The 104,396-nt window shown below is 39.8% G+C and overlaps 2 protein-coding genes across 3 annotated transcripts; both read right to left on the bottom strand.

The window, feature by feature from the left end:
• Positions 1–1,366: 1,366 nt before the first annotated feature.
• osbpl3b (oxysterol binding protein-like 3b) lies at positions 1,367–80,211 on the bottom strand. Of its 2 annotated transcripts, XM_072679417.1 has the most exons (23): positions 79,837–80,211; positions 45,458–45,718; positions 39,289–39,405; positions 36,959–37,012; positions 35,023–35,136; positions 34,094–34,258; positions 33,061–33,172; positions 32,821–32,927; positions 30,977–31,069; positions 28,776–28,935; positions 24,932–25,062; positions 23,454–23,561; positions 21,319–21,456; positions 20,507–20,600; positions 19,048–19,292; positions 12,154–12,291; positions 11,958–12,021; positions 11,764–11,842; positions 10,227–10,371; positions 8,056–8,200; positions 7,114–7,240; positions 4,210–4,332; positions 1,367–2,454 (listed from the first exon to the last, which is right to left on the bottom strand). In XM_072679417.1, the coding sequence occupies exons 2-23, from the start codon at positions 45,551–45,553 to the stop codon at positions 2,358–2,360; spliced, it is 2,652 nt and encodes an 883-aa protein (XP_072535518.1). In that variant the 5' UTR covers positions 45,554–45,718; positions 79,837–80,211; the 3' UTR covers positions 1,367–2,357. The 2 variants fall into 2 exon arrangements, with proteins under 2 accessions (XP_072535518.1, XP_072535519.1); XM_072679418.1 differs by lacking the exon at positions 23,454–23,561.
• A 5,158-nt stretch (positions 80,212–85,369) lies between these two features.
• Positions 85,370–90,898, bottom strand: LOC140555833 (sperm-associated microtubule inner protein 4). Its single transcript, XM_072679153.1, has 7 exons — positions 90,867–90,898; positions 90,335–90,364; positions 89,947–90,137; positions 89,536–89,624; positions 89,271–89,445; positions 86,430–86,524; positions 85,370–86,257 (listed from the first exon to the last, which is right to left on the bottom strand). Exons 1-7 carry the CDS (start codon positions 90,896–90,898, stop codon positions 85,370–85,372), a joined length of 1,500 nt encoding a protein of 499 aa, XP_072535254.1.
• Between the last annotated feature and the right edge of the window lie 13,498 nt (positions 90,899–104,396).

Genomic DNA, 104,396 nt, shown 5'->3' with positions numbered 1-104,396 from the left:
GCCTGCTAGTGTATCCTTAGTCACATTTCAAGCATCAATTTGGGGAATCAAGTATCAAACCTCATTTCTCACAGCAATGTTCCATCATTCAGTGTACAGCAGTCTCATAACAGTAGAGGCTGTTACAGCAGCAAAAGAAGAGAAACTTTCTATTAATACCCTTGATTTCAGAAACAAAACACTGGATGGACAGGTGTCTATAAACATTTGGACATATAATAGCAACAGCAGCTGTGAGGTAAACTTCAGCACACTTAAAATTGAAGAATTGATGCAGTATTGCAAAACAAAATATATCACAATACTTCGATAAATCAATATTTTCTTACACTACTTTTCATTGATCTGATGCTTATTTTGCTCACAGTCTGTAAATGGTAACACGGCACTCTTAAAAAAAAGGTGCTACAAAGGGTTCTTGGAGCAATGTCAAAAAGGTGCTACTTATGTAAAAAAACAGCATCAACAGCCATAAGATTCAACAACTTTAACACTCTCAAAAAATGAAGTGATGCCACAAAAGAACCATTTGAGTTCCTTAAAGAACCATTTGTAAAAGAGATTGGTGTCTATTAGTCCTACTAAACACAACAGCACTACACACACATACACATACACCAAAGTATGTCATGGTGGTATGATGGTGATGGTGATGTATTGATATATAATTGATATTGATATGTTTGATAGGGAGGTACTATTACACTTGGGAGTTTGATGGCGTGGTCTATCGCTGTTGCTGTTTTTGGCCTGAGATTGAATTTGCCTTTTTTTAAAATATAAAAGTGGCTCTTTATGGAACCCAAAATGTTTTTTTTTCTGTGGCACCACTTATTTTTTTAAAGTGTTAAAGTTAATCATATAGCTGTTGATGCTATTTTTGAACATAAGTAGTTCTACTTTGACCCTTTGTTGCCCTTTGTTATTTTTGAGAGTGCCGTGCTACCATTTACAGGCTGTAAGCAAATTAGCAATGAAAAGTAGTGCTGTAAGGAAATACAGATATATAACAGTACTGTTTTATTATGCTTTGTAATACTGTATCAATTCTCAAACACACTATTGCTGTTTCATTAATAGTTAATATGCAGAGATTGGTGTTAAACAGTGTTTCATCTAATGTGTTTAAACCACGACCGCTAGATAGCAGTGTTGTACTGTGTCTTCAGATCCCACTGTTCATGCAAATGATCATGTTTTTTATACTATGAATTTTGATCAATTTGATCAAATAAAAAGTAATGTATCACCTTGCTTACGATATCACAAAATATCACATCATATTAACCCATAACCCCGGTTATCGTATCGCTAGGCTCTTACCAATAAACAGCCCACTGAAAAGAGCAAAAGAAAGCCAGTCTGGTCACAGAGATGATCATTTATTGAAGGAGAGAGGAATCTCAGCAGCGGTCAACACGCAAAGACCCTCACCTCTCCAACCCCTTTCACCCCACAGCAAGTGCGGACACTTTTCGGGAGTACCGGACACAGATTACAGGTCAAACCGTGTGTGAACAGCTGAACACACTCAGCTAGACTCACAAGTGCAGTGTGGTGAGTATTCTGTCCTTCTGTGGTTGAAACAAGGCTCTGTGTGTGAATGGGTCTCAGAGACGCAGAGATATAATACATCCCTCAATGCAGCCAGGAGTGATACAGGTGTCCCATACGTGAGTAAAGGTTTTAACAGAGATGGACAAAAAGAGAATATGTGTGACTATAAGGCAGAAGACAGGTGTGGAATTCAGACTCTAACATGTACCCCATTAATTACATGAGAGTTTCCATACCATCTCTTTCAAGAGGTAGACGATGTAACTGTGATCAGACAACAGCACATTTTATATGGGCATGCGCAATGTCTCTTTTTTTTGGAGGGGGGGTGGGGGTGGGGGCAGAACTGATTTACTGTGTGCAGTACAACACTGCATCACAAGAGGACACTATGCAACAATATGATGGTCAATAATTTTGTGCTACTCGTTGCACGCCGCAATGATAGAGATGATTGACTGGGCCATGTTTGCATAATCCCTAGACATTCAATGGATATGTTTGCATAAAGACACTACAAAAGATATTATAAGCATATTAAGGCATATGGAGTATTAAATAAGGAAGGATGCTTGAATGTAGCGAAGTCACCAGAAACAGTCCTATACTTCCAGTGAAGTTCTTTCTCCATGCGCTTGCCTTCAGCAGAGTTTTCTCTCCATCATAGCTAGTCCTCACTTCTCTCTGCAAGATGCGTGTTTTACTTTTTTCTTCATATTGAAAGTAGGTCAGAGAACAGAAGTGCAGAAGCAGGCAGTGGTCAGAAGAAGCCCGCTCGTTGAGCGCTGGTCTAGCTGAGCTCACCACAGCACCGGACAGTCCAGATTACTGAAGCCCGGATCTTTCCGTAAGTCCCAATAGCTGTTGTTGCTGACCCAGGTGTCGTCTTTAGATTTCCTGTAAGCAACAGAGATTTGATTAAGCGCTGTTTCTGAGAAAACCATGAAAAGAAGTGTTTAGCTTTGTGTAAGTTAGCGCTAAATGACAGCAGTTCTATCTGAGACAGTCACTCAGATAGAACTTGCTTCCTCACACACCCAGCATGTAGTGTATATCACCAAGAAGTCCAAGAAGACTAGACTAATAAATACTGACAGTCAAAACCTTTTTCTCTGTTGATGTTTCAATGCTGATCCCTGATACACACCAAAAAGTTCTTAGGCAACCGCTGGAAAGACATCTAGAAGTTTTTCCTCAATGTTCTGTACATCATGTTCTAGCCTTGATGACCATCACACATTCAAGAGTGGGATTTATTTAGGAGGAAAACTGATATATCCTAATATATATTCTCAAAATTAGCAAATTTTATGGGGTCCAGCATTGACATTTAAACATGCCATCACTTGATGGTAGGGCAAAACCTTTAAAGGGACATGAACAGCTGAATTTCCAGTGGATGTGCACTCTAGAGAAGCTAACTGACTAGGATTTCTCTATAGTGATGGTGATAGGAACCAGGGGTGGTGATGTCCATTTTACTTGCTATCCAAAACAACCAGTGTACCTACATATGTTTTCTGAGCCTCATATCTTCTGTTTGATAGACCAAATAACTAGTCAGCAGATTAATTAGGTAGATTAATGCCATTTTGAGATCATCTGCATTGGGCCATGCCTGTGCTTACAATGCCAATAGCCCTGTCAGCCTGGCTGTTGTGGAGCGATGTTACTGTAATTTGTAATACGGTAATAAGGTAAATGTTCTCATTTACCATCGTTTTTTCTAAATGTTTACACGTTTCTCACATTGAAAATGACAGCAAATCCAAACCACTTAGTGGCTAGCAATAAATATACAGCATTACTGAATCAATTCATTAATTAATACAACATACAAGAGGCAGTGCAGACAATGACAGTGCTAAACAATTGGCCACTTAAATTGCTGATGTAGCTTGTATGAATACTATCACGTTTGGACTGTACTGCCATCTGTTCGCAGGTTCCTGATCAGTACTGCAGTCTCTCTAATCTACTTCCTTTACAGGCCGTACATCAGTCTATTCAAGCTGCTAAACGCATCATCATTTTCTCCTTTATTTTCTCTCCCCTATGTGCTGAGCTGCCCTCTGCTGTCTGCTTGCTGCTGATACGAGTCCATTTATTGGACCCTATCATGCTATATCATGTGTTCTGTGGAATGCTGGCGCTCCACCCAGTACTTTTGGGATGAGTTGGGGTGGTGAAAATCCAACATCCTGACCTCACTAATGCTCTTGTCTTAATCTAATCTTCCCAGCAATGCTCCGAAGTCTAGTAGAAAGCTATCTCTGGACAGTAGAAACAGTTAGTCCAACAAAAGCAGGTTAAACTATTTTTAAAACCCTTGATTTCAGAAAAAGCAATGAATGAAGTGGCCTAATATTTTTGTCCATATAGTGCATCTATTAAGAAAAAAATAAGTAAATCTAGTAGGTGTATGAAACTCCTGGGCCTCACCACTGCAGACTTTTTATTCTTTATCTTATGAGTTCTTTGTGAAGCACTTTGTGTGCAGAGTTTTAGCAGCATGAGGAAAACATTACATCACTAAACTCTGCAGAAATGTGGCCCTCTGGCGCTGGAGCCCCACATTCCTGCTTTATGGAAAACCAGAGTCAGTCTGTAAATAACAGTCTTTCAGAGGTAGGTAATGAGATTTGTTCATACTGGAAGAACCGCGGCTGATGTGCCATGTTGTTCTCCTCAAGGACTTTGCGTCGGTCTCTCTGTAGCTGTTCAATCCTCTGCTTCTGTGTTTCTGCTGCCTCTACATTCCCCTCCTCCAGTAACCTAAACACACACACACACACAATGTTACAAAACATGGCATCATCCTTTCGCCCTTGCATAACACAAGACTGATGTAGTGATGTCATCTTTTGGCTGCCTGCAGGTCATGTCTGAATCCACTGGCTGCGACAACTGTCAAGAAAGAGACTCCACTGCCACCTTAACAAGATTTCTGGAAGAGACAACTGCCTTCAGTGTCCAAAGGACACATGCTTCTTCAAGTTTTACAACTACAGTATTAAACGTGAAGTGTATGAAATGTCCAGTGGGGTAGTGGTGTCTGGATCGGTGTGTATACTCTGCTTCATAATATTCCCAACTCAGTATATTCTATAATAAAGTATATTAAGGGATCTTAAGTAGTCCAATATTTAGGATCATTTTGTGGGAGACTTTGTTTGTAGTGTGTAGACACTGTCAGGGTGTTTCTGGTCTGATGAGAATAAAACCATTTTGGCAGAACTGCACATCACCTGGCTTATACCCTCCCTACAGCGAAACATGGTGGTGGCAGCATCATGAGGGGGTGATTCAGCAGCAGGGACAGGGAGACTGGTGACAACTGGTGATGTATGGATGAATGCAGCGTAAATGACTTGAAGCATACAGCCAAGAAAACACTGCAATGGCCTTGGGGTAAGTCTCTATGTGGCCTTGCCAAAGCCCACACTTAAACCCTACTGGACATCTGTGTAGAGACCTGAAGATGGCGGTTCACAGACTTTCGCCATCCACTGTAACAGAGCTTACATCTACCATTATGGGATAGACTGCCTAAATCCAGGTGTGGGCTTGTAAGCTTGTATACACATCCAAGACAAACTGCAGCTGTAATTGCTGCAAAACAAGATGCTACAAATCTCTTATAACTTTACAAACAAATTTTAGTTTGTTTTCACAGGAGATTATGCATAGATTGATAGTCAAAATTGCATCCATTCAAATTAAAAAGTGTGTATTAAGCAAAAGCTGAATCCACTTGTATCCACCTGCACAGCCTGTAGCTCTCAGCCCTTATTAACCCTGCAGTTATAAGGAGTGTTGCAGCACCATTATTATGGCACCATATATGGCAGCCAAACAGAACAACCCTGTTACATATATCATAATAAAAACAGTCTGTTCAATTTTAGGATAAATAGAAGCATGAAAATATCTTAACATTAATCTCTACAGGATTAGGTTTAGGGTTACATTTAAGGTTTAGGTTAAGGTTTGGGCGAATTTAGGGTTGATTCTAGGTTAAGGGTTAAGGTTAGGGTTAGGGGCAGGGTTACAGTCATTTACATAAACTTAGAGTTCAGCTGCGTTTAATACATATTCAGATGAATGTTAGTTGAATGTCAGGTGCGTGTCTACGAGGCATCTGTAATAGACCATCCAGGTAAAGTGATACAGATAAAGGATTAAACAAGCCAGGTTATTTGTAAGTGGGTCCTCTCTGAAGTTTGTGGATGCTGTAAATCTGTGTAAATGCACCACTACACTACCAAAGCATCAGTTGAACAGTGCTGTGATGACGTAACTACTGATTCGTCCTTCTGAGTACAGTCAACAGCACGGCAGTCAATAGCATCTCAAATGTAACTGCTCATTTACTGTAAAAATGGGTTTAAAAGAGAAAGAATTCAGAAAGTGCATTATTCTATATGAACATCATTATTACAATGTCTCCTAAACTACAGCTCTGCAGCTCTGGTTCATGCATGTAAAGCTCTTAGAGCCGTAGACTGAATGAGATGCCATTGGCACTAAAATGCTCAAATAGCTCTTGATTACTGATGAGCTGCATCCGGCATAAGTGTATTTCGCATTCAGGCACAGCGCTGATGCTCAGATTTCCTTCTTCTCCAAGGTTTGGTTTGTTCATTATGCACGCCACTGCAGGAAATTCTCTTCAATCCAGTCAACATATCTCACATGTCTGAGGTTGTATTGCTCAACCTATTTATTTCTACTTGTTTTAAGGAATTCTTGTGCATTTTTCTTATTTTATTGGCAGATATTTTTTGTAACAAGCAAACGTAAAAGTCAGAGGAATGAGAGAATTGAACTAGAACTGTTTGAATAAAGTCAAAAACATCTAGAACTGAACAATATCACAATATGTTTAGGATGAGAAATATTAAACATTATTGGAAGTGAATTTATTTGAGATTCACTAATATTCAGTAATATTCAATTCAGTAATATTCAGTCACTTTATTCACTGCAGGTTGAAGAGATTTAGCTGTAATGTGTCAATGTGTCAATGTATTCATAATAATTATGATTATATTAAGTTATACTACACCATGATTATTGTGATTATCATATTATGATATTATGATTATGTTGCACACCTGAGCAGTACAACAGTCTTGATGATTCGGTGACTTATATCAATAATTTATTAATAGTTCAGATCAGAGGAGGATGGGTCGTGTCCTCCTAGTGAGTCTTGGTTGCTCCCAAGGTTTCTTCCTCCTGCTCTGAGGGAGTCTTTCCTTGCCACTTAGGTTTTAATGTCTTCTTATGTTGTTGATTTCTTGTCTTTTTACTGATGACTGATTCTGTAAAGCTGCTTTGTGAGAACACACGTTGTAAAAAGAGCAATACAAATCAATTTGATTTAATTTGATATGACCATAAGGTTAAAATCATGTACCTAGGCCTTGCTCCTAGGCTTCACTCTCCTCTGTAATATGCTGATATACTCTTGACACTCATGTCAGCTTCCTTTATATACAACAACTTAAATATGCACAATATACGTAAACAGACATAGAAGTAGTGCTTTACCTCTGATCGAGTCGTAATCTGGTGTCTGTGGGCGGCAGTAGTTGTTTGGTCTTCAGGTCCAGTTCATTCAGCTCAAGAGCAAACTTAGTGAAGCCGTAGTACTGCTCGTAGTCCTGGGGCATCGGATCTACAGAAAGTAAATAATTTTTTAGACAGCCAATTACCCAACCCACTCGTTAGTACTCTCCCTCTATCACAGTTAATGCCTCTGACAATGGGTGAGGACTGACACATGCGCAACCAGCCAACGGCTCTTTTCAAACTGCCACAAATGCAGCACCCACCCAGTTCCCAACTCTGAAGCACTGGCCCATGCTGGCCAGCATCACACTGAAGCCATCTACCCAGCTCTGTGGTAAAGAGCAAGGTAAGCTGTGCTCTCTTGGGCTATGGCTGCTGATGGCAGGCAGCATGACCTGAGATTCGAACCAGCAATTTTCGGGTCATAGTGACAGTGCAGTGGTCCACTGGAGCCCCTATGTTACTTGTATTTTATCTGATACATATCTTAAACATCACGGTTTAGCTACAGTCTAAGACTAACGATTTTGGGATAGATTTTGAGGTTGGTATTGTTGGATAACATTTTTTGGGGCCTTACAAGCAGTGCTAGCCTAGCCACAGACTACTAATTACAGACAAGTTTAGCACTGGTACTTCTAATACTCTGTCCCCAAAAACCAACCCAGAGCAGTTTGTTAAAGGTTCCTTTCACCTTCAAAATATGTCTTCAGAATGGAGTTTCATGGTGGCTGGAATGCTCCTTTAAGTGCTGACCTAACACTTACACAATGCAGACTATTTCAGGTGGACAGTACAGCATCGACTGCACCACAGCTGTGTCAAGGGCATAGCTGAACAAAAGGTGGAAGAAACTATTACCTGTGTGTGTGTGTGCTTCAAAGAAAGGGGGAGAGAGAGAGAGAGAGAGAGAGGGCTTACTCGTTCTCCAGATGCATGTAGCGGTAGGTGGATTGCCGCAATACATGCCCTCGTGCCACTTCCCAAACAGCTTGTGAATGACTTTCCCTTTATGGTCCGTCACAGCTCCCTCCACTTCGTTCACACTTGAGTTCCAGTACTTTGCCTGCAGTGCACACAGACACACATCAGTACTGCACTGACATCAGACAAGCCCAACCTTGCAAGGAACATGTCTGGGCCCATTCCACACCAGTGCAGTGTCAAATACACAACCCATCAGATAGCCCTAAATAAACCGCTGTATGAAACCACAGAGCAGCTCTCAGGAAGGGGTGCAAATCTCTGACCTAAACATTGTGATTCTATTACAATTCTTCACCAGAACAATTCACCAGGATTCGATCTAATTATCCACTGTCGACTTGAGGAGGATGGGTTCCCTTATTTGAGTCTTGGTTCCTCTCAAGGTTTCTTTTTCTTGCTCTGAGGACGTTTTTCCTTGCCTCGGTTGCCACTTGCTTGCTCACTTGGGGCTCAGGTTACTGTAAAGCTGCATTGTGACGAGGTATGTTGATATTAATAAATCTAAAATGTAACATTATTATATTATTAATATTATTATGTTTATTATTTTTTATTAGGTATTATTAAGATTATTATAGGCTAAATATTGTTTAACACAACTGCAGGGCCTGTAGTGAAATATATTCATTTAAAAACATTACATTATATTATTATTATTATTATTTTTTAAATTATTATTATTATTATTATTATTATTATTATTATTATAGATTGTAACATTCCAAAGTCAGTGAACATGAATGACCCCCTTCAGATCAGCACACCATGCCACCTTGCTACAGCTATAGTGAGTATTCTGGCATTCCAGCAGATGGCACTGTTAAGACAGGAACGAGTCAGTGGACGGAGCTGAAGCGGTAGCTAATGGGTCCTACACCAGAGATGAACTGTAATTAATCACATCCTTCTCCCTCTCTATCACTCTGCCTCTCTCTCTCTCTTCCTCTCAGTCTATTTGTCTCCGCTCTCTGGCAGAGTGACCCATAACTCTTTACAAGTCTTCGGAACACCTCCAGCATCCGAAAGTTGTTCCCCTACACGCTGTACCAGAGAGCACCATTACTGTCATAATGAATGTGGGTGTCTCTGACACACACACACACACACACACAAACACACACACAGCATTAATGAATCAGAGGCTTGCATCAAAGCAGCAGCATGCCCCCACAACACGAAATACTGCGGTAAGAAGCCTGAGGAAATGCATTAACAGATTAAAGAAATATACACAGAGAGCCTTCTAAAAAACCATTGCATAATCTGACATGACATCATAACCTTATAAACTTAAAACTTTATAAGTATCAATGAATGAGACCAATGAAACTAAATCCAGCTGTATTTATATGGCAACATTCATACACACATACACACATGTGTACATACACTTTGTTCAAAATAATAAAAAGTTTTTACATCATTAAATCTTACACAATTACTATTTTTTAAAGCACTTATAGCTGTAATAAATCCATACTCTATACTTTTTAATAATGTGACCCAATGGAAGAAAGTATCGAAAAAAGTGGGCCTAATACAGAACCCTGGGGAACACCATAAAGTATGCCATATTCATTTGAGCCATGCTCAGCTAGGCTAACAATCTTTTCTACCTTTAATATATATATATATATATATAAATAAAATGGCTTTAATGGCGCTTCAGAGGAATATCAGTATGTACTATATCAAACGTTGCACAATCTAAAAGTACAGAAGGACAGAAACCCTGTTTTAATCTGCATTGGCTCAGAGATCATTTACTATATTTAGCAGTGTTGTATCAGTACTGTCACTTGATCTGACTGGAATATTTCATACATTCCTGATTCATCCTACTAAAGAATAGTAAGTTTGAAACTGGTCTAAAACTACTTACAACCGAAGAATCTAGATTGTTTCTTTAGCAGAGACCTGACCACATTTAGAGTATCTGGAAATGCCTATTTCTAAGGATCAGTTAATAATGTCTAAAGCATGAAAAAATTACCTAAAAATAATCTAATTTTCTAGTTAGGACTGGATCGTAAATACAAAGTTAAGAGCTAAGAAATGATCTCAGAGATCTCTGAGGATGCTTTTCAAGAGCAGTCGAGACTCACCTTGATGAAGGTGACTTTACACTGACAGATATCACTGCTGGAGTTCCTGATGGAGATTTCCCCGTAGTGCTCGATCCAGCGCTGCCCACTCAGGATGTTATGAATGCATGATGTCACTTTGTTCCACTCGTAATGGTCTCCCAAACTGTGTGAGAGGAACAGATACTGATACTACACAGATGTTTGTATGCACCAGTAGATGTAAGGCTGTGCATCATAATGCTGAACTTTATGGCTGTATTATGGAAAGTCCAGCCTTTTAACGATCAGAGCCAGAGAACATTTTAACTCAAGGCTCAGCAAGCGTCAGATTTTGAACACTGAACGTAGGTGAGAGACTGAACATTGTCTGTAAATGTTAATATTATTTTATATCATTATATCTGTGCATAATAGTTGGTATACAGATGTCTACTCAGGCTACATATGGATATGCAGTATTCTTACCTCTACAAGTACAGATTTCTGATTCTGATTTTTTTACAGCTCTTTATTACATTTGGTACTTTTTTTAAACGTATTATTCTGTTTGTTGTTTAGTGTATTTATCTCTCCTAGTGCAATGCTTGTGAACAGTCTGTTTGTTTGTTACATGCCATACTTGTGTTGCTCTCACTAAGTAAAATTCCTTGTATGTGTAACATACTTGGCAAAATATTTCTGTATTCTGATTCTGGAAAAAAAAGTTAGCCTAAGATTACTGTAATCAGCTATACAAGTACTGCTGATACCATATTGTTCAACAATGATTAAATCAATGCTACACGTCCAAAAAATTAAAATAAACACATGAAAAACAATAAAATAATACATACCAATGAATATTGCATTTTGTAAGATTAGCCTCAATTGTACACTGAACTTATAACATTCTTTATCCCCAAAACTATTCTAATACTCTTTATCTTTAGCTTTTTTAACATCTGTCCAGGTCTGACGTGTCACACTGGACTGTCTGGTGGCACAGCTATTCAAGGACCTTAAAAACCTTAAAGATTTAAGGAACCCTTACTTCATGTAACAGTTCAAAGGCAATTCACACTCACATCTCTTCTACAAATATGGTTCTTTATGAAAGAGAGCCTCAGGATGTGAAACACATCAGGATGTGAAACAGATACACTATATGTCCAAATGTTTGTGGACACCCCTTGACAATGCATTCAGTTATGTTAAGCTGCACCTATTGCTGACACAGGTGTGCAAATGCACAACACACAGCATGGGCTAGAAGCTAGAGGGGTATAAAGTGCTCCATCCGACACTTTTGGGATGAGTTGGGGAGTTGGGGATGAGGTGAGGATGATGACCTCATTAACAGTCTTGCCACCAAATGCAATCAAATCCTCACAGCAGTGCTCCATCCAACATCCAAGGATCAACTTTTATAATACTCCTGATTTTGAATGAAACAATGAACGAGCAGGTGTCCCAGTACTTTTGTCCATATAGTTTACAAAGTAGAATTCTACACAGCCAAAAAGAGACACCGGGATAAGTGTGTGTGTGTGTGTGTGTGTGTGTGTAAGTGACTCACCCAGGGATAACCACATGAGTGGTGCCAACAGGAACAATCTCCATGGACTTTCCCCAGAACTTGTTTTTCCACCTAACATCTGAAGCCATCAGACAAACATCAGCGTCACATCGAGAACAAAAGGCTGCACACAGTGCTTTGACCCTGCCACAGCAACTTTGCCTAAACAAATCTCCCCATATCTGAGGTTTTACCTTGCCAGAAGATGAAATTCTTAGATTCGGCATGACAGGCAGAGATAGGGGGGTGATGGCTGACCTAGTGAGAGAGAGAGTGAGAGAGAGAGAGAGATGATAGAGCTGTGAGTTACGTAAGTGCATATGTGCACAAACAAACCCACTCACACTGAACAAACAGAAAGAGAGGCTGCATACGTGAGCATCCTCCTACCTGCTCCGCTACAAAGCGGAATCCTTTGTCAGGCCGGTCGCACTCGTACGTCTCCCCCAGCACCGGGTTAAAGGGTTTCCCTCCTGCTCTGTAGTAACTGGAGGCATAGCTCGACACCGCGAATGTCGCAATGTACACCTACACATTCAGAAAAGCATTCGTCATGGGTAAACTCAATCTCCTGGATGAGGAGTTTAACAAACAAGTGTGACGACTAATTAACACGCTAATTAACACTATAGTTTCACAGAAGAAATGCTCGGAAACCACACATGGTCTCAAAATTTCCCCTTTATTTCACAGGTGGAAGTGTGTTCACGTGTTTTTTTTCACATTAGGTCACCTTTCTTCAAATGTGAGAACCACAAGGGATGCAAGTTACACTATATCGGCAGAAGTATTTGGACACCTGCTCGTTCATTGTTTCATTTAAAATCAAGAATGCTTTGTGCTAGATTTTGGAGCACTGTTATGAGGATTTTATTGCATTCAGCAACAAGAGCAATGGTAAGGTCAGGATGTACCAGATGGAGCACCATCACTCCAGAGAACGCCCCGTGGCATTAGGCATGGTGCCAATAGGTTCGTGGCAATACTTCTCTACAGGGACTAGACAAGCTGTGTATGGTGTGTGTGAGCATGTGCACATCTGTGTCAGCAGTGGGTGCAACTTCGAATAGCTGAATGCATTCGTTAGAAGGGATCAAATCAATTCCAATGTATTTGTGAATTTGTGCTTTTTTATGACTGTTGTCACAAGGAGCTTTAGAGAAATCCAGTAGTGAAACAAAAGATACAAACAAAACCTAAAACATAGACACAAAGAAAACTCCTGCTGATCAACCCAAAGGTGAAAACTCCCTTAAAGCTGTGGGAAGACACCCTGAGAGGGGAGGGGATTAAATTGATCTAGAGCTATTGATCACAGTACCACTATGTAAGACTGCTGTTATAACCATGGTAGTGATGGTAAGAATAATGAAAATAATAAAAGATAGTTATTGGAAATTGTAACAGTAAATCATTAAAGTGGTGTCCGCAAACATTTGGACATATAGTGTATATTGTAATGTAGCTCAAATAGAATAACAGAAAGTACTGGAAATGTACTGCTGTGGTCCATGTGCCCATTTAGTCCACATTATGTGAGCTTTGGGTTGAAAAAGGAGCTGATAAAGAAAGAGGCTGTAAAGATGTTGGAAACAGTCATTAAAATGAATCATGATCAGTGCATCCCTACAGAAATCACATGGCTGCGCTCTTGTTATTTTCTTTATCTCGTTGTTATGTTTGCTTCTGCAAAACAGTAGTTCTGTGATTTCAGTGGGAGGTGGAGCTGTACTGAGTGATATGAGTGTATTAACTGAACGGGGTGGTAGTGCAGAGTAACGGGGAGGTAACGGGGTGGTAGTGCAGCGTTAAAACTTCATTATGGACACAGAAGGAAGAGATAGGAAATTTAAACAATGTTAGAGTAGAAGTAAGGCTTCAGGAATGTTCCTCCTCCCAAACATCAGTTAAAAGGCAGAAATAACTGCTTTTGCATTAAACAAGATGGACAATGGAGGACCAGGGCAATTCCCGGGGGGCCGCCTTGTGTGTGGGCTGCTGAGTGAAAAAGAGAGAAACCGTGCCACACTAACAGCATTGTTGCTCCTGATGTAGTCTCATTTAAAATTAATGAAGACCACCTGATACAGCATGTGCTGAGTGAATACTGGCGTGCACATACCCAGACACATTAGTGGCCCACTGTGTTCTCAGTGTGTGACCATTTGTCCAATCAAGAAAATGCCACCATCTAAACGATATAACACAATGACAACAACTGAGAAAAATTAATTGTGAAGACTAGCTAGAAGCTCAGCATTTAACACGATGATCCCCTACAAGCTCACCATGAAGTTGGAAGATCTAGAACTGGACTGGACTGGGACTTACATGGCCAGACCCATAAATGACATCAACACAGTCAGAGTCAGACTGAAATGAAAGGCCTGACTCAAAGACAATACCTATGCTGATATCACATACACTAGATGGACAAAAGTATTAGGACACCTGCTCAATCACTGTTTCTTCTCAAATCAAGGGTATTAAAAAAGAGTTCCTGATTTTGCTGGAGTAACTGTTACTACTATCTCTACTATTCTCTACTCACTCTACATTGCTGAGAAGATCTTTGCATTCAATGACCAGAGCAATAATGAAGACAGCATATAGGATGATCACCACCCCACCTCATGCCTAACTCTCCAACTCATCCCAAAAGTATTGGATGGGGCACCATCAGTCCAGAGAACACAGTTCCACTGCTCCACAGCTCAATGCTGGGGGGCCTTATAGCCCACACCTAGCCCACACCTGACATCAGGCATGGTGCTACAATGTTCATGTTTATCTGCTCCAGAGAGTCCTATTCTTCTGGCAATATGTCTCTACAGGGAGAAAGGGTGTCCAACGAACACCAGGCTGCAACACAACATAACTGATTAGATACATTTCTTTGGCGTCTAACTGACATCTATCTACTGTAGGCTGCATCATGATCACAGCTATCCATCTACTGAGTCTGGCATGAAGTCAAGCCGATGATCAAGTGTCCAGGATTTTCACAGGGCTATGTGTCCACTCACTGCAGCTACAGTAGCAGGCTTATTTTTTTCCTTCAACATGAACGAAAAGCTCATGTCCTACTTATAATCCATTCTTGATGTATAGAAAGAAGACAAGATAAAGAAAACATGATGAGAGCATCTGAGAAAACCTGATGTTTTTAAAGAACGCAGTGGTATATTTGCATAATAAACTAAAGAAAGTCTGATAGGGGGTGGGGCTTGTGGTGCAGTCGCTGGTCTTGACAAAATTTATTTTGAATTTATTTTACAGGCCAGTCTTGCTATAGGGTGTCATTTTTAAATTGAGTTATGAAATAACTGATGTTTGGGAGACATGCCAGAAGCTCCTCCTTCCAATCTAATGTCCTATAAATTTTCATCTCTACCTTCCATGTCGCATGATTTGGTTTCCACAACCAACCCCCAGCCCTTTCTTGTTCCATTACCTCAGTCATAGCTCTCAGTCCCAGCACCATGTCTCAAAGGGGGTCTGGCCTTCAAGGTCAACGCAGAAGCTGCCTGAACTCCAGTCTAAATGTCTATGGAGTTCCTTCCATCTTACAGTCACACACTCTCCTCCCACACCATAAACATACGCTAAGGGCTTGGTCTGAACTCGCAAACAAATCTTTGTCCAATCCGCCACTTGACCCCTTTAGTAAACATCAGCATGTACACCTACACATTCAGTGTACAGACACTGACCCTCATCCAACAAACTGTGCTGCAATCAGTAATGCAAAACTGCATTACTCAAAATCATAAGGTGTCATCATACAGTAGCACTACTCCATTTCATGAGAGGTTGGAGAAGTTGGTGACCTCAGAAGCTATAGAGGTGAGACGAGATCAGCATGCGGAGATGAATTTCCGATGATGAGGGTAAACAGTACAGTCAGACTTGCCTCAGGGCTGGAGATTACGTTCTCACACTTCCTGAAAATGTGGAAATTTGAGGAGGGCGAAGCCAAATTGCTCTAGCCGTAAAGTTCATTATAAAGCCATCAGCACTTGTCAAAGCTGAGGGACAATTCCATCTGCTCTTCACAAAGCCATTATATATCACAGCAAGTCCAGCACTGTCTCTCTCTCTCCACTCTAATGAGTCTTGGGAGCACCCTAATGCAAGTCTATAAGGGAGAGTCTGACCGGGGCCGGTCTGAATGCTCCTCTAATGGAGCACCGCTACACAAGAGCAGCGGGTGGAGAGCTCCACACCTCTCATAATGCTGACTTGCTCAATCATATCTCCATTATACCGCTGGTGAGGTCTATGAAAGCTTTCTCAGGAGCCCTTACAATTTTTTAGGAGTTTGCTACAGCTAAGGTGGATCAAAGAAGCTAAGAAGGTACCACTGCTTGCATACAGTAGAAACTGAAGTTACTGGATAAAACATCATTGTAAAGTAAAAGAACTAAACAGATAACTTGATCCATTCTAATATTTTCATTCTGTCTTCAGTTTAATGAGCTTTTAAGGCCAAGCTTCTACTCTGTACATAAAGGACATACAGTGGAACAGTGGCATATCATTGAAAATGTCCTTACTTTTGTATTTTTTAATAAAAGAGTTTAGTAGGTAAGCATAGTAAACAGTTTACATTTTTCTGCAATTAACTGGGCTCTCATAAATCCCCTTATGTGTCTTTCTGTCCGCACTTGTTTGTTTGTGTTGCACTTGTGTCTTGTATGCACTGTCTATGTTGCACCATGGTCCTGGAGGAACGTTGTTTCGTTTCACTGTGTACTCTGTATGTAGTTGAAATGACAATAAACCCACTTGACTTGACTTGACTTGACTTAATGGCTATGCTCAAACAAAATTTCGATAACAGCATTCCTAGAAGCACTGGAGTTGTTCTTGGGTCAATATGCAGTCCTAGCTTCTTATTACAGAGATCCTGGAATTCTCTTATATTTTGCCCTCATACGCATGCATGTGTATTCTGTCTCTCTCTCTCTCTCTCTCTCTGACACACCACATACTTACTTTTTTTATTAGTTTAGTTCAGTGGTTAAAATTAGTAAAAGTTTTTCAAAGACATTGTGACATTACAAACATCCGACTATTCAGCCTACAGCAGTTTAGCTCCACCCTTTCACACTGAAGTTATAAAGAGTATTTGCTCGGCAAGCTGCCACTGTTGGGCCCTTGAGCAAGGCCCTTTACCCTCTCTGCTCCCTGGGTGCCCCCGGGTGACCACCAGGTTGGCTGCCCACTGCTCTGGGTGTGTGTGTACTCACTGCCCCTAGTTCACTAGTGTGTGTGTGTTCACTACCACAGATGGGTTAAATGCGGAGGACACATTTCGCTGTACACTGTACAGTGACAAATACATGCACCTTTACCTTTACCTTTACCTTTTCTGTCTCCACTTCTTTTTCAATGAGCTACATTATTGGGAATTGCCTCAGAATATAGGTAATTTACAGTACATGCATCAGTCCTAAAAGCACAGTAATCTAAACAGCCTGTTCAAAGTAACAAGCAGAAATATTATGAATGTCTTTATGAATATTAAGAATGTGTCTACTTGTGGTACTGCTAAGTGATTGAGTCATAATGCTCTTGTATTAAATAACTGTCTTAGTTACTGTCTTTTTTGCCCAGTTTAAATCACATTGTTTACATATTTGCTGAATTTAACATTTTGGAAAAAATAAAACATAAAATATTCCAGAATTTAAGTACATGCCATGTTTAATGTTTCTATGATGAACAGACCATTAGAAATGCTCTAAAATGACTGGACATTTTGGAGATACAGTTTGTCTGCAACAGTTGCAAATGAAGCAACTAAACAGTGCATTGAAATGTGCAGAAGTGTGTTTTTCACTTGAGAAGTCAACTAAATATGTGACCAAAAATGCCCAATTTTTATGAGGCTATATTTTTTACTCCAGACCCAGATTAAGCCTAATTGTAAAGTAAAAGTGTTTCTAATGTGAAACACCACTGTAATCACCACTGAACTGTCCTGCAATTTAGTCCAATATGATGCTTAATCCATATCCAGAAAACTGGCCTTTAAAGTATTGAGATAAATACTGCTGGAATCATCTTGTAAAGTGAGTGAGGGATCCTTCATGTGTCTTCTCCTATGATCTCTTTTATAATCTCAGCAGACCTGCTAAAGCCGAGCTTGCTGAAGCTCACTTCCCTGCACAGTACAGTTTTAGAGTGGAGCTGTACAGTCATGTCTAATGGCAGAGGCCATCAAATGAGCTTGGGTTAGACAGGCTTTTAAAGTCATTCCTAGAGTAATGGGAAATCTGATCAGCTAATACAAAGTGACAGTAAATTACATGTCCCTGACTCAACAGAGGCAGTCTGTTTACATTATGTATCATTATACAGTGTGTGTGTGTGGTGTGCCTGAGGGAGAATACACATGCATGTGTATGAGGTCAGAACAATAAGGGAATTCCAGGAGAGATCTCTGTAATGAGCTGTGGAGCACTGGAACTGTGTTCTCTAGAATGATGGTACTCCATCCAATACATGAGATGAGTTTAGGAGATGGGGATAAGGGGGGATGGTTATTCACCATCCTGAGCCCACTAACATTCTCACTTATCACTCTGTCTCTTTCGCTGAATGCAATTCAACCCTTATAGTAATGCTCCAAAATTTAGTAGAAAGTCTTCAGGGAAAGCCTTGCCTGGGCAGTAGAGACAGTTACTTCAACAAAATACCCTTGATTTTTGGAAGAAACAATGAACGAGCATGTGTCCCAATACTTTTGTCCATATAGTGTATGTAAAGACCATGGTCTAACAAAGTATTTGTGTTTTTTTCAGTGTGCCACAAGAATTAAGCAAGAAAATAGCAGGAAACATGCATATGAAATGTTTTGAATATTACTTATTTTGAATAATATTTCAATATTTTGTTTTCAAATGTCATAATATTCATCCAAACAACTGAATATATTTCTCTGGCTCCAATGTGACCTTTTCTCAATATCACTTTTCTGTCAGTGGCCTTCATTTCTCTATTCTCAACAACTGCTTTGAGTTCCTGAGGCATTTGTTTTTGACACATTACACACATTGCATAGTGTTTCTGTTTCCTTCTGTTTCCTTCTACCTTAGAGACTGACACTGGTACATTCTGGTACTATTAGCAAGACCAAAAAAAAAAAAATGTTTTTTTATTTATGAATTATAATGTAATCAGACTTGTCTGCATGTTTTTTCATGTATTCTTTTGTGTATCTCTAATTAACCTCTTTGTTCATGTGTGAGTGTTTAGTGTGTGTGTGTGTGTGCATACCATGCGTTCGAATGGATCCTGTGTCTGTGCAGCTCGATCGAGCAGCTCGCTGTACTCTAGCTCCTCACATAGCCTCTGCAGAGTGTTGAGTGGCTCGTTGAGCTGCACAGGCATGGCCACCTTAGATAGGTCCTTTCCTATGTTATTCCTCAGAATGTTCCACAGGCTGATGTTACTGGTGTTGGGGCCGGGGGAGGGTAAGAAAGACCGCCGCTGTCCCTGGGGGGCTCCATTCTCGACACATTCTGAAAAGATTAAAAAGGTCAGCATAAGAACGATGCATTATGTAAAGGTAATGCAGACGACATCACTTTGAGATGCTCAAAATCTAAATGCGATGGTTTATGTTTTCTTTCTCTTCTATGTTTTAGTTTTAGTTTAGTCTTTTGTTGGTTTCTGCTTGTTGAAGACTTGCATTTGCATCCTGCTCCCAAAGTTACAGTTGCTAGGTTACACTCGGGTTCAGAGAGAAAGATGCAGGGTTACACTTGGGTTCAGAGAGAATGTTGCTGGGTTACACTCGGGTTCAGAGGGAATGTTGCTGGGTTACACTTGAGTTCAGACAGAATGATACTAGGTTACACTCACGTTCAGACAGAATGTTGCTAGGTTACACTCGGATTCAGAGAGAATGTTGCTGGATTGCACTTGGGTTCAGACAGAATGTTGCTAGGTTACACTCGGGTTCAGACAGAATGTTGCTAGGTTACTCTCTGGTTCAGACAGAATGTTGCTAGGTTACTATCTGCTTCAGACAGAATGTTGCTAGGTTACTTTCGGGTTCAGACAGAATGTTGCTGGGTTACACTCGGGTTTAGAGAGAATGTTGCTTGGTTACACTCAGGTTCAGAGAGAATGTTGCTAGGTTACACTCGGGTTCAGACAGAATGTTGCTAGGTTACACTCGGGTTTAGAGAGAATGTTGATAGGTTACACTCAGGTTCAGAAAGAATGTTACTAGGTTACACTCGGGTTTAGAAAGAATGTTGCTAGGTTACACTCGGGTTCAGACAGAATGTTGCTAGGTTACACTCGGGTTCAGAGAGAATGTTGCTAGGTTACTCTGGTTCAGACAGAATGTTGCTAGATTACTTTCAGGTTCAGATAGATTGTTGCCGGGCTACATTCGGGTTTAGTTAGAATGTTGCTAGGTTACATTTGGGTTCAGACATTGCCGGGTTGAACTCTATTTTGTCCAGTATACAGGTGGGGTCAATTTTAGAATGTTGTTGGGCTATAACTGAGTCAGACCTTATTAAAGCTAAGTAAGTATAAGAGAAAAGTCTCTGAGGTGTGAAAGAGTTGGTTCTCGTCTGTCAGGGTAATATTCATCTATACTGTGTTTGGCTTGTCACTGCTTATTCTGAATGAACAAACTTTGTATTGTACTTAATGTCGGATTGGCAGGATAACCAAACCAGAGGCAGAACAAAAACCTCAGAGGCAGTCAAAACCTTACCTGAGTTGAGCCTCTCGTTACGGGCCTCACTGCTGAAGTTGTCCATGGAGACGTTGTCGCTGATGTCACTGATGTACGAGTCATCCTCTGAAGGCTTGTGGGACAGAGAGCACACCCTCATTACAGTCTGTCAAATGAAATATGTCTGAACACCTTCCCTTCACTGCAGGTTACTAAAACCCCTGAGGATGAGTGATCTTTCTGCCCCCTTATGCCATCTCCATTATACATGGATGATATGTGCATTTGCATGAGAGTAAGAGCAAAAGAGAGAGAGAGAGGGAGAGAGAGAGATGAAGAGAGAGAGAGAGAGTGAGAGAGAATCTCTCGGGGGATGACAACAAATTTTCACTTTGCTCTGTGGAGGGGTATTTTTAGAAGAAGGCAATTAACTCCATTTTCACATTACTTCTGCTACTGGAACTGCTCGGGCAGGTCTGCCCTAAGCAAAAAAAATATAAAGGAAAGAAAATAAACGGAAGAGAGGAGGAAAAAGAGGGAGGCGTAGAGGGAGGGGGAACAGAGAGTGAAGGAGAGAGAGGGACAACAGACCAGAAACCTGCCTACACACTACTCCAAACATTACATTTAAGTTCATGAGTCACACATCCACATCAAAGCTGGGAAAGTAAAGGGAAAGAGGTGGGGGCAGATAGTGGCTTCAGAGAGAGAAAATGCGGAAAGAACGTCATCCCATAAACAATACGAGAGTGGGACAGCCACAGTGGTGCAGAATGAGGCCACTGCCATATCAGACAGACCTTACTGAACAAAATGGCTCAAATCATAGACAGTGTGGCCAAGACTCTCACCTCATTCTCAGAAGAACTTGCTGACAGTAAGACTTCCTGTGCATCAAAGAACTCGGACAGCGATTCTGTAATGGACGTGCGACTCTCATTGGACATCTGGTGGACGAGAGGACGGGCACAGTCCGTAGAGTCCTGGTTCTGAAGGCACAAGTTATAATAAGTAACTTATAGTAAATTAATAAGTAAGTAAGTAAATAAATAAATAAATAATCACCACCACCATTTTATCATTATCACATAGTGCCTGGAAATGCTCTTTTTTTGGAAAGTTTATGTAATAGAGATGCTGTGACATAAAACATATGTCAGTGACATTTCTTAAAATAAGGAATATATTGTATCATAATTTACAAAATGAAAAGGAAGAAAGCATACCGTTACTGTCACAGACAAACCTTCTACATGTGACAGATAACATAAAAGGATAACAATAACAAATTACAAATAAAATAAAAACACATTATTATTATTATTACTACTACTACTACTATACCTATGATTATTATTATTATTATTATTATTATTACTACTACTACTACTACTATACCTATTATTATTTTTATTATTATTATTACTACTACTACTACTACTATTACTATACCTATTATTAGTATTCATAATAATACTGCTATGGTATAATAATAATCCAAAAAACAACAAAGATTAATAGTTTTAATCTAGATTAAATATTTTTAAATATGTGTATAAATATTCACAAATATTTGTATGAAAAAAGAATAAAATGAGGCTCATAGAGAAATGCAGACATGCATGTATATGACTGTTAGACAGCATGACTACAGCACACTGAATAAACTACTCCTCAGGCAAACACCCAGAATAACAAAACACAACAAGATATAGTTTTGATCAAAGCAAATGTCCAGTTAAAATCACAAAAACAACAAAACCAAATAATTACTCTCTTTCCCTTAAAGATGAATAGATGAAATGCAGCCAAATCCAATTAGCAAAGATTTCAGTCACACCATAGTTCCTGCTTTTAATCAGGATAGAAAGCCATGAGCTGGTAGCACAAGCCAAGCTAATTAGTGGAGACGAAAAGTGTTGACTCAACTGTTGATTCAGAAAGTCAGCTGCTGACAGACTTATCCCACAGGAAATTGTAGTGATAGCGTATTTGGATGTATGTTTTTGTGTGTGGGAGGCTTCTTCCATGCTCGGGCGTAGATGTCAAGAGACTTCATTAACTAACACCAACTTAACTAACTCTGCAGAATCTGTATTCATGACATTCACACTGAAGACTTCCACAGAATGGATATGAGTGCGCCCTAAATTAAAGTAGACAGCACTTCTAAGTTTGAGTAAAAGTAACTGTAACCAACTGTGTGAAGGCAAGAGGTAAAAGCATCTACTTTTTAACATGCTGGTTAATGAGGACTGCACAAATTAAAAAAAATATATTTTAGTTTAAAGCAGCAGTATGCAGTAATTGGTCATTTTTGCTCCTGAGCTCCCCCTACAGTTGTGGAGAGTAATTCACTTTTACACCACTGCTGTAAATAGAAAATCACACTTTGAGCTCCCCCTTATGGACAACTATACACATGCATTTCTTGACAAGCTGACATTTGAAGTGAAAGAAGTATGTGGACTAAGCCGGTAGAGTAATATTACAGGACTTTACATAGATATGGCTTGGGTTATGCAGCGCTACACAGTTCTGGCTAGAGGTCTCATGCAGCTTTACCAAAATTACATAGTGCAGTTAACAGAATTCCAGCTTTTAAGGCAATGGCAGAGATTTCATTCTCCCTACTACAGGATTTGTGGTGCCCCAAAATTATATTTTTAGATAAACTTGTTGTATAATGTTGCTATACACCTGAATAACAAGCCCATGAATAATAATAAAAAAAAGTTAAAAAGATGAAATTGATCACAGACAAGCAGACAAGAATAGAAGAAAAGAGAAGGGTAAAGGAGGGCTTTGCATTTACATGTGAGCAGCAGCAGGAATGGATCAAAGGAATACTCAATCTAGTTTTTGTCTACCACATCTGTAGCCTATACAGATGTGGCAGATTACATTTATAATATGCAAATTATACTTCTAACAGAAGCCAAAAGGGTAGATGGTGAAGCAGTGATGGTGCAGTTCCCACACCCACCTGCAGGGGGCCAGTGCTGCAGTTTTTAAGGGCATTGGGCTCTGAGATATGCGACTCAATGTGTATCTTGCAAAGGCGCTCTCTCAGATCAGAATTCTGTGCTAAAGCCTGCAAAAGCAAAGAGCAAACAGCAACCAGCACACACACAACTTACACACAGAACAAGCAGTTGTCTAAAGACTGATGAATATTCTAGTGCAGATCAGTCAGAGTGAATGAGTTTTAAAAGTCACATAACAAAAGTTTGCGAATCCTGAATCTGAGTCTCTACAACACACAACACAGAGGCTTTAGAGTTCTCTCCGAGCTCTCAGGATCCTGCTTCAGGCCTTTGCTCTCACTCACAATACAGTTCTGCTTACAGTGGGGGACATTCTACAACAAAATGACTCAATGAGGAAGATGAGTCATTTCAATGTGAAATTACTGGAATTAGCACATTGTGCTGCATGTGAGGCATGTGCTCCTGTGAAAATGGTATTGTTCTCAAGGATTTAATAAAAGCACTGCATAATGTGAATTCACCCCTGAACCACTGAACGAACAGGTAATGCTGTTAAATCAGTATTGTTTCAAGCCTTCGAAACACTTATGCGCCTCTGTATCTATGTCCAGTGATGTCTAGGTGTTTACTAAACAACAAACTTACACATAAGACATCTGAGCAATGGACATCCCAACTCCTTTTATTAGATACATTAGATATAATGTTTTAGATACATATGTTTTTGCTTCCCCATTTTTCATCAAAATCCAATTTTGACAATTCAAATTTTTGAGATTAAGTCTTTCTCAAGATTGGACTGATTGTGTTAAAATAACTGCTTTATGTTTTAGTATTTTGACTGATTATGTTGAAATTGTTGCTTACTTGTATAGGACTTTACTATGTAGAAATAAAAGATTATTTTTCTTCGTTTTATGATTTTGACTGACGAAGCAGAAATAATGACATGGCTCTTAAGAGTTTGACTGATAATGGTGAAATAATGGCTTTATTCTTTATGATTCAGATTGATTATGATACTGTTTTAATTGTTCAAAAAATACTGTTGTTATACTTACAAATTAAAAATGGTCAGTAAAGAATTATTATTTTGGGACAATAAGTCATTATATTGAGATAATAAGTCAAAATAACAGCCACTGCTGTTTTGGTTCTGTGCTGAACCGCTTAACTGTGCATCGTTCTGAACTGAAACAGTCATTTTTCTGCTCTGTGCATCTCTCTCTAGTTAGTAACTGATTACAATGAGAAACTTCCTCCTTGCTTTCACTTCATGCTCTCAAGCCTCACACATGAATCAAGCACACCAGAAAGGCGCTTGGTTAGTGCAGTGCAATGAAGAAAGAAAAGTAAGCTAAGAAGGTTAGAAGAGAAAGTTCAGAGAGCTGCTACAAAAGCAGATGTAGAAAACAAGCCTGCGGTAGGAGCAAGTTTATCTGTGCGTGGGTTTGTGTGTGTGGAGTGTGCTTACAGCAGCCAGGGCGCTCTTCAGTCCCAGCAGCTGTGTGGACGGTGCAGGACAGGCCTCTTGCTCCAGCATCTGCCTCAGTCTCTCCTTCTCTGTGGTCAGTGAGCTTAAGGCGGACTTCATACTAGTGTGCACTGAAATCACAAACACGGTTAAACCCCTTTACCTTGTGTGTCTGTGTGTGTGTGTGTGTGTGTGGACAGCTAAATAAATGTTTGGCTTTTCTGTTTAGGTCTCAGAGTTGGCAATAGTACACAAGTCCCAAATATAGGTAAAACAACATATGGTCACTTTCATGCAAAAATCTGGTATCTCCAAAATGCCAACTTTATAGGAGAAGGAAAAACATTCCTAGCTTTCAATGAAAGTCAATGTAAAAAGATTTTATTCCAGGTCATTTTGGAGCATTTCTATTAGTCCATTTATTAAAATGACAAATGGAGATCCAATGTTTTTGCATGACATCAACAAAGGTTTCCATAAAACATTGTTTGGTTAGTTACTTTGGTTAGTTGAAATGTAAGTATAGTATAAAAGAACATGCTCCTAAATGTACTTAAAGTTTTTAATTACATTTTTATTTCTATTATTTCTTTTTTCGATGGGGTGGGGTGTTCAGGGAGCAACAGTGTGTTAGTTAGTGGTTCATCACATTAAATATTTAAATGGTTTTCATGAAGACTATACTATAAATGAATAATATTTTGCACAGATTACATAATCGAAGCTCAGCTCTGTTTAGGTTTCTACCCAAACCAAAGCTTTCACAGATTTAGATTTGCTAACAATAGTGTGCTTGATTAGATGTGTGATTAGAAGCTGGGCAAATAAAAAAGAGGTAAATGAATTGAAAGTTCTGTTCTGAAACTGTAGTGAGGAGAAGTAAAAAGCTTGAAAGAAATACTCAAGTAAAATACAGATATCTCAAAACTTTACTTCACTTTGTACAGTAACAAAGTACTTATAGTTCATTACTTCCAATCTCTATTTAGGTCTTCCCCTCCATTAGGCATTCATCACAGTGGGACGTGATCCAGAAAAAAATGGATGTAAAAAGGTCATTTTTTCAAGGGGTTTGCTAATGTTCGGCACACAGACTGGTTTTTATATCAGCGTCGGAACTCACACCCTTATCAACCACTGAATTACTGCACTGCGTTCATAAAGGAGGAGAGAATACGCTTCCTTGATCCTCTTCATTAATTCCATGCCTGAAAGACCCAGCAGCATGAAGTACAAATCAGACAAAGTGCCCTTCACCTACACTTATCACACAGGATGTCCGATCAGCCACACTAATGCAGACTTTTATATAGAAATGGACCTTTTATAAATATGAGACGAGTCTTATCTCAGTCTTCTGGTGTTATACACGAGCAACCTATTATTAGGGTTCATTAGGTTTATTAGAAATTCAGCTTGCAGCTAGAAGGTTTGGATCAATTAAAAGGAACCCTGGCGTGTTTGCTCTGTGTGATTGCTCTGTAACATGGAGTGAGAACGCTGCCATTCAAGACCTAATATGAAGTAAATAAGCAGGCTGAGACCCTCTGAACAGGTCGGCCGTGATCTGCTTCCAAATGAACTGTGGTGTGGTTCAAATACAGTGTAAATGTAACACAGATTTAAGAGGCCAAACACATGAACCATCATTTTCTCTCTGTGTAGCTGCTTTGGCCTCTAGACTACGCTTCTGATGCGGTTTGGATGTGTGGACGTGTCTCATCTCTTCATGAGCTCTGAATCGATAATTATAGAACAGATAGTTTTAGTTTTAGAACAGACAGACCAACAAGACACACATAACCCCACAAGCTCAGTTCCTCAGTTCTTAGAGTTTGTGTTGATATTTTTGCCTTCATCAAAGTATGCCTGGAACTCGATCCATTGTTTCTGTTCCGATACAGATACCGATACCAATACATAAACTTTGCAATGCCATTGTTGAATTAATAAACCATATACCTCACCATCTGGGAGAGACCTAAGGCGTCAGGATTGACGTAATCATTACTTTACTAACTTTGTAAAACAAACAAATGAACACAGATGAACCCAATTCATGTTTATTGGTCACTAAAATTAATAACTGTGCTGCACCTTGGCACAGTGTTGTCTGGCTCAGGACTTTTATTCTGAAAGCTAAAGAGGAGCTAGCAGCTCCTCCCTTCTCAGTTCTCCTTATATGGAAGACCATCTAGATAACTCGCTGATAGTTGATGACAGGGCATGCTAGTTAGATAGGGGGAGTCTTGTTGTTGCTATGATACGTGTCTTTAGGTTACTCTAATTCTGGGTTATGAAGCCTAGAAAGTTTGGTGAATGGTTTGGTCCTTTGGATCAGACTAATTATCCAATACCTGATCCAGCTATTTTTGTTAGTATCTGGGCCGATATCCAATCCTAGTATTGGATCGGTGCATCCCTAGCTATACTGCACCAGATAATTACTACAGCTATGGGCAAATACCATCTCTGCAGCTGCTCCATGTTAAACCACACAGAAATACACACTAGTCCAGAACACAGGACCTTATTCCTGTATTTTCTTGCTTGCACCTGCCCCAGACAGAGAGAATATTCTAACGTTGTCATGGTTTGTTTTGATGCATTTCTGTGTGAAAACAAACCAAACCAAACCAAGGGGAAAGTTACAAACTTGTTAACTGATTTGGACGAAAGAAAAAACAACTATAGGTGTGAAAACACCCTTAGAATGCTTTCACACCTCCCTTGTTTGGTCTGGACTAAAATAGCAGAGGTGAAAGGTGCCTTAGAGCACAGTCTGGACCAAAGGGCCAAAATTAAATCAACTGTTTTAGATGGTTTGGACTTTTGGACCAATTGCAAGAAATTGAGGCAACTCATGACAGGATGTAGATACATCAGTCAAAGTTCTTTCAGGTGTGAAAATACCCGTAGGAACACACACCTTGTACCCAAACTCGTTGACCATATTTTTAGATATGCCACCCATAAAGGTGCTCTATGTAGGTAAACTGATTGTTCGCCTGTTGCAAATATTGTATCCAGCCTCTGCCCCACCCATTAACAAAAAAGAGCCTTTAGGGGTGGGCAATAAAGGTTGGAGCCCAGAGCAGTTCACAGATTTCCCTACCAAACCTGGCAATTAACAGGTGAGATGAACCAGGTGTGCTTGCATGGAAAAACGTGTGTAGGAATCTGGCCCTCCAGGGCTGGAACTGCCCAACCCTGATCTAGAGAATGCCTAATACAAACTGTACATGAAAATGTATGAGCTTTGGTCTCTACCAACAACAAGGTTGTCACTACTGTGCTGCAGCGGTATCGCAAAAATATTGCAATGACATTTCTTTCCCCAAATCGTGCTGCTCTAGTCCTATAAAAAGCACTGACTGAATTTTAGAATGCTTGTGTATATGGTAGATGTACATGGCCAAAACGACCAAAGAGTGGACACCAAAACAACAGACTAGAACCAAAACAAGACAAAGCCCATGTAAATGTTCCGTCTCTACTGACAGCTGTTTCCCTCAGAGAGCTAAAGGAACCAGACTGGAAGAACTAGCCCTGTGAGCGTCAGCCCAGCAGGTGTCTGCTGCTCTGCTGCTCGTGACGGGGTGTCTCAGACTCGGAGGGGCTGCCTATCAGGTGGAAGAGGGCACGTTTAGAATTCTAATGGAGAGAAACTGTGACAAAGAATTTGTAATCAACAGCTGTTGCTCATTACCCAGCGCTGGCACATTCTCCTGCTTCAAGAACCACTGAATCTTCTGGCCGCAGCATTTCCCTTGCAGATGTGCAGGTTGGCTTGCTAAAACTGTATTGGGAAACACAGCTAAAATACAGTAAATGAGGCACTCACAATTGTTGGCGACACGACAGAAGTCTTCCTGCAATTTGGACACATCTATGGGCAGATCAAGGGGCTCTGAATAACTCTTGTCATTGGTCAGATCTACACAGGAGAGGTTAGGATTGGACGCGTGGAGGCGGATGGATCCTGATGAGATGCAGCTGGGAACCTGAAGCAGAAAGAGAACAGAAGAGACATTTTTCATATCTCACATACTTCCATGTGACAAAGTTAACTGGCTGTTGTAACCAACAATGAAGACAGGATAGAGCTCTTTTAAAGTACAGTACAAAACACTGCAGCATGTGAGAAGCTCTAATTTCACATTTTCACCTACTTTACTGTGCCCAACATGGACATGTAAGCAGTCCAACTAGTAATGGAGGTAAAATTTAGTGAGTTAAAGAGGGAAAAGGCAAAGTCTCTGAGTGTATGAGGTGCCAGGTATGAAACGGTTAAGGGCAGACTGGATGACCCATGAGAATGCCAACAGAACACTCAGAGGAAAATTCAATCATTTGCTGGAAGACTCATTTGCGTGTTGCTGCTGCTATGAATATCTGACTTTGAGGGAGCCTTCGCTGTGGTAGGGGCTGCATATTAAGCTTCCATCCAGTTTGATTCAATCCACTCAGTTCTACAGCTACATTCGAGGTATGTTAAGGTGCTAGGAGAGATGAGGTACTTGAAAAGATGATTATGAGCCATATTTGTTAAAGAGATCAGTATTAAAGAAGGTAAAAATGTGCACTGATCAAAGTGAGCATTTTAATCACTACAAAAAATACATAAGCAGCTCAGACTACCTTACACACCTAAAACTAAGGGCTACAAAGGTGCTACTCCAGAAAGAACCAGAGCTGTGAGTATGAAGAGCCTTTACATTGGTAAAGAACCTTAACATTGACTTCTTTAAACCTTTAATTTTTTTTTACACCTATATCTCTATATCTCTTTTACGATAAACGCTCTTTATAGAACCAAAAATGCTTTTTCAATGGCATCGCTTAACGAACCCTTTATAGCTCTCTTTTATTTAAGAGTATAACTAAGTTAAAACAACTGCCAGTAGTGGGAGAACCTCCTGTTCATACATGCTTAGCTCTTTCTGAAGCAGCTGCCCTAATGACCCAGTTCTACAAACTGCTAAAACTTTAACTATCTAGTTTAGATCATCCACCTCACAAGAGTAAGCAGAGATGATTACTGTGTGTATTCTGGGTCAAGAAGTGTGCTGGCAAGATTATATCTGACCCCTCTCACTCCAGACATCACCTGTTCCAACCACTTCCCCCAGGTAGAAGACTAATCAAGAACTAATCATAAATGTTGATCAATATGGCCTTTTCATAGCATGTTATAACAATACTGCAAGCAGTAGTAGTTTTTTGGGGTATCTGGCATATGTACATATTCACATACACTATACTATATGGACAAAAGTCTTGGGACACCAGCTTGTTCATTGTTTCTTCCGATGTTCTTTCAGGATGTTAGATGGTCACCACCTCACTTTCATCCCCAAATCTTCAACCCCTCCTAAAAGTACTGGATGGAGCACCATCATCATTCCAGAGATCACAGTTCCACTGCTCCACAGCTCAATGCTGGGGGGCTTTATACCCCTCTAGTCTAGTAGTCACTCCTTGTATTAATCATTAGTGCCAATAGGTTCATGTTTGTCTCCTCAAGAGAGACCTATTCTATTGGTAATACTTCTCTACAGGGACTGGATGAGCTGCATGGGTGCATTTGTACAACTGAAAGTAGCGGAATGCATTAATTAAAAGGGGTGTCCACAAACATTTGAACATTTGGACATATAGTGTAATCTATTTTATGGTCCATAATAGGTTTGTATATACTTCTGTCTTTTCTCCCCCTGGAGAAGTCTGTGTTAATGTGTAGTCTGTTTACTATGTTACACATGTGTACTGACCAACATACTTGATGAACTAGTAAATCTGGCTCTAATTCTGAATCCTTTCATGCTTTTTCAGATCGCATAACAGTGTCATGTTCAACAGTATTACTACTTTGAAAAGCACAAAGCTATTACTGTTGGTACAAGCTTCATGAGCCACTCTCCTCTAATTAAATATTGACCTCCAACGTTTTACACAACAATTCACTGAACATGTTTCTGATCAATGAGCAGTGATATAGTCCTCCCCAATTACAAAAAAAAACCTGTGTGAATAAATGAATACCTGCAGTGTTGTTTTGGTATCTTTGCTGTAGTTTTTGGAACGCCATTTCCTGGGAGGCCTTTTCTCTTTCTTTGGGCTGTCATATGCTGAAGCCTGTAAGAAGAGAGAGACAAGTCTTTGCACCAAAATAATACCAAACAATACCAGAACCTGTGACATTACACCCAGCACTAGACTTAAATAATAACAGTCTATAAATAGTGTCACTTGCGGAAGGAATGCATTTCTCAAATTTACATCAGTTTGTTCCACCAATGTTGGCCAGAGATAAGGAAAATGCATTCTTCAGAGTCACACGTCCGCTGTTAATGGCAATTATGTGAAAATAATTAGATTTGCTGAACCAATCTCATTTTGTCGTCGTTTCTAAATTTAGATTGCAAAGGTAAAGGTGTTTTAAGTGCTGCTTCAAGCTTATTGAACATATCAGAACTCTAGCACTGCTGACTGAGAGCTTAAAGAGCTGAAAACCACAAACTTGCCACAGATCTGTCTCTTCAATTCAAAGCTTTGGCATCAGAAACACTAGGGGACATAAAACTGAGCTGGCTGTAAATGCTGATTTCTCACACATGGATTAAGCCTGATCTTGTATGAAATTGCAATGCCAATTATATTTCTCCATCATAAACCCTGCTTAGGTTAGGTTCAGCTTTAGTCTGTCTGTTTTAGCGTCCTGCCCCTCAGTGGTGGACCCTCCCCCCAGGAACTCTGCACTGCACAGTCACCAAGTTCCTTCCGCTGTGGTCTAAAAACTCACCTCAAGCAATTTGCACCTATTTGCACTAGGTAGGTAGGTTTCATGATCCTATTTAACAATTAAATATACTGCATTACTGTAAGCAAGTCTATATATTTCTATTATTTATATATATATTTTTTTCTTTTTTTTTGTCAAAGAAAAGTTTACTTTTTATACACTCAGAACAGAGGGATCTGAAGATGATCTAGCAGTGTGGGTTTAAACACACTACAGAAGGAGCCACTGTCTGCCACCAATCTTTACTTGTAAACTTTTTAAAATCAGAAACGGTGTGTTTGAGAGTTGATGCAGTATTTCAAAATCAATCAATATATCAATATTTTCTTACAGCAATTAGGTTCTGCTGTTGAAATGTACACAATATAACTGCTGCACCGTTTAAGGTGGAATGGAGAGCCCACTTTAGCCTTGTTTTGGCTGCGTTTTCATTTTTGTGCACAGAAAAAAGCTCACAAATGAACAGAATGAGGGTTCTTTTAAAAAAAAATTATCCTCACTGCAGCAGCTGAGATTCAAATCTGTTACTGGCGCCTAGCAGACACCAGTGCGCTGCTAGAACAAAATAAGGATCAGAACTGGATACAATAACCATCTCAGAAAATATCTGGATACCGTATCACAGTACATAGTATACAGTATTTCACAATTCTTTATCTTCTTCCTTTATTATTCTTATTATTACTGATGTTGACTTATTATTGCAGAAGACTTTTTGGCACTTCAGCCCTGAATCAGTGTCATTTTTCTTCAATCTTATGCACTTCAACTGTTTATTTACTTGCAAAACAACTGAGGTTCACTCCCCCCCCTTCTGTATCTAGCTATGTCTAGTGAAGCTATAGCTGCCATTATATCCTATTTGGTTACAGACTCATTTTGGATGTGCAGTCATTCTGGATGATACTGTCAGCTTAATGACTAAATGTACATGCAATCTGAGTCTGAAAAACCAGCCATAAATCCTCTGGGTATTTGATGAGGTTCCTGAAGTGCCTTTTACTAAGATGTATGACTTGCATTCAGTTAAAGCAGTGCTGAATGAACAGCATGCTGTGCAGTGTTGTGAAATGGGGAGTGTGACCTGCAGCAGGGCATTGATGGCTGGGGCAGAGTAGGTGCGGTGCAGAACCTCCATACTCCTTAGCAGGTGATTCAGCTCCAGCAACTGAGCCTCACACACAGACAGCTCTGAGGAGAGAGAGAGAGGGAGAGAGAGAGTAGAAAGAGGAGGGTGAGTGAGATAGTAAAAGCTGCAGACACAGCATCTTCAGAATCAAGTCCTCAGTAAGGTCAGTGTGTGTGTGTTTATGTAAATACACACCTTTGGAACACCTGTCTATGTCGTCAGAGGATTGGAGCCAGGCAGCCACCTTGGCCTGACTGGTGAAGGTGACGGGCGAGTGGAGAGAAGACTGCTTCGCGAGAGAGGCACGCTGAATATGAAGAACACACAAACACACACATGGTGTGTTACAAACTTCAATATCTGACTTAGTGTTCAGGTTTGATCTAGAGGTGAGCGTGGCCTAAACCTGAACTTTATGTTTGATGTTTAACGTTAAGTCCTTTAAGCTCTCTAGCCATAATGTCATTATTGCTATGATTTAAGAACGGTGAAGAACGGCAAGCACACACACACACAGAACTTATACAGTAATATACGATAGAATGCAAAAGATTGGGCATCCCTGGTCCAAATTTCTGATACTGTGAAGTTAAGTGAGTAGAAGATGAACCGATTTCCAAAAGGCATTGATTTAAAAATGAAACATTATTTTCAGCATTTTATGTAAGATTTTTGTTGTTTTGGAAAGGTAGAGCACCATGCAAAAGTTTGGGCACTCCAAAAGATTCAGGCTCTCATATTTGCAAGGTCTCAAAGAGTTCAAGAAACCAACAAGGAAAGAACGTTTCAGTAAATTATTCTGCTGCAAAAAAAAAACCCTTATTATAATAAGGGAGAATTATATGAGAATTATAATATTCTCATCCTCTACATTTTGTGTCCATAACAAGGAACAGATTTGAACTGATGAATTATAAACAAATAATAATTCTATGAAATTTATAACTGATGAAAAGCTTTAACATTGAGTTCATATGGATTATATGAGTTATTAATTATTGTATACAATAAAAACAGCTATGTTAATAATATGAAGTGTTTCCAGACTGTTGAACAGCAGAACAGCAATTTGAGTCAAAAATTGAATAAAATCCATTTGTTGTGTCACTATTTACTTCTTAATGTATTTACTTGACATATTTGACATATTTTTGCTAACTTCAATCCTCTATTATGAGAAATCAGTGTGCTCCTCCTGTAGCTCTGTGTGTACGTGGAGTTAGGTTACCTTTCTTGCAGCATGGCTCTCAGTGAAGCTGGTGGGGGAGGTAGGGGAGAAGTGGGGGCTAAATAGTGGCTTCTCCGGGGGGAACATGGCGATCTCATTCTGTCGGTACAGCCGGTGGTGACGTAGCTTAGAGACCCATTCATCAAACAGCTCCTGAGACTTGATCTATGAACACAGACAGTCTGTGGTCAGCGTCCACATACTTTCCTCAACAGGTAGACTTAAGAAACATTAAAGGAAATTGAATTTACATTAATAAAATGGGTCTCCTGGGTTCATATGAATAAAATGTGCTACACCAACACTATCTTTAATAAAAGACGTAACAATCATGTGGCCACATTTATCAAGCATCTCAGAGTAAAAGTACTGATCTAAGATCAGCTGTCAGCTGTCAGTGTAGTTTACTTTCTTAAGCTTTGGAAACTTCTGATATATACTTTGTTCAGGCTTAAAAGCTTCAATTCAATTCAAGTTCATTTTTGATATAAAATAGTTTAGTGCTGTATGTAAACACTGAGAGTACATAGTTGTATATATACACCCACTTAGCATATAGTACTTTAGCCCCTTCCATTCACAAGTACCCAACCCAACCCAGACAGTAAAACTGACAAAATAATTTTTGAGCAAAATAGTATACATTTGATTCTGAATTGAAACCTTTTAGTATCATTAACAAGCCCCTATGTATATTAAGGTTCAGCTCTTTAAAAAATACCACTGAACCCACAGTGAAGAAGTCCTTCCTCATCTAAGATTTCATCCCAAAGCCAACACTGCTTACAATCACTTTCTGAATGTAGCAAATCAATCATTTTAGCTGGTGTCTCTTAAAGACACAATCGACTCGTAGCATTCAATTATCTACATGCATGGATTCTCTGTACTGAGGTCACTTATATACCATATACCTGATTGCCACTTACCTTCAGATGATAAATGTTCTCCTCTGCATCAAGATCAATGCACTTGGCTTTCTTCTTAATTGCCATGACAGATAGACCCACATCAATGCAGCCGTGCAGTTTGCCCTTTTCAATCTGTTAATCACAGCAGGTTCACCCGGTTAACCATCGAGCCCCCCAACAGTACAGAAACACAGCAGAATGCACTCATTTGGACTCCAACATGCCAGTGCTACTTGATAAGGAAATAAATTGGCACAGGAGGCATCAAATGCAGCTTAAGCCCCTTCTTGGCTGCTTACTCTGGAGGTGTATAGAGTTAGTAAGGATTTGTAGGGATTTGAGCAGATTTGTGCTCAGGCAATTTAAATCATTTTGTTTAATTATTTTCCCCATCAAACCTCAATTTAATTCTGTTGAAGGATTATAATACAAGTAGATAGAAGATATTTTATTATTTAAATGTGATGATTTTCCCATTTTCTTAAAAGTAAAAAGCTTTGTTTTTCAGATTTGAACATTGAATGTAAATAAAAATTGATTATATATATATATATATATATAAATATATTATATTTTATAAAAAACACAATTTAATGTCTTAATTATTAATTATGCAATCATAATTACTCAAGGTTTATTGCATCTGGCTATGCATCACAGTTGCAGAAGATCATAACAGCAAAAGGTTTAAACAATATTACTTGCAACTGTATATGATTACACATAAAATGTTATTCAATATAAATCAAACTCTAAGCTTCTAATAGCTAATCAATTTTCTCACTGATTAAAAAGAGGTTAATTGTATAGACCTGTCGATTTAATCATGCTTGTGATTAACCAAGCACAGTCCAGGCAGCAATATATTCTACACCTTTTTTTAATAGTAAAGAATAAAATGAAAAGCGTCATGTCCGGCACCAGTCAGCTCTACATCAGACTGTTAACCTAAATGCAGATGGGAGCATGCTGCAGATATCTCTCACTGACTACTCTGACCAAATCAGCAGACTGCAGTCAGATGTGATGGCAATCATAACCTATGCACAACATGTTTAAATCATTTGTAGCCAAAAAGTGTTGTGATTTCCTGATGCTGTTGCCATGTAATTTGAAGTGTACAGGTGTGTACATTTGTATACATATTATTAACAAACTAAGAGAAAAAGCCCTAAGAGATCTGAATTCTGTCTGAAATGTGAGAAGCTATTGGTGCACATAAAGGCAGCATGAAGCTCTTTATACAGCAATGTGAACATGCATATAGCCCACGTGCTCTAAGGGGCAATGATTAATGATTTAAAAAGTGGACAGACAAGGGCCGAATATACAATACTGTGCAAAAGTTTTAGGCACCTGTCCAAATTAAGACTAAGTGTTTATTTTCTCAGTAAAACACTAATATTGGAATAAGCACAAACAACATTCATATAAAAAGTTGTGGTTTTACATCACTGTGTTCATTACAACATCTCCAAAGCTCTCTTCATGGGAGTCTAGTACTATTTATAGTGATCATCCAACACCTGTTTTAATAAATCAGTGCTTAATGATGGAATATCAGGTGAGCTGCTGCTGCTGGGATCGAACACATCCACGCAGTGTTGGCTGAGGGCATCCAGGAGAAACCTGGAACCAAGCTTACCTAGCTCACAAGATCTCAACTACTTTCTTTACAATGAGAAATATTTGTTATTTGATACTGTATTTATGTTTACCTGCATCTGTTCTAATGCGATCTGGAGTTTCTACAGTTATATACAGGTTAGGATCATCTTACAAGTTATATGATCTAAAGAAGGGAAGCAAAACCATAGACTGTAGACAACAGGGTGTGAGAGAGTGACTGAGTTTGTGTGTGTGTGTGTGTGCAGGGTGGGGGTGGGGGTGGGGGCTGCTTCTGGTGATGGACAGGGGGCATGACTCATGAGTGACGAGTACCCTTTATACTCACATCAGCTGAACACTTGGCATACTTCAGAATGCCCTTATCCAAGTAGAAGTATCTCTGTAGACAACAAGAGAGAAACACAGAGAGAGACAGAGAGAGAGAGAGAGAGAGAGAGAGAAAGGGAGAGAGACAGAGAAGGAGACAGAGATATGAATGAAGTCAGGTCAGGTGAGGTCAGACGCCAAGTCTGCAGTGATGGATTCTCTTGGGTTTGTTAGATGCTGTTGATGCATGAGAAGCTGTTGCTATCGCCCACCTCGTGTATTCACTCTCTCTCTCTCTCTCTCTCTCTCTCTCTCTTTCTCTCTCTCTCTTTCGCATTCTCTCTCTTACCGCCTGTCTCTCCACCTCTCCTTCTGTGTCTCTGTACATCTCTCTCTCTCAAGCTCTATCTTTATTTTACTCTCAGCCTTGGATGGTGGTCTGAGACTCTCTGCCTCCCTTTCTCTCTCTCTCTCTTTCTCTCTCTCTCTCTCTCTCTCTCTGCTTGGTCTAATGTGAGAAAAGGAAAGAAATGGGCTGAAAAGCTTTATCGTTTGATATCCTAGCAACAGTGAAGGAAGCCATTTCTCTACACCCAGTGCCAGCATCAGCTACAGGCATGTGTTAATTATAATTACTCATAAATCTGAAAAAAACATTTTCAGTTTAAAAATAATCCAAGTTAATATTATAAGGTTCATCAGTGCATCAAATAATTATCGAAATGAACCCTTTGGCAAGTAAGTTCTGGCTACCTGTAATGGTAAGACCAGAGTGAGTTCTTTTAGCATGAGCGCCGCTGCATTCCTTAAACAGTCTGTCATTTCTGCACAATGAAACCCCTGCATTTTAAGGATGCGCTGTATGTTGTGGGAAGACCAATCAGTGGACAGATTGGATGAAGCAGTAGAATTTACGCTGACTGTTGCGTCATGATCAAAGTTGAGCACTCGTCTGACCTCATTGCGAAAGGGTTATCGCTGTCAATGAATTTTCTTTATTTTTATGGGGTGTGTTGTGACTGCAGTTCAACACAGGATGTACATTATAGGTCTCTTTTCCTGTTTGAAGGTTATGTGTGTGATTAGCTAATGCAGCAGATGCTGCAGACACTGCCACTGTGATACGCAGTCTGTGTTAGCGCATATGAAAATGCCTTTTCCAGACATGGAGAAAGACTGTGATGACAAGTGTGTCTGTGTGTAGGGGGGGAGATAAAGAGAGAGAAAGAGAGAGAGTAAACTGAGCTGACAGTGCACAGGACAATCGTTCATCGAGTGGTTCAATCAGCTAAAATCCCCTGTGTAAAAGGGCAGTTGTTCCAGTGAGGACGTGGGAGGACATAACTGCTAGCAGCCGTGCAGGAGTTCAGCGGGGGATTTCTTCATGCCTCATCTTCTGCTAAGCCTCAGGGGCTTTCTGGATAGCTTTTTCCAACCTTTATTTTGACTCTGACACGAGTTCTAAGTATCACAACTCGATACCCAAAAGATATTACAGCAAAATGTTTCAATGCGTAAGCGCTGAACACACATTTCAATGTATTAAAAAAATAACAGATTTTTATCTTTTAACACTGAACACTTTACGTGTTACAGAAATCAAATAATTTAATCTCTTTATTTACAGTAAATGAGCTGCAGCTGCAATATTTTGTGAGATTTTTCATCTGTGTCCAACCCCTCAGATTATTTACTATTTCCCCTCTGCAGGTGAGGAGGGAAGTCCTTACCTATAGATGGGAAATAGTAAACAATCTGAGGGGTTGGACACAGCTGCTTATTTACTAATGTTATTGAGGCTCAGCTTAACCCCCTTAAAAGCCTATAGCCTGCCAGTGGGTCAAAAGTGTTATTACAAACTTCTGTTACCTGAGAACAGCCCCACCAGTTTGTACAGAAGTCCCTGTAGTTTGCTGAATAATACACATTAATGTGTCAGCTATCAGCTATCACTTGTAGGGATGCCTTCCTATTCTTAGACTCCTGACAGAGAGGGCCGTGCTGTTGATAACTTATGACCTCATGTCTGTTGACAAGCAGGCAGTTAGACAGTTGCACCACTCTTTTGCACTTCCACCACATTTTGTATGTAGGGTGACACAAGTGTGTTGAGATCATGAGTTTAAATCCCAATCATAGCCATTTCATATACACTCCAATGTCAAAAGCCTCCAAACCTGGGAGCATCACATGATAGGGAAAGTCACATGATAGGAAATAACCTGCATATGGAAAGAAACACAGAAACACAGATCTCTGAAAAGCAGAAGTGAAATTGTTGAACTGTTTACCAAACTGAAAAAGCACTGAACCGTGCAGCCTGCAGCACTTTTCTGGACACACACCCACCTTGTGCCAGCCCTTCATTGGCCATTTCCTCCTCTTCAGCATAAAGCCCTCCTGTTTCTCAGGCTCCTGAACATTCCCCAGACCCCCACGCAGCCCCTCCACAATCTCCCAGCTGTCCTGTACACACACAAAGCACACAGTTACACAGTTATATTGTACAGCAACAGTTTGTCATTCACAAAACACTGCTTAAAAGTAATAAAAAATCAAGTCAAGGTATTTTAAGGTAAATTAAAGTATAACACTTGGGATAGGACAGTTGGTTGATATGTAAAAACAAACAGAAGTAGCCTTTACACAATAATTTTCACACAATTCAGCAAGAACACGCTGTCACTTGCTGCATCACTGCACTGCTGCACACTTGAAAATTAGGGCCCAGTTTTCCCAAAAGCATCTTAGTGTTAAGATCATCTTAACTGGCAGCGAGTGAGAGTGTGTTCAGTGTGACACTTGTGGGAAACCCAGGTCTGAATGGTAGTCTGCACTCTCTTACTGTGCAGCAGACACAGAGTAAGAACTGCCTCACTCATTCAGCTCTTAAGGTAACACTTAGAAGTCACAGTTATTGCAAGTGAGAGCAAAAGTGTGGCGCAATTCAAGATGAATAAAGTCTCACTCATAACTCACTGGAACAAGTCGAGAGGTTCTGTTACACATGATGATATTTGAAACAGTCAAAGATAAAACACTATATGCAGGCAGTTAGGCAGTTGCACCACTTTTGAGCTGTGAAACCATGCATATTTCCAAGTCCAAGAATGAATGGAATGATAAATTTACTGAAATTTACTTAAAAAGTCATTAAAAAGTCTGTGCAATTGTTCAGGCATCTTGCCGAATCAACACCCATTTTGGTAGAAATTACAGTGTGCAAATAAAGGATGATGGATAACGGAGACTTTATTGTCATTCGCATCACATGTGGTACATGGGGTGGAAGGAAATTATGACCTCAAGGTCCCAGTTACAATTATATGAGCAATTATTGGATGAATAAAATAATAGAATATAAAAAGGGTATACATAAATAGGAAATGTGAAAAAAAGTATAAAATGCTTTTTATAGAGTGTCATTCCAATAGCTTCAGTTTGTGTCTCACAGGCGGTCCATGGTGGATTTTGATGTATGTACTGGAGCCAGTTGTAGAAGCCATCCTCTTTTCAGCTTCAGCATTTTTTCAGATGGTTTGACATTTGCATCCAGGATTCGCTGGTATTTCATTAAACCTATTCTTCTCCCCACCCATGCAATATGCCACTGTCGCATTGCAACCCCTAAGCATAACATATCTGCCCCATGCCACAGTCGGCAAGGTGTTCTTTTTATGAAATGCAGTCCCTTTTTTCCTCCAAGTGTACCTTCAAGTGCTGATTGTAGTCAAGAGTCAACTGAGTTTTACTTTGACTTTGACATTAGTTCATTAGTTGAACTCATGTGACTTGTCTAGATGTTCTATAGCACACAGCAACGTTTAGTTTTGTTATAAGGTAAAAGGTACAGTTTCCTTCTTATAAGAAATGCTGCACATTAGGTAAAAGTTCAAGCAGGCTCTTGGCACGTATATTAAAGTTTTGATTTGCCAGTTGTAATGGAATTTTCCATTACGGAGGGTTTTCTTCACCCAGATCTTGTCTTGACTTCCACACTTCTCATTCTGCCTTGTAGGCACTGATTACTTTCATTTTCAGATCTTCAGACAGTTGCTTAGAGGAGCCCATGTTTCATGAGATGAGTGCTAGTACAAGGTTTGAAGATTCAGAGAAGATATAAAGCTTGTCCTTGCCAAAACATAAGCCTTTGTAATACTTAGGGTACCCAAACCTTTGCACAAGCTACTCTAATGATTGACATACATTGTTGCATAATATTTATATTCAGATTCAATATTCAGACAGAACAGCAATTCAGAAGCTCTGTGATTGGTTGGGTACAATAAAAACAATGTCTCTACACTTCTGGTCTCTTCATCATGTTTATCAGAGCAGGCTATTAATAGACTCAGGATAGAAACCCACAGTGACTTTTAGCATCACCATTTTGTCACATGCTGAAGATGAGAAAGTGGGGCAGGGACAGGGACGGACAGGAGAGTGTCCACTTTCGTCCTTTCTCTGATTCATCCACCCCAGGCACAGTCACACTCCTCCTCCAGCCTGCATTTCACTCAGCTGAAAGTGTCTCAGAGAGGATGCTGAGCCTCCGAATCCAAAATGTCACACTGCGGTGAGAACTCGAGAAAGAGCAGGCAAATCTGACCTAACCCAAACATATTAACACGCCTGGTCCAAAAGGAAGTCAGCAATTGTAACACATTGGTGTCATAACATGCACAAGAACTCTGAATCTATCAGAACTAAACACTGTTTTCAAACAAGGAGGTTGTCACAGAGTAAGTCTAGTCTAGTCTAGTGCTGGATGAGATTCTTAATGCTAACTGACCGTAAGAATATTTTAAGGAGTTGCGTTTTAAAATGCATTAAATGCCATTTTTATCCATTTGCGTCCAAAATGAAACTCATATACAATACATCTCAGTGTGATATGATAATTTGCATCACTGTTTCTATTTTTTTATTGTGTTAAAAGGGATTTTATGACAATTTCTGTGTAAAACGCAATGTATTCTGGACCGAAACTCCTGATATTTTACTAGAATGAATCCACTGCTGTTTAGACAGAGAGTCCAATACATTTCAATTAGGGCCTAACTACAAATTCCACTTAATCAATAACATTTACATTAAGCTTCCACATAAAAGCTGCAGATAAAATATCAATGATGTCTCTAAATGTTATACAATGTTCATTCATCAGACTAACAGACGATCATAATTGCCAGCCTAACCCTGAAAAAACAGGAGTGATGGACAGGGAGGTAGAAAAGGTAGAACAGACATCTTATCACTGCACTCAATAGTAATCTCAAACCAGAAGACTGCACACATGTGTGGAATTAATTTGTCTGAGTGTACAGCCTGCTATCCACTTTAATCAGCATATTCATGTCAAACACCCATGAGACCTATAACACTGCAATATTTACAGCATGCCTACACACGTTACAAACTGCATATTAATGCACATGAAACCTATCTAGAAAGCCCCTGTATTATTCCAATTGCCTTTACCTCTCAGTGAAATTTAACAGTCCATTAAGCAGGATTTTTCGTTGAACATCAGGCCGTTTAGCTGCTAGTTGACTTTATTGACATTAATTCTGTTGGCCTGTTTAAATGTCAGCGCACAAAATCAACACACTAGGCTAATTTGAGAGGGCTGTATTGTACAGTACAACTGGATGTTGTAGTCTAAACAAGTGGCAGACCCCCGTGCTTTTATTATGACATGGCACAGTATACCAGCATTTAAGATTTACTGCAAAACAGGCAAAAAAGACAAAGAAAAAAAATCACTGTCTCACAGGTTTACATTGTGAATGTTCACATTATGTACCTTTTGTAAGATAAGGCTTTAAGTCGCAGTGGTGTAACAAATAAAAAAACTAATGGTTTGGATCAGATCGCGGTTTTTGAGTCATAAATTGGATCATTCTCAGATCAGCAAAAAAGAAAAAAGAGACCTGAGAACTTTTAGTTTTCAGTTTGAAAATATTTTGTGTAACTGTGACTTTTATTTTGACATGGTGTGTTTAATCGTTTGTATTAGTGGCTTTTATTTTGACACAGTGTGTTCATTTGTACCAGTAGCTTTTATTTTGACATGGCTTGTTTGTAAGTTTGCATTAGTGGCTTTTATTTTGACACAATCTGTTCGTTCGTGTGCGTGTCAGTGGCTTTTATTTTGACATGGCTTGCTTGTTCATTTGTATTAGTATTTTATATTTTATTTAGGCGTATGAAATTCAAAGATTTATAAAAAATATTAAAAAGTCTCACCGCTAAACTGCTATTTACAACCCTGCTACTTTAAAAATAACAGGGTTGTAAATAGGCTTGTGAAACTAAACCCCAACTAGAACACCCCATCCCTGTTTTCACCCCAGCTAAAGTCACACACTTCGAATTTATTCAAACAACAGCTTAAATACGAAACAAATGCATTTATGACACCTTTAAGGATTGAGGTGAATTTATAAATATCACATAGAGCCGTTTATTTCAGCCTTCAGTTCAGTTCTAGAATAGTCCATCAGAGCAGCAGTGCTACTCAGACTGCAGAGGGTCAGATTAGATCTAAAGGACACTCACTTCCTCCACATTAAGCAGTAATGGCCAGTGGCTGACTGATTGAGATTACTATCTTACTCGAGGTGAAGACTAAGCGATCATGGCCGGCATAATTCCATGACGCTGGCACAGAGACCACTGTCAATCATGTGAGAGGTGAAACGTGTGTGTGTGTGTGTGTGTGTGTGCGCAGGAATAATGAGCTTTATAATGTGACCAGGCCACAAGCTTAGAGATTACCGCTGCATATTCAGGACAGCCTGTCCAGCTGAGAAGGACACATTTGCTCCTGAGCTTGCAGAGGTATGCATAGGCGTACACACACACACACACACACACACACACACACTTTCTGATCATCAGAAAAAATGATGTGTCGTCTATTTAGTTCTGTTTTGTGCCATTTTTAAAACCAGATGCACAAAAACAGAGCATTTCCTAGACTAGACCAGACTAGACTGTCTAGACTAGACCGTCTGAGAGACACTGATTTCTTTTGCTGTTCTGCAATGATGCTGAGACATCAGAGCCAATTATGAACTGGAGAGTTTCATCATGTACAAAATCTAAATTACCGTGTGAAAAAGATGAATATTGCATTTTATCTTCTCTACTCACAGACCCAATCAGCAGCCCTCTGAATGCTGGTGATTAATGAAACCAGTGACTAAGAGTGGAGGTTAATTGGGTGGATTTTAGATCTAACATCCACACTTGAACACAGACTACAGAATACACAATCCCTCATTATCTTTTAGACCTCAACAGGAGAAAAGACACATCATTTTTGCTATTTGAGCCTAGAAGCTTTTCTTCTATTGCCATAATCAGAACATAACACAAAGGAGCATGACATGGCCTGACTCAAATGTTTGTGAACACCCCTTCAAAAAAAACCCCCCAAAAAAACCCACATTCAGTGACTTTAAGTTACACCCATTCCTGACTCAGATGTGGAAATGTAAGAAGGTGTTGTCGATAGAATATGACTCTCTGGAGCAGATAAACATAAACCTATTGGCACCATGCTGCCTAAAGCCAGATGTGGGCTAGAGGGATATAAAGCCCCCCAGCACTGAGTTATTGAGCAATGGAACTGTGGTGGAACAGTGTTCTCTGGTGCTGCTCAATCCAGTACTATTGGGATGAGTTGGGGAGCTGGGGATGAGGTGGGGTGTTGATCATCCAACATCCTGAGCTCACTAATGCTTTTGTCACTGAATGCAGTCAAATTCTCACAGCAATGCTCTGAAAATCTAGTAGAAAGCCTTCTCCCCTGGACAGACAAGACAGTTTCTCCAACAAAAGCAGGATCAGCTCTTTAATACCCTTGATTTCAGAACAAAACCATGAATGAGCAGGTGTCCCAATACTTTTGTCTATCTATCCATGCATTCATCTACGTATTTAACATCACCTTGGCAGAAACAGACAGTGAGTTTGAACATCAGCAGTAGGGTTCACTTGTAGAGGTTTAGTGGTCTAGCAGATAACTTTAGCCATCTTGAAAAGGAAAGCATTCTCTGGAGAAGCATCTATGTGAAAAGTAGCAAAGTCTGACTGGCGAAGGCTTTGGGAGCTGATGTTAACACAGCACAACCTCAGCAGAGCACAGCTGGGGAATTAGGTCAGATAAAAAGTGCTTATCTGCTGTATACACACTTAGGCAAACATTTAGCAGGCATTCCTACTGGAGAATAAACATCGTATCTACAGACTGAGCTGCTCCCAAGCTCCTTCGACTCTCTCTCAGCCTATTATTCAGTTTTTCTTCTGAAGGTTTCTTATTAACCACTGCAGACGATTCAGTAACTGATCTGTACGTGATGTGGAACCTGGAATGTGGAGCTGTGAAGTGTGCTAGTCCACATATAGACCCTTAGGATATAAGAGGTTAAAGTTAGGTGATCAGCCGAACTCAACCGGCATCCTAACTCTTCAGTAACACATGCATACACGTTCACACATGTCCACTCACCTGTCTGCTGTCATGTTTGGAGGAGGAGCTGCTGTTGCTGCGAGATGGAGAGGAAATCTTTTGGGACATGGTGGAGCTCTTCTCCTCTGAGCTCATCCCTCACATCCACAACTCAGAGGGTGGGGGTGGGGGGGTGGGGGGTTAAGAGAGAGAGGGGAAAGGGGGGGTAGAAAGAGAGAGAGAGAGTGTCCAAAGCCTCAGCTGTAGCTCTCCATGCAGCTCCGTTTACTGCAGAAGCATGGGCATGGTACAGGTGCAACACTGTGGACAGAGAAGGGGGGGGGGGATGGAATTTAGTCAGCGGGTAATGAATCACTGTGCACACTAAAACTGTCCACTTCAATACAGGGTTTCCATTCAGCACAGTCAAAATGGTCATAGCTGTTGTGCACAGCGAAGCACTGTTGTGAATGTGGACTCTGTGTAAAAGTCCAGCCCATGTTCAGACCTTTTGAGCCTTATTTCATTTAAGCCTTTTATAGGTAAACTTTCTCTCTGTCATCCCCCCACCTCTCTCTCTTTCTCCTTCCTCTCCCTCTCCTTCTCTCCAACATTTATTTTAGCCAGAGCAGTGGGCGTGAGAATTGCACGTCGCATTACTAGTTCAATGCTTTTTCAGTACCACAACAATTCGGTACACTCACTGCCAGTCCTTTAGATCCCACATCATATGTCATCTCATTAGAATGACACTGCCCCCATCTGAGTAGCTCCACCCATTACAAGTGAGCGAAATAGAGAGAAGAAGACAGATGTGAACTCAAGGAGAAGTAAAGGTTAGCTACCTAATGCAAATGGGGCAAACGGACACATTAGAAAATTAAGACTCAAAAGGGAAGTCTAAGAAAGTTTGTAGTTCAAAGGAGCCATGAAAAAAAAGTGTGTGGTGAGCAGAGGCTGGTCTGTTAAGGCAGGGTGAGAAGGGTGCTGTGTATTTTGACCAAAGCATTTACATTCTACTAAGGTTATGCTTAGATTTAGGTTAGGTTAAGTTTAGGTTAGATTGAGATGTAGGCTCAGGTATTAAAATCACACAGGTTAGGGTAACTGTTAGGTTAACGTTGAACGTTCAGGTAATAAAATTACACTGGTTGCTTTGTAGTATTGTCTTTTTAAATCATTTGATTTGTGTGTCTGGGTTGCGTCTGTACTTTGTCTGTATGTACAAGGTTCACATCATATGAATCCTGAAATCCTCTTGAGGCAAGACTGTCAGCACCCACACATGTAAAGCATATTCCAGTTTGGTTTTGTTCTGAATGTGATGGATGTTGTACTGCATGTTCTTGTCAATGATTTCAATACAATACCAAACCAGTGACTGATATTTACAAGTGGGCCTGTAAAACGTCTGCAGCCATTGTCATTGATCAGGAACATCTCAGCCAAATCAATCTGTGTGGTATACAATTAGAGCTCTAAAGAACCAAGCGATAAAACAAAAAAATCAATATTGTATCTCCACAGAAAATGACTTTTTTATCTATTTATCCCCTTAAAAAGCCTAAGGACCGCCAGCGGGCCAAACGTGGGCCAAAAGTGTTATTACAAACTTCTATTACCAAAGAATAGTCCCATCAGTTTGTGCAAAAATCCCTGCAGTTAAATAGTGCACCTTAGTGTGTAATAAGCTTACTATTTGCTAGTTTAGTATTGAAGCAAAAGAGACTGAAAGTAAACAACAGAGATGTTAATTAAAGCGCAGTGGTTTAAATATTTGTTGTGTTCAGTCCACACATAACATAATGACATGGGTTTTAAAGGGGAAATGAATTCATGACAAACATCATGAGACATTATGCAGCAATTTTACATTAAAATAATAATATCTGAGTCATTACCATGGTAATAGGGAGAATGGCATCTTTGTCATTGCCACTCTGGGCCAGAACGTTGCTACTGCACTATGGCACTTTGGTGGAGCTGCGAAAGACCTCTTGCAGGAACTGCGCGACGCTGTGTAACCTGAGTCATATGTGTGTAAAGTCCTGTAGTATTACCCTACTACCTTAGTCCACATGCTCCGTTCTGTATCACTCAGCTTGTTAAATGTGAGTATATAAGGAGGGGCTCATAGTGTGATTAGTATTTACAGCAGTGGTGTAAAAGTGAATTACACTCCCTAACTGTAGGGGGAGCCCAGGAACACAACATAAACAAAAAACAATAAATACTAATTTTAATCTTTTTTAATTTTATCTGAGAACCTATAAAGCTTAACTTGACGGCTGTGCAGACCTAATAAAAGTCTGTCTTTATCCTGACGTTAGCTTGGACGTCCCAAACTGAGGTAACTGCTTTAGCTGCTGGAAAAAGAGCTTGCTTGACTATGTTACAAAATGAGGTGAATTTGTTTTTCAATCATATGCTGAGCTCAGAGACTGTGTTTCTCTCTCTTGCTGCTCTCTCTCTTTTCTGTGGCTTTTCAATACTCCAACATTTAGTGCAACACAGACCTGTCCTCTAGGCTCATACACTCTGGCATGCTCTCTCTCTCTCTCTCTCTGTTCTCTCCACTGCAAGGTTAATTAGATTAGGAGTTCTGCGACCCACTGGGCACCGCCACTTAATTTCCTCCATGTGGAGAAGCAATAGATGAGTCACCTAACACTAACACGACTGTGTGCTTTCCCATTAGCCTCCACCCTCCCCATCACTGCACTCCTACCAGGCCAGCGCACCTGAGACACAAGCACCTGTGTCCACATGAGCACTCAGAACAGAACAGCCACAAAGTGCAACATCAGCATTAACATCATTGCCATCACCTCCAAAGTCTGCTGCACCGTCCTCAGCACAAAGCCTTTCACTCTGGTAGTGTATGATTTTGCAGGTGATCCTTGCAGGTGAGGAGTCCTACCGCACTAATACTAATAGCAAAATAAATTAGATTTGACAATAAAATTGATCAAGTTGTATTTAATGTCTAAATTTAGTTTATAAATATGTACAATCATGTGAAAAAAATAGGACACCCCATGTAAACCTTTTTCTTTTTTTTTTGTAAACATATGGACATTTGATCTTCATTTAAATAATATTAAGAGATGAATGTAATATAACTGAACACATAAAACTGAAGAAATGTCTTTTAAAAACATTTGTAAAATGTCATTATTTAAAAGCTATAAAAAAGTCTAATTTACTACTACTTCAAAAAATGCCTGAAATTTATCAGGACATCATTAAAATAAAGGATTATCTTATCTTATCTTATATTACACAAGAACCCATATCAACTGTGAAGCATGACGGTGGAAATGTTTGGGAAAAGTTTGGGGCTGCTTTACTGCAGCTGGGCCTGGAGAGATCTCTCACATAGAATCCACTAGGCATTCTTTACTTTATCAGAGGGCGCTTGAGGAAAATGTGAGGCCCTCTGTCTAAAAACTAAAGCTGAAACCTCACACAGCTGAAAGAATTCTGCATGGAGGAGTGGGACAAACTTTCTCATGGCTGACGTCAGACACCAGTAGATCTTTTTAGGAAACGTCTATCTAAAGTTATTTTAGCCAAAGGGGGACCAGCTAAAACCAGCTAATAGAGCATAGCATGTTCTAACTTTTTCCTTACATTTTTCTATTAATTACATTTTACAAATAATTTTTAAAAGATATTTCTTCAGTCGTATTGGTTTAGTTTTATTACCTACATCTCTTAATATTGTTTGAATGAAGATCAAATGTTTATACACCTTACGTTAGACACTATGAATATTACATTTGGTCTCATAATATCAATATTTCTGAACCTTTTTGCACCAATGCCTTGGAAAATCTTATGTACACTACATGGACAAAAGTATTGGGACACATACTCATTCATTGTTTCTTCTGAAATCAGGGCCAATAAAGAGTGTATGCTGCTTTTATTGGAGTAACTGTCTCTATGGCCCAGAGAAGGCTTTCTACTAAATTTAAAGCATTCTAATGCATTTTGGTGAGGATTTGGTTGCATTCAGTGAGGCTTTTTACCCCTCCAGCCCACACCTGGCTTTGATCAGGCTGCTGATGTGCTCCAGAGAGTCCTATTCTCTTGGCAATACTTCTCTATAGGGACTAGACAAGTCAACTGCATTCATTAGTAGGAGTGTCCACAAACATTTGGACATAAAGCATATTTTTAGATGGTCTCATCCATTTGCAGCCTCTTGTTTTTTTGCATCCTGCTTCTGCCTTTTCTAATTATGTTTTGGAATTGGAATGATATAAAGGGACAGACAACACTGGATTTAGGCAAGCTGACTACATCCAGTCTTACTGACAGCCACACAAGAAATACGCAATTAAACCCCATTAAGCCGCTCTATGCTATGCACAAAATCAGAGGGAGCAAGATAAAGGAAGCACTGTGAATAATACGGAGCTGAACTATGAGCATTATTAACCCAGCATGACCTTGCAGTCTCACCATATGGCTACCTGTAATAACCTCCATTCAACTCCCACCTGTAATAAACTCCATTCAACTCAGTTCAATTTCATTTCTGAATGTTTGTGTAGACAGATTATGGTGTGTCACTGTATTATGATGGTGTTTTTGTTATGATACAACAGGAATGACACTGTATGGAGTGATATAAAGACATTACAATTCCTTGCAGGAATTTTCTGTTATAAACCAAAGACGTAAAATTCAATAAAACTGAATGAAGTAAGACCCTCATGCCCATTTAAGATCACTGACAAGGTCAGTGCCAAACAGATTTACAAAATCCCAAAAGGCAATAATTAAATGACATGTTCTCCTCCAGCAAAGCAGATCCAGTACAAAAAGGGCTTATTTGCAATATTAATTTTGCAATATGCAACTTGCTAATACATTAAAGAAGTGCTCCAGTGTTTATCAACCTAATGTTTATCTATTGCATCTGTAGTGTCTGAAAACCTTGCGTATCAGCCAATATTAATATCTAAACCCTGAATATCAGTCAATACCAGTATTAAAATCTTGAGTATCAGCCAATATCAATATTGAAACCTTGAGTATTAGTCAATATTAATGTTAAAACTAATAGTATCGGCCAACACCAACATTAAAACTTTTAGTATCACTCAACACCAATCTTAAAACCTTGAGCATCTGGTGAGATCAATTTTAAAACCTTGAGTTTTGGCCAATTGAAAATTTTAAACCATTTATTATCAGTGAGTGTTATCATTGTGAGTGTCAACTAATACCAATAACAACCTTGAGTATCAGTCAATACCTTTATTATTGACTGATATCAATATTGAAACTTTGAGTATTGGTCGATAAAAATATTAAAATCTTGTGCATCAGCTGATATTAATATTTAAACCTTGAATATCTGTCAATACCAGGATTAAAACCTTACCATATTGGCTGATAATATTAAAACCCTTTATCTGTCGATACCAATACTGAAATTGAGTGTCAATCAATTCTAATAATAAAACTTTGAGTATCAGCCAATATTTTGATTATCATCTAAAACATGATTTTTCTTAAATACTAAAAAACATTGTTTTCCTTAATACTAATATTGTTTTAATTAAAGTACTTTGCTTAATATGAGCAGCTAAAAGTAAATGATGATCATGCTCAATTGACTCAAATACTTGACCCATCGATACTGATATTCCATCTCTAGTTTTCAGTCACTGCGTATTCTGTTCTTTTACTAAGTGCAGGGAGATTTTTATTCATAGTAATAAATCATATGCTACACATGCAGCAAGAGTGGATTACTTAAATAAACACAGCAGTACTCCTTTCAGCACTAAAGGAGAAAATGCTGGGCTTATAGTGCTAAGACATGCAGTCAGCCAGATGGACACTTTCCTCCGAGGTTCATTTGCTTTTCCAGAGCGCAGCGGCATGTTGCCTTTCATCTACGGCAGCCAGCATGGGGGTGATTGTTTCAGTTCCTCTAAAAACAAAGCAACGGCGGATCTGCGGCTTTCCAAATCACACACTGAGCAATCTGTGATCCGGCTAATTACAGCGATGGTGTGAGGCCTCTTTAAGCAGTGGAGGAGACTGAGCTTTTCCGGTAAACAGACACTCCAGGTTGTGTGTAAACGACACTCAGCATCTCTAGACTCCCCACCTCAGCAAGTGCCTCTTTAGAAGCCAGCGGAAAGCAGCTGCCTCTTTGTGCCTGGCCAATCATTTATTTATTCACTTTCCACTGATCACACTGCAACTTCACACACACCACACCACACACATATACGAGTTTGTTTTTTTATACACTATATGTCCCATGTGTATTATATACATTACCTGAATGTGATAATATGTTCCATATGCATTATTACTGTGCTGTTAAAACATCTAAAAGCAGTAATGAAAATTGTTCATTGTTCAACATTAAAAATCATAAAATAAGATCAAATGCAGATAAATACAATAAACAGACATTAGCATGTGATGTGTAGTTGGTCTGTAAAGGCAGAAGAACACAGGTTTGGTTGATGACTTCTCCAAGCTCCTCAGCTACTATATGAATTGTGTCCAGTTCCACCAGCAGCTCACCTGATCTACTTTAATGAAGGACCTAATCGATAAAAGTATTAGATACTGCATGGCAACTGTAAATACTGAGTTCCTGGATCATAGCTTTGGTAAAGTTTGACCTAAAACACCCACACACATAAAATATCAATGTACTGTTCACATTTATTCATCTAACGTTCATATTAACTTACCCCATGATCCCTGAGTTTATTCTACAGCTAATATTCCTAATGCAAAAATAATTGTTGGTTTGGAGTTGGTGGAGTATGTGATATGAGTCTAAACCAAAACATAACAACATTAACCTCAGTAACTATATCAAATTAGTTTAGGCAAAACACTGATTTTGAAAGAGGATGTGTAAATGTTTTGCCCTTACTTTTTTTCAAGGGCCCAAACATAAGGCTGCATATATTTATATATATTTTATTATATCGTTTAGATTTTGTTTTATATATATTTATTTATTTGTATTATTTTTGAATGATATCACACTAATGATTTTAACACCAAATTCAGAATTTTTGATTTGTGCCTCTTTTTTATTGCCAGCATGCACACAAGCTACACAAAGCCAATAAAATTGTATAAAAGACTCAATGAGCAGATCAGATCCACCTCTGAGTAGGAGATACGAGCTTTAATAGAAACCAATAGAAGACTCACTGGCTCACAGTGTCAGAAATATGCTTAAATGTAAATAGTGAACATCTGTTCTTCATTTTTTTTGTCATAACATTTCTCTGTATTAACATTTTATTTTGTGCATTTAGATGAAAGTATGTCCAGATTGCCACACCGCTTAAGGCAAGACTTAAGCCTAAACCGGCACTGAGTCATGTTTTGTGGGATTACAATGGAGACTGCAGTTGGAGTTGCAGACTGCTGGCTCGAAATTGGCTACATTCTGTAGAAGAGAACTCAAAAGAATCTGAATTGAAAAGTCATCTGCACCAAACGCTGGACGAGTCAGACAACCTTAGACTTCAGCTGTGACATTACTCCTATTCAGAGAAGCTCTGAAATAAAGTTCTGACTTTGCTTGTACGACTGTTCCGGGAAAGTGCTGTAAGAATGGTAAAGCACTCCAGGTGTAACGGCAGACAAAGTCAGATCACGCTAACAGCCGGCCATAAAAGATTTATACAGGCTCAAGGCAAATCGAGGCAGGGCTCATCACCAGGACCCCCCACCACAAGCTATTACGTATACATACACACAAACACGCACACACATAGATGACTATAGCACATTAGCCTCAGTGGCATACACACCACTTAACTGCATTTCTATTCAAACGTCTTAAGTGCAAGAAAATGAATGTGCACTCATAGAAATGGACTGCAACAGAGATTTGAGTGCATTAATGCACGGAAAAAAGTCTGCTCCCACATCCACAGCACAAAACAATGCTGAGTTGACCCCGGAACCTCACTCGTCTAACTCACATAGTCATTACCCTGCAGAAAATGACCCAGGAACGTTCTATAGCACAATCGCGTCTATCAGAACTGAGCATGAGAGCTGCATTTCCACACAGTTCAGCTAAATGAAAGCTTGAGGTGAGCAGCATCAATTAAAGGTTAAATATAGATTCAGCAGAGTGGGAGGTCAAGCTCCACAGGCGCCGCACCCCTCAGTAACCCCTCACACACAGACGCTGATGTAATTACGGGCTCAGGTAGGGTGAGCGGCAGCTCCCTTTTGCGTCTGCCACTCCGTAATTCAATCCCTCTGTCCATCACAGCCAGCAGGTAGAGCTTGTTTTTTATTTATTTATTTTTTCAAACGGCGAAGCACCATGCAAACCATGCTAAAAATAACCAACACAAAGCCCTGATCAAACAGCAGCCGCGGAGGGATGAGCCGTAGAGGAGCTGCTAGAATGTTCCAGGAGATAAGAGGGATGTCAAAGAGTCTGTGCAAAAGCAAGGGGCCCACCTGAGGCATTACAGACATACACACATACACACATGCACACACAACCACACAGACGCCATCTAAGAGGGGGGCTTTGGGTCATTTGCAATCCTAGCACCAAGCTTGAGAAAAGCCATGATAGTGAAACTGCTAAAGGAGTCTGGAAACTGCAGTGAGAGTGAAACTGTATTAAACACCTGGAAAAAATTAAAAAGCTGAAATAACCTTAATAATACAATACATATCTCAATACAGAGGTTTTGATTCAGTATATTATGATTTATTGCAATACTGTAAGCAAGGTAATATATTGCAATGTTTTATAAGATCAAATGTTATAGTCATAAAATGTGTCATAGTATCATAAAATGCATGTGCATTAAATCAGAGTAAAAGAAAACTTGACTTTTTTGACAGTGGGGTCTGAAGAGTACATCACTGCTATCCAGTGGTCTGGGTTTAAACACAACACTAAATGAACCACCATTCTGTACATGGAAACTATTAATGAAAAATCAATACTGTGTTTATGAGAATCAATCTTTTCTTACAGCTTGAGAAAAAACTTTCAGCTGAGGATTCGCTCCAGGCACCAGAAAAACTAAACCCCTCTCTCGCCTAGGCAATTTTCCTGCCATATTGAGCTAATTTTAAAATGTTTTAACATTTGCAGAGAGACAAAAAGGAAATCGAATCATCTAATGAGATTCTGGTGTAGAATAACAACCTAAAGGCAGTTAAGTTTGTACAGGAAACGGTCAGACTGGATTTGATGAAACATTGGTGATAAGCTACTTTACAGCCAAGATGTTCTTAAAAAATGGTCCTGAATGATCTAAAAATACTGTATACACAAAAAAAAAAAAAAAAAAAAAAAAAAAAAAAAAAATATATATATATATATATATATATATATATATATATATATATATATATATATCTGTGAGTCATATGAGCTGATACAACATTTAGTAGATGAATCATCTACAAAAACTTAAAATAACTGAATAGGTTTTACATGTTCATGTAAGTTCATGACATCTTGGGCTAATCTTAACGTTTGGTGGGCAGGTTTTAAAAATCTTTAGGCTGGCAATCCTGTCAAACAAGCTGTGTGCATTTGTATATCTGTGGCAGCAAACATTTGAACATATAATGTGACATATATAACAGTTTTAAAATGGAAGTTATGACATAGATAAAAAAATAACTGAATTTTGGGAGAAAGACCATGCCCCAAACTTCTCCTCCTGGCCCTCAAGCCCCTTATATAACCCTGCTTCCCAGTCCTACTCTGTTGAACAAAACTCCATAGTACCCACCTCCACCCTGCCTCCTCCCTTTCTTCCATCACTCACCACACGAATAGGGGGGGTCGGGTCAAACTTCACACACAGACCACAGGAAAACCAACCTGGACTACAAGTCAAAAATATGCTCACCCTTCAGTTCTATCTCAGAGCATCAGAACTAGAAACATAACAGTTAATGTTACATGCTCTTCATTCTACATTCTCTCAATGTTACATGCTCTTCATTCTACATTCTCTTAATGTTACATGCTCTTCATTCTACGTTCTCTCAATGTTACATTTTCTCAATGTTACATTCTCTTCATTCTACGTTCTCCCAATGTTACATTCTCTCAATGTTACATTCTCTTCATTCTACGTTCTCCCAATGTTACATTCTCTTCATTCTACATTCTCTCAATGTTACATTCTCTCAATGTTACATTCTCTCAATACTACATTCTCTCAATGTCACATTCTCTCAATGTTACATTCTCTCAATACTACATTCTCTCAATGTTACATTCTCTCAATACTACATTCTCTCAATTATACATTCTCTCAATGTTACATTCTCTCAATACTACATTCTCTCAATACTACATTCTCTCAATGTTACATTCTCTCAATACTACATTCTCTCAATGTTACATTCTCTCAATACTACATTCTCTCAATACTACATTCTCTCAATGTTACATTCTCTCAATACTACATTCTCTCAATGTTACATTCTCTCAATACTACATTCTCTCAATGTTACATTCTCTCAATACTACATTCTCTCAATGTTACATTCTCTCAATACTTCATTCTCTCAATGTTACATTATCTCAATGTTACATTCTCTCAATACTACATTCTCTCAATGTTACATTCTCTTAATGCTACATTCTCTCAATACTACATTCTCTCAATGTTACATTCTCTCAATACTACATTCTCTCAATGTTACATTCTCTCAATACTTCATTCTCTCAATGTTACATTATCTCAATGCTACATTCTCTCAATACTACATTCTCTCAATGTTACATTCTCTCAATACTACATTCTCTCAATGTCACATTCTCTCAATACTTCATTCTCTCAATGTTACATTATCTCAATGTTACATTCTCTAAATACTACATTCTCTTATGTTACATTCTCTCAATGCTACATTCTCTCAATGCTACATTCTCTCTACATTCTCCCAATGTTACATTCTCTCAGTGCTACATCCTCTCAATGTTACATTCTCTCAATGTTACATTCTCTAAATGCTACATCATCTCTACATTCTTTCAATACTACATTCTCTTAATGTTACATTCTCTCAATACTACATTCCCTCAATGCTACATTCTCTCAATGCTACATTCTCTAAATGTTACATTCTCTCAGTGCTACATCCTCTCAATGCTACATTATTCCAATGTTACTTTCTCTCAATTCGTATTCTCTGAGGTTCACTAAAATCTACATTTAAAAGCAGCCGGATTGTTTAGGCCATTAAAGATACACATTTTTATGCAATGTGATCTAATGATATTATTATGAAAATGATGAAAATAGCAAATATGTCATTTAAAATGTATGTTTTTCAGTGCATGTAGGTAAACAAACAGAACATATCAGATAGGGGCTCATATCTGCCACATCAATAAACCACTACATGCTCTTCTATTATTGTCTGCATTGACTAGTACAGTATGACAGAGGAGCATGACAATTATCGTGAGCTGAGAGTAAAAGTGGAGGAGAAAGTGCAGCTGTAGCACACTGCTCATTAGCTCTTTCTCTTCTGCCTCGGGTTCTACAATAAACAGGCTGGATAATCAAAGAGGTATAGTTGTAGGCTGCGGTAATTGCCAATATCACAGAGGAAAATACACAGTGCTAACGAAAATGTGGACAAACAGGCTGTGAGGGTGGGGGTGTCCATGATGATTCCCAAGTTTGTTAGCTTAACAATAGTTTGCTAGCGTAATTGCTGTAGAGGTGAACTCACAGTCTGCTGCTTGCAGGCATAGGGTGTTAACAGCGAACAGTGAAAGAAACAAAATCACTCGGCTAACAGCTGCCACCTGTTGACAAAGCTGCCATTGAGAGCAAATGAATCACACAATGAATTAAATTACAGGTGTGGTGTGTTTAAATCAATCAGGTACAGTTATATGTTGATTATGGTTGACAGGCTGTTTTGTTGCAGGTCCAGAGCATCAGTACTTTCACCATATGATTATTTTATTGAAATGAGAACTGTACTGCATTGTATTGTACATGCCACAAAGCTGCTAATCCAATTTACCTGACTGAAATGAAAGCTATGTCACAAATACAGATACTGACAAGAAGCGAACCATTAGTATGACCAGTAATACACAGTACTCAGAGATCACTATTTATTTAATTTTCAGTCAAAACAGTCATAAAGTACAGCTTATTCATTTTTAGAAGATATTAGATATTAGATAATATACTTGAATAAGGAAAAGATTGGAGAAAATGGGACTTTTAGCAACTGTGTAAGGCCTAACAGACCACCGAAACCATCCCCATCAGATAAACAGTACATCTTCTTTAGAAATAAGGAGTATATCAAGCTTCTCTCTCACTTTTTTCAGATCTGAAAAAAATACAAATCCCGTACTGAAAAAATGACCTAACCAAAAAACCTGCTGGTGCTCTCAGAGCACCCCAAAGTGACCTTAGACCTCAGCATCATTAAATGTGTTTTTAAATGTTAAAAACACATTTTAAATGTGCAGATTTCTCAGAAAACCTAAGTGCAAATCTCCTCAAAAGAGCAGGAGCTGTAATAAATCTACAGGGTGCACAGTGAACACATGACAGTAGGGTGAAACTGTTCTTGCTATGTGGCTGCTATGGGGTTGCTAGGTAGTGTCTAGGTAACCATTCTGGTGTTTTTAGGTGGTGACTGTAGTGTTGCTACAGTTGTTGTGTTTTCTCCAAACTCAACACACCTAAACAGCACTGTTATTAGTGAACCCTAGAGCTGGGCAATATGATGATATTTTATTGTGATAAATGTTGTTATTGTGAATTCAGTTCCATTGCCACAGGTCTATAAAATCAAGCACCTAGCCATGCAGTCTTAGTGAAAGAATGGGTTGTTCTAAAGAGCTCACTGAATTCCAGTGTGGTACAATAATAGGATGCCACTGTTTGCAAATCAGTTGGTGAATTTTTTTCCCTCCTAGCTATTCCACCATCAGCTGAGTGATATTATTCAAATGTGGGAGAGTTTAGGAACCACAGCAAGTCAACCACTGTGTGAAAGACCACGCAAAGTTAGAGAGCCGGGTTGGTGAGTGCTGAGATCTGCGCATAGTGCATAACAGTTTCATACCTGAGAGCTGCAATAGGGGGGCCAACTCCAAAATAATGCCTATGGATTTAGACTGGGATGGGATATCCTAAAACCTGTAGGTGTAATGTGTAGGTGTCCCAATACTTTTCTTCATATAGTGTAGTTTTCTTGAATAATACTAATACTAAAAAAACATGTACTTGATGGTCATTTGACTAGCCAAAAAGTGCTCTCTGACTTTTGCATAGTACTGTATAATTTCATAGGTTAACGCTAAAATTTTTGTTAAAGGAGACGGACAGCAGAAACTCACAAAGTCTTAAATAATACACACAGCCTTTAAGCTCCCCAACACGTTCTCAGTGTTGCAGATAAATCCATAAAGCTTTAAAATAATGCCCATCATGCATGGTACTTCTGGAGCACACACTGCTACACGGCTGAAGCTGAGACAGCCTCCAGTACCCAATTTAGTAGCTAAACAGTAAGAGTCTTGTTAGCAGCAGTTTCTGGAATTCGCCACACCTCTAAAAAAACAGAGAGACACTGTCTCCCTTGCTTCACAGAATCTTAGCCCTGTGCTCCCCAATTTACTCCTCCCACAGCACAGCATTCTCACTGTTAGCAGGAGTTCATCCAGTATGCCTCAGCACCTTAAGAAGACATGGCTTGTGGAGCGAAGGTGTTTGGAGAAAGTCACTTTGCTGAGCGAATCACAGTCCTGCCTTTTCTTTAATGATGATCCAGCAGAGACAGCTGGTCTGGGATCAATGCTTCAGACAGCAAAACACACAGAAGTGCCCGCAGCATCTGCTGGCTGCCGGAGCCTTCGCATCCTGCCCCGAGTATGAGTCACGTCTCTGGCCTCTGTCAACTGCAACATCCGAAGTGTGGCCCGCTGGGCTGCAGCCATGTTTACTGAGATGACAGTGTTTGAGGGATGACTGCTGAAGCTCTACCGCCAGCACTGCTCCAGAGGAGGAGGACACGGAGGATGAGCATGGCTTAAAATACCTTCTGTGATCAGCCCACAGTGATAAGAACGACTTAAAGTGATAGTCTGGCCAAAAGTCCAGTTCAGGTTGTTTCTTCAAGCCTTGGGTCCACTACACCTCATTTAACAGATTATAAAAGACTGTCTCACACTTCCCCACTGAGTTTTGCTGACTTTTATGGCGAATGTAAAAATGTCCATCACACGCTAATCGACTAGGGATAATCCACTACACGACTTCAACCTGTTGCTGATCCGATCCGAACACACGATAAAACACACATGCCTTGCGTTACCTAGGAAATACAGATTCGTGCGGCCATTCGCGCTGACCCAAAACAAAAGAAACTAAAAAAAAAAGTGAAAAACACCTTTGGGTGAGGTCATGGGTGGGAAGAAGGGGTCAGCATGGTCTGTACAGACTGCAGAGGAAGTTGGAGGTGAGTAGCACAGCATAAATTGGAGGCTACCTCATGTACAAGGCAGATGTTGCTTCTTCCCAATTTCCAATCCACCCTAAAAGGAGCTGCAGCCTTGGACATGTACTACTCCAGAATGTGGAAGTGGTATGGAGGGTGGGGAAAAGACTTGATCAACTTCAAGGGAAATCTTTTTAATAAACCAAACATTTCCAAACTTTCAGGCCAAAAAACTACAGCTCCAGGACTGCTAACAGATATTGCAATATTTGCCCCTGCATAACCTCACAAAACTCTATAATGATACATGATGAACCTAAATTAGCACTTAAACAACCACAGGCATTTCTCTTCTCATGAAAACTGTTCTGACAAATCTTGTGGTCTAACCAAAGTACATGGCTTTGGTGAACATCAAGTTGGGTCACATGGCAATATTAAGTGTCTATTGATTCTTTTTTGTTTATATGATAACGAGCAGCAATATCTTTACAACATAGTACAAGTATGTACTATGATTTGGAACTAGTGCTTACACAACAGTTGGAAGCACTGCATTTACTTGTGTGTACAGGCCCCAAATCCAACCTGTTAAGAAGAGCTGTTTGTTTCACTACGCCAAGACATAATACATTATTTGACCTGAAATAGCCTCTGTCAGTGGAACAGAACGAATCCAACATGCATACGCCTATGCCTGCTGTTATTTAGAGAGAGCACCAGAGATTAAATATGCATGATTGCGCTGTGTTTCTCTGAAATGGAGAGGACATCTACATCTCAATGACAATGGAGAAAGAGAGAGAGAGAGACAGACAGACAGAGTGAGAGAGAGAGAGAGAGAGAGAGAGAGAGAGAGAGATTGGCACTCATCACTAAGGCTGCCTCATGGTCATGCAGACAAAGCTGTGTAGCTTGGTGCCTCTTAATGAGCTTTTAAATGACTGCGTGAGGAAATCCCTTCATAAGTCTCCATTGAGAAAGCCCAGTTTAAAGAGGCTTACACAAGCACACTTGGGTAGTGTGGGAAACTCCACTGCCATGCAGCGGTTAAGTGAGCCTCAGGGCAAAACTACAAGAAAAACAGCACAAAAGTGCCACAACTAAAGCACCACAGAATGTCAGGATTTCTTCCTTGATCCGTTATGAACTGTTGGAACCAGCCTGTAGAGAGTGATCTCATATGATGCTGTAGCTAAGCGAGGCTTGTCAAGTATGACTTGTGGTACGATATACCACCGGGCAACAGGAAGTGAGGATGAGAATTAGTAATGGATCATAAGACACAGAACTCTGCAGGCTTCCTATACAAAGACCTTCTGCAGTTTCCTCTCCCTTATACATAATTGTGAGACGCTAGTTTAATAGGAACACCTCTACAATAGGGACATGTTCTTTTCTACAGTCCATGTAGCCCGTAGCCTCGAAATCGCAATATATAGTAGAACTGCAATAAATGACTATTTTGAATTATTGAAAACACCAAATAACTCTTACATAGCTAGCAGGTTTTACATTTAGCTTGACGTTTGTGTTTTAGAAATTTCCTAACTAACAATGAAGATAAACACCTTATTCAAAAAATATATATTTTTCTTTTTATGAACGCTCCTGTCAGCATTTAAAACCATCAATCTGGTGTTGAAGCATTAAAAGGAGAAGCAATAAAAAATAAAAATTAAATCGTAATCAGTTTTCCTGTATTTTTTCAGATCAACAACAAAGGAAAAAGGGGAAAAAAGGGTCATTTTGGCTTTCAGTTTAAAAGTATTTTGTGTTACAGCTTCATTTGTATTCTTATTTTGACACTGTCTAGCCATAACCAGCAAGTTGACTGGCTCTTTTAGTTGAATGGAACTTTACCAACAAACATACACCAAGTTAAGCATAGTAACCGGTCTCCCTTATTAATATCATCTCTGAGGTTGACTTACTTGAAGATTTCTCCCTTTTATACTTAGCCTGTACAATTCCTACTACTCACACTAATAAAACTCTGCTCTCCACTAACACACCAATAAAATTTTGATAAATCTAGACCATCAGGGGTCCTCTAAGCACGGATTATAAATATTGAGTGCTTATTTGTCTTATTTAATGCTTTTGAATCAACAATACAATCTAGCATGATTTCACTGGATGTCTCATGCATTTGACTTATTCTGAACATTAAAATAGGAAACTTTTATTATGTGCTATTTCACTGTTTTACGTTATAGCAATTTACTGATTGACAAAGAGTATTCTGTGTGCCTATGGACATGTCTTAATCAGTATAAATACTGTAGGGTCTGCTAGCTTTCCAAAACTACAAACTGTTTATTCATATTGTTAATTTGTGACTGATTGAGTACTATTATGTTTGAGACTGGATCTCAAGAACAGAAACAGTGAAATACGTCTGCTCAAAAAAAACAAACAATTTTTTCCCCACTGTAGCCCATCTGTTGCTGCACCTCTTTACCATCCATCAGTGAAAACGGACCACAGCTGACTAGATATGATTTGGGTTGTTCATATACTCAGAACCTGAGGTATTTCTTCTCAACCCTTAATTCTAAAGTAAACATATGCTTTATGTTTTAGTGTTAAACCCCTGCTCCAATACACCTGACTCAACTGATCACACTGAGCCACCTAATTTACAAGCTCTTCAAATGAGGAACTTCTTCTGAGAATGATGTAGTAACCACAGATTCGTATTACCCCACATAAATCCATAATATCTCACAGAGAAATGTTTTTCTTAGATAAACTTGACTTGGTTTGGCTTGGGGGGCTGAAGCTGGGAGCGGTTCGAACAGCAGTTGTGTGATTCCAGTTTATGAAGAGTGATCAGAGGAGAGTCTGTCAGCCCAGCGCTGAGATGTGATTAGTTTATAATGTTATTACAACCTGGAACGTGTTCCTTTTTGGAGTGAGGGTGAGCCAAGTGCTCTCATAGGTGCTTTTTAAGCACCACAGTTAGATCGTCACCATAGATCGTGGTTCTGTGGTTTCCTGTCCTACATACTCTACCCAGTACTGAGAAGCTGGTGTGCCTTTCACTGACTCCACCGTGGGATGTTTCACAGACATTCAGTTTGATTCATAAGAGCTCTTAAATTCACAGGGCATGAGTTCTGTGATCTAATTACCATGACAGAGGTGCCACAATATCTTCAGTCACTACATTTAAAAATATGAAGATTTTTTTTTCAGGTAGTTTTACCTAGCCGGTTAAGAGGCAGACTCAGGCATTATATGACCTTACTCTGATTAATGTAAAAGTGGCTTCAGTCATTCTGGCCAAAGGAGGTCATCCTGTTTCCACAGCTGCAGTGTTCACAGAGCAAATACAATGTCAGCCCCCCCCCCCCCACACACACACACAAAGGTAGCGAAGGTTTTGGCTATATTGGGAATTATAATTCATCACACCTGTCTGGCCAGGCCCTCTAAATCAGGTCAAGGTCAGGTACAATATCAACAACACACCCAAACTGGAGCAAACCTCTGATAGCCCCAAAGATACGGCAATACAACCCCCACCAACACAAGAACAGGAACCTGCTGCAGTCCTCTTATTTAATAATCAACCCAAATAGTCACCAACTCCATGGTAAACATTATGTTCATATGGGAGATGAATGAGTACTGAAATGGGTACATCTTTTCTGAATAAAGAGATTATTAGGGTTGGATAATGATCTCAGAATTTGGCACATACATGCTTAAAAATCATTTCTAAGATTTTACTAAAGTTTCATACAGATACATGATAATACATTTACTGTAGTCCAGGAGAGCACAGTGTTCAGGTGATGCTGGGTCACTGCACTAAAGATCTGCATTTTATTTATGTATTTCTAACCCATCAGGAATGTTATATTTCTTTGTATGCTTGGGACATAGTCCCAATTTCTATTTGTACATTTTCAAAATATTTACTGATACGTACATATAAAATACTGGACATCAACACTGGCCCACAATACCCATATCAGTCTATGCCTATCAGGTTTAGTTCTTATGGTGACAGAACATAGAAAAAAAAACAAGTGAGGACCTACATCTCACAGTTTCAGCATGTAACCTCCCATTAATGAAACATTTCAGAGATGGTTATACACCACAGGATGCAGCAGGTGCAGATTAAACTTAGGTCATCATTTACATTTGACATATTATGCCATTTCTTTCTTTTCCAGATCCATTATAATTGAACCATGTCTTAAAGGTAGGCAACGTGGTGTTAGTAATCTTTCCCATGGAATCTTATTGGCAGGTAGGCAGGGGATTAAAGCATAATCTCCTAAACGGAGGGCAGATATGTTATCGCTACATCAAATGTCCAAATGTCTTTGAAGTGAGGAGTACTCATCACATGCTTAATGCCAGACATCATCTAGATGGGTATAAAGCCCCCAACACTGGGCTCTGGAGCACGCGCTGTCTGGGACTGCATTGCCTGGATTGATTTCAAAAGAAATGTTGGCCGTCTATGAGTCTACAAACTTTCAACTAACTGCAAACATGGTTGGTGAGGTGCAACAGATAACATCACTATCCCACTACCTGCCAGCGCACCATGTGGGAGACCAGGGTTCAATTCCTGGTCTGGATGACTATGCTGCACTACACCAATAAGAGTACATGGGCATGACTCCTAACACTACATTGGCCCACCTCTGTAATATGAGTAATCTCAGTAAAGTCGCTCTGGATAAGAACGTCAGCTAAATGTTGTAAATGTACAAACTTTTAGACATGCAAATTTGGCCTCCAAGACAGAAATTAAGCCTAAATCTAGCATTTCTAGCAAATCTGCATTATTCATGGTAAATCTCTATTCAGAGTGTTGTGTAGAGCAAGACTAGACTTAACTCCTAGCTGGGAAACTGTTCCATAGTGTTTTACTTTGGAAATGATTGGATTTAAGTATGGTTTATTAAAGTCTTAGCAAATGTGACTTCCTGGGCCTTACCTCAATGATAGGCCTTACCTGATTTACTGTTGGAACACCAGATGTCTTACAGAAATCGTTAGCAATGCTGTCTATCTTTAAGCAATCCACACACCATAAACACAAACAGCACTGACATTTAAACTGGATCACAGAATTAATGCTACATTTGCTGGCCTGTGCTCATCAGCATGCAGTGCCTCAGGCTAAATGGGCTCAGTGAGAGACCGGGCAGATGGACTAATCTACTCGAAATATAGTGAAAGATAGGCAAAGGCTGTTCCACAGTGTGTGCCAGCACATGGTCTGGTAGCCTACTTTTACACACTTTCAGGTTTCATGTGGCTTTCATGTTGGACGTAGGGGGTGCACATGTACCTCTGCTAAGCCCCAGATCAATGTTCAGATAAAGTGTAACAACACCACTTTGACAGCACAGTCCTGGCACTATAATGTGAAAGGTAAGTTAACAATAAATACCATTAGAGTATGGAGCAGTCTGAATCTGTACTCGAGCAGAAGTACTGTTACTTCTCAGATACATTGACTCACAAAACACAAAACTAGCAGGTCTGTTTTAACTTTTGGTCTAACATAAATAAACCAATCACACCAATCACAAATCTGTGCAGGTGTGGTCACCAACATCAACAGATCAACATCAGCACAACAGAATATAATTAAACACAAAAAGGTCAACTATAACTATAACTATAACTATATATGTAAATGTCAATTATTATCCTCAAAATGTACTTGAGTACCTGAGTATGGCTTTTAGCTGATGCTCTTATCCAGAGTGACTCACAAGGTTACTCGTATTATAGAGGTGGGTGTTAGGAGTCCTGCCCAAGGACTCTTATTAGTGCAGCGCAGCATAGTCACTCAGACTAAAAATCAAACCCCAGCCACTACCACACATGGTGTGGTAGCTCACTTGCAGGTACTGGTGTTATGTGTTGTGCCACACCAACCACATGATACTGTTACAGCAAACCAAGTCAAGTTTATTAGTCACATACAGCTAGGGTTGCAAAGGGGTGGAAACATTACAATAAATTTCCAGTAAATTACCAGTATCTTTCCATGGGTACTTTAGCTCAGGAACTTTGGAAATATCCCAAAATGTAAACTATGGACATTGTGGAAAGTTTGGGGGAATAATGTGAATTTATTGAAATTAATAGGAAATATTGGACAATTTAACACTATCATCAGTGTACCATTTTTTTTCAATAGCAGACATAAAGGCATAACAATACAAATACTTATATTTAGCATGGGAATAATCAGTTAATTATGGGATTATTAGTAATGATAATAGGAAATAAATTGGGAATATTTAAAGCTAACGGTGAGAAACTTATATATAGTTGGTAAAAATAAACTGAAGCATAATCTTGGCTAAAATAATTAGATATGATGCCAAAACAGTTGAATAGCAAAGCAGCTCCTTAATCCCAGACATATGGCACATTACACACTGCAGGGCTACTGAGACCACATCCCCGGCATTCACTGTTCATTCCTCCACCACATGTACAGCGTATGTCCAGATGATTTCTAGAAACCTGACACTGTTATATGCCATGTGCCTGGGATTGAGGAGCAGCTTTGCTATTCAAATGTTTTGGTATCATATCAAGTATTTAAGATTATGCTTCAGTATCTTTTTACCAACTATAAGTTTCTCACCTTTAACTTTGAACATTCCCATTTTAGTCCAATTAATTCCCATAATTACCAAATTACCAAATTACTAAATTCCCATGCTACGTTTCTAATTTAAAAACTTTCCAGAATTCCCAGAATATTGCAAAGCTATGTACAACCAACAGAGAAATGCTTTAAATACCGTCTGGAAAATTAAAATAAAAAGTCAGAATGGATAAATATAAATAATGATAATATAACAATAATAATGTAAATAATAGTAATATAATAATTATTATTGTTATTATTATTATTATTATTATTATTATTGCTTTTTCTTTGGAATAATAATACAATTGTTAATACATCGTTCTCCCCGAAAGAGAGATGGTAATTTTATAAGAGTGATGATTTTTCTGTGCTGGGAGGATGGCCTTGGAAGATACCCTAGTATGTGGAACTGGTAGAGCTGCATTGTATTTAAATGCAAGCTGTTTATTCAAGCCCCATGCAGTGCATCCTGTGCATTAACCACATCCGTCTCCCCTCCTTGAAGCCCCTCCCAGTCTTTCGATTTGTCTGGTGAATCCACAGTGTCTGAAAACCGCAGGCCCTGCCTTTCTGCTGCCCTCCTCCCTCTGCCTCACAACCATGTCATACCATACACACTGACTCACTAATGTACAAACCCAAACACGCACCAGCATCTGAGAACAACAGGGGTGTAAATCTCTGACGTCAAGATCCAATTCCATTACACTTCTTTAAGTAATGATTCACTTTGGATTTTACACTTAGATTATAATTTACACAGTATACTAATTTAGTGCTTCTTAAATGTAACTATTTTTTATAAAATTGAACATTATTATAATCAATTCAAGTTCCTTCCAAAAACAGTGCAGATGAATCGACACCTTCATAATGATGCACCATGAAACATCAATGGATTTTCACAGTATTTGTGCAGAAGACAGGGTCGGAGCTGTGTGTTGCTATTTTTACTATACCATGGTGTGCTTTGTTTGAAGTTAAGCTTTCATTCATGTCTGTGCCGAATATCATTCTAAGAACAGAAATAAGGTCATCCTAACATCGTTGTGACTCTAAACGAAGGTGTACAGAAGACAGATGACAAGCAGAGCTGCAAGCAAGCGTATAAACAGAGAGGCTGAGTGTCAGCGCTCTAACAGAGGCCAGGCCACAGACAGGCAGCTACTATACTATTATTGAGGCATAACACAACAATCATGCTGATAAGCAAATCTACACCTTCTACTCTACTTTTTCAGTGGGTGCTGGGAAATGATGTCTATACATACCAGTACTGATGGTACTCATCAATACTAATTTACATGTAATTTACTAATTTACTAATTTAAATGTAATGTTACTGCTAGTAGGGATACACCAGAGGTGGGAAATATGACAATATGTTAGAATATTGTGATAGGATTTGTTATTGTGCCACACAGTATGCTTATCCCATATTTGATCAGCGTTTTTTAAAATCTGCTGCTACTGGTGCAAATTTCTGTGCTTCAAAATACTGCAAAAAAGACTATTGAATATATTGATTGAATATATATATTATACAAGTATTATATAATACTTGTATAATATATATATTCAATCAATATATTCAATAGTCTTTTTTGCAGTATTTTGAAGCACAGAAAGAAAAAACAGGAGAAAAAATGTTCTTAACTCTGAATGGATCTTAATGCAAAATAAGTGTTTAGTCATTTAAGTGTTTAAGTAATTTGGAGCATTTCTATTGGTCCATTAATCCAGAATTATTATTATTACAAATATCATCTTTAGGGGGGGTTTATGCAGCATATTTCAGCATTTACTGTGTGAAGAGACCTGTAAAGTCTCTTCACTGTCTGATACAGAACTAGACAAACACTGTATCCAGGGGCAAGATTATATTTGCCTTCCCACTGCTCTGCTGTTCCCAACAACCTCTTCACACCTTCTGATAGAGTGATAGTAGTGTGAGATGCAGTGTTTCATAACTGTGACTAGCAGTTGGGGCTCAGTGCAGTAGTCACTATCAGATCCCACGTTGCATATTAACCCCATAGTAATCAACATCTTTTCAGACACACCGCTACTGCCAATACACAAGCCTATCCCATTCCAATACACATCAATACTGAGACCTGTTCTAAGGCAAACAGAGCTGCTCATTTAAAGTGCCCAATAAAGACAGACCATGGTTAACTAGGGTCGTAGTTCTAAAGATAGCAGTTGCTAAAGGAGTTTGAAAGCTGAGCCAGGACCATTATTTCTCGAAAAGACATTTTAAACCTCGCCCCCCTCAGTTGGTAAGTTGTGCTTTTATGCTCTTCTGTTTGCAGCAGATTTCCTTTTTTGAGCATGGCCATTAAAGGTCCTGGCCTTTGTATACACAAAGGATACTCAAAAGCCAGGGAACTCATTTCTATCTCAGGAAAGATTTGTCCTACATATTGACTGGTAACCTTAGCAGCAGTAGGTCACTGTCAGGTGTTCCTAAAGCAAATCACATTCCATGAAATAGTCAGTGATAGATATTAAATAGTATTAAAAAGACGATTTTATATGTTAATTCTTAAACAGCTATCCAGGCTATCAGTCCTTGTCCCTGTGACTTGAGAATGACATTTTGAATTGTTTTTTTTTATGCATTTACTAGATAACAAGGGTTAAGATGTAGTAAGGGAGCATAATGGATTGAAGACAACCTAAATCCACAATTGCTTTCCAATTAGGTTAATGTTGGTCTTGTGGGCACACAATATGCATCTACAAAGGAGGCCCTATTAATAATTTGGGAATGTCTACATATGCTTCACTGTTTTCTCTCCTTTCAGTGGGGGACAAACATGGGTGAACTTTCCATTCAGGCGACTGATATGACTTGTCCCTCCCCAAAAAATGGGTAAGTCTCACTCTCCTTGAGATTGAGCAATGTAGCGAGTGAAAGTGTGAGAGAAATGAGAGTGAATGTACACCACACCACCACTATGTTAGCTTTTCCTTAACACAACACTGCAAATCCTTAGAGGAACAGGGCATTTCTGGTAGTTTCTTTAGGTTGAACAAACAAATCAGTTGTGCAGTGTAGAAAGCATTAAAACTCACCATCTATCAGCAAAATATCACTAATACTAAACTGAACATGCAGATTTCAATCCTGATTCTCTCGGTTTGAGTTTCCGTGCTTACTTCAGCTTGAAAGGTGTAGAAGGGTGAGGGGGTGTTGGACAGAGGGTTGTCAATCAAATGTAACACTTCACTGACTTGACAATTAGGCCACATCTAGACAGTTCTCAGATGTGTGTGGTCTGTGATTTCAGCTGTACTTCAGATTTCAGGTGTTTTATCACATCATGGTTTTCTCATTTAAGCACTGCTCAATGTTTAAAGCTTATAGTTATAGTATAGTTAGAAAATAAGAGCTTGGTACATGGAAGTAACACAATATGGCCCCTAAAATCTGTGGTCTCTTCATAACCAAAACTGACTAGATGGCAATTTTGGGAGAGTATGGTGTTGATACTGGAGACCAGCATATCACTACCAGGCGAGATCTGTGCTAGGCTATTCTCTTGAACATTCCCAGTGGGCTACCAAACCAGAGCTAAACACAGATCAGAAAAAAGTATCAACAATTGTTTACTGTTACGATTTGAGAAAGACAAACCGAGGGAAGAAAGCAGGAACAAAGCTAAAAACGAACCCAAATAAAACCTTTTCAGCTTGTTAACAGCACATCACACTGAGAGGACATAACTAGAGCCTAGCAAAATCATCCAGTAAAACTCTGGAATAATTACAGTTTTTGTTACGGTGTAAAAACTATATTATAATGCAAGTTCATCGTATCTGAGCATTTATTGCCCAACCAAAGTCACAAACTTATTATTAATGTATCACAGAACAACTTACAACTACTCTTAAACTTCACTCTTATACAACTTATGGAGGCTTCAGGAGAATATGGTGTTGTTGGCACTGGATAGCAGCATATCACCAGATCACCAGACTCTGCTTTAATGGCAGTATAGGTTACTATGCGATCTGTGCTAGCTAACAGCTAACGCTGGCCTTTTATCATCTCTTCTTACCAACGTCCCCTTAATATTAGAGTATCATTGAACAACTTAAAGTACTAATAACAACTTAACAGTTTGCTATATACTGTCAGGTCCGCGTTGCCATGCCCGCCTGGGGGGCAGTCGCGAGGACTTTTGCTTTGACTTTTTATGTTTCACGGACTCTCAAGTTGATATTCATGTTCATGTCTCACGTCACGGTTTGTTTATGGTCACGTGTGTTTAATCTATGTTCTTTGTTCTGTTGATACGTTTCACCTGAGGCTGTGGTATTTAAGGGCTAGTGCTAGCTACCCTTCGCCGATAATTAAACACACTCATGTGGATGTATTCACAGTAGTAAATATGCTAAGCCAACCTGGTGCGTTGGCATTGGCGTTCAAGTTCAGGGTTCGAGATCCTACGAGAATGTCGGAGAGGCTTCCTCTATCTTTATTACCTCTACCTCTACCTATTACTGTATCTATTATCTATCTATTACTGTTCATGGGCGTGCCTCGGTATCAGGTCTGTTCCACGTTTCACCTTCTGGGTTCTGCAGCTGATCTCTCAGCTCCCTATTCTACGTCTCATAATTTCCTTAGCGCCTGACGAGCGCAGTTCTAGTTGTCCCGTGTTTCCCCAGGCACTGCCTGTTGGATTCAGTTATCGTTCCTCATCCCTTTCATGTCCTCATCGCTAGCCTAGCTCCCAGAGTCCCACCAGCCTCAGGTGTGTGTTTTGTTTTGCCCACGTTAAGTTGTCACGGTTGTGTTTGGTTGTTGCTTTGTCCCTGTAATATTGCTGCGTTTTCTTGTGTTTACCCCTGTTTTATTTGTTAATAAAACACTCCATCCCTTGCGAGTGTTCACCCTCATTGTCTGACCTAGCCCGTCATGACATATACACTTTATATATACTACCCTGTGTTCCCTGGGACAATAACCACAAACAGAACTACTTTCTTCAGTATAACGAGGCCTTGCTTAAAAGGTCTTTGTTTATACATACATACATAATACTTTGCTAGTGCTATGATTGCTTAAAAGATCAGATGTAGTACTGCAACTTTTCAGGGAGATCAAGAAGATAAGTAAGTAAGGCACAGTTAGGCTCCACACGTTCCAACACCATTAACCTACATCACGTCACCAAACAGCTTCTGGATTCAATGACAAAAACCAGCATGCAGGCCTTAAGCCCTTGAACCCTCAAAGTGGGGAATCTGCAATGTCACGCAATAGATGACCAGATTTAAAGGGGAAGTCAGGAGGAGGAGGCTGACAGAAGAACAGTTGCCAGCACTGTCATTTGTCGGTTGAGCTACGCTTTTGTGATAACGTTGCATAAATCAGAGAAGATAAACATCACATGATGTCATGTCTCTCATCAGCACTGAATCTGACCCATCAAGATAAAAAGCCCTAACAATAGAGATGATGTTATTTTTAAGCAACGCACCGACAACGTGTGACGTTTTGTTCTCCGAGGGCTATTCATGGTTCTGTCTGAACAATCACTATGACTCTTCTCAAGGAGAGTGTTAAACTAACTGTATTCAAGGTGTGAGGAACACTGTGTGTTGCTGCTGCGATGTGTGTACACTTTACAAACAGTGACATTGTGTCTGCAACAGCAGTGAGTTATTTGAAGACGACAAGCTGCATCTCAGCAGCGGTAATAATATTTTAGGAACAGGCAACACACCTAAAAGAAACAAGGAGAGGGGGGAGCAAAGCCTACACATCTCCAAGGCACCGAACGCATCCTTTTCCGATGACTAAAATCTTGCCCACTTGTTTACATTTAGAAATCACATCTTTTATGGATAAGGCTGGCAGACGGAGGCAGCACCTGTCACCATGTGGGAGCGAACGCAACATCTGCTCTTCAAGCGTGGTTCATTTCCTTCTGCCTACCTCTCCATACACAGATCTGTTCACACCACTGCAGAGTCTGATGCGAGATGAATGGGGTACTGTAGAAGGTAAAATAAACAGTAAAATATGAATTGACTTTCCAAGGTTGTAGTTGTAATATAACTGTGACACAGACCTCTCTCTATGGCAACGCAGCAGGAGGCGTTCACAGCACAGTTGTGCTCTCAGTTGTCGTTTCTGCCATGGAAGTGAAGGGGCCTTCAAAGACATCAGAGGAAAACCCTTAAAGCATGAGGAACCCTTAAAGCTGCTCTCTAGGACTCAAACTGGCTTTTATGAATTTCCTTGTTTCATGGGGTACCTTGTTTGTAGAGAGTTTTTTATTATAACCTAAAGCAACATGGGCTGTTCCAGTGGACTAAGGAGCAGACACTATGATCCCAGGATCGCTAGTTCAAATCCAGGGAGAGTCCAGGAGAGCACAATTGGCCTTACTCTCTCAGGGGTGAGTTGATGGTACTTCGTCCCCACATCACTTCTAGTGTGATCATGGTTAGCAAATGCTTCTGTTGGTTGGGGTATGGGGTACGCTATTGGTAAAATTAGAAATAAATTATTTCAAGCATTATGCAAGAATTAGTATTTATTGCTCATAGGCTCCCCCTACAGTTAGGAAGTGTAATTTTTAGCCTCCCCTAGGACACACTTTTCAAACACATTTTTGGGCAAGTTGAGAGATGGTGAAAAAAGAAAAGACTGATGCAGTAGAGCAATTTCACAGGATTGTACACAGATATGACAGATATCACAGATATACACAGCTTTATGCAGTTCTTACGAGCACTGCCATTTACATGGTGGTAGCACATAAGACATTAAGGGGAATTAGAATGAAACTTACTTTTTCAGTGTTTGTGCACACATACATCTAGGAATCAGGAGCACTGACCAACCCAGACCAAAAAACAGTCTTTTTTGTTGGTTACGTATGTCTGAAAGCAATTGGATACAGCATGCCTGTCAGATTTGGCTCCCATTCCTACATCACAGGAAGACACCTCAGTATTACACCCCCCATTGCTCCATCCACAGCTTGAGAACCTCAGTGAAAACTGTGCGCCATTTTTCCCTTGCAAGCCCTGCATCCACTAGCATTATGTGAAAGCTAAGTGCTAAGCTCTTTCATGGGCTGCACAGACCAGCACAAATCGCTACATCATTCCCGCCAGCCTTAGAGGACAGAAGAGCTGAGTGGATAAAGTTTATTTTTGATGGCAGCGTCCCAGACACAGTCTTCAAAAACCTGTAATGAATTTGTGTCGGACGGTCTTTTTAACCGAGGTCAATACAACACAGAACTGATCAATAAACAATTCAAAAACAATTATGCTAGCTATGTATGTGTTTCTTTGTCAATTAACACTAGTTAATGCTAAAACATTTATGGCTTTTAGCTGACACTCTTATCCAGAGTGACTTAAAAGGTTACTCGTGGGCCAGGGTAGTGTTAGGTGTCTTGCCCAAGGATTAGAATCAGCATTAGTTAATTGCCTATGTGTTGCCTACCCGTTGCCTATGTGTTTTTACCGAGCTTATACTACTGGTTTATACACTTCTGTGGTTCGGTTCTGTTTACCAATTTTGATTTTGGTCTCTGAACATGCAAAGCCGATGCTGACATAATAGGCAAATGGCCATTACCAGGCTTATGGAAATTACCACCTGTGTTAACCTCGCTATATCTTACCTACTAAATACGTACTTTCAATAAAGCTTCTTTCAATAAAAGATACTTACAAGGTTTCTGTGTTGAGCATCACTAAGTAATGCTTACATAGCTTATGCTCATGACTTAGTGACTGTATTTGGTATTTTATCTCAAAAAAGTTAAAAGCCGAACATGTATGGACGGTCTGAGCTTTAGCCACTGTTGCCTTTTCCTCTCTGCCAAACAACGCCACCCCACTATCCCACCCCTTCTTATGAGACAGCTGATAAGAGTAGTGACAATTAATACAGAAAAATAACATCATAAAATGAGGTGTATGTCACAAAGAAGTAAATGACAAACACGTCATACAAACCCTGAAATGAAGTGTTTTTGGTTTTATACTCTTCACTGTTGTCTTTTCAGAACACTGGGAACTATAATAAATAACAAGTTGAAGGAAATATGAGTCTCCTTTAGAATAGTGTTACAAGTTACATTTGAAAACTGAGACTAGAGACTGTATTAGTAGCAAAACAGCGATTGTGTACTTTATTATCATCAGTGACAAAATCAATACAGCTAAATCACCCTGTTCAGATTGATGCTTCACAATGTACGGATGCAATTTTAGACTTCCAGTGGCTGTGGGTTACGAAACAGGTCTTTAACTCAAAAAGTGGCAGTTCATTAAAGTCACTCTGCTGTGACTGTTTCCGTCTTCTTAATCCTCAGTGACTGTACTGGAGTGGGATTCTAACTTTATCAGGAGCTTTAAAAACTGCAGCTTGGTGAAGTGTGCAGAATGCACAAGAAATGGAAAGTGTTCTATAATGGTCTCGTAATAAAACATTAATGACAGTGGAACCTTCAAACACTAACGCAGTATGGGCCCCATAGGCAGATCAGGACTCAGACATTCCAGAGAAGCAAATAGAAAGATGGGAAAAAGACAAAAGTGCAGTCCATTATAAGGAAGGTTTGAGGAGCGCATTCAGAAGATGCTTCAGTGTAGCGTTGAGGTTGAACTGCGTCCAAAAGGTGTGCCGTACAAGAACAAAACAGATAAATCAGTTCAGGCCTGCTGTTGGAAGAGCAGGGTCCAGATCAAGGCTTGTGTAAGGACTAGGTTTAAACTTATGCTCAGAAATCTGATATATGTTCACTTTATTAAACAACAACAACAAGAAAAACAATTCAAACTTGTGTCTATTCACGTGTCTTGGCTTTGTTTCTTTCCCTGGACACACAAACAGACCACTGACACACGAAGAAAATGAATCCTCCTAACAACTCCTACACTCAGCGGGTGCAAAATGAGATAACAGCAAGTCCGTCCAAATAAAAACACAAAAGGACAGAAAGACACACTCGCCATTGCAATAATTCATTGTTCTCTTGATTGATGTGACAGTCCCCCTTATATTGGTGAGAGTATTTCAGTGAGCCACAAACAGCTCTTTGCTGGCACATGGCACGTCTGCACATACAACATTTCCCGATCTGTTACCATGGTGACTGAGAATTGTTAAGAATTTCTGAATTTCTGACACATAGTGCTGCACATTGTAATATGTCGTAAGATATATCCCACATATCCCATTCACTGGTTGGTATAATGTAGTGGGCAACCCTACTGACCCCTATGTTACAGACTGGGGTCCAGTTTCCCTCTGGGGCAGGCACACAATGCTACACCAGTAAGAGTCCTTGGGAAAGACTCCTAACTTGCCCACCTCTGTAACACAATTGCTGTTAACTGCAGGTCACTCTGGATAAGAGCATTTGCCAAATGCAATTGTACTGGAGCGTAAAGTCTATTAGGATCCTCACTTAGGTCAGACATGCTCCATCTGAAGTCCTTTCACAAAGACAACCCACATGAGGATAAACTACACCTTGTCCTTCTGTGAACCTGCCATTTAATCCACACTAAAGAGCAATCGCCCCCATTTCCAACTGAAATATTAATGCTGCTGTTTGCATGTAAAGGCAGTTAAACTCGAGTGGAGATATCTTGGCCGTCTGGTTTCCATTATGCTTAGTAAAGTGACACGAATGACAAGAGTAGTGACATAGGGCTGATAATCAAAGCAGCATAAAATAGCTTTAGACTGGTGCAGCCTCAGCTGTACAGGGCAGCTATGAGTAATATGTTTATAGGAGCTCCAGCTGTGTCTTCAGAGGGTGGATCCACCAAGGTGCAACCAAGCTCTCAACTGGTCTAGATGAAGATAAGATCACCCAGCATTGTGATATGGTAAATGCACCAGAATGTAAACCAGCTTGATGGTATTTTTAGAAGAGAGAAGTATTAGTTCCTGCAATTAAGCTACCTAGATGCCATTTGTGATTGTTACTTTCATCCCTCCCATTAAATATGTACTAATAAATACACTTTAGATAATAATACCACATTGTGTCAAAATGTCATGAGGAATGGACCGACAGAAATGGTCAAAAATGATGTGGAATAAAATCTGTTGACATTCACGTCCATTAAAAGTTAAGACACTTTTTCCTTCTCCTATAAAGCTGCTGTTTGGAAGGTACAAGGAGTATGCATGACAGTGATGAGATACATGTTTATATCATTTTGCATACTGAAAGATAAAAGCCAGTGAATGCCTGGCAGAAATTATTACACCATTTGTGGCAGTAGGTAACACAGCTGCGTAGAAATGAAGTTAGTTAGTGCCGTAAGCCTCTTTTCATTATTAGGCCTAATTATTGTTTTATTACTATGCCTAATGATAACTGTCATTGTTATAATCAGGTCTGTTAATACAGCAGGAGGAGCATGGAAAGAGAGGGACGTTGTTTTTTACACAACCTGAGGGTTACTGAGGAAAGCAGTCAGATTCACGATATCGGACCAGGTTTGCAATATTAATGATCAGGTGAGTGAAAAGAAAAAGGCCACAGAGAGGTTCTGCTGTTAATTTACAATAAACTGAACATGTCCTACATACTAAACATCCACTGTGTTCATCTCTGTTTGTAGTGCGTAGAGTCCACTGGTGAGTTCACCAGGAACTGGTGGGGCTAAGCATGCATTACCAGTCCCAGTGAGGCTAGGTATGGGCTTAGACATTAGGGAGGCCAGTGTGATTCTACAGCTATGAAGTTGGTTGAGTAGTCGTTCTGTAAAATGTGGAGGGGAGTGAGTCTGGGACGTCAGACTCACTGTCAAGCCTTCCGGAGGTGTTGTGGGCTTAGTTCACATGCAATATAGTGGGTGATTGGAGTATGGGTGAAGGGAATGGGCTAGGCCCTATATATTAGGTAATCCCAATTATTAGGTGCAGGATTGTTTCTTCTTCCTGCATTATTTCACGTGGTAATGCATATACAACAGCAGTAAACGCACTGAAGGCAAGGCATATCATCCTTCTAGGCCCTCTGAATAGCTGTCCTGCAGTGCACCTGGAGGAAGGACAGTCATTTAAGATGCTTTTAGGCATCACACCACAGACGCTCAAACAGAAGAGTGAGTTCAGCTTAAGTGTTAAATGTTTTAGAATGATGTAACACCATCATCGCTGTTGTGGCCGCAATTATACAGTGAAATGCATTCAAAAAGCTCATGATAAGTAAGATGGAAAGCAATTTCTGTAGTAAAACGTTTATGTAAATCATTCCTGTTCCTTTAAAGATGACTATAGTGACATTACTCGCATATTTATAATATTTCATCTGTGTTTGATAATGGACTAATACATTTTAAGTGGAAGCAGAATTTCACTTCATGTCTCTAACTGTTCCACTCAAGCTGAAAGCTAACGTTAAAATACAAGGGTTTCAGCCATTGTTAGCAAATATCAGCACATTCAGAATGTAGTCGAGTAAACCCGGGTTTTGGGGGGATAATTACTTCAGATGGTGAAGATGTACAGAAAGTACTATCCTTTGTTTTACTGTAGGAAACAAAACTTTCCAGGTGTCACTCAAACCCTTACTGCTATTGGATTGGCCTTTTGCAACTACATTCCATCAGCATATGATAATGTGAGAGAAGTGGCTTCTGCTTTGAGCGTGATGGCCAGATACCTCTCTGATAAGTGGAGCTAGGAATGAGAGATATGAGTGAGTTAAAGGGAGGAGACGGGGTGGTGGTGGGATGTGAAAACTTCACGTCACTGTTAGGTAAGTTAAAGATGGAATTTAATGATGGTTAGATGGGGAGTGCCAACAGGCGTGTTCCTCCTCCAAGACCTCAGTTATTTCACAACTCCACTTTGTTTATACTGAATAGAGTAAGATCTTTGCAGATCTTTGCAGGTCTGCACTCTTTACACCTTTTGTCTAAGTCTTATTTTTACAAAAGCACAATTTGACTCAATTGATTGCAATTGCTGGCTGTACAACAGGGAGTGTCACATGATTATATCATGTTTCTTTATTCGGGGAATAGCATTTCCTTGCATCCTCCTGTTAAATCACTATTCTGCATTTTCTGTACTGTTTCGCCTTGAAGTTACCTTAAATTTTTCTGTATCCACAGTTCAGTGCTCACGGCAAAATCCTGTTGACTGACTAGTCATGCAAAGACAAGTTCCTGGACTGCATGGCATTCGTGGTGTATCCCAGGAAAGCCAAGGAAAACAACATAAACATGGAAAGGGTGGAGCATCACTTAGCTTCACTCGGCTTCACACCATGCTAGATGAAAGAGTTAGCATTATTATAGCAGATTTCCAGATCAACTATGGTTCTTTCCAGTGAACCATCCTTGAACATTAGATTTGATCAACAGTTCCTGCAAAAGGGTTTCCAAGGAAAGTCAGTCATAATCCTAGATTAGACAGGACGTGCAGTTGGTCTGGGCTGCATGGCAGTATTTATTGTTGTGAATATAAATGTCATCACAACAAGCTTTTCTGGGCATACCGTGGCCATCATCAGTACTTGAAACGCAGAATGGCATCACCATGGGTTCCTCTTCTCTCTATTCCTACTCATCATGTCAAATAACAATATTACGACATTTTGCATATTGGGAAAGATTCTTAGTAACGTGATATTACAGTATTGCCACATCGTCCAGCTCTAGCTTACAGGTTTGAGATCATGGCCCATTTTCCCAAAGATATCTTAGGTTAAGGCAGTTAAGACAGTCTGAACTTGTGAAGAGAGACTGATTTAGTGTGATGCTCTCTCACAAAAAAATTGGGTACTATAGGCTATAGGATCTGTGTACAGAGCCTATAGCCTTAGGCTATCAGTCACTTGTGAAAAGTAGTGTCGCATCAGTAAGTTTCTCTCAGATCCACATCTCTTAGTGCCCAGCAAGACCTTTCACAGTGTGACCTACTGTGGCGGGCCTTCCAGAATAATAATGACCTCTCAGGGGTGTGCTCATTATACACAGCCTGAACAGGCCCATGGTCATATCATTCATGATTTATGCTGATAGATATGCCATGTCCTTTCAAGGATCACAACGCCCTTCAGAAACAATGCTGGAGCAGGAGGAGCTGCACAACACTGTTGGGATACTCGTGGTCTGTTATGTGTGTGGTATTTGTCTGACTTGAGCAGGACTGGGGTAAGTATATGATAAACAGTTTTACACGAATTAAACTCCAAAAAGTGACACTCTGAACCACAGTGTGCAGAATCTGCTCTGTCTGTAAGTGGAGCGACTCTACCACAGCAAGAGAAGGAGACTTAGGCTGACTTACCCGGCTGGACTGGAACTGAACAGTGAGTCGATTCGGATTTCCGGATGCAAAAGTGAACAGATCGAAAGTGCGTGCCGAGCGCGAGGCAGAAGACATGCACGCGGTCAGAAAAGCGAGCTCGCTCACTGAACTCAGACCATCTCGACTAAGTTTGAGGACTGCAGACGCCACCGTCTCGCCATTTCCAATAAAAAGGAGGAGCGCCGTAATTATGCAATACAGTCAGTGCATACGAACAAGTAGGTAGCCATCATCTACTAAGATGTCAACTAAACACATGTAAAGAACATTTCTTCTGATGGGTGAAAGGCTCCAAAAAGTGGCAGAAGATCCTGTCCTGCTCGCTGAGCGCACAGCCTCCCTCCGGAGCAGCCGAGCAGCTGAAGCGGGTCGTTTCCAATAAGGAGGGGATTGAGCGTGGGTGTCCTGATCTTAGGGGCGGGACTCGCCACTAACTAACTGAAGCTCGTCCGTGACGCGTTAGCATCTCTCCAAAGCAGCCGCCCCCCTGATCTACTACATATGTATGCACTATAGGTCCAAATGTTTGTGGACACCCCTTCTATTGAATGCATTCAGCTTCTTAGGGTTGCACTCATTGCTGACATACAGATTCTCTAGTCCAGATTCTCAAGTCCAGATTCTCTAGTCCATGTAGTGAAGCTTTGGCAACACCGCCAGGCATTTATATTACACTATTGACTGATATTACACAACCAAATCTTGGCAAAATACTAAATTAATACATTTTCAGTGCCCTTGTCAGTCACAGACCCTTAGAACCATCCTAACTTCCCCATCCTCAATACGGTGCTCCAGCTCCTTGGCACCTATTGGCACCATGTCTAGTGACAGGTGTAGGCTAGAGGGGTATAAAGTCCCCCGGCATTGAGCTGTGAGGCAGTGGAACTGTATTGTCTGGAATGATGCCGCTCCAACCAAAACTTTTATGATGTGTTGGGAAGTTGGTGATAAGGTGGGATGGTGACCATTCAACATCCAGGCCTAGTGAATCAGTAGGTGTCCCAATATTTTTGTCCATAGAGTGTATATAATATAGGCATGTCCAGCATGTGCAGGTATCTTTCTAATACAGAGAGAAACAACATAAACACAGAAAGGATGGAGAACTGATTGGCTTCACTCAGCTTCACATCAGTGTGTCATTTGTATTATTATATCTGATGACATGCTTATGTTTTCTCTTTAAAAAAAAAAAAGGGACCAAACTAACTTATAACTTAGGTGCCCATGACCCTGTGGCTAGTTCATCGGTTATCCTTTCTTAAAACCACCTCTTGTAGGTACTGACCACTGCATACCAGAAATACCACAAAAGCCCTGCCTGATGTTTTGGAGGTATTCTGACCCAGTTGTCTAGCCATCTGGTTTGACAAATTGGTTCTTGTCAAAGTGTCAGACGAAGTGAGATCCTTATGCTTGCACATTTTTTTTTACTTCTTTTAACACAGCAACTCTAAGAACTGACTGTTCACTTGCTGCCTAATACAAGGCAACCATATACACCATTTGTGAGAAAATTGACCCACTGACCCATCTGTGCAGTGAACACACATGTACACACTAGTGAGCAAACACACAAAGTGACAGTGAGCGCACACAAGCCCAGAGCAAGGAGCAGAGAGGGTTAAGGGCCTTGCTTAAGGGCCCAACAGCGAAAACTTTGCTGAGCCTGGATATGAAAACCCACAACTCTGTCATGAATAGCTCTGTGCTTTAACTGCTGAGCCATTTTTGCCATGAGTGCTGAGCACACACACTTACAAACTGCCTTACATCAAATCACTCTGACTGTATTTTCTAACTTCAGACCCCATTGCTGAAAGACTTGCCCACTCACCTGCCCTATATCAGGGTATAACATCTTCATAGAAATGACATTGAATGATTGACCACAATCAAATAGTTTTGGGATGAGCTGGAATGGTGTTTGTGCTCTTGTGACTGAATCCAATCAAAACCTTACAGCAGTTTTACAACATCTAGTGTAAAGCCTTTAGTGTAAAGAGTAGAGGCCTTTACTGCAGCAAGGCAGACAAACTATCTATCAATACCCTTCAGAAGAACAGGATCAGCAGGTGTCTACAGGCTATTGGACATATTCTCAGCCTGTTCTGATGCCTTTACTCAGTCCTCTCATATTTTCCAGCCATCCGCACACCCCTGGTGTGATCTGCATTCAAATATGTTCACGTTTTGACCTACTGTGTCAGGTTCGTAAGGACAAGAGCATCTCACTGGTGCTCATTATAAACAGCCAAACAGGCCCAGAATCATATCGTTCATAATTTAGTCCGATAGACACATCACCAATTCCATGCCCTTCTGAGATCTGAACAAGACTGTTGGGATTTCTGAGGTTATTTTCCATTGTATTACAAGTGAAGTACACATATAGAGGACAAATCTGACTAGTCAAGATCCCAAATGTGAGCTATTTGCCTTCAAATTCCAAACAGTGTAAGTCAAGCACTTACTGCCACCATGGAGAGAGTTTGCTCTATGCTTGTATTAGATGTAGCCTACATCTGCTCATTTATACCCAGTACAGTCTCGTCATCACCATGACAACACCAATAGGATGAAACAAGTTGGCAAAGGAACGACAGTGCCCTAATGTTTCATGCATGGATACAAATGCTTGCTCGAATCTGTCATGGAGTTGGCCTTTCTAAAGATAAGCCCACCGGTGTGTTCAAAGGTTTTTGTCCTTTACTGTCTTGTTAGGATGTGAGCTTCCAAAGGACAGCATGGTGCAAGGTCAGTGCATCCCAGTGTATTGTTGCCCATCCATGCTCTGTTAATATAATGGGAACGAGATGTAAGCAACACCTACGAGTAAAGGAGGAACCTTCTTCTGTATCCACAAATTCAGATTGCCGGCGGTATTTGATTAAGCATCAGCTGGAAGATGTTTGGTGTTTGTCTGCTTGTTCTAGTATTCAATTAGCATAAATCAAGCAGATTCATGGATTCTGTACCACAAACATGCCCTCCGAATCAAATGCAAGAAAACAGATGTCCCACCAGGCTTTGGCATCTATTTTTCATACTGCTGGATGTTTTAGAATGGATGTTCTCGTAACTGCGCTGGACGGATATTGTTAGTCATAGTCCAGAGGGCTGTGTGTTGTGTGGGTGGGCGTGCTCACCATGAAATGCGTATTTTTAGCACATTCCTGGGGTATTACACACCCCTTCATCTGAGAGAGGCTGGGGTGTGTCGGAGGACCAAGCACTCATTCATTAGCAGTGGGTGTGTGCGTGACTGTGCAAGGCTTTGTGGGCTTTCACCAGCTTTGACTAGGTAGAAGTAAGCACTCCACTCTTGCAGTCTGGGCCTTCGTCTTTACACTCCTGCAGTCTTTGTCCTGAGCTTTGTCAATTAGACGCTGTAAAGCAGAGAAATGTGCAAAGTAAACGACATAAGAAATGCAATGGAATCCTCAGAGTACATGAGAGGGTTCATCCGGCTTTCATTCACTTATATCAGACAGAAGTTATCTGTCCATTGATAGAACATTCATTGCATTCATGATACTTCATGGGACCGCTTTTAAGGTGTTATTTAAAGGCAATTTTGTTGTGTAGTACTCCTATCTTTTAGTTCCAACCTGCTAGTTAGAATTCCCATGTGCTCACATGGAGACAAAAAGGGGTTTCAGAACCCATGCTAAAAAAGATAAGCTATTCTGCCATCTAGTGGACATTTACTAGCATTACAAACAGTAACACATATTCCCACTTAGCCAGATAACTTTCGCCCTAAGGTAAGGCCTGTCTAACAGCTCTTCTTCTATTGGACAGGCTGAACTATGGGCTTTATTTATCTGGCTCAACTTAGAAATCTTACTTTCTATTATTTGTTTCTGAATGAAAAATGCCTTAGACCTAAAGTATATTTTAGGTTTCTCTATGGTTAAATGGTAAACCTACTGTCCTTGTCCTTTGAAACCTTTTCAAAATGGTTCTACATACACTATATGAACAAATGTATTGGGACACCTGCTCATTATTGTTTCTTCCGAAATGAGGGGGAATTTAAAAATAGTTTTCACTCATTTTGTTGGAACTGTCTCTAATGTGCAGATTTTGGAGCACTGCTGTGAAATTGCATTGATTGCATTCAGAAACAAGAGCATTAGTGAGGTCGGGATGTTGGATGATAACCACCCCACCTCGTCTCCAGTTCATTCCAGAAGTATTGGATAAAGCACCACCACTCATTCCAGAGAACACAGTTCTACTGCTCCACAGCTCAATACTGGGGGCTTTTTAGCCCTCTACCCCACCCCTGACATTAGGCATGGTGCCAATAGGTTGATATTTATCTTCTTTAGAGAGTCCTGTTCTATTGGGAATACTTATCTACAAGGACTCGACAAGCTGTGTGTGAGCATTTGAACATCTGTGTCACTAAGGGGTGTCCAAAAACATTTGGACATGTAGTAAAGCACCAGTGTTTTTACTACCTGCCAGTGAGCTACCACAGCATGTTGGACCAAGGTTCGATTCCTGGTCTGTGTGACTATGTAGCGCTACACCAATACAAATTCTTGGGTAAGACTCCTAACACTATACGGGTCCACCTGGATTAGAGCGTCAGCTAATTGCCTTAAATGTAAATATATATAATTAACACATTTAATGTTCTCTAAAATCTGGTATACAGTAGACACTAACAGAAATTAATAGCTGCATGATATAGACGAAAAGCTAGAACAGTCCAATGAATTTAATTGTAAGAAGTTTATTTGACAGAGAAAAGAGATAGATAGAGGTTACTGTTTTTGTAATGGCCAAAGACGTTTTCAATTGAAAATATTAGCCAAGGAGAGGCGCAGAGGTCACTGTAAGCACCAAATGTGTAGTTCTGTGTTTATAGAGAGCTTTCTTTATGAGTAAAAAAAATACTGAAGTGACACAATGCTTCATGAAGGTCTTTTAGTTGAATAGATACCAAAATAAATTGCATTTCTGCTCTAGAGATTTATATCACTGCACACAATGACGGTGTGAATACAGGCGTTCGGCATAGCACAGCAGACAGCACAGCCTGTTGAAATGCCTCTGCAGATGGGGCTCAGTTGGAGTGAGCAAATAAAAAGATGTGCTGTGTCCTCAAGGACGTGCATGGGACAGACGTACGCGTCTCTCTCAAAGTCATGCTTTTCACCAGCCTGAAAGAGCTTTAATGAGAATGGGGATGAAAAGGACATTGTTCTCAGCAAGGCTAAGGGCAACATAGCACCTACACCTACAGACACGGCCTGTAAATCTGCTCAGAATTCTCCTTGACTGTGTGTGGAGAAATAAACACACTGTCTGAACATTCTCCACGTTGCAAGACATGTTGGCAGTGTTCTCTGTGAGTCTGGTCCTCTTTCTTAAACTAAAAGGCAGCAACATAGGTGGAGTTAACAGCTGCATCAATGAATGAAAATCCAAACAAATCAAGCAAGGATGTAAAGTCCAAAGTCCAAAGAAATACCACAGCACCATCAACATTTTTTCAGTTAAAGAAGTAGTAGGAGTTAAACCCATAGAAGGAGTGTTTTCTTCCAGTGTGATGGTTGTCCCGAAGGTCCATGCTGGCGCCCTGCAGGATCTCGTGAAAGCGATGGTGGGCCTCCGTCTGGCTAAATGAATCCTGAAGGTCCAGCAGCACAGACTGGGAGCGGAAGAGTCCATTTCCATCAGCCCTGTTGTTTACACTCCCTCCGTATCTGAAGGGGGCGCTGGAGGAGCGGGGCTGGATGCTGAAGGAAGTGCGAGAAACCCCCTTCACTCTCTCCTCTTCCCCCTCTGACTCTTGGGCAGGTTGCTCCAAGCTCATATATCTATCTGTACCTTCCACACCAGATTGGGAAAGCTGGCTAAGCTCAAAAGGGTTCTTCCTGTCCATATACTTCTGGGCTTTGCTTCTCCGGAACGCACTCTGCCCTCTCTGGTCATTCTTCTCTTTTAGTGCAGCTTGGAGGGTGTTTTGTGGGGGAAATGGTCTTACTTTTGTATCTGGCTCTGATAGCTTAACCAAACACATACAGTTTCTCTCCCAGCAACGATCACACACATAGCCTTCGCTGTTAAAATCAGAACTGCAATTTGGCTGACTTGATTGATTGGCCTCAATGGCTCTGAACACCTCTTGCTCAACATTAACATTATATGGTGTAGACTGATTCCTAGGTGTGTTGTCCTGATTGGGGGTCTTCTTAGCAGTAGTCTTCAGAGCTCCAAAAGTTTGTTGAGAGACCAGACCCCATCCTGCAGGCTCTGTGGTGGAGGAAGGTGATGGGGGAGGATATCTGCCTTCCAGAGGACGCCTGTTCTGCAGAATTCTGGCCTTGCGTCCCTCTAGCGGTCGAGGGGGGAGGAAAGAGGGGTAAGATCGCTCCTTCTGAAACACCAAGGTTGAGCAATCAGTATGTGTTCAGACAGTACAATGAGTAAGATTTTAATGTCAAGAAAATAATAAAGAATTAGAGGTAACAAAAATGAGAGATATACAGGCTTGGATGTTTGTTTGACCTGGTTTAAAAATAATTCTGTGGGTAGATGGTGTTTCATACCAATTGTGCTGTATAAGGATCAGTTTCTCCTGTAATCAAGCTGATGGTCTTCTCATTGAAGTCGTCCAGTTTTATCGGATTAGTGGGCCCAGTGCCTGGAAAGAAGACTAGACAGTTTTTATTTGTACAGGTATTTATAGTAAATAATATCTACAAAATATATATACACTCCAGGACTCATTTACTGATGTAACTTTTAATTTACTAGAATGTAAATTACTTGAATTAATTTACTAGAATGTATTCTGGAACAGATAACAGACTACTTGTAAATGTCATCAATATTACTATGCTAACGTATAGTAATCAGAATGTGTTCTGTTACTTTTGGATTGCTTATTTTAATGGGCAAAAAATTAAACAAACAAAAACTAATTTCAGAGAGAAAATGGCAAACAGGAAAGTTTCACAAGAAAGTTTTTATAGTAGTAACTCTGAAATGTTAAGGTGTAAAAGTGTAAAATCATTATTATTAGTGTTATCATTTTTATTTTGTAATTAGACAAACAAGTTTTCAAGTGATGAAGTTAAAAAAAAGAATAGTAAAAAATGATATACACTATTTTCCATCTCGGGAAATTTAAATAATAACAGGGACGTTCACCCCCTTTTTTAGGAGTGGACACTTTGAGTGCTTTGCACAAATCTGCTTCTGTAAACTGGTCGGGCTATTCTTTGGCTTTAGAAGTTTGTAATAATTCTTTTGGCCGGCTGGTGGGCTATAGGCTTTTTATGGAACTATTGAGACACAACTGCTTAGTCAGCTTGGTTGTTGCTGTGCCAAAGTCATAGACAGCAGTGCTTGGAGGACTGAATTCATGTTGTCTGTTAAGGCTCTCAGACTGAAAGGGAATATAATGATGTCACATATCATGTTCGGTCTCCAAGACATTACTTGATTACATGATTATACACGTTCATTTATATCCAAATATCCAAATAAATTGCATATACAGTATAATTGCAGTGTGTAACTGTGTTAAGGCCTTCAGAGTGGTTTAATGTCATTTATTCTAGTTTATTTGATTCGTGTAATTCATTCTATTTGTATAATGTCAGTACATGTATTTCGGTTACTACACAAGTCTGCCTTTAATTACATTCTCGATCTCTTGTGGTAGCAAATTCTACTAAGTAAGCAACATAGAATCCAGTCTATCTGCATATATGATATCACTAATATGGGTGCAGTGACTATATTGTATAACAGGTCTTTCCACTGCAGCAGTACAGGCCTGAGAAACATCAACTGTCTGACGTTCTGTGTAACCAAGCAAGCTTCCTGATTGGCTGCTATGTTGCTTTTCATGACAATGATGAAAGAAGAAACCCTGACATCTTTCCCGCCAAATGAGTGAGCCGGTTGTACTCTATGGGACACCCAATAACAGATGGAGTACAAATTAATTCAATTGGGATTCAAGCTCTCCTTCATCTCCAGACTGCAATAGGAGTGTGTTAGATAGATGAGACACCTGAGGGACACAGAGTCTGTGTCTTTCAGGTCCAATTAAACCCTATGTCTCGATTTCATGGTCAGGTCTTTCTGTCTGCGTGCTAAACTCTAGCTCTGCCCCTTAATATTATGTCCATTTGAGTGTAAACTCACTGCCCCTAGTCAGTGTTCATTGTATATAGATATTTGTGTCCCCCTCCAAAGTTTGTTGCGCTCTTGTTGTTTCACGTTGTGGTTGTGCCATTATATATTCTGCTGTGCTCTCTGCATTCCTGCACTTTAAAAACTGCTGGGTTGTTTTTGTTCTACCCAAATGCTGGGTTAGGCCTTTTGGGTCATTTTGCTGGGCTATTTCCATAGTGCTGGGTAGCTTTCGTATAGCCCAGCTGCTGTTTAAGTAACTATGGCTGTGTCTGAAATGTAAAGAAAGGCTGCCGACTCAGATAGTATTATGCAGGAAGGCACCCTAGTTATGAGGGTTTGCATAAAACACTGCATTCTGTCTCCTTTGGGGAAGCCATGGCCTAAAGGTTAGAGAAGTGGGCTTGGAACAGGATGGGTGTTGGTTCAGCCCTCTGGGACCAGCAGGAAGTGAGGGTGGGAGGAGTGAAGAAACAGCTTTTTCTCATCTCTTAACAAAGCTGACGTGTCCTTGATTAAGGCACCTAATACCCCTAATTGCTCCCTGTGCACTGAGATGGTGCACAGATGGTGTCTGTTTAAATGTGGAGGTGGGGTTCTGTAGCACTGAAAAAATTGCTGTAAAATTTGTTTCTTATTCTATAATTTGTTAAAGTGTATTTTTCTGTTTGACTGATCTTTAAAGGCTAGCTAATGGTCAGCAGAACACCCTAAAAATTGTTTTCTATTAAAATGCTGGGTTACTTCCACAGTAATTTTGGGGTAGTTTTGGGTGGCCTAGCTGCTAGGTCACTGTCTATTTCACAGTACCAACCCATTCAATGGGTTAATTAACAGCACTCACACTTCACTGTCATATATACATTACTGTCATAACTAACTTCAATTAAATGGGCCCTAAAATAAAACCCTGAGGGACTCAGTTTAGCTAATCATGTTAATCATGTGTATTAATAAAAGTTTTAGCATTTGAATTAATAACTGAACTTCAAACCAAGGGTTAAAGAAGTTAACCGAACTAAAAGTTAGAAAGGTCAGCTAGAATAATTAACAGCAAAACAGTTAGGTTGTTTTTAACACAGCATTTTTGTGTGTTTCCAAAAACTGCTACTGGATTTCAGTAATGACAGCATCCAACCTGCTTTTGTGTTAAACCCTAGTTATACCGTATTAATAGATGCACTGATGACACATGCTTGTGCAATATGGCAAGTCTACAGTGATCTTGTTATGTGATGCACTACCTGTATAGTGTAACTGATATGAAGTGAGCCACTGGGCCTTCTCCACGTTGCGGAGCATGTTGGCCGTGCGTTCGGACAGTGTGGTCTTCCAGTCTCTCAGAGTCATATTTGGGCACAGTGTCTTTGGAGCCTTGGGGTAAAACACCTGCATCTGTCCTTTGACTGGTTTGGTGTGCTGAAGAGCAGAGGGTGAGGATGGCTTTTACAGACTGCAGTGCAGTTTAATGTTTCACTGAAAGTGTAAGACTTCCATTATGCAGCTCACATTCTTGAAGCCGTTTTGCCCAGGCCAAGTTGCAACATTCCTCATGGTTTCCATGGGAACGTCCAAAAGTTCATGACGGTAAGGTGCACCTATGACCCAAGCAGCATTGTTCAGGAGAAAATTTCTCGCCTACTTACACACACATACACAAACACACACACTCTCACTCTTTTAACCTCTTTGTTGACCTTTGCTGAACACAGTTGTTAGCAGAGGGAGAGGTCAAAGACATAACAAGACATTTTGTCATGTTTGAAACACAATGTACAACACACCACACACACACACACACGCACGCATATACCTCTCTCTCTCTCTCTCTCTCTCTCTCTCTATATATATATATATATATATATATATATATATATATATATATATATATATATATGAGAGGGCTCTGAGTGCGCTCACCTTTGCTCTTACTGAGTACAGTGACCTGTGGAGCACTGGCTGGGAGGAGAGGGTTGAGAGGGAGTTTAGTGGTGGCTCTCACGCCTGTGTGTGGATCGTCAGGGCAGCGGAAGGTAGGGAACATGGCACAGCGGGGGATGTGGGACTGGTATGGGTGCTCCCTCTGAATGGAGACCTTAATACGTTTCTCACTGTGGGAACACAGTCGCTTAAGCTGAGTCAACTTTCATCTTACCCCAGTTACCAAATGGGTCGCTAACAGGCGAGCGATGAAAAGAGAAAGGTAGAGTGTGATGGAATTTTGGCAACCTGGCTAACTGACAGACTTGGAGAAGCATTTGAGAAGAAACTGTAAAAAATAATAAAGAACAGAGAATTTGATTCATACCCAAGGTTCACATCAGTTGGTCTGGGAATTCTGGAAGAGACATAAGAGATTAAAAGGAGTTGTCAATTTTTTAGAAGTATATTACTACTTTGTACCAGCGCTGAGTGGCCAGATGCACTGTGTGAGTTAACAATTACAGACTGAAGCCCACCTACTACTGCACACGGTGTGAGTCCCATTCTACCCTATCAATGGTAAAGGACCACTTTAGGACTACCAATGATCAGATATTTGTATAGTGAAATTGTCCCCCATTGCAGTGGAACTGACATGGTAGTGGCATGGCAGTGTGGGTTGTGATATTCCAAGTGTATCTGTCACAGCTGCAACTGCTATGCCAATACCCCACCTAAAACAACTCAGCTAACACTACACCTACTGACTCTGATAGATGGCTAGAGGACGGGTAACAAAAAATGTGCATAGAAAATGAGCTGTACCTGCATGCTGTATCAAGTTCTAATAAAGTGTATAATTGCAATTTGTAAAGCATAGGATAGTACAAATTGGTAAAAGAAAGAGATGAACCCACAGCTCGTCATTGGTGCGAACATTGCTTTTCATGGTTGGGGTTAAGTCATAGTACTGTGCTATGGTGACAGACCTGGGAACACATGAAGATTAGGATTAGCAGACAAAAAATGACATATTTTATACAAACAGAGTGTATGTAAATACTGTGCTTTGCAAAAGTAAACATAGGGGTAAAAGTGGCAAAAAAGGGATGTTGCTCAGGTAGTGAGTCTATAATAATATCTATAATACATATGTATATTTACAAACATATCTTGAAATTATGAGTTTTTTTTATCTATTTTGTAGTGGAAAGTATGAGGTCACTCACTCAGGTAAAACATCTCCTCCATAGCTAAAGTGTCGGTGGCCTTTAATGACTGCAGGTATTCCTCCTCTATGAACATTTGATGCCATTTTTAAAATGATGCTGTTATTGTGTGTTCTCTGAGGTCTCCTTAACCTGGTACTACAGTAAAAGAGAAGAGCATTCAGATACAATTTTAGTATATTAAAACATAATTATTCATTTTACATATATAAAATCAATATTTATATATAGAAAAACTATATATATATATATATAACAATATTCTGTGGTTAAATATGATTCATCAAAAGTTAAAATGTTAGCTAACATGTCCCTGAATTTTTGGGCGGGTGAAATAAACTGTCGAGAGGTTAATTTTTTTTCTTAATATCTCTGTGTAGTTTTGAGAACTTTAGCCTTGAACATGACGAAGCTCGGACACAGGAGCTTTAACAGAGAAAAGCTTCAACAACATTTTAAGAGATGGATGATTAGGGAGGGGTAAGATAATAGAGGTAGTTTTAAGATTTAATCCATATTTCTGCATAAATAAATTGTAATCTATCCTCTGAGCTCAACAGTAGCGAAGCTGTGTTTACATTGTACAGAGTGTACAGAGAGTGACCTACGGGCAGAGATGTATAGTATCTAAGTAGTACCTACTTCCACTTTGACTTTAATGTGTATTTATAATGAGCTTTTTTGGGCAAAAGTAATGCCTCCTTCCCAAATTGAACAAACATCATATTGTTTTAAAAGTTTTCTTCTTTTGTTTTGCACTGAAGTTACAAGGCAGAGGAAGCTACCAACTAACAACTGCCAGTTGTACCCTAACCTGCACTGAGCTTGTAAGTGTGGAAGTGTGCTTACGGTATTTTGCCTAGCTAACAGCAGCGGTGACCATACTGAAGTCTGATTTCTTTGTTTTGTAGAGAACCATGTATGGGCAACTATGTATCTGTCATACAGTATTTGTATACCCACATGAGGACGTCTACTTGAGATTACTTGACAGTTGGACTTAGTTAGAGATAAACATGATAAGTTAGTTAGAGATAAACTTTTAGGTGTGACAGTTCCATAATGCTGGCACAAGGGCTACATTAGCCTGGAAGCACCTACGGAACTAATAAAGAAAATCACAGACACCAGACATGTCTTGGCCAATTCACTACATTTAGAGTAAGAAGAAATTCATGAATTTTGGGCAAAATCTTGGTTTTGAGTTTGAAAGACAATGAACAGGCATGACCTTCAGTATTCAAAACTAAATGGACTATTTTATAACACTATGGCTACTGCATTCACAACCGTCATATAGCAGAGTGAATCTGTCAAGCTCTCACCTTGGTAGACTCCTTGGCTGGCTTCTTCTCTTGAGGTCAAGGTAAAGTCTCTGGTTTCAGCTCAGGAGGGAGTCCAGTGAATTGAGATACGTCTGGGCCAGGTCTCTTAGCTCGTGTCCTGGGGCAGGTATCAGAGCAGGGGCAGGTAGGTGTCCAAGCTTAGGTGGAACAAACTGTCTTTCTGTCTCTGGTCACACAGGCTTCAATGCCTCAGACTGGTCATGACGACGGTCCTACAAACAAGCAACAGGAAACCAAAGAGTGACACTTAATCCAGCCCTGCACACTATCACTATGGATGCACAGCTGCACAATTTTGTATTATCTTTAAAAGAATTTAGAAGAGATATCACAGGCTAATTAGCTCTACGCTGCTGACAGCTCTGCCTTAATCCTACTGTGAGAACCTATAAACCACAGATAAACCACAGATAAACCACCTTTGTAATTAATGACATAATGCACACTGTCTTTAACAAATTGAGGAGCAGTAGATTTCCTTTCATAGCTTATACCTATACACCAATGAGGGTTCTGAAATCTTAAAGTAAATGTACTTAAGAAAAGTAATGCAATAAATCAATAGTGTGCCACAGGCAATCACAGCGGAGAATGCATGAAAGTGTGCTGTCAGTGAGGCCACAATGCCTGCACAGCTCAGTGCATGCTGTGAATGGAGGAGCTGAAACCAGAGTTGGCTATCACTAACCCTCCGGACACTGGAGACAGAGACATGGGCCACTGAGGACACCTCTCCAGTTACGAGTGCGCACGGAATGCAGTGACCTACTAGCCTGTGGCAAATGAGACACATACAGTCAGGTCCATAAATATTTGGACAGTGCCACAGTGTTTGTAATTTAAAACAATAGATATAAAAAAAGATGTGACTGAATTATAGACGTTCAGCTTTAATTAAAGGGGCTTAACAAAACATTGCATTAACCATTTAGGAATTATAGACATTAATTATAGTTATGTTATATTATATATATTATTAAAATTAAAGTCCCCCCATATTCACAGGCTCAAACGTAATTGGACAGACTAACATAGTTCTAAAAATAAAGAGTATTTTTTTTTAAAGACATGGATGCAAATCATTTGCAGTCAATGAACCAATGGACCTCACCACATTCTGAATTTCCTCTGTTGAGCACCTTCGGTGATGCTGTTGTTTGTAGGTCTTTCTGCCTTCTGAAAAGTAATGCACAGAAAAAGACTCAGCTAATAATGTCAGCAAGCTGAGGTAACAGAGCACTAGCATATGTCTGTTTATCTTAAAGACTGGCTGCCCTGGATGATATGGAACCCGTGAAGCATGGTGGTAGCTTTCTGTGTTTATGAACAGTTATAAGACGTCCTTCTATCTGCGTGACAATAAAAACTAGGACCTGAGTTGGAAATTATGGAACATTTACCATTAGCAAAGGTGGATTATTGTTCAAACTACTGAAAACACATCCTACTGAAAAGACAAGACAGTGATTGCGGCCAAAGGTGCAGCTACTAAATACTGACTGAAAGGAGGTGAATATTTATGCATTCACTTTTACATCATCTATTTGACGTAACTCACATTACACACACAGAAAAAACATCCCTTGATTTCAGAATGAATGACAGTGAATTAACATGTGGTGTATTTGTGACCTAACAACGTGATTAGCTGAGAGATGTTCTATGAGTGCTTATATCTCATGATAACGATGACCCCAACCACACATACTTTTTAAATGCCTGTCTGCATTGTGTGCCTCCCGTCTACACAAAAGATGTGTAAAAAAATGGTTTTGGTCACTGAAAACAGTTTTTTCAATATTCGGTTTTCAGTGTTGTTGTGTGGATGGGGAATACTGAGCTTAATGAAAATTCTGACATCACAACGCATGCATGATTCTGGCTGAACCTTAAATACCTCTTTACTCCCTGGTGAACTACATGCCAAAACTACAATGTAGTTATCACTAGCAGATAGCACTAGCACTTTAGATTTCCAAATATGAATAAATGTAAATACTGTTCTTTTACAAATATATAAAGCTCTATTTAGATTTAGAATCAGTAATTGGCTTCCTGTAGCTGCTTCCCGCATCAGATTCAAAACCCTGATGCTGGCCTACAAAGCCAAGAACAGACCAGCCCCTCCGTACTTGATGGCAATGGTCAAAAGCCGGTCTGCACCAAGAGCCCTTCGAGCTTTAAGTACGGCTCGGCTCGACCCGCCATCCCTCAAAATCCGCGGAAGACAAGCGTCCAGGCTTTTTTCTGTCCTGCACCAAAGTGGTGGAACGAGCTTCCCCTGGGTGTCTGAACGGCCGAGTCACTCGCTGTCTTCAAACGCAAACTGAAGACCCACCTCTTCCGAGAGTACTTGGACGAATAGAGTACTATGGTCGCCTTATTGACTTGTGTTTAGTAATGTCTAAAGCTTAGAGGTATCTTTTGAATTATTAGTCTATTCTAACTAGCTAAGGATTTTTTCTTGGGTAAATAGCAAAGCACTTTGTAAGTCGCTCTGGATAAGAGCGTCTGCTAAATGCCATAAATGTAATGTAAATGTAAATGTAATTGCATGGCTTGTATAGTACACTACATAGGGTGTAGTGTGTAATTTGGTATTATACCTCTGTGTTTTCTATCTTCGCTGTGGTGTTTTGATGCTTCTTTTTATGAGGTACTCTTGCCCCAAAAAAGGCTAGCATGCTGATGCATGTGTTTTCATCTTTATGTGTGGATGTAAATATTTCCAAAAACATCTGGATACGTGTGGACAGGGCCTTAGTCCGCATTAATCTGCCCTGTAATCTAGCAACAAACCAGCACAATTGCTATCCATGGTCCTGAACTCATATAGTTACTTTGCTTTTACAAATTACACCTACATAAAATAATTTAAATATAAAGTATAAAAGTATACTCTAATGAACTCTAATGTACCAGACTGTCCCTGGGGTGGCACCCTCAAGTTTACACTGTCAGTACTTTAGTTAGGTAACATTACTGTACCTTATTTCTTTGCATGTTTGAAGTTGCATTGCTCCATTTACTGGAGGCTTTTCATTTATTTTTCTTTTTTTTTCATTTTAGTTATGAAAAATGTGAATCTAAGGTACACTATATGTCCAAATGTTTGTGGACATCCCTTCTAACATTTTTTTTCAGCTACTGGTTGTGAATATTTTTCCAACACAGAATGCACACACAGCTTATCTAGTCCCTGAAGAGAACTATTGTCAATAGAGCAGACTCTCTGGAACAGATTAACAGGGACCTATTGGTACCATGTCTAATGCCCGGTGTGGGCTAGAGGGGTATAAAGCCCCCCAGCACTGAGCTGTGGAGCAGTGGAACTGTGTTCTCTGGAATGATGGCAGTGCTCCACCCAACACTTTTGGGATGAATTGGGGAGCTGGGGATGAGGTGGAGTGGTGATCATCCAAGATCCTGAGCTCACTAACACTCTTGTTGCTAAATGCAGTCAAATCCTCACAGTAATGCTCCAAAACCCAGTAGAAAGCCTTGCCTGAGTAGTGTGTGAGAATTGTGTACCCTTTGGACCTTAAGGACTCTTTGTTCTGATAGTGTGGAAAAAATAAAGCATTATCAATGAGAACAATGAGTTCTTCTTGTCACTATAGCTTCTGCAAAGCTTTTAGAACCAGTTTAACTCTTCATGCCTCTCCCATGTGCAGTACTGAACTCCTTTGTTCCTGGTGTTCCATCACAGCTGAGCACCCCAGTCGATATCGCTGGATTGTCTTTGGTGTGGCATAACCAACTGCTTGCCAGGCAGTGACACCGGCCTTCGCAATGCTGTGCTAGGCGATTTACTCAGCATTACAGCTTTAATTGGGATCCTCACGGGGCTTTGTCAAAAGGCTCTACAAAAGCTGAGATTTATCACAGAGCCCAAACTTCAGTTCAAAAGCCAATTACCCTGTTTTGCCTCAGTCGAGGAGTGGAGCTCAGCAGTACATTTGCTGCTGTTGTAATATGAATGTAATGCAGCCTGGAGTGATCCCTTTTCCCTGGCTGCTGGTTAGAACTCTGCCATGGAGCATGTTTCATTAGCCCAGTAGAGCCCAGCTAAGCTGCTGCAGGCCACCACACGTAACAGTGCTCTTTTGCATTACTGACACAACTTCAGGACTACAGAACGGAGCTTCATTAAGCTAATGAGGAGCGTTTTAGCCGTCTAGTAACACAATGTTTTATACTTTAAACATCTTAGCCCAAGCACTAAGCATCAGTCTGGTATATATGGCATTCATACAGCATCTCAGCATGTAGATCAGCATTACACTCTTAAATAAATAAAGGGTCCTAAATAGTTTGGACTTCAATGATTGGGAAAAATCCTTGGCACTTCACAACAACACACGCTTTTTAACTAATTGCCCTGGTTCTTTACTGAACCGGAAAAGAGTTTTCTTCAGTGGCATCACTGCAGAGAAGCCTTTCTGGCTTTCTTTTTTTTTGAGGAATTGTGTCATCACAGTTGATATCCCAGAGTTCAATACTATACATGAATTTGTAGGCCTGATTCTAAGCAGGCTGTTGTTATAAACCTGCCAGCTTCCTTCTACACTGATGAAAGGTGGATGGTAATTAAAACACTAAAATGCTGTCTGGGTCAGAGTGATTCCTAGACTATGATCTCAGCAGACTACAGAGGAGACGTCTGCTGTTAACACCAAAGCTGAAGAGTGTGGATGCAAGTCGGCCGACCCTCGGCAGAAACGCAGAGCCTTCCAGAATAAAGTGAATATATTAAATCAGATTTCGAGACAGCATAGAGGCAAATCCACCGAGAGAAGAGAGGGAATGAAAGAACCTTAAGAAATACACAATGCTTTATTCAGGAGAAGTGTGGGTTTGTGAAGGTTTCTGTGAGAGGTGACAACTAAAGAGAGAGGATGCTGTTAAAGCCAAGGCCAGTCAGGTGCAGTCAAGAGCACTGCTGATTGAAATAGGCAGAGATACCATTCAAATATGACAGCACATGCAATTGCATTTCAAAGGCAAATGCTGTCTTGGTAGGGGACTGTGCATGTTTTGATGCTTTCATTTCCCTCAAGTGTAAACTGCCACAGCTTAAATGTACAGACAAGTTTAAACTGGTTGCTGCTGTATTGTGTTATATGTAAACTGCACTGAAAAAAAGAACTTGTTGGATTTACTTAATTCAATAGTGGACATTGGTTGCACACATTTGTTTTGCTTCAGCAGCAACTTAAACAATTAAGTTAAATGAACACAAGTTTTTCACATTTAATAAACATGTATATTTTGTGTTGATAACGTGTGATTGAAACATGTTATGATGAAGTGATTTGAGCTCCTAGAACACTTTAATCCGTTGCAATTTTCTCACTTTATTCCAACCCTATTCGATAACTTTTACTTAAATACTACTGGTCACTTAAATACTACATGTTATCTTCATTTTAAATGCTGATATTATATTCAAGTGTCAAATACTAAATTTTACAAATAGAGGTCTTACAACAGATTGTATTGTTCTCTTCAAAGATGGTTGCCAGTAACTCTTAGTAATCTTTCAAAACAAAATGTCTATTTTCACTGCAGTGACCATAGGTAAAGAATTGAACTAACATTACTGCTCCACTGAGATATAAATCAACAATTAAGAAGTAATTTCTGTTTTACAGTGTTTTGACTCAGTCGCAGCACAGAAGTTAGACATTTTCTTTTAGGCAACCATCTTGGAAAATCAACACAAACCCTCTGCTTAAGACCCCTATTGTCTAGATTAAATGAAAATATTACAACTGTAAACAATTCAGTGCAATTACTGGACTGATTTAAAATGCAGACATTAGTAGCCATTAACATTCAAATAAACTATTACTACACAATAAACACTACTAGGAACACCCTGATAACTTTCGTAAACAATTATTACCCATTTTACCTCTGTTAATAATAAAAATTAGCAGTTGCATGTCAACACCTTTATTTATAAACAGAAATACAGGGTCAAAAATGGCAACAATATTGTGACATAAGTTCAAAACTCTTCACTCCAATTGAATTTAACCAAACATGTCACTTCACATGGTCCTGATGGGACTAGACTGCCAAACTCTACAGCTCTTCACTTTTAAAGAAAAATATAAACTGAAATTGAAAAGTGCTGCCTATCAGAAAACTTGTACAAAAAGGAGGCAGGGGGAGGAATGGCCCCATCAACATGGCAGTTACAGAGTTGAATAAACTTTAATACAAGTTCCTAACAAGGAACTCTGATTTGTTGTGATTAGCTGATTATTCACCAAAAAAAAACAAAAAAAAACAAAAAAACAATCAACCTCCAAAACATAGGAGAGCAAGTTTAAGACTTACAGCTCTCACCTGGAGCTGACCAAATCACATGTGAAACAGAACAAGACAATGTAATAAAAATCTGTTTTATAACAAGTGTTCTTTATCATTAAATCTAAACACAAGAGAATTTTTTTTTTTAATAAAATCTGAACAGTGAACTCGCTGAACAGTTTTTTGTTTTGGGTTGCTGATTGTTCACCCTGAACATTTAACCTCCAAAAAGTAGGAGATTACTGTAAATATGTGATTTTAATGTCTTTCATACATTAATAGAAGGTCCTAACAATGAACTCTGATTTGTTGTGGTTAGTTGGTTATTCACCTTCGGGAAAAAAAAAAATATATATATAATAATTCAACCTCCAAAACATAGGAGAGCAAGTTTGAGACTTAGAAGTACTCTCACCTAGAGCTGACCACATCACATACAAAAGAGCAAATTTTCCTAACAGGAGCAGTTTTGTTCCAACAAAAAAAAGGCATTTTACAGCAAGGAGGTAGTGTCATTCAAATGTAAACAACTAAAGAAAATGTACTTTTATGGAATTGCTGATTGTTCATCGGAAAATTCAACCTCCAAAACGGAGAGCAAGTGTGAGATATAATTGTCCTCTCACCTGGAGCTGACCACATCATGTACACAACAGTGAGTTTTTCTTACAGGAGCAGTTTTGTTTTCAAGTTTTAAGCTTTTCTTGAGAGCTGAGTCGCATCCAACTCCATTACCAACTTTTGAATCACCTCAAAAGTGAAGCGTAGTTGTGATGGGTATCTCATGTTCAAGGAGTAAAAAAGTCCAAACAACATGGCTACTGCAAGGGCCACGTTATCAAGGTCCTGAAGAACCACAACGCCTTCAATGATGATGCCAACATCAGAAGAGTCACTGCCTGGCGTCTCTCTGGTGACGTAGATGCCCACTGTAGTTTTTTCTATTGCACTCAGTGTAGCAGCCTCAGCCATGTCCTGTTTAAAGATAAAACATTTTTTTTTTAAACATTTTCTTAAACCCATGTTAGCAGAACAGTAGATGGCTGTAGCCAAAGACAGCCCTTCCAATTTCTACAAAAGAAAAAAAACCCTGACATTTATTTAAGCTCAAATGGAGAGGAACCTTGAAGATTTACATTAGTTTTTGTTTGAAAGATATTAGCCCACCAGAAGCCATACTAAGCCAATAAAATGATTTAAGATTTTCTTTTAGACTCTCAATTTGGATTGTACAAGTCTGGTACTGTTTGGGCAATGAACATTCAAGCAAAAACTAATGTTAACATTAACTTCACATTTTTTTCCTAGATGATTTTGATCATTAACCTGGACTTGATATACTCCAGGGCCGTAACTCAGTCCCAGTTACCTTTGTCAGCCCAGTATGGGAAGATGGTGTAATTTTCTTCAAAGGGATCAAAATGGGTGGTTATTCACTTTCATACAGGGTTCCTATTGCTTAAGACAAGTTAAAATTTAGACTTTAAGACCTCTCTAATGTCCCTTTAAATTAAATTTAAGACCAAATTCACAATAAGCACAAATATGAAAAACGTTTATTTATACATAAAACTGTCTGTGAGAGGAATTCTGTAAACTATTTAAAAAATAATTTTACCAATTATTTTAATATTTGAGACAAATTACAATCATCCTACTTAGAAAGTGTTAACATTAAGACCTCTGAAAGACTGATTTAAGACATTTTAAGGATAATTAAAGCCTTATTTTTGGACTGATGAATTCAATGCCTTTTGAGGATCCACAGGAACCCTGTCATAATGCTATTATGAAAGTGAAAAATCCTCCATTTATCAGTAGGGGGATATGGAGAAAAATTAGTAGGTTTGAAAATCTAATGTGACAAGTGTGTGAGAGTGTGAGAGAGAGAGAGAGAGAGAGAGAGAGAGAGAGAGAGAGAGAGAGAGAGAGAGTGAGAGAGAGAGAGAGACAGAGAGAGACAGACAGAGAGACAGAGAGAGAGAGAGAGAGAGAGAGAGAGAGAGGGGGAGAGAGAGAGAGAGAGACCGCCACCCCCCAAATATCTCAACTTCAGCTCGAACAACCCCCCACGAAGTATTTTAGGAGCGCCACAGAATTAAGTTGTGTGTCACGCTACGGCCCGCGCCATTAAAAACAACTTCAAATGAAGCAGCGCTAGTATGAAGCAGATAAAAAACAGCGCTGGCAAACAGGCTCACGACAAGTATTTAACGTTACATGGTGATTCTCAAAACAATTAACTACATTTGAGTGCGATTTTGATAATATTCGTCCAGAAAATCAAGACTTACTGAACAAAGTAGGAACGAGCACTCCGACCAACTCCAACCATTTCTTCCCACGTCTTCCTTGTCACGTTGAGGGCGCGAAACAAAATCCCGTGTGGTAATCGTGAGATTTAACATTGATACGTTATTGATTCACTTCAGTCGAACATGATATGAACACATTCATGTAGTCTCTCTGCGTGTTATGTAGTTTTTACACAATAAAATTACATGTCTGTTTAAAACACGAGGCAGTTGTGTTAAATACACTCAAAATGCTTACATAAATCCAAGACATGGCTAGTCTCCTTTTTTCAGCCTTACTTAATCAGATTCTTGGTTTTATTGGAGAATCTGGACATAAAAGCTTCGCTTTATGTTATCTGAAGAATTTCATAATGAGCGAACCATTAGAAATCCTCCAAAATTAGGGCTCAGAGTGGCTCAGCAGTCTAGGCTCTAATGTGCAACCACTGTGGCCCTGGGGCTGCAGGTTTGAGTCCTTAGCCATGCCTCTTTGCCATAAGTAGGCACAGTCTGAGAGTTTAAAAAGAGATGGTGGCTGGCTTTGCATGTATCAGAGGAGTCCTTGCCCTCCTAGTGTCGGGAATATTGCTAGTGCTAGGGGGAGTTGTGAATGGGTGGGTTAATTGGCAGGACCAAATCAGGAGAAAAAGAGAAAAATCCCACAAACCAATAAAAAAAAGAAAGAAAGAAATGCTTAAAAATGACTTTAAATAAAATCTATTTATATATATATATAGTATTAACTTACATTAAAAGTCAAGCAAGTGCTATGTGCATGTCTTCTCCTTAAAAGGTACCATATAGTGTATTAATAGTATATTAATTTAGTCAGAGTCAAGTCAAGTCAGATTTATTTGTATAGCACTTTTTACAACTGTTGTCGTCACAAAGCAGCTTTACATAATTAGTACTTAATAAAGGACAGAGACAGAGAAGAAGAAATAACATGAAGGGTCAAAGACCCCCGTGAGCAAGCCAAACGGCGACAGTGGCAAGGAAAAACTCCCTCAAAGCTGGAGGAAGAAACCTTGTGAGGAACCAAGACTCACAAGCGGGACCCATCCTCCTCTGGTCAGAACTATTTAAACATTAATGATAAAAATTACCAAAGCAGATACAACAGAAAGTTAATAGTGGTGATAATAATAGTGGCAGACAGCCACGAGTCCATCTAGGTTTCAACACGGCCACCAAACAGGCAGCAGCGGCAGGCGGGAGAGCCGCTGGTCCGCCATGGGTGGTGGCGGGTGGGGGGGCCCGCTGGCCGGACTGGTAGGTGGCAGCTGGTTTGACTAGCTCAGGCCCTGAAGCACAGCCCAGATCACACTACCATCACCATGTTTGATTGTTGGTGTGATGCTCTTATTGTGGAATGCTGCTCAAGATGCGTTTCTGCTGGTAGCTGGTTTTAGATGGTCTAAGCTGGTCTTTGATGGTCAAGGTGGCTGAAAAGCTGGTCATCCTCACAAAAACATGCCATGTGCTGGTAAGCTAGCTGGTTATGTTGCATTTGATTTTGGTCATGCTGGTCGTTCAGCTTAGTCATGCTGGTCATGCTGCCCGACCAGCTGGGTATTAATGGTCATGCTGACGACCACCTATCGACACGCTCTGAGGAAAGTGTCGGCTCCCCAGCACCAGCTAACAGACACCTGGTCGACATCACTTCAAGAGTAGTGGAGGTGAGAGCACCATCTACCCACCCGGAGAGCACAGCTAATTTGGGACCCCCAGGCCATAGTGGTATGGCTCATTAGAGTCCCACACAGTCTCTTTCTAATGAAGGATTCAGTTTCTTATATGAGGTGGGTAAGGCCGGAAGTTCCTTAGATGTTTGACTGTGTTTTTTCATGAGTTCCTAGAGGACTCGTCATTATGCTGTTGGAGAAATTTTGGAAGAGTTTAATTAGCAGATAATGGCTCTACTGTGCCCACTGGAGGCTTTAAAGGGGGTTTGTAACTTTTTCAAGACAAATATATTTTAATGAACAAATTAAGCGTTACAAATATGTAGAAATTTACATTTATGGCATTTAGCAGACGCTCTTATCCAGAGCAACTTACAAGGTTACTCGTATTACAGAGGTGGGCCAATGTAGTGTTAGGAGTCTGGCCCAAGGACTCTTATTGGTGTAGCGCAGCATAGTCACCCAGACTGGGAATCTCCCACGTGGTGTAGTAGCTCAGTGGCAGGTAGTGGTGTTATCTGTTGCGCCACAACAACCACATAGAAATAGATGACACTGTATATGGTGTGTTCAGTCATCAACAATTAAGATTAAAGATAGATAACTAATCCTTAAGCTAACTGAAATATATGCCATTTGCTGGTTGTTTCAGAGAACAGATCTAATGACATTAAAACACATTTTCCTTCTGGAAGTGTGATTTCCCTCTGGTTCACATTTACATTACTGTGCAAGATCCCATTTGGTGTAATTATAAGAGCAATAAACAGAGTGAAACAGCCCAGTTAAAACAAGCTATAACAAGTGGAACATTCTTTCAGGAGAGGAACAGGACTCAGGAGGAAGCAAGGCTTCAATAACTTTATTAATGCAGAATTAAAAATGATCTGATTTTGTGATGCCATGGTGTACTTACAAACTCAAAGGAGTATAAATGGAAATTGTGGGTTTTAATAAACACATACACTCAAAAACAAAAGGTGCTTCAAATATTTCTTTGAGTAATGCCGCAGAAAACCCACTTCTGGTTCCATCATTTTTTTTTTAATAGAGACGATGTGTGTGAGTGTGAAGAACCTTTTAAAGGTCCTAGATGTAAATCATACATCTCTATTGCAGACATGGCATTACTCAAAGAACCATCTGAATATGTCAATAAGTCCCGCTGCACGACACGGATAACACTGGACACGAATACTGTAAGGGTGAATTCAGCACCGGAGATTGTGTTGTATCCTTTCTCATAATGGACGTTTATTTATTATTAATGTTTGATTATCATAAAATAAACAGTGGCAATGTTATGAACGGTGCTTTAATGGACAAAGAAATGATGTATATTAACAATAATAATGGGTAGACGTTAGGTGAGATTGATTATGGCCATTTAATGCACATCAGAGCACAAATGACTTTGCCTGAGGTGTTAAAAGCATCAAGGGGAAAACATTGGTCTCTTTATCCTTTCTCACGTTCTTCCTGCGCGCACACGCACACACCGTATCTGCATAGCAGCCTGGTGTCCTAATTTGGTAGCGCGCACTCTCTGAGACCCGGAGCGCAAGG

The sequence above is a fragment of the Salminus brasiliensis genome, chromosome 5, assembly GCF_030463535.1.
Source record: "Salminus brasiliensis chromosome 5, fSalBra1.hap2, whole genome shotgun sequence".
NCBI classification, from domain to species: Eukaryota; Metazoa; Chordata; class Actinopteri; order Characiformes; family Bryconidae; genus Salminus; species Salminus brasiliensis.
This window is presented reverse-complemented; position numbering and strand designations above follow the sequence as displayed.

What these genes read in the sequence shown, in the direction of transcription:
- osbpl3b (XM_072679417.1), bottom strand. Translation starts at nt 45,553, where the DNA reads ATGAGCTCAGAGGAGAAGAGCTCCACCATGTCCCAAAAGATTTCCTCT. An exon ending in CAAGTTCTTCTGAGAATGAG is followed by an intron (nt 20,601 to 21,318) that starts GTGAGAGTCTTG and finishes CTGTCCCACAAG; the next exon opens with CCTTCAGAGGATGACTCGTA. An exon ending in GAATTTCATCTTCTGGCAAG is followed by an intron (nt 11,843 to 11,957) that starts GTAAAACCTCAG and finishes TGATGGCTTCAG; the next exon opens with ATGTTAGGTGGAAAAACAAG.
- LOC140555833 (XM_072679153.1), bottom strand. Translation starts at nt 90,898, where the DNA reads ATGAAAAGCAATGTTCGCACCAATGACGAGCT. An exon ending in GTTCGCACCAATGACGAGCT is followed by an intron (nt 90,365 to 90,866) that starts GTGGGTTCATCT and finishes TGTCTCTTCCAG; the next exon opens with AATTCCCAGACCAACTGATG. An exon ending in CCAACTGATGTGAACCTTGG is followed by an intron (nt 90,138 to 90,334) that starts GTATGAATCAAA and finishes GTGTTCCCACAG; the next exon opens with TGAGAAACGTATTAAGGTCT.